Source organism: Apteryx mantelli, chromosome 1 (assembly GCF_036417845.1).
Source record: "Apteryx mantelli isolate bAptMan1 chromosome 1, bAptMan1.hap1, whole genome shotgun sequence".
In the NCBI taxonomy this organism is placed as follows: domain Eukaryota; kingdom Metazoa; phylum Chordata; class Aves; order Apterygiformes; family Apterygidae; genus Apteryx; species Apteryx mantelli.
The window spans coordinates 31,676,913-31,821,091 of NC_089978.1; the positions used below are offsets into that span (position 1 = coordinate 31,676,913).

General features: G+C 41.1%; 2 protein-coding genes and 1 long non-coding RNA gene across 4 annotated transcripts; 2 read left to right on the top strand and 1 right to left on the bottom strand.

Annotated features, from left to right (window-relative positions):
- Positions 1-10,012: 10,012 nt before the first annotated feature.
- Positions 10,013-15,058, top strand: C1H13orf42 (chromosome 1 C13orf42 homolog). Its single transcript, XM_067289674.1, has 3 exons — positions 10,013-10,432; positions 13,813-13,960; positions 14,817-15,058. Exons 1-3 carry the CDS (start codon positions 10,013-10,015, stop codon positions 15,056-15,058), a joined length of 810 nt encoding a protein of 269 aa, XP_067145775.1.
- Positions 15,059-64,071: 49,013 nt separating this feature from the next.
- Positions 64,072-111,053, bottom strand: RNASEH2B (ribonuclease H2 subunit B). 2 transcript variants are annotated; one of them, XM_067291746.1, is made up of 11 exons: positions 110,928-111,053; positions 98,195-98,266; positions 95,073-95,180; positions 92,208-92,284; positions 89,483-89,600; positions 82,725-82,789; positions 81,261-81,366; positions 78,135-78,213; positions 77,165-77,207; positions 72,377-72,457; positions 69,457-70,204 (listed from the first exon to the last, which is right to left on the bottom strand). In XM_067291746.1, exons 1-11 carry the CDS (start codon positions 110,989-110,991, stop codon positions 70,097-70,099), a joined length of 921 nt encoding a protein of 306 aa, XP_067147847.1. In that variant the 5' UTR covers positions 110,992-111,053; the 3' UTR covers positions 69,457-70,096. The 2 variants fall into 2 exon arrangements, with proteins under 2 accessions (XP_067147850.1, XP_067147847.1); XM_067291749.1 differs by lacking the exons at positions 69,457-70,204; positions 72,377-72,457 and adding an exon at positions 64,072-66,079.
- On the top strand, positions 86,722-96,745 carry LOC136991298 (uncharacterized). The gene is made up of 3 exons (XR_010883504.1): positions 86,722-87,313; positions 87,740-87,787; positions 96,536-96,745. It is a non-coding gene; the product is annotated as an uncharacterized lncRNA (long non-coding RNA).
- Positions 111,054-144,179: the final 33,126 nt, after the last annotated feature.

A 144,179-nucleotide genomic window follows, 5' to 3' on the forward strand; every position in this document is an offset into this window, starting at 1 on the left:
TCAGAAATGGCCTTCTGAGTTTTTAAGCAAATTTCTATAAACTGTGTTTCCTGTTAGCTTTGTCTGAGTATTGGAATGAATTTGCTATTTGCTAAAACAGTAGAGTTCTCGGGATCTGATTTAGCACTCAGGACAAGGAACATCTATTGATTTCACTGACATTGGCTATATGAGCCAATACGAGTTTTCTTCAAAAGCAAATTTTGTGCTTATAGTCATGAGTATTCAATAGTTCACATCCCATTACTAAAAGCTAGTTACCCAGTCAGAGAATACATCTCATGTCCTAAACATCTCAAATTTTGAACATAAAAACTCACAGTGAGCCACTTGGAAATAAAATAAAAAAGTATTCATTCCTAAGAAGTATTTGGTGAATAATTTCTTATAATAAATAAAAATTGAAAACTCATACTTTGTTAATGTTATGCTTGCAGCTGGAAATCTTTTGGGAAACTCAGAGTATATAGCCACCATTTATATATCAGGGACATCAGTAGTGTGTTGGGGAGCTTAATGCCACTGAAAGGAATAGTCTTCTGCAGTCTTTGCAACCCTAAGTATATATCATTGGTGACCACCCCCTGTGAAGAGGCTGATGGGAAGCACTGATCTTATTCTCTTCCTTCATTTATCCAAGGCCAATCCCAGTCTAGCTCCATATTTTTGGTGAAGGTTTACATAGCCCTCGTAGTCTATACCGTCTTATCTGTGAATGCCTGAGAGGTTCATGCAGTCTTATGCCTTCCATGTAAGAATCAGTAAGCTACAGAAATGCCTGAGTGCAGCTAATTCTTACTTAAATATCTAACTATATATAGGTAAACAACTCTTCAAGAAACTGGGATATACAATTAAATGGTCAGGAAGCTAACAGACTAACTCTGGAGGTCAAGGCTTCCATCTAGTGGTAAAACGTAAAGGTGCAAAAGTAGTTGTTCATGGGAATGAGAAATGTCTGAGGTCCTTCTAAACAGCCACATGAGTGTATAGACAGTGCAGCGTCTTATTAGACCAAGGAACAGACCATTGGAGAAATTGTATCCGCGGGGCTGGGCCCTGAGGACTACTATTACTAGGTCTCCGTTCGGATGTTAGTTATGCATATACTTAAAGTTAACACACAGGCATTAAAAAAAATTTCATGCTTTGTTTCTATTCTGAATAGGAGTGTTCTGTGCCTCTAACTTAGCAGGGAAGCTTTAGGAGAAACAGTGGCAAGTTTCTGTTGTGAGTGGAGCTAATGGCTGAGGTACTGAGTTTGTCTATATATCACTACATCACAGAGGAGACACTTGCTGACAAGTGTTGCTGACTAGGGTGCTAGTGTTACAGATTTATTAGGATTGAGATTGCTGTTCCAAATTATAACTGATTGAGGAGAACAGCAAGAAAATAAACACTGGAAAAAACTATAAAAAGTAGACGGGCAATTCACAATATCGCTGAGGTTCAGGAGGAGTAGTGTAGTTCAAGGAGAAAGGGATTACAATTCACTGTAGTGAGTGTTGTCTTTTATTTAAAAACGAGCATGACATTTTAAAGAGGTCCTGGCAGTCAGGTGTACTGAACGAGTTATAAACATGACCCACGGCCTAAGGCATCTGGCATAAAGCAAAACTGATCTCTGCATGTTAATCTGTATTTTCAAATTCCCCTTTTGGAAAAATGGCACTGTCATGGAGGGTGAGGAATGTGATATTTTCCAAGTTGAGATCATCCTGTCAAGAGCCCTTGATAATCTTTTCTCTCTCACATGGTTTAGAACTGTAATTGGGCCTGTAATCTCTTCTGCAAGGATATGCCAAAGAGATGGAACAAATAGAGCCTTTCTTGGAAACTGTGATGTCATTATAGGCTCTGGGACAGGCAGTAGATAAATGAAGAGGTTTGCAACCTTGTAGAGATTGCTTTTGCAGTATTAGCCAACCTTTTCCACTCCCCCTCCCCAAAATGAAACACCACAGGACAATTCTTGATATCCACAGACACAAATCTAGACACAGTGTGCAGGAATCTAAGTGCATGTTAGATATGCATATCAATAGCCGTAACCATATTCATATTCAAAGAATGAAGAACAGTGACAGTTGAATGGTAAAATATAGTGTTCTGCATACTATTGAAGTCAGTAAGGGGAGCTGAAGTGAATTAAATTGAAGTATCAAATTAGTCAGTTCCTGCTGCCTCTTGTTTTCAAGCAATTGGATTTCTCTGTATGCAGGAAGAATTATGAATGATAGGCTACAGTTCATTTCCACTGCAGCAACTTCTTGTGGATGTTTCTGTTGTATCCACTTAGCTCCAGTGGATAAGTAAAGGATCCTCAATGAAGTCCTTGCTTACTGTGTTTTGAATCAGAAATGCAGTGACCTTTGCTTGCTGCCAGCTCTGACCATGATTTCATATATTGTTTTGGCCTGTGCACTTCCATAACTACCTCAATTTCCTGGAGATGTGTTTTATTAATAATAGCTGTAGAAGAATTCTCAAGAGGAATGCTGGTTACCTGTCTTTTCTTTCCATCGTGATGGTCTCTTTCAGTTTGTGATAATGTCCAGTGTACAGGCCTGTAAGTCTCAGCTGTTTCAGTTTACCAGCATTCACATAAATATTTCCTTCAGTTTCAGTTAACCTAGTTTCACATTCCCTTGTGCCTGACCTAGAGGTCTCAAAGAAAAATATATTTAGAACCTCCATATTTTGATCACTTTGGGGTCAAAGGCTCATGTTCTACCTGATTTTAGAGTGAAGGTGTAAATCACCATGTTTTTTTGAGTACAGCCCAAGTTTACTTGAAAGATTTATAAATTTAACAAGATTATAGCTCAGTCTGGAAAGTGCCATTTGGCTTTGCAGATTACTGTAACCATCTTGCTAAGCTGCAACCCCAGCCCAGCATGCACACCCACCAACACTTACATGTCTTCTGGAATCTTATCCATGCGCCTTTCCTGAGACTTTTCAGGTTGCTTGAAGAACATGATTAGATAAAGATTTGGTTATTTTTGTATTACTTCCTCTGTTACAATTATTAAGCCATTTTAGAGTTTCTTAACTCTGAGTTTCTTAAAATTCCTGAACCCACTGCAAGCAGTGTTTCCTCCAGTGACACCTTGTGTGTCCGCTTTTGCATGTTGTTGAAAGGGCCTTGTGCAGCCCTTCTTAATCCAAATATTCCAGCAGCACTACACTGTGTCTCTCAAGCTTAGGCTTGAAAGTGGTAGCTGAGCCTGGATAGCCACTTCTTCCTCTTCTTCCCACACCTTTTAAGTGTATCCCATTGGATATAGACTGACAGGGCTGGTTTACAATGGTAGCTGAAGGGTAGGTGAGAAGTGGACAGAGACAAAAAATCAAACTAGTTAAGGTGAAACAATTTGTGTTTATCAGCAACAATATTTCCTGTTAAAACTGACAAATCAGCAAGAGCAATATGGGATCTTAATTCTCTTGTTCTTTTACTGAGCGCTCAGTTAACATGGAGAGGCAACAAAAACTGCTCCTGCCAATCCTGAGAAATAATGTCTTGTATATTTTGGTAGCTCTCCTTCAAAGAGCTACTTGCTGTTTACTTACATAAAACCCTTTCCATTCCAGAGATGCATGGATTGATAACAGCAGTAGCTGGAGCAGGCACATGCTGGTGTGCACTCCAATGATGATGGTAATGTAGGACTCATTCCCTGTAAGGTGTCAGTGCAGGTTTAGCTTACATTTCATATGAAAGTGTTCTGGTAGGCTTCTTATACCCCTCAGTATGAGCAGTGTTGCTCCAACTGGAAATCGCTTCTGCAGATGCTGAATAGGCCATACTAGGAGATATGCTCAAGCAATGTATAGGAAGGAGAATCATTCCTTTTATTAGTTATGGCAGCCATCAATCAGGGCAGGACCACTGTGTTTTAGGCCTTATGCAGATGTATTTTTCCCAGGGACATTGTGGTCAAAGCAGAAAAATGCATAAGTTAATATGCTCAAAAGCACTATTAGTAAAGTGCTCAAGATATATTTCTTCTTTCTTTCCTTCCATCCTGCCTAGTATTCATATAATATCTCCCTTGTACTCAATGCCCCTTTCTCAGACATCTCAGCCAGGCTACTCCTCCTTTGCTGTTCCAGCTTAGCTAGTCTTTGCCTTGTTTCATTGGGTCAGCAGGGTAGGGAGGAGATACAAATAGGAGATAGGCATCCAAGGGCACCTATGAAAATGTCTCTAGGTGTCCTAAGTGGGCCTTGCCTGGAGATGACTGATATGGTCTGGCCACTCTGTGACTTACCAAAGGGCTAGGAATCCAGGCTCTCCCCTCTCATAAATCCTCCTAGGGACTTCCGTTGTTGGAAGGATGAATAGTGTATTAGAATTTAATTGGAGTGAGAAACAGATGATCCAGTTAAAGATCAAGACAGACAGGTCATTGAAAAGTTTGTCTTCTATAAACTAATTTGAAAAAATGCTGCTTACAATATCCATTCTTCATTGAGCTATCATGCAAGAATCTTAACTATTTATCACCTTCTCTTGGCAAAGACTTTATCAATGGATGATGGATGTGACAGGCAACAAGCTAGACATCACAATAATTCTTCAGCCATCCTTGGAACAAAAGACTCAAGAGGCGAGAGAATAACTAATTCTACAAAGACTAACAAAGCTTAGAAAGGTTCTAAAAATGTTTATACTAAAAGAACATGAATTCTTCCAGTGAAGCAAGCGAGGCCAATTGGTTGTCCCCTGACCCTGTGTGACAGAAGACAAGACAAAGTTCCCTTGTCAGACTTGCCACAGAGATGGAGCTTTTAATGACATCAGGGTTATTCTAGGAAACAAGGGAAAGAGAAGCCTAGATACTGCAGTGGATAAGTGTGGTAACCTTTCACCTTCTGAAAATGCTGCCAGGCAACAGCTATAGAGATAGCACTAAAGCAGCAGTGTTTCACTAGAGTGGATTTCATTGCTTTGTGATATAATGAACACAAAACATCGCCAAACAGAGATGTCAGGGTAACATAAATTTAAAAAAAACGTTGACTGATATCTCATTTGTATAATAATTTCCTAAGCATTTCTCATACATAAATGGCATTTCCATACATAAATGTCATTTCTTAATCTTCTCATGCTTGCTGGAAATGCAGTCACTCCTTTGGTTGGTTGAAGTCAGTGCTAATGGTGCAACAAAAACTATTCAATGAATGCAAGTGTTGCTTGCAGTGAAAATTCATGGAGAACATGCAGGGTCTAAGTAAAATGGAAATACTTAGATTCAAATGTAGGCTAGATGGAAAGATGATGCTGCAGCCTAACAAAATTCTGTTCATCCTCTGACAGACAGAAACCCTCATTTTATGACTCAGATGGTTTTGCAGGTCAGTGTTGCCATGGTGACTCAAGTGTGTACCCTTAAAAAAAAAAAAAAAGACCACCGTTAAATCTGACATGGGCAACACACCTAGATTTTACTGGGTTTACATCTAAATCAGCTCAAATGAAAATCTCATATTGTAACATCTCCATTCTTAGGAAACTTATTTCTCCAGTTTCATAACTTAGAGAAGCAATAATAACTATTTCAGTTGCATGGTACTGGAATTGCTGTCTCTTCCCAAACTTTGGGAACTTCCAGAAAGATGAAGAACTTTGTTCACATAAGGTGATCTATTCAGTCCTCTAGGATATATCAGTGACTTCCAAAGAATGTAAAAAAGTTCCTGATAGCAATTCTGAAGAGGTGGAACTCCTTCAGGCTGTTGTTTTTACAGACTGACAGAAGAAGAAACAAATATTTCTGAGGATGCTTTTTTGCTTGATAACAAGGTCCATTCTTCTTCTGTCTTCCCTTTTAGTCAATGGAAGGCAGGAATCCTGCAGTATTGCACCTCAAATATGTGTTGTTTCTCACCACTTGCCAAAAGCAATGACATTCAATACCTGATCTATGATTTGGGAATGTCCTTCTAAAGTTAGTCCTTTCAAGTATGTATGGATTTTGAAACAGTAAAAGTCATGTTAGCCACTATATACCTGTATCAGACTTTGTTTTAGTATTAGGTTGTGGCCTTAGCATGCCTGTGTTTTTTGATTTTTTCATGTATCTCCAGGAGACTGTGTATTTGTGTGTGTGCGTTTTTGCAGAATTTAAAGGAAATGTATGAAGCAGTAAATAGTAAAGAACCAGGGAGCAAACTGAAGCAGTAGATACCTATTGTGCATAGTGATTAATTGTTCGCTGATGCTTTGGGTCTGTTTTGGACAGCTTCAGCTAGCTCTCTCTTAGACAATCTGCTCTTTATTTAGCTATATAGATATAGCCAGAGTTTAACAGAGATTGACAACTGCACTTTAGTTTCTGAATCATCTAAAATAGCACGAGGTTCAATAACTGACATTCTTTTGTATCAGTCATTTGGGTGAAATGTAACTATCAAGAAGAATTTGTATGCATGATATCATGTTATTCTGGAAATAAGTCTAAGATCAGACAAATAAATTATTCAAAAAAATTGTAAAGAAGTGTGATTTTATGATTTAAGTCACCTGACAATCAGGAAAATTTGCTGTCAACATATTTTATTTTAATTGTATCTGTTTATATATTGGATTTTATGGGTTTATTTCAACTGAGGGCTCAGGAAGTGCAATTTTGTGAGCTATTGGTAGGTGATCTACTTAGTTCTACTTAGTCTACTTGGTTACATAGACCACTCCATTAGCTGCAAAGCATAACAGAAACATTGAAAACAATAGTAGAAGAAAAGTCACTTTAAAAATAAAAAAACTTCAGTAAGTTAAGTCAAAATCAAGTAGCCAAATGAACAAATAAGATATGAGTGTTGCCTTGTCAAAGTTAGTAATCTTAGATGCCATTAAATATTTAGTGTGGTCCATTTGATCTGCTTCTCACAAGCTCCTTCTATGGGAGATCTTTATTTATGATTTAAAAGCTGTCTGTAAATTTGGTACTTTGAATTATCAGACTAAATATTCTTCTTCAACAATATTTGCTGCTTGATCAGTGTCTTTGTGCAGAAAGAAATCATTCTGGAATAAGAGCTTGTTTTTTAATTACCAGCAGGCTTAGATGCAGTAGTATATTCAGTCCCTGGCAGTAAGACTAGGGAAGAGAACAGTGATATCTGCTGGCTGAATTACAGATACAAGGGGACTAGAGTTTGACTTTAAATAAGTCCAGTGCTATTTAAGAAATACGTTTGAATGCAAATACCTTATAAGAAAATATCTTGAAAAGACATAAAGCATTCCTTTTCTCACAAAACACACAAGAGACAATTGTGACCTTTAAAGATATCCATAGTTTTGCCATTTAACTTCCTAAATCCATGGAGTTATTTAAATTACCTTAGAGACTGAAGAATACAAATTGATATTCATTTTTACAATAGAAGAAGATCCTGTATTCCCACTGCCTATAATCAGTGTACAGAATAAAATATTAATGTCTGAAATAATTGTAAATGACCCTTTATTTACTTCAAGGGAAATTCTAGTATATAATGCAGCTACTGTATTGACTCATGGATTTATTAAGCCCTCCTTATTTTAAAACCAGAGTGAACAACAGGAACAACACACATGTTGGCACAGAATGAATCTGGCCCAGCAAGCTTTTCTAAAAATTGGGAATGAGCTTACTTGAAATTGAGAACCCTCTTAAGAGCCTGAAAGCTTTTGAAATCAGTGAGATGTCAGCGTATGTTGTAAATATTTTGTTGAAGCAGGATAGGAAAATTTATGGCTCATATTAAATGTTTTTCAAATCATAGTGTTTAACATCAGATTTACTCTTCACAGTACATGATGCATCTTTTTCGTTTCATGAACAGGGGCTTGGATTTTTTTGCTATTCCCTGTAGCTCTTTGTAAATCCAGATGAGCTTAGAAATCAATCTACTATAGAAAGGCAGTGTCTGTCCTATAAGCAGTTGCTCTGTGGAGTTTCCATTGCCGTTACTAATTCCAGTCTTTGTCAATAATTCCTTGAGCTCCCATTGATTATCTTGAATCACAGGTTTTGTGGGTTAAGTGACTACAAGGTCAGTTAGAGAGTACCTCTCTTGGGCTCACTGGTACTGGATCATGTCTATAACCAAAACCAGTAGCTGGTATAGCAAATCTAAGTCTTTTTTAATAGGGATGTTCTGGAACAATCTCGTTTTTGTAACTGCCAGCATATGCAGGGTCTATATGTACCTCACACTTTCAGGACAATGAGTTACAAGCCCTTTGTAGCCTTTTGCTCCGAAAAGGAAATCAATCCCTAGATGAAAAAAGTTTTTACTCTGTGTTATTATTGATGACTGGAAACATTCTCCATCTTAGACTTGCAATTTTGGAGTCAGGTCTAGTCTCTTTGCATAGTTCTAATGGGCTACAGGAGCACAAAGTCACCTTGATCTATGACCTAGCTGGGGACCTGAGTGAGACTTTGGGAGAAAGTCAATAATAGAATACCTCTGTGAAGGTTCTAGATCTCAAGGAGCTGAATGTATTTTAGAGCAATCTCTAGGCTGCTCTAAACTGCAGTGGGAGACATTTGTATGCTACTAATAGAGAGCTGCAAAAGTGGAAAGAGGCAAATTTCTCCCTTTTTTTAGTTTTGTGTTAAGCACATTTCAGCTTTAATTAAAAGTCAAGGACAAAGTGCACATTTTAATAAGATGATAGTATGTTTTTAGTGGTTGTTGGATCAGAGTTCCTGAGAGAATGCATGCAGATTTATATTAAAGGCTCTCTCTCCTGCTGAGATCCCACAGCTCTTAGGCTGCTTAAGCTTTCGGTCAACACTTCCAGTGGCATTAGTGGGAATTTGCCTGAGTGGAGTCTGCAGGGTCATATCCATGGGCTTTCAAAATAAAGACATTTTTCTCAAGCTCCCAAAGCTTGAGCAAGATGAATGATCAAAACTCTTTTGAACATGTTAAGCCTGGACATTCTTGCTTAGTTTAAAAAAGTTCTTGACTGTCTTAGCAGTGAAAGTTGACCAAATTCACTATCTACTTCTGCCTGAAGCATTCATCATGGTGTTATACTATCAAACGTATTAGCAGTGCTTGAATATGCCAATAATAGTTAATGTTCTCTATAGTTTTCAGCCAAAAACCAATCATCAAAAACCCTGTATTAAAATGCTCATGCATTAATCCACAAAAAGAACTAATGTGGAAAGATACAAATGCATTGGTTTCTTTTGCGTTATTTTGACAGCTGAGTATTTTGGAACAGTGTTTTATTTTACAGCATCTCTTACACAGTGAAGCTTTGTATTGAGTGTAATAGATCCTGACATCTGAATCCACGTTGTTCCTAGCAATGCTGTGGTATCGAGTAGCTGTAACCATCTCCTGGTTACCGTAGGGCGAAACCCACAACGACTTCTCTCAGCAGCTGAATTCCACCCGATAGAAACGATTCCCTCCTAGTCAGTCGCTTGTCGCTGTTGATCGAGGCTGATCTCAACAAGCTCTTCCGAAAAATACCCTGTAGACGCCTGTCCCGGGGCTTGCGCAGGCGGGTGGACGCTCCTGGGACGGCGGAGGCGTTTCAGCACCGTGGCCAGCGCCAGGAGGCCTCCCATCTGCGGCGCCGCACCGTGAAGTAAACCGCGGTGTGACGCTGAGGCGGGCAAAGAAAAGTGAAGGAAACGCTAAAGAGGAAAGTTCCGTCAGGTGCTGATGTTTTGTTTGGGCAGCAATCAAAGAAAAGGACAAAGAATGACATTTGAACTCCTGTACTGTATTTTAATCCGAGAAAAGGGCAAAGCTATTTAACTGACACAAAAGGAATGGAAAACTTGCTTCTGAGTTACCATCATGCTCTTCACAATGTATTAGATTGAAAGCAATTAAACAGTATTAGATTTTTTTATCCTCATTTAGTAAGTGGCAAAACTGTCTGTCAGCTGGCAAGAGTTGCAGCTACTGGATACCAGATCTTTGGTTAAAATTAAGAAGCTCAAAGAGAAGAGGTACAAAGGGGAGGAAGTGACACACTATGTTCAAAAAGATCCATTCTATATTTCACCCCAACGCCCACCGAAGAAATGTGACAGACAACATCCCTTACTGTGATGGCACAGGTTCTGCAGTGAGACTGATCCGCAGCACTTCTATGTATGTTCTTGGTGGTGAGCAGGAGAAGGTTAGTGAACCACTGAAAAAATGCAAAAGTACAACCAGCATCGACTCCTGTGCCTACTTCCAGCCAAAAGAGGAAGACAGGGCCTGGATGTACTCCAAGACTCAGGACTGCTTGAGGTACCTACAGGATCTGTTAGCCTTGAGGAAAAAATATCTTGACAGTATCAATAACTTAAAATCCATGCATGTGGCTGCGGATTCCCCAGTGTCCACAAAATCATCTCAAACTGGAAAAAAGTCATTACCTCCTCTTCCTTCCAAAGAGTCTTCTAAGGTAATTCCTAAGAACTTTGCCATGTGATTAATCTTAAGCCATGAAGCAATTAGTTGTATGACCTATGATTTTCTGCCTTATTGGTGTCCTACTGATTGTCTTCTTACTGTTACATCATCTGAAATGCTACTAAATACCTTAAAGATTCTTTTAGCATAGTGTGAGGTCTGATATGAATGATTGATCATGGAAAGAAATATGCCTGTGTGTGTGTGAGAGAGAGAGAAAAAGAGGAGAAGAAAATAGGTATGGGAGTATGGGAAGTATGTGAAAACACATTCTGAAAGATAGCTGTTTTCTCAGTACTCTGACGGGCTACAGAGTTCTCTGTTATGGTTATTTATAGCTGTTACTGACTGGCAAGCACAGTAATCCCTGGGTTTACGGGCAGCCCTTTTATTGGCTTTAAAATTACTTACACAAAGTAATTTTAAATACATTGAAACAAGTAGGATTTCCTATGACTCATCAGATATAGCTTGTCAATGCTACTTTTATCATGAGTGCAAGCTTAACTGATAGGTGGTAGGACATGAGGCATTCTTAGGGCTCCCTTCTCTCTTTGTTAAGAAACTGGCAGGAAGTTATGAGACAGACAGTGTAATTCCTCACCCTTTACTGTAACGACACCACAAAATAACCTTGAAATATTGTCTTTGATATCTCCATATATGCTAGGGAGGAAATGATTGCAAAGCTTCCTCCTAGCTGCATTTTATGAAGTGCCTGTGGCTAGAAAGTTCAGTGGCTGATCTGACTCTACTTGATTCGGTGGGGACAAAGGAAAGAATTCCAGCAGGAGAGGTGATCTGTTCAGGTTACATGATCACAAACATGTCTTTGACAGCAGACTCACAGCTTGCCCGGTGCAGCCCTTAAACTGGATACCAACAGGGATGATAGGAAGAAGGGACATATGGCTGATTTACTGAATAGCCCAGGTAGACATTACCAGAAAGGTATTGCCGCACTTATATGTTCTGCCACTGCAGAATCTCAAAATAGCTGAAACAGAGTTCTGTTACAGACATTGCTTAACCAAAGCACAAGCCTCACATTTTTAGGACTAAATATCACATTTTTTATTTTAAATTTTGATCTAATACACATTTAGTCAGTGGGAATCTTCCTTTTCTTTTTATCGGGCTTCATGTCATCTTTATAATGCTTTGAACAGTGACTCTCAGAATCTAGGAATAATAGTAGGAAACAATGTTCAGCTCCCTGGACTGGAGGAGATAGTTTTTATAAAGATATTTTATAAAAAGTTTTAAAAGTTTTATAAAGAAAGTTTTTATAATTTATAAAATTATTTAGGGCTAGGGAAACATCCAAAGGAATGACTGAGACATAGGAGAGTGGCTTGCACGGTGGTGCCAGGAGATGATTCTCACACTATTGGTACACAGTTTGTGAACTGACATTGTGTCCTGTTATGCAAAGATAGGCTTGATGAAGAGGAGATTTACAGCATGCCAGTTCCCCTGGTGAGCTCAGTGGTGATATAGCAGAGCAGTATATGACTAATCATCAGGCCAGGTGGGGAAAAAAGAGCGGAAAAGGATACTCAAACTATGGGCCAAGAGCCTGTGAAATAGACTGTGCACATCTAGGCTTCATGAAGGGTTGTGACTTCCTGAGGTTTGCCACAGAAAATTCCACTTAAAAATTGCCAAAAGCTTCAGTTTAGCAAACAAATGAATCTCCCAGGGGCTGAGGCTGTCATCTGACTGTGGCTGACTAGCTCTTATGTATGAACAGCCCTTATACAGGCTGGAACTGTAACTCCACCATCCTCCCCCTTAGGAACAGAGAGGAACGTGAGCAAGATATGCCATACAGTGAGTCATTCTTGCCAACGCACACAGCAGGTCCACAGCAGCACAGCACTAGCTTTGCAAAAATTAGGGAGAGATCAAGAAGACTTCCAGAATATCCAGATGACTCACCTGCTTCCTAACTGCAAGTTTTATATTCACAGATTGCAAGGTTCATTTTATCAACAGACTTGAATGGTTTTGTACCTAACTACCTGTTCGTGTAAATTACCTGTCAGTGGAAATTCACTTCTTTCCCCTATCTGTTGCATGATTAATGGGAATGTACTTTGTCCAGACATCCCTGTCCTCAGGTCCCCAAGATTTTACTGAATAAAAAATGGGCTGAACTAACCCCTGGGTTCTGAATGGGGCCTGGACTTCAAGGCTGATTGTAGCTTCAAAATTTGCTACTTGGGTCTAGTGAGAGAGAGAAATAGAGAGTTGTATCAGATACTTTAAAATAAGCGTTTCTTTAAAATGTCTTTTAATAATTAGTCATAATAGCAGTCGCTATTCTCAGTGTGGTAACAGTTACCTTTTAGCACTTCTGAGGATGTCAATCAAGCCATAATGGTTGGAGGGGAATAAGCTAGTTCATCTCTCTGCCCCCATCATCTCACAGAATGGGGAGCAAGCTGATCCTTCTGAGATGTGATACAGCATGTACCTTTTCCTTGTAGGTTTGAAACCCAAGGTAGTAATTTTCTGACTTCATATTTCTGTCTGGCAATATGCCTGGCTTGGACTCTCAGAGAAAATATACAGCACTTTATTAGGTAGGACCCCTGTGAATGGCAGAAAGAGTTCATCCTACGTGGACCTACAGAATTGCTAACCAAAACTTTATGACTGTTTCAGAGTTTATAGACAGGCATTTGCTTTTTTATCAAGACAGGCTCCTAATTTTAAACCCTGTGGCTCTCCTGTGGAAATTATCATCACAGAGTTGAATGACTCATATTTTAATGCACACAGTCCTTTTCCATTTCAAAAAGATTCCAGCAATTTAAATCTGGATTCATTTCACCTAACCTAGGCATTTTAATGAGATGCTTAAATTAGTAACCAAGTTACCCTACGATTCCTCTGCAGTTAACAGAAAGAGCTGCCTGCAGAGGGGAATTCAGCCTACTAAGGCCTGACTCATCTGCTGAGGGTACTGGAGCCTTGCATTAATTATAGAGGAAACCCTGCGTGACTACAGTTCTAATGTGTGTGCCTCATTAGGTGCCGACTGCTAGGTAGAATAAATTTGGCCACAAAGCTCAGCTGTCACTTAGGCACCCAATTAAATGGCCTGGTGCTGGGTTTCTGAAGGATTTTAGAAAACCTGGCCAGCAATGTCCAAGTGGAAAATGTTTGGTGTCGAGCATGTGACAAGATGGACATTTGTTAGACTGCTGTCCTGCTTTCTTTGACGGCTACAAACTGGAGTAGTCTGGACCTGTATCCTTTTCTGCCAGCTTGAAATATGGAATTAGATACAATTTTTGCAACTTCTTTATACAGTTCACTCACTTTGCCCAACTGTCAGCTAACTCTTACCTATCTGTTCAACAGACACCTATGGAAAGAAAAGTCCCACAGTCCAGTTCAGATGTAAGAGAAGCAATAGCTTTCTTCGACTCGGTTATTGCAGACCTGGATTCAGAGAGATGGCGGAGAGTTCCTGACATGGATCTGCCAAATGTGGATGTTGATTTTGATGGTGCAGTATAAAACAGCCAAAATATGATTACTCTTGCTGGGCAGAGAGTAGAGGGAGGAGTGGCAATGTGAGACCATATTTGTTTATTTAATAGACACACTTTCCATCCTAATTTTGCTTCACAAATCTAGGATCACTATGTGCATCTATGTGAAACTACAGTAATACACTGCTTGTTCCCCACTGAAAGGGTGCACTATTTTATGTGTGGCCATTACATGAGGAAATATAGCATGTGGAGTGCTGGAATCATGCTTGCCTTCTGCCCAGGGCTGAATTCCACTCTTGCATCTCTTCCCTCAGCCATCTTTGGAGAAGAGCTATAAAAAATGTAAAGATAATTCTTTCTACATATGGTTTTCATTTTTCTCATTGAGAAATGGCTGGATATTTTCTTTCCAACCAGCAAAACAGAAGTCATTTAGAGATTAGGGTAAATAATGGTACATTTCCATTAGAAAGGATGGAATATGCCTGACTAAATGAAGATGTGCCCATCTGAACTCTTCATCCATCCTGTATAATCAGTGGAGAGAAACAGGCATTTGTAAGTGTTTGTATTAGGCTAAAGTAGATATATGAAACAGGTCAGATTAACTGTGCCCTAAAAGTGCCTATAAACAGACTAGTTCTGATAAACAGATTTATACTTCAAGCATCAAAATATTAGATAAGGTAAATCCCCTCCCAAGGGGCATCCTGAAGTGAAAACAGGTTGAAAGCCATTAATAAGTGTTTGCTTGGTTACTCAGTGTTACCTCCAGGAAGCTCATAGCAGGCACCCTGTCCTTTTGTGGTGCATGTAAAAATATCACTCTTGAACTCTGCTAACTCCGGATTATCTTCTGTCTTTCAGTTGCTACCAGCACAAGTGAACACAGTTTACATTCAAACTGGATCCTTCGTGCTCCCCGGAGATACTCACAAGATACTGCCCAAACAGCAAAGGCTGCAAACCAATCTCAAGGAAACTGCCAGCGGAGAACCACTGGCTCTAGAAAGAGATTGGAAAGACATCCCATGTACTTGCCCAAAGCTGTGGAAGGGGCATATAACACTTTAAAATTTAAGCCCAAAACACATAAAAAAGAATTTTGAAAGAATATTCCATCTTCAGCTGAAGATATATACGAGACTGTGCATGTAAGATTTGCTTCTTTTTTTTACCACTGGCCCGTATCTTACCCTGTAGAAGTGATATGTACAGTCATTGAAGGTTCTTTGTGTGGGATATATTCTAAGCCATGGCTGTTCCAGTGTTGGACTCATATGAGTGTTTAACTCATCGAGTTCATTGTGCCTAACAATATTGCTTTATCACTGAGCTTGGGGGTAACTCCAGCTTGACAAGCCTTTTTCTAGTGCTGTTACTGAAAGCAATGATTCAAAGATTGCTTGGTGCAGTAATTTTTATTCTGATTCCAGCAGTGCAAAGCAATTCAGCTAATACTTTGTGAGCTTTTGCACTAATGTCTCCAACTTCAGGGCAGCGAAGCAGTTTTCTCTTTTTTTTGCATGTGAAAATTAGAACGTGCCATCATTGGCTCTGTGATCTGAGAGTATCCAGTGGCACTGACTGTGGTACAAGCAGAAAGAGCTGCAGTGAAGGAACCAGCACTGAGGAATGTTTTTGAGGAATTTCTCCAGTGTGTTTTGAAAAAACAAGGTATCTTGTACTCTGCTTGCTAACAGGAAAGGTTCTGTTCTTGGATAGAACATCAAGTGAATGCAACATGGCATTCATTGCATGCAAAATACAGCATTTTTTAATATGGTTACACCCCCTCTTAGTTTTCATCTATTTCAACACCCAAATGCGGAATTAACCTTATTTAAATGCTAGGAATCTAAAACATCCCAGTGTACACTAGAAAAGCTTATTAATGCCTTGGAGCAGAACAGTTTGAGCAAATTGGAGCATAGGTTGTTCTCAAGGGCAGGAGGCAATTCGCAGACAAATCCCATTACATCAGCATTAGATTATACCCAGTAGTGGATTTCTGCACAGTTCATCATTAAAGACTAAACATTAGGAAGAACACAGTCAAGAGGTGTTCCTCTTCAGGCTCTTTCATCTTAGAGGTGAGATGTCTTCCATGTGATACTTGGAATTGTTATGTCCCATTCTCTGCCTATTTCACTGATGTACAGCAATTTAAAAATGCATGGACTGTGACAAGGACCTAGCATCCTGTGGAAGTACTAGCTTGCTTCCCTTCAGATAGGGCAATACCGTTTGTAAATCACTGACATCAGTCTAAGCCAAATCCCCCAGCTCATGCTTTGTCTTAAGAATTTGCTAAGATGTTTGGGAGCCAGCCTTTGTTTACTCAGATATAATTTTTTTCAATTGGTGTTCAGTCAGTGTTGCTCTGTGACAGAAGGATCATGGCAACACTGATATAACCAGCTAATGATTCACTGGGGATTTCCTGTTTCTATGTTCTATGTTTTTGTGTCCAAATGCTTGGATAAATTTCCTAAGGCACTAACCATTAATGTAACCCATCTGATATATCATAATCTTCATAAACCTTGTGCCCACTACACAGAACATTTGGCAGATGGCAATTTTTGCTGATCTGTGTTCTTAGTCTTTGGGACTGAGTTATTCAACCAGCATTTCTGCCATTAGGTGGAAGTACCTCTCTCAAATCTTGCTGATCTAGGACACTTTCTGTCATGAGATAGGAAAGTGCCAAGATAATATGTGTTCATCTATTTAGAACTGGCATCTCCTGACTGAATAAAACTTTTTATTCTTTTTCTAGTGGTGTTCATGAAGGAGAGGGGGAAAATTGTTTCAGTTCTAGAAGTACTCATGCTACTCTCAGTCTAGCCTATATCCTCCTCAAAATGACCAGTTTAACTAACATCATTGATACATCACAGTGAAAAGTTTAAATGAAGGTCTAGGTTTTGCTTTTGCTTCCCCACCATTGGTGCTTCTCACAGTTAATCAGTATTCTCTATGCAGATGGTGCTGCTGACTTTGTACCTCCCCAGTTCTGTCCTTACTGCCCTGAACTGAACATCATAACTGTCCTTAAAGCTGTTCCAGCTTTGACGTGTCTGTTCAAGACCACTCAGCTACGTGGGATAGGCAGAGCACAACATGCTCTGAAAACCCTTGTCTTCTCTGGGGTACCTCAAGGCCACAGCTCTGTGTGTGTGAAAAGGGGGAGGGTGCTTAAAACTACATTATTTTGGAAACTCTGTCACCCTGAAATCCCTCTCAGAATCTCATGCTGAAGTTTTTGAGAAACATTTTTAATGAGCCTCTGGTCACCTTTACTGCTACTAGAACCTGCAACAGGGATCCTGACAGAAAACCTCACTATCTTTTTGAAGAACTATGGCAGAATTAGACATGTATGTCATTAAAATACTGATGAAAGAAGAAGAAGAGGTTTCCAGTGGTGTTCCGCCCTGGGCTGTGCTTCTTATTCATAGTGCCAAGGTTTTATGCACTGGAGTGGCCAATCTTTTTGCTGTTGTTTTAAGGATGCACCATGATGTGCAAAAACAGACCACTCCAGCACTTGTATCTGCCCTGCAACCTCTTGTCTGTCCTTGTAAGCTGAGGTATCTCTGGTCACTCTTGCTGTGGCAGAGAGTAAGAGTCCCCCTGCTGTACAGCACACAAACTCCAGTGTGAAATATGTGTTTGCTTTTATGAATAAGAGACAGAGAAAAAAAAAAGATTTGTCATTTTATTTTGATTTCTGTGTTTTCTTGATTTTGGTCTTTTCTTAAAGCTCACTTCAAACCTATTATTGTCTTAGGAAATTTAAATTAAGCAAGGAAAACAAAGATGTCTCTGAGGACATCTTCTGCATCCTAGCCCACAAACTCAGGCCTCTTTGTTTTCTCTCTGGCTTCTGAACCTCTGTTGTGCTCCCACATGGACATGGCCCAGCTCCAACAGAGCTATGGAGAGTGGCCATAGCCTGTTAGTTAGGGCAGTTTCTGGGGAGTGGGAACTGAAGGTTCAAACTAGCCAAGAAGAGCCCAGGAGGCAGGCCTTCTGCTGCCCATGCTGGAATGGGGCTGCTGTGCAGAAGGAGATTGGGGGAGAGGAAAAGGGGACATTTCTTCTTTCATCTCCCAGGCAATGTTAGCTGCCTCCTCAGAGAAGGGTTTGTTGTGGATGTAAACACCTTCTGCCTTGGTCTGAGACAGAAACATGCCTCTGCCTATTGTGCTCTAGGCAGCTTCCAACTAGTTTCCAGGAGCAGTCAATTGTCCTACATAGGTGCCTCACTCAGTACTCTGAATTGTTTCCACATGGCCTTTGGAGACTGAGGAGTCTCTCTGCCTTCTAAATCATCTTGTGGCAACATGCAGCTGTTTTCAGGCATTGCAGTGTTGAAATTAAGTACCTACTGTAGGTGCTCCAACTATGCAAATCATACAGCAGAATTATTCATGACCAGCAGAGCTCTGTATGACCTGGTCCCTTGCAGAGATTATTGGTGAGCTTTTTCAGACATATCCCCAGGCTCTGATAATGAAGTGCATAAACTAGGAGCTCTATTGATCAAGGCTGCTGTGTGTGAGCATTCCTTGCAGCACTAATTTCCAAAAGCTGTTTCCCATAATGCATTGGAGTAATAGGCAAAATCTTTAGGAGATCATCTCTTATTTTGTTGTTTCAAAGTCCAGCTCAGCTGAAGTACTGGGGTATTTCAAGTTCCTCTAGCTAGAGCACTAGCACCGGAGGGACACTGAGTATGAATTTCTCTCATGCCACCTCTACAACCGTCTGTGAGAAACTAAAGACACTGTACACAAGAATCCAGTAATTTAAAGAGAGATGAAGTCTGTTGAAGAAATTATGTCCTGGGGAATTCTAAATCATTTTATTTATAATGTCCTTTCGTGTCCAGCAACTTGCTGTAACCATGATGGTGTAAGCACATAAGTGAGCTGAAATCATGAGTGTCTTTGACAGAAACAGAAGAAATGCAGGCAGCTAATGGAAATTTGGCAACTGGACAAGATGTGCGCTCTGGTTTGAATCTTCCAGTGCCGTAAAGTTATAATGAAGGCAGAAGGTGTCAGCACTGCATTAAGTAATTCAGGAAGTCCTCCAAGGTAATGCATAACAAAGATATATGGTTATCTGCTGCTTGGGAGTGAGTGGGATGTGTGAAAAATATTAGATTAGCGCCTAACAGCTGTCTTCAAAATTCTCTCAACTGTGGGGCCCTTTCCTAGTTCTTCTTGTGCAAATTCAGGAGTGCGCCAGTTCTGTTTCCATGGTAGAGCAAGTCCACAGAGAGATGTAGGCAACCAAAGCTGGACAGCCACAGTAGCCTATGTTTAAGGGCCTTTGCCACCTTTTGGGCCTCTAGCTCTGAGTTATGCCCATGGTAAAGTGGAACCAAGTTGCATCAAATCAGTGGAATTACTCTTGACTTATTTTGAAATAGAACAGCATTTTGTTCTGAAAAATTTTGAGGGCAAATCAGAGGATATGAGCCCAGATGCTTCAGACTGGGCTGAGAAGCAGAGGGCAGAGTCTGTTACTTGATTAGGGGTTATTTAGTGCATGGTGGTAAGTTTTCTACTAACAGGAATGTCAGATTAAAAATTCGTCAGTCTTTCCTAAGCAAGACTAGGCATCATCACTTAAATGGCTCAGTGGTTATGATACCCTGAAACCTGACAAGAGATGAGAGGACCAATTAGAGAAAATATAAAATGAATTTATGGAATAAAAAGGTATACATTCCACTTCTTAAAGTGAGAATAAGAAGGGAGCAAGACCCCACAAAGAAGGCTGTGGCCACTGCTAGTGAGCCACCACACAGCAAGTACCACTTAAGTGAAGTGTATGAATGAGCAGAAATCTTTCACTAGTAAGTGCTGTGGACTCTCTCTGATCTTAGAGCAACAGCTCTTGCAGATTTCTAGAAAATAGCTAGAGCTGTCACTTGGCCACATGGTGGCACTTCATTCCTAGCTATTCTGTAGCCCTCCTATTTCTATGATCAGCAAGAGAACTGAGAATGATAGGGAAATGGAAGTGTTTTGTCCTGCTTCATCAACAGAAGGTCAGTGTGTGTATCTATTATTCACTTCTTCATAAGTGTTTATTTGGCAGTTTCCAGTTTACATTAGTTCTTTAAATGAGTTTATTCTTTCAGGGAGATGATTTCCATAGGAAATAAATAACCATGACATCATAGGAGACACTGAGACCTCAGTAAATCATCTCTGAGATGCTGACCACTTGCCTCTGACTGTGTCTGGAAGCAAATGGACAAAGTATTGTCACTGCCAAAACCAGTACACTTTTAGGCCCAGAAAATATGGAGATAGATTAAAAATAATGAGCAGATGATTTGAATATTCAAAAGTTCAGTCTTGAAAAAGGCCTGAGCTAAGAGTTTCTGACCTGATTCTGAAGTTCCTTCCCAAAGCCTGTGAGAATCAATATCTGAGGTTTCCAGCTTCTTAGAGCCTGCAATGCCATTATTCCAGAATTTGCTAATCCAAGCAGCTCAGTTAGTCAAAAGCTAACCTGCTCCTGTGTCAGCTGCTGCTGTGGCTTCCAGGAGAATGTTTATATTTAGTGCACACCCTCTAAACTTCTTGAGTTTTTTTGCTGTGTTTTATGCCGGAATACTCATTTGCAGAAAAAAAGGAATATGTCCTTGCGCTAGTTATGACTACACAGCGGCAACAGGAACTTTCATTAATTCAGATGGTTCTGTGGTCCCAAAGTGTTCAGATTAATGAGGTTCTCTGCATTAATAAGGCCCAGGTATGACCTCAGCACTAGGACTGCTCACACGCAGGCTCTCAGCCTGGGCTTGCTTCTGGTTTGATGTATGACACTGTGTCCTTGTTAACTAACAAACACAGTACCGTTGTCTACAGGTATTTGCTTGGGGAACAGCAAAGGGAGAAGGGGATTGATAAACAATAAAATACTTTGTGCTCTTCATAAGTTAGAGCTAGCTTTAGTATCACTTCACTGTACAGAACTGATTCATCACATTCTTACCCTTCAATAGCTTCACTTTTCAGTTTCCAATATGCAGAATTAATTTTTGCCCCCTCACCACAATGATAAAAATCTTTGCTGTGCCAGGAAAGTGAACAGTTCAATGGAAGGACTCCAGTATGAGCAGAGCTGACCCATAATTACAGCTGAGTAAACTGAAGTGAGTATACTCAGGGCCAGATTTTCAGTGGTCCTTAGTGGGATTTTTCAAAAGGCATGTAACTAGCATCAGTGGGAATTAGGTGACTCTGACAATTGCAGTGGTGCCTGATTTCTTTTGGAAAAGATGATCTGCAACCAAGTTTCAAATGACACAGCTCCACTTCCAGCAATGAGATTGGACTCACAAGAAGTCCAGAATTAGCCCATTCTGACTGTTTCTAAGACTGCTAATGTAAACTCTGGAGCGATGTAATTCTGAAAGAAAGGATTATCCCACAGCTTTGTTAGATTTCCACAGCCTTTACCACTTTCTTCCTGCAGCATTGTTTGTTGCTGATGCTCCCATGCAACTTAGGCCCTACAGGATTTGCTGATAATGTTCCTAGAAGTGCTATCACTCTCAAAAGTAAAACTTCTATAAATGCCATGTGAATATGAGAACTGCTGCTGCTCTTATATTTGCCTGAGTATGTCCAGGTGCACTTGCAAAAATACCTCTCTGCCAGGGGATACTTGCATGTGGCAGCATGGCATTTTCCACAGACCTGCTGTTCCATTAGGGCAACACCTCACCACACATCCCTTTCCTCAGGGGAAGATTTCAGACTTGCTATTCTACAGCGAAGTCAGATATTAAGGACCAGATTCTGATCACTGTTACTATGGTAGAACTGAATCTCTTCTGTTGCTTTCAGGAGGTTAAAATGAAATGGAGATCAGGAAGGAATAAATTCACCTAGGGAAAGATCCAAGGATGAAGAGATTCAGTGCAAATATTGCGTTTTTAAGCACAGTGTTTGGTCTTTCTACTTCTCATATGGTATGAGGCCTTATGGAGGCAAGTAGCAGCAGAACTTACCAGATGCATTTGGCATGCACCTGTGTGGCTTCTGGAGCGTATCTGGTCAGCTGAGAGGCTGGGCAGGCAATGGCCTGCACCTACCTGGACAGACATACCCTGAGACAGGCACAAATGGACAACATTTGATCCAGCTTAACAGCAGCACTTAAAATGGTGAGCAGCATACTCCCAGAATCCATGGATTTCAAAACTGAGGCTGTTCTGTTGGAAATAGACACTGAATCTTTCAGTCCTGCGTACTGTGGTCTCTAGACATTCAAAATTGATATATTTAAATGAAGAATGAAGAAGAAAAAAAACTCACAGTTGGTGTGGCAGAACAGCAACAAGCAAGAGCAACTCAGTTGCTGCAAAGAGCCAAGATCACCTGCCTTGCAGAAGCTGAGAGCAAATAGCCAAACCATGGTAAGCTTCTTTCAGCATCACTGCTTAAGATGAAAATATGCAGTGAGAGAACACTTAAAAAAATTCAATAGCAAGCTTTGTAAGTCAGATTTAAATGTCAATTGCAGTATGGTTTTCCCAAACAAAACAGTTGCCTTTCACTCAAGTCTGATATGAGATCCATTAATTTCTCCTTTTTATTCTGTCAAAAGTTTAGCCATATTGGTTCTAAAAGGATTCAAATTGCCCAGAGATGATTTTCTTGTAACTATCTTTAATTACACTCTGGCTTCAAAATTGAATATCTTTCCTCTACGGAAACTGTAATTAATGATGTGAAGAATTTAGGACTGGGGTCAAAATGAGCAGAGCTATTAAAAAAACCAAATGCATACAAAATGAGGACATTGTTATTTCCTTTAAAGGGTTGCCTTACATTTTTTTTAACTAGCACTTCAAGAGCTCTGTTTTTTTCCCTTCTATTCCATGAGGGTAGTATCTTGTTTTTCCTCCTTTTAGTGTGGATTTATCAGTTCCTGTCTGAAATCTGCTGTTATAGAGAGATTTGGTAAAGAGACCTGGGGAAAAACTTAAGGAAGTATTTTATCCCTCGGAGGAGAAGTACTGGTTCTGGATGAAGACTTTTGTAATGGGACCAAATGGGGTTAAAATCTGATTATGGTGTGAAAAGGTTTATCAATAGAACTGGGGCCCCCACAGCTCTGCACTTCACAATTGTAATTAATTATGAGTGCCAAAATTCAGTGCTGAGTCAATCCCCACAGAAGCTGAGCATAAATCAGGGAAGAACCAGAAGAAGCAAAGACATCCCACATCAGTGGTGACAGATGCATTTTTCCATGAGATTAATAATGCCTTCACCTTTTGCCACGTTTGCTTTCCCCCTCTGGGATTAGATTTGTAGCATATCATAAAACAGACTTGCTTCTTCAGACCTGCTCCTTTACAACCTGTGCTGGAAAGCCGCAAACAGCTGACAGAGACCCCCTTAGCTCGGAAGTGACCTTCCACCCCTGTCTTGGGTGGGGGAAAGCGGTAAGCCAAGGCCACACTAAATGCAGAACTTCTTTTGGTATTATGTGGCCATTGATGAGACGGATTTCCTGAACCAACGAAGGGGCAGGGGCCTCTGTGCAAATAACCTTGCACTGTGCCTCTGGCAGATCTCCTATGGCCTATGCAGCTGCTGGCAGAACAGAGAGCCTGTGTGTGTGTATATGTGTGTGTGTATAAAGTGAGGAGGATGGATCTGGAACCCTCTATTCCCCCTGGTGGAATGGACTAGGAAAATTTCCATAAGGGAAATCTCATGCAGTTTGCCTCCCCACAGCCCTAGTTCATTGACAGGAAGAATGATTTTGTTAACAAACCGTAGAAAGTACATTTACAGTCCCCCCCAAAAATCACAAGGTTCACAGCATATTATTAAGAGGGCCTGTTACTTTTTGGACATGCTCTTGTTCAGCAGAAATGCTAAATAACAGGCGCATGGCAATGGGCATCCTAGAAGAGCAGAAACATGGAAAAATGAGCAGTGAGCTTTATCACTAATAATTTTTGAAACAACAGTTTCAGTGGCTCCTAGGTGATTTGCATGACACACAGCTCTGTTCCCCAGGAAAGAATTTCCATCCCAATCTGCATTGCTTGCCTTAATTATTAATATGAAGACTAAACACAGACAGATGGCAAAATAAACTCTGTTAGGTTGGTGTGAATTTGGAGTTCCTTCCACCAACATAACTGGGAGCAGATATTGAGCCAAGACATATAGAGAGCTCTTGATGTGAGTTTGAGTTGTCACAGTTTGCACAAAAAGATGTGAGAGTGAAGTTCTTGGCCTCTGGGGCCTGTATATCGAAATGGAGTGGATGGTGACATTTGTAGAGATTTCCTGGCTCCCTTCAGCATGCACACACATGCTTAGGTTGGGCCTCGCACTCATTTTTGTCTGAATCTGGCAACTCTCTTTCTGTGCTGAGCCGATAGTAGTTTTGTCTCTCAGATATTTACTGGTGTTGTGCCTGCAAGCATGCCAGAAACACGCAGACTGTTCTGCCTGTACTCTGATTTTCTGCTCTCAACTTCTGAAATGGGTTTGCACACTGATATTTGTATATGATTGTGTTTTATTCTTCCTCCCTCTACCAGTACGACTGTATTTCTCTGGTTGTGTTACTTCACTGAGGTCAGCAGAGTGGGAGGAGAATTGTAATGATAGATGTAGCCAAAATAAAAGAGCATGGAGAGAAAAAGGACTGACTGGTATAAGCATTCTCTGTTAAATACAAGAAAATGCCTATGCCTGAACTCTTCTGAACAGGGTATGTGGGCCTTCCTCAGATTCAGAGCTATATGGAATTCAGCCTGTGTAGCTCTGGCTGGGATGACTCTTACCATCTAACATTTTATGCATTTGGTCTAAGCTGTGCTTAGGCTCCCTGCGTAGTCGCTGGAGGCTGACAGCCATTCTCACAGGCTATTCATCTTGCCTCTCTGAGGCACCTGTCTTAGGGGAGGATGAATCACCTTCTGAAAATACCTCTCTCTCATAGCCTGTGAAAGGACCTGGCCAAATAGCTCGGACTACGTGTATAAGCTTTAGCTAGCTACAGTTAGGTGAAATTAATTACAAATTTGTCTTTGCAACATCTAGAGCAATGCAGCATTCAGCCTGCCTGCTGCCCAGAGCTGCTCAAATCCAATCCTCTTGATCATTAGTAGAAAGGAGTGATATGCTTAAATTAGAAGTCTGCTGTGGGTGGTCTGAGTATACCTGTGTCCCTTCCTCCATAGTTTTCATACTGTTTTGATGATGTTTACAGCGCCAGCAGGACTGAAATTTAGATCAACCTCAGTAGCTTCCTTGGGAAGAAACTTGAATTTACTGCTGGCTGCTTTATGCCATTATTTGCTCAGATCTGGAGAGTAATCATGAAGCTCCATCAGGAGCTTCACTAGGAAGATATGAGTAACAGTTAGTGTAGGGTAGGACAGATGAGCATTTGATCCTGTGTAGAGGGAATATTAATGTTTGACTTTTGCTGATCATAATACAGTGGTATAGGTCAAGGTTTTTCAAAACTTCTAGTGATTTTGGGTGTTCAACTTGAGATACTTGGTGATCAGGGCCTTTGAAATATTTCAAACTGGGAGTCAGAAACCTAGTTTTGAAACCTTGGTGGTAATTGCTCCTCTATACTCATGTATATCTGTCTTCTCTTCTCAGCCTTTGCCTGACCCCACTGGGCCAGACGCTCTCTCTTATGCATGTGCTGTAACATCTGACACACCAGTGTCAGTGTCTTGTTCGAGCCCTCTAAATGTTACTCAAGTGCAGGAGATGCAGAGGAATGCAGGCTACCCAGATGCTCTGAGCAATTATTGTTTGTGGCTTTCTGCCTAGTTTTCTTAACTAGAGCATCTAGGGACCTTCTTATTAACAGGAAAGGAGTAGAGAGCTCTGTACACAGATGAGAATGCCTAGGATGAACAGACATAAAATCTGTTCTCTAAAGAGATAAGGCTAAAGAACCATGCTTTCCTTTCAGCAGGCACACATGACCTTTGTTCTACCTGCATTTCTGTTTTAGGAGCCATACCTCCTGGACAAAGCACAGAGCAACTCTTTCACCTTCCTGGAGTTCCCTTTAGCCACCACTCCAGAAACTTCTTGACAGGGATTGTTTCATTTTCTTTATTGCTCCTTGGGATTTGCTTTTATAAAATCAAGAAGTTTGGAGTATGCTGGGCCCTGCTTTCTGGTTCTTCTCTGTTCAGTCCTGTCGATGGCTGGATCATTTTCAGGAAGAAACTAGGCTGGATGATTTTTCCTCTATGTTACCTGAAGGCGCCACCTTCTGTATTTTTCAGAACCCAGGCAGGAATCAAAGACAGCTTCATGACTTGTAATGTGTATGATGATGCTATGTGACATTCTGCTTGATTCAAGAAGCCTGTGAGTTGCTAAGTAAAGACTGTTCGCTGCTTCTCTATGGCTTAAAGAACACTGACACCCAGCTCAGGGCCTCTTGGTGAACCTTGCTGTCATGCCAAGACTGTGGCAGGTCTGCCATAGCCTCTCTCTGAGGGCAAGAGGAATCATTTCCCATTCCAGGGCAAGCCCTGTGAGGATTTGTACTCCAGAAAGACAGGGTCTTTCACTACAGTGCAGTGAAAGGATATGCAAAGGCCGTGGACTGTATACTCTCCTTTTGCTCCTTTGCAAAGGAGCCTTTGCATTAGACTATGTCTAATGTCCCAGGCCTTTCTCTCTGTTGCCAAAGTGATACAACTAGATGGCTAGCAGCTGAGTAGTTAGTCCTCTTACAGAAAAGCTTCACAGGGCCTCATCACTACTGTGCAAAACTAAGCAGTGAAATATAGCCCCCGTTCTTAAGATCTTTCCTGTCTGTTGGCCAGACACCCTTGGAATCTCATCCTAAAAAATGGTATTCTCCAGAACTCTGTCCTGGTTGTTCAGTGTTCCCAAGTCCAAAAGTGTTCACAGATTCTTTATTCCTGTCATGCTTTATCATTTCAGTTCTATGTCTAAGGCCTGTATCGTCTCTGCTTACCCCATCAGTTGCTTTTCCTGCTTCAACAGTAACATTCCCTTCTTTATCTTTCCAAAGACACCTCTGTCAGCTTTCCTTACCTCATTGCCTTCTACTTAGAGAGTCATACAATGGCAGCTATTCTTCTTATTACTTGGGGGGAGATTTATGGATAACAAATTAGGGATAATAAATTATAATAATTATGGATTATTATGCTAACTGTTGCTCATACCAGCTGCAGATTACTTGGCCTACACCTGCTTCCTTTGAAGCCTCTTCTATGGAACTCATTTCAAACAATCCTTATGCTTTGTTTCTAGAACTTACACAGAGCTGCTTTACCAGGTTCTAAACAAGGGCATAATGATCAGTAAGGACCCAAAGAGCTCTTTTCATTTGTCCACATCAAGGTGTCTGCTTTCATTTCAAGTGCCCTGGGGTGTACTGCCTAGCCTCCAACTGCTATTCTAAAAGGTCAACTCCCAGAGACCCACAGGTCTCCCACAGCCCGTGTCATACATGCCCACAATACGTGGATGTTTCAGATACTCTACAGCACCTAAAATGGCATGAGATACCAATGAGTTGGTAACTGAACTGAGCCCAAAGTGTGGGATTCAGCTCCAGATTGTATGCACTTAAGTTTAGGTGTCTGTATGGGGGTGTCCACGCATAAGTTAGATGCCAAAGCTCCCATGAAAGACTGTGGAGATGTAGTCAATTGAGCCAATGGAGTCTGCAGTTATTCAGCTGACTGGATGTACATGTCTGCCTCCAGGTTAACTGAATAGCTCTCCAGACTGCTACTATTAAACTCTTCTGTTTACTCATTGACTAGGAGCTCAGTTCAGTTAGGCACCTTCTTCCATTTGAGATGTCCTTGGTATCCAAGGCATCCACACACACTGGTGACTATGGCACACAACCTCTGCAGACTCACACTCTGGAGCAGCAGTGGCAGGCCAGGTGGGATCCTAGGATATCTTAAATAGCACTAGATACCTATGCTCAGGCAATGAAAAAGAGCCTGAACTCTCTGTTGACTCTCATGGGAGTTTAGTTTAGACATCTAGGTCACAAGCAGAAACCTACATGTGAACAACTGAATGTAGGTATCTCCAAGCTGGAGTTAATCCTACCCATAGATTTGTTTGGCCGGGGGAGAAGAGGCATAAACTAAAGAAAATTGCTTCGCGGGTCTAATTCTGATCTCATTTACACAGATGTAAACAAGGTTTAACTTCACCAAACTCAGTGGAATTCCTGCAGGTAAAAATAGATCTCAGTATTTTCCATCGTGACCACTTTCAGGAAAGCCAGCTACATTAATAACATTTGAGAAAGCTGTTCCTGGAAAGATTGCAGATCACATTTGGCACATAACCTGTTTGTCCATATTTCATTCAGCCCCCAAAAGCACTTCAATGAAACAGTATTTGGCTAGCTGAGTCAGAGCTGTCATTCTGAGCATCTGCTTTACACAGGTGTATCTAAAGAAGAAATTCTGACACTTTTTTGAGAATATTTCTTCACTTCTGTAAGACCTCAGGATATGACTGAATGCTGCAGACACTGGGAGAGAACCTGGAAGAATTCACTGAGAAACTAGATGCCCTTCATAGCTCCCTCGCTAAAGGATGGGCAGTGAGTCCCTCTTGGAGCCCATTCTAGAGACCACCCCTGCAGCATGATGGAGAAATGGACAACATGACCCAGTCAGGCTAATGGCCAGAGCAGCACCTCTGCCTGAAGAGGCAGTGCCTTATTCTCTGGATTCACACTTTCACTAGTTCAACGGCCATCTCTGTGTCTCCCTGGCAACAATCGAAGCTCATGACAGATAGGCAGCAGTTCTGTGTGTTCTGCCCCAAATTAACCTTAAATTTCATTAGTAATATCTCAAAATACAGATAAAGTCCATGAAGTAAACAAAAGAGGATGCCTTATTCCACTAAATTAGGTTATTTTCCTAACCCTTGGTCAAGGCAACATGTCTTTGTAGGTCAAACAGGCGCTATGCTAATTTCACCATCAGATGATGTGCCCAAGATATTTTTAGTGTTTGTAGTCCTTTGGAAAGGTTATGAGGTTTTGCTGTGAGAAAATATGGGTCTTCTTACCTTTTTGCACTAGGAAATGAATGCACCATCATTTCATGTGGAAAAGAGCACAGACAGAGCAATGCTTTGCTACTATTCTGACAGAGGAGGCCTTTGTCTTATCATGCCAGGTAGGACAGACAGAAGTGCTATCTGCACCTGGCCAGGCATGCCCTTGCTTCAAGGAAACCTGTGAATAAAGGACACTTTCGGAGGGGATGCAGTTACATGCAGAGGTCCATAATGCTAAAATACTTAGTTCTTTCACCACTCAGACCCGTACTACTCTTCCATCTTTCTTTCCTCTGAATTGGCAAGCTGTTTCTACATGCCTGGCTTTGGATGAAATAGAGAGCAATCACATAAGCAGCACAGCCAGCAGATCTGACCAGCAGGTGGGATAGTGACACACTCTTTGGGCAGGCTGGGGATGCTAGTGCCTTTGCGAGCACAATTGCAACTGGAAGAGACTATATGAACCAACCCTAATCTGCTTTGTGTCTAGAAATGCTCTGTATTGGATTCAACACATGCTTTTGCATTATCTTTCTTCAGAATGTGCCTGAGATCCTAGCTCTTTGTTGGTGTTTAAGACCTGCAAGGAGATAGCACTGTCACGCAATATGGTTGTTCATCTGAAGGTCAGGATTTAGTTTCTGTACATATGTATGTGTTACTGTGAGCATCACATTGTTGTGGGCAGTGGGAATTGTAACAGAAACTAATGACTGCTACTCTTAGTGCTATGGCTTTAACTTGATCATGTCCAAAGTGCTGTGGTTATGCAGCTGGTGCCTGTATACAGTGACAGATATTCAATAAATACCATAGTCAGATAGAAGGTAATTGAAATAGCATTTAAAAGGACAGAAGAGCATTGTGTTTGGGGTTTATAATTTTATTTTGGGTGTGGGAGACACAACTTGCTTTCCCAGCTTTTAATAACATAATTATAAATTTGCCTGGTGATTCCATTTCAAAAAGACACCTGTTTTCTTACTCTTTCCACCTCCCACCAACACATGCACACAGAAGCTTCACAGTTTGAACCATTCTTACTCTGAATGAAATTCTGAGCCAGGTGTTGACCTCGGTTCTTCTGGTGTAAATCTGGAATCGTTCTGTCTTGGCTAAAATTTTTTGAGATTTACAAAGTTGCAGGAATGTAAATCATTATTGAATCTGGTTATAATTCTCCTTTATATGGCATATTTTATACCAAATAGTGTTGTTGCTGAGCTAGATAACAGCAGAGATTACTGAGAAATGCAGGTTAAGCCAGAGAGAGAAGAGAAAAGATGTTTCATAAATAAATATAAAAAATGGAAGGGTCTGATGTAGAATAATGTTGCTTAAATTATTAGGCCACAATACAAAGCTGTGATTCCTTTTAAATCAGGTATCCTAGTCAGTTGCCAGAGAGTTCTTCAACAGTGAAGTGACAATGCTAATTCTTAATCAAGGAGAAGAAAAGGAGCATACAGGGAAAAAAGAGCATGTGATATTCCTTGTGCTGCAGAAGTTTAACAGTCCAGAGAGGAAAACAAGAATGGATACAAATTTAGAAAATGGAGCCTTTCATAAAGATAATGAGGTGCATTCAATGATTTACAGAAATGAGGAAAATTACTTACTATTTTCTGTGCCAGTTTGGCTTTCTTTTCATCTACCAGAAATATTTTAGAGATAACACACATGTTACAGACTTGAAGTTTAAAGAGGGGTGGAGGTGGACAATGTGGATTGTCCTTTATCTTGCTATTCACACAGGGCAATTGCCTATGAGCTAAATGAGGCCAAATGGCAATATTTTATGCAGGTGTAAATGACTGAAGGGTACTTCTCAAGTGTGATTCAGCTGTCATATTTTAGATGTCTGTTTTCAGATAAGATGAATTGCATTGTAAAAATGCCTGTTTCTTCTTATTGACTGTTAAGTGACCAGCTCAGATAATAGGAAAGCATAACAAAAAATGTGAGAGAATATTTGAGAAAGAGCGTATGAGCATGTAATGAAAGAATGCATCATCACTCTTTCACAGACTGAAGCAAAATGAATATTGCATGCACTGCTGCCATTTCATGCTTAGTAAGTGCTTATCTTTCAGCCTTCATGTTATCTTAGTGTATCAGGTTAAAAAGGTCTACCAAGATGATTCGTGTCATACACATGAACATGAGCACACTCACGTATGTTCTTCTCTGTGCTAGTCCTTAAACAACACAAGATGAAGCTTCTCAGCAGACAAAGAACTGTTCAACAATGTAATGAAATTGAGAGAAGAAATCCTGTTGGGATAATTGTGCAAAGTGTTGTGAAATTAAGACAAGGTGAGAGCATGTCCTCTTTACCTCTTCTACAGGGATCAGAATGAGATATGGGTCTCAGCTGTACAGACACTTCCCCATGAAGGAGACAGCCTGCTGAATATAAATATTGTAGGCAGTGAGTCACCAAAGATGATGTCATTGATTTATGCAGGGACTGCAGTTTGGATTTGGTGGGAGAGGTTTTCTTGTCTAAATACAGCCAAACCATGATATGCAGTGAGTTTATTTTCTTCTGTTTGTAGCAGATCTTTTGCTTCATTTTCATTTGTATAGTTGGATGCATTGAGTTAGTCACTGAGAAAAAATATATATTCTAGATCTCCTTTTGTTTCTTTCAATTATTTTATGTACATTTTGTCCTGAAAGGGGGTTGTTTTTTCAGCAGTTACATAATAGCTGCGGTTGCTTATACAACCAGGGGACTCAAGAACTGTTTTCATTTAGCTTTCCAGAGAAGTGTCTGAAGTGAAAAAAAATGGAACACAGTCAGCATCTTTTGATAGTGGTCTCAGATGAGATACTGATGTTTGGAAAAACGATGAAGAGGAACAACCAGTTCTTTCTTTATCAGAATGATAACCCCTCAGATACCGGTTTTGAACTATTGATGCATTGTCTACTACCACCACCATTGTATATAAATATGTGTGTGCTGGCAAAAGATGAGATCTCAGTTTTGAGGAACGTGGATCTAGAGCATGGCTGAATTCATATACAATAAAAACAAAGTGTACAAATGTAGTTTTTAACACTGATGCTGTAGTAACATAAATGCATGGTACAGTTGGAACAGTGTTCATGTCCACTTTTTATAGGCATCTCCCTATTCACCTCTTAAATTGGAATAAATCTGAGTCAAAGGACTCTCGTAACACAAGGCAGACAGCTGTTCTGCAGGTACCGTGAGCCATAACTAGGGTGAAACAATCACTTCGTTCTCCTTAGTAGTGGAAGACAGGATGCCAGGAATTGAAAAGCTAATGGACTAATTCACTCCCCGAACACTTCATCCCAGATGTGCTGCAGTTCCGTGTTTATTTGGGACTGTCTTTGGCTTCTCTTTGAACTCCTCCACTGGCAATTAGAAGATAACTCCAGTCTTGGTCAACCACAGGATTTTAATAGGAGCCAAAGACTTCAACAGGGTGCCAAGTTACTGCCATTCCTACCAAGCCACATGAACTGCTACTAATGCTTTTCTGTGTTGTCCAGAACATTTGTAATGACAAAAGCATCATCTCAGAAGTCACTGAGGTAGCCTCCAGTGTTACACAAAGCAGTTCTGTCTAGCAATAATAACCTTGTTTGTATTATTATGGGCAGGATCTTTTTCTGACAGCATTTTCACAAAACTTATGTTCTGAACTTAGTATATCTTCCATAAAACCATGCTGTCAGCAGAAATTTGGCATCAGAGAAGCAGTTTCAACATGATAACTTAGGCTTTCTGGTGTTTTGTTTTTATATTTACTTTGAGAAATTAAAATTAATTTGATCATTGCTAATTTGCATGTGACTGTGCCTGGGTTCAGGCAGACACAGACTTCATCTTCTCTGTGATGCTTTTATGGCTCTTCCTTGGAACACCAGTATGAACCTGACACTTTAAAGTCTGCATTCATCAAAAATAAGACAATGTACCTGCACCTTGTCACAAGATTGAAAAAAAATCACATTCAGCCTCCTAAATGTAAATATTTCAAACTACTGCATTAGCTTGTATTTCTCTCCTTATCAGAATAAATTAGCTAGCCACATTTTCAATTCATTCCTTTGATGAAAGGTGTAACAAAAATATTTCTGCAGGCACAGTAAAATGAAGGTATACTGAAATCTGAAATATCTGAATATCTGAAAACAAAAATATTTTCTATTGTCCCATAAAAATCACCCATGGAAAATTTTGAAGTCTCTACTTGTTAAGACTTTTTGGTTTTTGGAAAATAAAATTACTTTTTGATTAATCGTCTGATTCTCTGCGACTAGTTTATTATAGATAAGGTTTCTGAAGGCATAAGAGCAGAAAGGCATCCAATATCTATTCAAATTCAGCAAGATTTTTTTTGCCTCAGTGCCATTTATGCCATTTAAAATCCTCTCCTTGTCCACACAGTGTCTATTTTATCTTGTTTTGTTCTTTAACAGAGAACTTGTTACTTATTCTTGATCCTGTTTATCCAAAGAGGCTTTGGGTTGAAGAAAGAACATTCTGCTGTGCTTTTCCTTTCCTTCTTGTGTTTGATGAAGCAGTAAAGCAGCTTTCTTGGTCTGAACATAGTGCTAAAACTTTATTGCAGAGAAATGAATCTATGGGCTGACTCCTTTCCCAGCATAAATTGCCCCAGGCTGCCCTGAAAATAATGCAGATAGATAGACTGAATTTTTGCAGACTTTCTCACCTTATGCTGGAAATCAAGTAGTGTCACACTGTTGACTTGATGCTTGCATTTGTATAATAAAACTGGGAAATGAAAACCAGCTGAGGTGGTGTTCCCAGATTGTGATCTGCTTCAGGACTGGGAGGCTGGGACTTTGTGATCTTCACCATTAAATGGTACAATCGTGACTCCCAAACAAAGGGGCTGAGGTCAAAGCAGGGCTATGGCATCTGTGAAATCACAAATCTGTCAAAAGTTGAAGGACAAGTTAATAGTTTTGTCAGCTGAGGGCTGCGCTATAGTTAGAGGAGTGAGAGATCTCCAGAATACCCTATTCAGAGATTCAGAGAACAGATCAGTCGAGGCACCCTCTTAAGGTTCCTGTCTTTATCCCTTGACTGCAGAGGGAACTTAGAGCGACCATATCCCTACATTAAGTGCCTTAGTTTGGTGTGAGCAGTCCTGATATAAATATCTGACCCCTGAGATCTTCCTCGAGGCAATAATAGCAGCAGACCCTTCTCCCAAAGTGGGGATGAGAAACAGAGTTGCACGCCATCCAGAGTGTCTTTCTTCTTTCCCTCTCTCACCACGATCTTACTCTTTCCTTTTCTCTCCTTTCTACACACATCTGCAGACACACATTGTGGTATTATCTTATGATTCTTTTGAAAGAGGGCTTTTTTTATCTCTATTCTTAATTTTCCTTCTTTCTCTTAGCTGTAGACCAAACAAGCATGTGTGAATACTCAGAAGTTCATATCAGGAATATGGAATGCAGCGATCTGTTTAGATAAATATTTTGCCATCATCCATCCACAATATACCTTCACCATTTTCAGCATAAGGATCAATAAGCATCAAGAGTCAGTTTGTTCTCAAAACAAAAGGAGAAAAATTCATCTAAACAGTGGAGAAACCAGTCTATGCTAAAGCTCAGAGATATCTTTCTACTGCTCTCTTTGTGGACTGAAAGTAGGGAGAAGAGAGGAAAAAAATGGAGCAAGTTGAGCTTTTGTGAATATATGTCTTATGGAAAAAAGAAGCCTGACACAGCATATCAAGTCTTCTGGAGATTTTGTTCTTGTTAGCCTCCTCCATTTCCAAGCACCCAAGATCCCAAATATCATTTTCTGGTATGTTCAGATTCTCTTTGCTTTGCCATAGCTCTCCCAGTGAGCATTTTAGTGCTGACTTCAGTGGGAACAAAGGTAGCTCACCCATGAGCACACTGGAAAAGCTTTTCATTAATGCATTGTTACAGCGGTGTTAGCTCTCATCTTGTTCCTGATAGTTTCTTTCAAATGACACCTTGTCCTTCTTTCCATGAAGATAATAGATGTTTGTTAAAATGTCTGGAAAGCCTTCCAAGTGTCTTTTCTCTCTACTCCATGAGACAGGTCCTGCATTAGTTAGGTGATAGGGCAGGGACTGAAATGATAGGTTGCACCAAGGGAAGATAGGTTTCCAAGGAAGGCTCTTTTGTGTACAGAGCTCGTCCTAGATGGCTGGTCATGGTCTTCTCCTATTCCATGGCCAGATGCAGCAGCCAAATGTACAGGGGAGCTTACCAACTGCATCTATGGCATGGAAACTGGGAGAGATCATTGTGTTGCCAGTGGATGAGGTATAGCTCTGTCTGTGGGGTAGTGTGATGACAGGAAGCCAAGGCTGTGCCTCAGGCTGTGCAGGAGGCTTGACTAAGTTATTTATACTAGCCTGTTACTGCAGCTTTTCTTTCTGAGTGTCTCAGTATGTTGTGAGAAGCAATACAAGATGTGTCTGAAAAATATTAAACTTTGCTAGATTGTGTGTGTTGTTTCTATCACAGACTAATCCACAGGTTGGGAAGGTGTAAAGGAGAAAATGTATGTGTTGGTAATGTCATTGTCCCATGCATGATTTACTTGTGCTCCCCCAAGCTCCACAGCTTGGAGGAACTGGAGGAACTGAAGACGCACCTCCCTGACATTGCCCCTCATGACATGATGAGGGTCCTTATCCTGCTGAACCACCAGCACCTGGCAGAGACAGAGATGTATAACCAGCTGGAGAGAAGAAGGAAGAGCTCAGGATATTTTCCAAGAATTTGGAAGCAGAAAAGAAGACAACAGAGAATCTGCTGTATGCCATACTGCCAAAGCACATTGCCAGTCAGTGTAAGAAAGGGAAAAGGGTGGATGTCAGTACTGGAGTTTACTTTCTGTTCCTCTCTTATGGTTATTCTAGTGTGTCTGGTCTGAAACTCTGCAGCTTCCTTTATAACAAAGTAGTACCAGAGCAGTCCCTTTTCCTAAGTGACGTATTTCATGCAGAGAGAATATAAGCATCATTAGGGACGCTTACAGCTATGATGATGGAGCACAGATGGCTGCACATGAAGAGTGTGTCTTGTCTGGGAACTCCAGCTATGGGGAAGGGCCCTTCATAAATTCGTGCCTGAGTACCACTGATACAAAGCTTTAAACAGAGAACGCTGTCGTGGAGAAGTAGAGGCATAGTTTGCAAGAGGAAAAGAGGGCATTTGTAGAGTATGTGTTGCTTTGTTTTCAATCTGGAATCCTCTAGCTCAGCAAAGTTCTAGCCAACACTTGCTAAGCAAATGCTTTTCTAGCCATTCCAGAGATGTCTGCTCCTTAGGACATGTGTTTTGCTGCCCAATTTGCATGGGTTTATTTGCCTTGGAACTCTGAGTTTCAAAGCTTGACTGCATGAAATGGTGACCATGAATTTGGAGTTACTTCTGCAAATTTGCTCCTTTAACTCTTCACTGAAAATAGGGGTTCAAAGAGATTCTCTGATTAGGGGTAAACTGGGAGGCGCAAGAGTGCTTGTAATTTCTGGGTCCGGCTCTGTGTCCTGGTTCTTCCCAACTCCACAATGGGCACAAACCTTCCTTATCCCCCTGCCACCCCTACCCCAACTCACTGGTTTCCACAGAGAGGAAAAATCAGACTGAGGAAAGAACTGAGATATCCTGCTAGCTGGTCCCTAGCTCCTTAATCCATGATTCCACAGCACACCTCCACAGCAAAACTTAGAAGCTTCCTTTGGTCCCACCCTGCTGTTTAACATGAGGTCTGATCTGTGGCTCTGTCCACTAGCACTTCTTAAAAAGAATCCTATCATCTGAAGAGATAACTTTGTAAGCAGATGCAAAATAGAAATGACTCAAATTCTGTTCAATATATCTCAGTATATTAGAATAGTAAGGCTAGGATGTCAAAAGAAACTTGAGAAGTGAGGTGTCCACACCCCAAATCAGTGTAATCCAGGTGCCAACACAAGCAAGGGAAGATGGGAGACTTTCCTATGGCCATAGAGAGCACATAAAATATAAGAAAGTAAAAATTTGTCACTGGGGAATCTTTGAAACAATAAGAAAAAGTCCTTGTATCTCCAAGATACAGGTCACTCTTCCTCCTGTCAATGGGTGAACACCCATGCCATCAAAGCAAGATGGAGGCACTTGGCTCATACCTAAATCCTTCTTACATCTGTAGGAGCTTTTTCATTGACTTCAGTGAGTTGCAGGTATTGGGCATTTTATGACTGTAGAATTTCTTGCTGTCTGTCAGTTTGAAACAATAGCAGTTGCATATATGGTGATCAGAGAAGTCCCAGTCCCCATAGCTAGTTGTGCAGCAAGAGTAGCCCATCTTGTGCTTGGTATGGAAGTTGCCTCTCAAGAGGTGATGAACCCCATCACTGAGGAGCCCATTAGGTAGGGATTGCTGAATTATTGCCTTGAAATAGATGCTATATGTCAGCAGATCCTTTAAGGAAGACCTCAAGTTCCACTGAAAGTCAATGGAATTGCACTTCAAGTTAATATTCACAAAATGCTTTGCTGGATTCAAACTGTGGTGCTTTAATTTTGCAGCAAGCAGAACTTTGCAGTCCAGAATCCAGTAATACACAGAAGTACGCATTTAACAGTAGCCAAGTAGTCAGTGCATTGACAACTAAGAGAAGTGAGTACTCAAAAATAGACTCTATCTTTATTGGAATTTATGTTCAGAGATAATTAGAAAGTCACTTAGTAACTCCTATATGGACACAAAAATAATTGACTTGACAATTTATCTTGAACTTCTCTCTTGTAAGAGCTGCTTGAACAAGGGCAGGCAGTGTTTGTTGATAATATACATTTTTGCAACACTTTATTGGCCACCTATAAAAGCATAACATTAACTGTATATTACACAGAGCACAGACTTTGGGGCGCTAGATAATGGGGAGAAAGGGACAGTCCAGTGGAAAGGTATCCAAAGTGGTGTTTACCATGGATACAATGGGGCTGTAATCTCTTTTTTTTCTCTGCCAATTACCACCACCAGTGTGACAGTCACAATACATGGAGGTTACAAGATCGGGAAGCAGCTAAACTGCTACACCTCCTCATCCTTTTCTACTCCTTACAAACAACACACTCCCTACCACCAGCCCAAGGCTATATTCTTGTTTCTGTGACCAAGTACATGGGTTCATGTGGATGAGTGAGCTGTTGTTTAGTCCCCAGAATGGGAGGTGGGGATGAGTCTGCTCAAGGCTGTGCACGGCATGGTGGTTCAAGAAGGACTGCTAAAGTATTCTAGGTAGTGACAATGAGAAGCCAGTTTCATCGACGAGGTTTCCTGTTTGATTCGTAATGACCTGGAGAAAGTTGAGCTGCAGAAGATCTAGAGAGTCCTTGAATGACGTGGTCTTGTCCTCTCTAGGGCAGTGCAGAAGGAGATTGGTTGCATTACAGCAGTGCTGAGTGTGGGGCAGATAAGCTGGAACCAGGCTTTCTGTGTACACGCAGTAAACTGAGAGCACAGAATAGAGGGAAGAAGAATGCAAAATATATAAAGGATGCAGGGAAGTTGCTTGGGCACATAAGCTTGCAGTTTTTGCAAGCATCTTCTGTGAAATAATCAAGGTGGCCCCTTTGAAAACTTACCCTCAGGATTTACACTTACCTGTACCTGCAGAAGAAAAAGGAACCCCTTCCTCTCCACTTATTTCCTAATAAGTGATTTTGGTTTCCTATTTTATACTCAGGTTTTCCAATAAGGACATATTGGCTCTGATTTATGGTTCGCACATTTTTATTGGTCATGGTCTTTCAGAATAATTCACAGCTAAAGCAATTTTTTAGGCATCCAAAACAGCAATGCTTAAAAATAAAATTTCCATGACCTACAGTGATTTAGTACCTGGCACCAGTCCTAACCAACCCCAAACTCAGCAATAAATAACTTACAAGAACAGTTTTCTTCCCGTGGCATTATTTCCTCCCCTAGTGAACAAATAGAGAGTCCTACTCTGCATTCCATACTCAAGCAAAATTTCTGTTGGAGTTAATGGGACTTTTGCCTAATTAGACTAACATGTGCTCAACAGTTCTCATAGTTGTGATATTGCTGATTGAAGCTAGTCTGCCCCGCTCCCTTCTCAACTGGCTATCTTACACTGTAGTCACTTCAGGCATCACTTCACATTGTACAACCCAGAATGATTGTCGTTGGCTTTAAAACAATGCAGGAAAAACAATGCACAGATTGTCAGGTCAAAGCATTTACATGTTGTTATATAAAACAGGAAAAATGCTATTGCAATGCAATTTGAGAGTTCAGCACCATAGAGACTCTTTGACTTGCATTGTGCTTTACAAACACAGGCTCCCATGAAAACATAGAAATACTCATTAAATGTAGAACCAAGAAACTCTGCATGCTAAGTGCTATACATATAGCAAATTCACATATTTCACACCAGCAGCAACTTCTGTAAAGTGCAATGTCAAAGAGCAAAAGAAGTGTGCAAATGAAGTCTTAAATGCTCAGACCAGATCTGTCTCTGAGAAGTCTTGCAAAGCTCTTCTCTGCTCAAAAAATTTGCTATCAAGAAATAATTTCTATTAGCACTGCAGAGCTAATGGAGCTCTAGGAGAGAACTCTGGATTCCTTTCTGATTCATGCCTCGCAGTGGAATTGTTAAGTTCCAGTTACAACATTTTTTATTACTGGTGATGATGCATGAGCCAGAAAAGAGCAGAGGCTGAATGGTTGCAGAGCTGGCATTCCTGAAAAAGATTTCTTGGTAAAAAAATGGGCAAATCCCATCAGAAGCCACCAAAGTGGACTCTCACACTCTTTTCTTACAGGCTTATTCTTTTTTTTTCTTTTTTTTGTTTTGCTTTATGTGTGGATTTTGGATTCTTAAATCAAATATGCCATTGCGGAAGGATTCACTGAACCCCTTTCCTGCAACGTCACGCTTGGGCAGAGTATTACCCCATGTACAGGGAGGGAAGCAGGAGGCTCTGTGTGGTTTAGCTGTCTACCCATGTGCTGTACATGATGAACTAGGCTTTGGGGCTTTCTGCTTGGATCATGGCTTGAATTCATTTGCACAGCTATTTAATATCAAGAGAAACCACCCTCCCTCCAGCGTTTCAAAAATTGTCTTTTTCTCAAAGTAAACAAACTTATGACATCTCTTCCATTCCAGCTGGACCCTTATTGAAAGTAGGAATCTGTGTTACATTGAGGGCTTGGAGGAGTGGGGTGTTAGGTGCTTTTATATAATGCTATGAAAAAGAATATAGTACAGAGGGAGCTATTTACATCCAGAACCAGTTACAGCACGGGCAACCAACTTAGAACAATAAGGTATTTCTTTGGGTACCATTGTTCTGGCTATCAAAAACTATCCAGTACTAATGATGCTGCACTGTCATTTTGTTTTTTAATCCCCTTTTGATAATTCTCAGTCCCAGAGTCACTGCAGGCCTCCTTGTCCTAACCACCGTATTTTTTATTGCACAGATCTGTGCAAAACCAAGGCTCCAAAATAGATGCAAGAGGAGAAACTGAAGTGAAAGGGAAAAAGAAAATGACCACATACTTTCTGAGGAAGAATCTGCATGCAAGCAGAAATCATGGGGAGAAAGAAAGAGCCTCACCACAGACAGGCTGACCAGAATGGGACGCGGAGGGAGCCTGCTGGCCCAGTATGCCACAGATGAAACAATATTGCTCTGAATTCCAGGAAATGGTAGCAAACTCATTTTATTTTAAAGTCTCAGGTAACTCAGCCATTCTTCATTTAAAGCCCAAAGAAAATCCTTCAAGAAATTCAATTTATATCATAGTGGCCAGATAGACCTTTTTTTTCCCTTCCCCTTTGGCTGTCAGTGAGCACTTCGGATGGAGGTAGCAGGATATGTTTTGAAAGTAGATGGAGAGGAAAATGTAAGCAGTAGACAAGGAATTAGATCTATACCTCCCCATGTTTGGAAAACCATTCACATAAAACAAGGAAATGCTGTCCTGGCCCAAAGCAGATAGGGCCAAACAGAGGACTTGGAACTGGAGGACACAGCACAAAATCAACCTGTGTGTTTGCCCAGAAAGGCGCGTCTCCCCAGGTTGCACATTGTTCACACCCTGTACACCACCACTCTGCCTTCTGCCAGTGGGAGCTGGCAAAATCCGTGACTAACACCTCTGCCACAGAGAGGAGGAGATTTCACTTCAAAATGGGCTTAGCTGCTTGTCTTTGAAATGCATATCAACGGGGTGTTTGTTCCTACCCTGCGGTAAACAAAGAGAAAACAAAATGTCAGCAACATGCCATGAAGTGGCCCATGAACCTTAGTCCAGATGCAAACGCTTTGCCTATTCACTGGCTCATATATCACTCCATGCAGAGATGGGACTTTGCCACACTGAAGGAATGAAATACTGACAGAGCAGGAACATCCATGGCAGAAAGCGAGTCAGTGAGATCCCACTTCCCATCTAGCGAGACGAAAAGACTATTGTTTCTGGCAAAGACTACATTTTGAACCTCAGGAGTGTGAAAACAGTAACAGATTTATGAATTCCTTCTCAATGCATGTAGCCGTTAACCTTTAGCCAGCACATGCTAAGCCTGTGGCGGCTGGGCACGCTGGCAATAGTTCTGGGATCGATGCTCAGAAAACAGAGGACAGCTAAGCTCTTTTCCCGCTTGTGTGCCCAAGTTACATAAGAAAATAACAACATGAAGAAAGAGGAACATGGTCAGATCAAAGGTCCGTCTAACTGAGTATCTTAATAGGGGCCAGCAGAAAATCCTTAGGGAAGATCCTTAAGAATGGGAAATGCAGAGATTGAGGCTCCACTTGGCATACTCTCCTGGCTTTCAGCAACCAGCAACTTAAAGACTCTCTAGGCCTGAGGCTGTGTCCAGACCACCAAGTTTAACAGCCACCATGGACTTACCCTCTCTGAATTTGTCTAATCCCTTTTTGGACCCATTACTTCATAACTCTGTGATAGCTGCACACACAAATGCAACTTGGCAACTACACACACACGCCCTTGTGTATATGTGAGAATCCAAGCAAGCCTGTGCTTGTTAAAATAAAATAAAAATGGAAAAAGGTCTGGCCCTTAAGAGCCTTCCTTCCCTCTCACTCCTCTTTTCAGGTCTTGGTTTCTAAGGTCCTCAGCCTACTATGGAGTGTGCTTGTTGTCACCTCTGCTTTCTTCCTCCTCTCGCTCCTAGAGGCAGATGCTGTGGGAAGCCGCAGCAGCAAGATGGTCACTGTTATGAAGCGCACTGATGATGACCAGCTGCTCACCACAAGCGGCACTGCCAGCAGTCAATACATCAAAGGCTCATTTTAAAATGGTCCTGACACTTTATTTCACACAAGGGGAGGTGGGCTGAAGATGATCCAGATGAGCCTAGTAAAAGCCAGGTCATACCTCATCTGGTTACCATGGCAAATAGCACCCCAAGGGCCAGATTTTTTCCAGAGCATTTATGTGCTCCACTCTGCCTGATTGCCCTGGGATCCAGGCAGCTAAGTCCCTTTAAAAATCCGGCCCATAGGCTTTGCTACTGAAGTACCCACATCCCAGCCGATTTACCTCTGCGTGTTGCTGGCGGAAGCTGTGGCTTTGTTTGCTGACTTGAGTTTTCACCTGGTCCCTGGCTGTTCCCAGGGCAAATACTTATGACTGTGATGTCAGTAAAAAGTGGTGCTTCAGCCTGATGGGCCCGCACAGCAGCAACAGGGTTTGACAGCAGGGTTTTTTGTCAAACCCAGCTGTAGCTGGTATCACTACTAGGTTCCCACCGTAGCAAACTGTGCTAAAAGCCAGATTTCAAACCTTGCCCTGGGTGGGACCCTCTAACACACATTAAAGCAGTTTTATAAGTTGATTTGGTCTTATTCACTCTGAACGCTGCTATCATCAAATACAGCAGTAATCTGGTCTGGTTGCAGCAGAGCTCAGACTTTTACAGGTTGATGATGAGTTACTATGAGGGTCATTTACTTTTGTGTAGAACAAGCCATCACCATCCAGGCTGCAGCAGCAGCAGCAGCCAGTCATGCTCATGTCAAATCACCTGCCTCCCAAACAGTCATTTGAGCTACAGTATCCCCACTTCAAAATCACGAGTCACCTTCATCACTGACTTTTAAAGAGTTGTTTTGTTTGTTCCACATGTCTCTTCCTGACTTTGGAATCTGCTAGGAACATCACACAATCACTGTTGGCTTCATGGGGAAATGGAGACAGATGAGTCAGTACAAATTCAAAAAAGAGAAAGGGATATAAGAATGCAGATGTCGTATGTTTTTGTAATGTTACTCCTCAGCCTATCATCCTCACCTCTGGTCTGCTGGGCGACCATTGCTAAGCAGGAGGGGAATTATTCTCAGGACTTTGCCCTTGGCTTTTTTATTCCGGTGCCTTTCTTCAGTTCCCCTCACACTCACTCTCTGTCCCTGGTTATGTTCCAGCCTTCTTGTCTTCTTCCTTGTCCCATAAACAAGTTTCTAGCACACTTTTGCTCTGAGGCTTTTGGTTTTGTCATTGCTTTTCTTGCTACACGGTCTGCAGAACTTGCAATGTGGTAGATGATAATAGAAATCAGAAGCAAAGTAACAGCTCTGTCAGATAAAGCTGTACTCAAAGCACCAGCCGTGACCAGGATAATAAACAATTCTCACAGGACAGCACAGGCATCTAAGAAAGGGGATTGTCAACTTTGCTAGAGTTTTCTCCTGGGATGACTAACAAGCTAGGTCTGTTCATACTGAGAACTGCTTGGAGATTTTCCTGGCTCTTTTTTTTACACCTCTTTTTGTTCTCACTTGTTATCTGTCAGAAGCTGAAGCCAGTTGGCTTAGTGGAGAATGTACAAAAGGGAACAATGAAGAGTGGCTTTCCAATCAGACAAGAACACAGCATTTTCGCGATGGCAACAGATATCCTAGGCTTTCTGTTTTGTTGTAATACATGGCAAATAAGGAACAATAAAATGCAGAAAGCCTGATATTGAGAACTTTAATGAAAAAAGATAATGAGTTTTCAGTCCAGGCTTTAAGAATGCCGGTACTATGTTCAGTGCTTTTGCTATAGAGTTCCAGAAAGAATGAAAAAAGATGACGTTTTTATTACTTGTTTTAAAAAAATCAAATACAGTCTAGAGCCTTTCTCTTTGGCTGTTAATATAAAGATGATGAGATATAATGTTATGACACAGCAATTGCCCTTCAAATGAGGAAAGAGCCCCCAAACCTTGGTTTGCCAATATGACATTCACTGAGAGACTATTTTAATAAAAAACATACAGAATGAGGGCAGGTATCTATAAACTGGATCTGGATCCATAATTCAAGTCCTCTGCATTACACAGAAGATTCAGAGGTAACATTGACCAAGGACTTTGGCGCCTTATGCTTGATTTCATTCACAAGTGAAGCACAGCGTGAAGTTAAGCATGGGGAGCCAGAGATCCGGTAGTAGATGGCCCATGTAATACTTTGGCTAAGAATCCATGATTGTGTCGTCCTCTGAGGTCTGGAACAGCGAGTACCCAAGACTTATTACTTACAGTTATAGCAGATATTTTTAACCTGGGTTCTCTGTGACCTATGGAGACAAGGAATACCTTTTGTCAGTGGACTTAAATTCACTAAAGAGCAATATGTCCTTCCTTTAGAAAAACTTTTAGGGTTCTGCAAACAGGGAAGAAAAAGGTTGGAAACCACAAATTTACAGAATTGAGTAAGGCTGTGATTTCCGGCCCTGACACTTTCTTGACTTCCATGATCACAGGGTCTGTCCCCACTTTATGTCTGGACAACCTATCTGAGTATTTTGCCTGTGATTTCTTTTTTTTCTGCTGCACATGTTCCTAAGGTCAGTCCTCATAAACAGCTCTCAGTAGCTTGGTTACTCCTTGACACAGTTTAGCCCCTTTCATTGTAAGAGCACCAGATGCCTCACCATGCTGCATAAGCACTGTTTGATTTAGTGCAAGAGGAAGCAGACAAAGAAAGAGAATATGACTTGGCAAAGGTCAGGATCTGAACAAGGGAAAGAGCTGGGGCTCTCAACATCCACAACCCCTTCCGTTTTGTACGGTAATCTGGAGAAAAGGTCCCATAAACACACCCAGGTCTGGCCCTGGGAGATATTAGAAGACAAAAGTGTTCATTGCTCCTCTGGAGCAGGCAAACATTAACTCACTCCGTCCTATCTCCATGTGGCTATGAGTTCATTCCACCCTCACTGGGTGGAAACCATGTGAATTTAGCACCGAGCTGGGATTATTATTATGGGCTGTTTTAGCTCACTTTGTTAACAACATTCACACAACTTCCAGCCAGTTTGGAGCCTGGCAGAACCACGTGCCCCAGACCACAACAGATCATGTAGACATACCCTCACTGGTATCACTGCATGCACTAGGTTGGGGATTTACCAGCAGAGTATTTAGCTGGCCCAGGTAAAGGGCACAGGGAACAGGGGAGAGAGGGAAGGTTGTCATTGCACCTCATCCCTTTGTACTTCTGGGAGATGAAGGTATGAGCTGAGAGGTGAATGGGGCCTTGCCTTGGGAGGGTTTATGGGCCCTGATGGGGCTAGAGAAACACAAGACCTATCAGTAGCATTAGGGTGGATTATAGAAATTCCCATGCTAGAGACCAGCTCAATCAGATAGGGGAGGCAGGAGGAAGGAGTTTGGAAGGAGGGTCCCTTTTGAGGGCACATCTGGCCCAAGACTGCCAGTTTGCTAGTTTGTTTGGATTCTTTGTGGCTACTCAGTGTTATCACAAGTCACAGGCTAACTGTGGAGAGTCACAGCAAGTAGAACCAAGTGTGTCTGGATGGCCATTGCACTATGGTGAATAAGCAGCCAGCAACAGGAAGCAAGCAATGGACCCTGAACTTTAAGTAGGAGATTGAGACATTCACTTCTAGCAGCCCAGAATTTCTAGCTCTTCATTATGCTTTAGGCCTGCTTGAGTCATTTTACATATGTGTTAAATGAAGCTGAAGCATCTGTATCTTCTGCCACCCAGCACAAAGACCACAATGCCTTTGAAAGATATTCCAAGGAAGTTCCTCAAGATGTTTCACAATCTATGTGAAGACAGTCTGTCCTCCCATCCTTGGAGGAGTGTTATCTACATCCAAACAACACAAGGAAAGAAGATGAGGATTTCATGGTCACTAAAGCAAACACTTCTTCCTAAAGGAGAGCCCATCTCCACCTCAGTGTTGAAGAGGGATATTAGCTGTGAACCTTAATGGTGTTTTACCTTCTAGGATACCCCATTTCTATTTTCTCCTCAATGTCCTACCAGGCGCCAATATGAACAGAGAATTAATGATTAAATGCTTGGATTATTTCTGCTATTTATAACAGAGCTGATAGTTAAGCTGCACTTCCTTGCAATATTAAATCACTTGTTACCATGAGCATGAAACCTCTCTCACTGGACATAAAAGTACCTTCTTTAGTGACAAAAGATGGCACATTGACTAGTCAGGTGATAGAGCAAAGGCTGCAGCCATAGCTTGCAGGAGGACTCCTTTGGGAACCAGGAGCCCACTAACAGGATAACGCTCAGCTGTTTTGTGGCCTCAGGATGAAGATAAGCTGCTCACAGCTTGTCCTTGGAAAGGGAGATCAGAGAGTGGGAAAGCACCACAGAGCAGCACTGCAAATGTATGACTTATGGCTGAGGCTGCAAAATGACTAGACCCTGAAGGGGAAGCTGGCTGTTGGATTTTCCTACTTGGAAAATGAAATACAGTATGTTTTCACCCACAATATGTACTCAGAACCCTTTTGTGATAGCCTCAATGAGCTTGGGCCCTTGGAGTCCCCTTGGAGCCAAGGGACTACATACCTTCTAACTAGAAAGGAACCGCTTGAGTGCCATGGGATGTTGTCTCCTCAGGAGAGCAGAAAGACCTTCCCACCCATCTACTCCTCCATCTCGTGGACCATGTCAGACCTTACAAAGCCTGGTGATGACCGTGCTTTGATGAAGACTACTGAGAATAACTGATTTTCCACTTGGAGGGGGAGAATGTGGATGGAACCGAAACAGAAAGAAAAATTTCCCAAATATTTATTTAGCAAATTGAACAATTAATTCTGACTGACTAAGCTTTTCAAGTGACCCCAAACAAATGTTTCTCTTCTATTGTTTGGGGCTTTAAAATGAGACAAAAAAGACAGTCACATGGGATGGTTTGGTGTCCTAAGCAAAGCCATTGAAAGAAATGTTGCCTTTCTCCCCGCTTTGTGGCTAAAGGTCTTAAACAATAGTGACTGGGGCTCTTGCCTGGGATGTGGATGAACAGACTTCAAACCTTTGGTCTGCTCTGTTCAAACTGAAGGACTTGCATTGGTATCTTATGAGAGGGTGATAGGGTGGACACATACTCTGGGTGTTGATGTTTTTCCAGTTTCTAAAAATAGTTACTTGCAGCGCAGGAGGAAGCAAGTGTGTCAGGATAATTTGAGGCTGGAGTTGAAGGAAGTGAGCTCCAGCAGTGGGAAGTGAAGCCACGTTCTTGCACCTGCCTCTGAGAATGACTGAAAACCAGAAATGAATCCCAGTGGCTTCAACCAGCACACTGGGAAGAATACACTGATGTTGAGAGGATTCAGCTGGGGGGGCCTCTGTTCAGAGCCCTAGTTTGAATCAGGCAGCAGAGGTATTTTAACTCAGGTCAAAAGCATTTGGACCTATTGCCTGCACACCGAGTAGCTGTGGGGAACGCCAACAACAACCCCTCCAATGCAGAGGGGATCCAAGTCCCCCTGAGAAAGCTGCCTCTTCAGATGGAAATGGGTCATAGTGGAAATGTCAGCACTGAGCATAAATAATGCTGGTGGCCACCCACTGCAGGCTTTTGGCAAATTAAAGGTGTGTCCAACTCCTTACACATTCTTTTTACTAGCATTGTCTCAGGTATAAAATAAAGGACAAGCATAACATGGGAAGTGACAGAGTCTTTAAATGCACAGTATGATGGCATGTTCATTTATTACCTAGACTCACTGGATGCTGTCTGTGTCATTTACTTTGGTTGCTTGTTCTGCCAAGTTCACATAAGTCATCAGGAGAAATACAAACACATTTCCAATTTTTTATGTGAGGCAGAGTCACGGCATAGGCTCTCTTACATTTTGCTTCTATGGCAAATACTTATTTTTTATTTTGTACCCGGCAGTTTTCCTCCTACACATCGTGCAGACAAATAAACAGCCACACAATCTAGCCAGGGAGGTTAGCAGGCTTGATACTGTGCTGTGTCTAACTGAGGCAGTCTTTTACATATGTTATATATTCACCTTTTCTCTGGCATCTGCATTGCACTTGGGAAAACACTCGCACGCAAAGGGATGGGCTCTGGGGAATGGAGAAACATTATCTAGCACGGGAATACTCAATTAATTTTCAGCAAGCAGCTTTTATAATACATAACATACACTTAACATAATACACTTTGGTCTTGCGCCAGAGATTCTAAATGATTAGGCTGTATCAATTTACTCTTGAAACACTGATTAAAATCTCAAAACTTTCATAGCAAATGATGCATGAACCAGAATCTGAAATGTGATGATTGAAATATTGCAATGTCACAGATTCATCGCACAGCCTTTCCAAATCTACTCTCTGTTTCAGCTGGCCTCTTAAATGTTCTACTCACACGTCCTAATGATCAGCTCTTTCTCTCCCACTCTGTCTCCCCCTCCCCAACCCTCTGCCTCTTGGAAAGATAATAGCCAGGCCTTAATTGAAGCAAACAGGTCATTAAAATAGTAATATTGTAGACATTTGCAATGACAGACATTCAGTCACTGCCAAAGACAAGCAAAGAATCAAGGACTGGATATTCCATGCACATTAATTCTACCATAGACCCAGCTGAAGTTAAACATCCTCCCTTCTTACAGTGAGAAGTTTCCATTGGGCACAGAATTTAAAAAAAGAAAAAAAAAGAAACTATTCAGCTCTTGCTCTGTGAATCATGCCCTAGCCTTGATGCAGGTTTTGACAAATGATGTTACACTTTCTCCCATGAGAAGGAGGACTCAACTCCTGTTTCTTGGTGCATTCTCATATCTCGTCCTTTGCTGCAGATAAGACAGGTCAAATCACCCTGATTACTTTTACAACCTCTCTGTAGAACGGTGCTCATCACACTGTCACTAAAATGCATTTAGTTCTCACTGGACTCCAGAAACTCCAAGCCAAATTGCCTGCTCTGCAAAGCTCATTGTCCAAAGAAAATGCTTGACCCAGAAACTACTGTATCAGAGTTTTCTTGAAATGATAGTTTAGCAGCAAGCCATTGCCGTAAATCTAGTATTGAGTCTCAAAAACCTGTAAAGATAAGAACAGTTGGCTTTCTTCAGACTGCCAATTACAGGTCCCTCACTTAGCTGTCAAACCTGTGGTGTCTTCAGTGAGAAGTGATGCGCGATTCAGATAGCCTGCTTGTGAGGGTGTCCTGACCTGCAAAGGGGAGACATCACCGCCCTGAAGGTAGACATCTGAGCCCGGATTCATCCTGTTTAACTTCAGACCAAACTGAGAGTGTTATTACACTGGGATTTTTTTCCCCACAGTCAATAGATAGATGTACTACCAAAGCCTCCATCAGCACTCAACTGAAGACATGTTTCTGTCTCCAGTGACTCTAAGAGGGAGCTGAGTTCCTGACATAAGCATTCCAGTTAAATGCCTAAAAGGAGGTGGGATAACCCTGGACCAGACAATAGCCTGGTGTGACTGCCTCCACATGAACTGCCCTCACGCTCCATTGCCATTGGCAAGTACCTTGGCAAATTAGGACCAACTTTATAAACATGCCTAGGTGCCTCTGCCATCACATTAGCATCTAGGGAGTGCAACTAGGGCCTGGGAAGGTGGCCTCACCTCTGAATGGTTTAGGGCTACACAAATCTGAGAGAAATAGGAGGAAAAGCACATCATCATTTCAAGGTGTAGCATAGACAGGAGTCATGGTATCCACACCCGATGGCTGTGCCAAGGCCTCAGACTTACCTCAGGTTGCCCAAGGCTCAGGTCTGTGCTTCAACAAGGCTTCTCCTCCAACTATGAGCATGGACATCCAGCCAGTGCACTGTCACTGCTGCATCTCCTGAGCTTGTCTCCAGATGGTACGGCTTCCCCAAGGCGCCACATGTCCCATTACGTCTTGGGTGAACCACTCCTCAGAGGGGTCCCCGGGAGTGCTAAAGACACAGCAGAAGTAACATGAGGGCTCCCCTCCTCCAAGCACACTCAGCTCGCCCCTTGTAATCTCAGTGCTTTTACACTATGCTTTCTCCATGTTTGAACCCTTTTCTGCAGGCTCTCCTGGTCCATCTCATCTCTCACACTACTGTTAAGGGACAACTTCTGTGTTCTTTTCAGACCTTTTTCTCTGCTCCAGCTCAAGCTGTATGTATGCAACAGGAAAAAAAAAAAAGCTGAATGAGATCATTTTTCTCTTCTCATCTCAGACATTCAGCCTGCTAGCCAGGGTTACTGGAATAAAGCAGGGAAGCTCTTTTTCCATAGCAAGCCATCTGGTTGACATAGACTCACACTGATGCTAATCTGTTGGTTTCTTTCTCTTTATTATTTTTTTTCCTGAGGAACACTTCATCTGCAGCTGTAAATTCAGACCTGCTCCCTCTGTGTGCAGAGCATTCATTTTGCACACATATTTATTACCGCATTATGCCCCATTGTAGGTGTCAGAAATCATTGTTATCCTTGGTGTGTCTACGTTGTTCTAATGTCAGGGATGTACTTTCAAATGGAAATTAAGCAATTATGTTTCACATGGGGAAACCTGACAGACGCATAGATTTTTACACCACTGGCAATGTCGCTGTCACAAAAGCAGACATTGTTCTCAGCGGACTGTCAAAGAAATATAATGTATTTCAAGAGTGGAGTGGGAGGGGGAGGGGAGTGAGGAGGGGGAAAGCAGGGGTAATTAACTGTGTGATTCGAGTTCAGAGATCACATAACTGTTTAAATTCAAAATGCAATAATGACATGACAATGAGACTACTTAACTCATCCTTGAAAAGGCGGTTTCGAGTAGCCTTTTAAAATACAAATAAAAGCTTTCAACCCTATCTTCACCTCCACTCTGGGTTAAATCAGGATGCTACAGTATGTTTACTGTTTGCACCGTTTTGTTAGGAATTTGTTTAAGTAGCCACTGGTGCAAGTGCTGTAAGAGCTAGGAGCCATGCTGCATCCCAGTTTATCGAAGATCAGCTCTCCAGCTCTGCTAGCTGTGTAGCTTCTTTGGGGCAGGGAACTCAGGATCATTTGTCTGGCAAGAACCGTGTGCTGCAGTTCCAGTGCCCTCCATGAAATAGTGGTGGGTGCTTTCTGCTTACCCCTTTGGCTTGCATCATTGTAATGCAGCACGCAACGTCGGTCCAGAACCTCGTGCTGCACAGCCTGCCCGCCCTCCTCCTCCTCCTCTCCTTCCCCTAGTCATTTTTGTTTTTTTACAGGCTTTATTCAGCAGTCTTTTGTGTAACTCTCCTCTGCCCTTGGTCATTAGCTTCATACTACTCCCCAGGGTGTAATAGACCAACAGCAGTAGGAAGCTGGCAGCCAGTGAATGCAGACAAAGGGCTGTACTCATGCCCAGTTGAAATCAACAGGAATCTGGGGCCCAGGGAATAGAGTATGTTGAAAAATAAAGTCTTTTTTTAATGTTTCAATCAAATATTCACCTGTAAACACACATGTTATACAGCAAGGGCAGTAAAGCTGTATAGTGGTGTAAATAGAAAACTAAGCATCCAATTAAATGGATTTCTAAACTACATCAAAAAGCGCTTAGCAGTGTTCAGGGAGAATTTATTTGTTTAATGGATATTTTAGATGGGCAAATCCTGAAGTCTTCACTAAGGCAAAATTCTTATGATTGAGATTATGGAGGACCACCTGGAGATCAGGGCTCCTGTAAGCCAAGAGCTGCAAAAACATGGCTGAAGAAATGGGCCGTGCCTCAAGGAGTTCACATTAAAAATACAAGGGATCACAAAACTGCAGGCAGGGCCGAAAGCAGAGATTTCCATCCTCCCAAGCCTTATGAAGCAAAAAAAGGTACGTTCCTCATCCCAGGTCACAAAGGAAATTTGGAGCAAGCCAAGAACAGAACCCACCTCGTATGTCAGTCAAGTGTTTTAATCACCTCCTTTGGTCAGGTAAGTTCAGGCTTACCTGTGTGAGATGAGAATAAAACCCACAGCCATTGGTTCAGGTCCAGTTGGGTGCAGGTGCCCAGGGCCTACTGTTCCAGATATACAGAACAGAAGTATTTGTTAATACCCAGACATGTGCTGAACTAGAGATTATCCTACAGTACCCCCTCAGTGCAATGAGCCTCATCATTAGTAAACTGTATGAACAGCCATCCATAACCCTATGGCAGGTAACCAGCACCCATGTCACTGGATGTAAGATATTAACACTTCTGACCTTGTCTTCTCCACCTCCCAACTCCATTTTCCTACCTACCCAGCTACCTTGGCCTCAGACTTTGTTTTTTCTTCTTTTTCCAGTCCCCCACAGAAGGTGTCTCCTTCTTCTAGGCCAGCACACCCCTGTTCGTTAAGATGCCCTTCTCCTGATCCTTAATTCCCTCTAATTTATTTCATTCTCAGCCCCTTGACAGAAGATAAACCCCATTAAATCTGAAAGCGCTCCTTGAAGAGATTACAAGATTGCCAGAGGAAGAGAACAGCACCGCTGTAACGCCACTGGGATTAACACCACATGGCTCCTTCAAAAAGAAAAGAAAATCAACGCCCCACAGATTAGGTGGATAAAATAACAAACAAATCCAAATGGCAGAGCTCTCTGAAAATGCAGAAGGGCCATCAGCATCAGCTGGGCTTCTTTCCAGTGAGGTAGGAGGGAGGCAAAAGGACTTTTTTGGCCCTCTGCAAATACATATTTTACCAACAACTTGGCAAAATGAACAAAGTCCTTCCTAGGAATATTTGCAGCTGATACAATGCCTCATAGAGTGCTAAAAAGGAAAAACAAGTTAGTGACACTGACTGGCAGGAGAATGGGCCACAAACAATCAATATGTACGGCAGTGCTGTCACTGCAAGTGCTTATGTTTAGGGATAAAGAGCATATGCCATCCTGGGAAGCAGTGAATCTGAGAAAAATGCATGGTGTGGGTCCAAGTGGACTGTTGATATACCATCCATACCATATGCAACATTGTGGTCAGAAGGGAGAGTAGGATCCTGGATACAGAACTGGAGATTCCCAAGTAGGATCTGAAAAAATATAGGGAGTGTTCAGACCTGAACCAAGAGAACAAGAAAATAGGTTTTAATGATGAAAGTCTGCAATCTATCAGCTTCCCTGAAGGAAGCTGAAGGATGACAACACAGGGAACGGAAGAGCAGTAATATGTTTTCCACAAAGGAAGATGAAATCCAGTGACTGGAAGGTAAAGTCCAACATATTTAGGATAAGAATAAAGTACACACTTTTAACTGGGAGGGTCTTTAAGCACAAGAACACCTTGCCAAGTACTGTATGAGCAAATCAAGGTTGGATGCTTCTTGTTCTCCTAATAATGGTAATTTAATTTATATAGAAGTTCATCCAGGTCCTGTATTATCATAGGACCACAGGAGAATTCAGGTTGGGAGGGACCTCAGGAGGTTTCTAGTTCAATCTCCTGTTTAAAGCAGGGCCAACTATGAGATCAGATCAGGTTGCTCAGGGTTTTATTCAGTCAGGTCTTGAAACCTTCAAGGGTGGAGATTGCACAACCTCTTTCCTGTTCCAGTGCAGGACTGTCCTCATGGGGAAAAATTTTTTCCTTACATGCAGTGAGAACCTCTCTTGTTTCCACTGACTTTTGTTTTCTCTTGTTGTTTACCATGGTGAAGAGTCTGGCTCCATCCTCTCAGTCAGCTCCCTGTAGGTATGAGGCTGCTGCTGGGTCCCACTGAAGCTGTCTCTTCTCCAGGCTGAACAAGTCCAGCTCTCTTGTTCTTTCCTCAGAAGGCAAGTACTCCAGCCCCCAAACAGCTTGGCGGCCTCTGCTGGACTCGCTCCTGTTTGTTGATGTCTTTCTTGTCCTGAGGGACCCATACTGGATGCAGTGTCCAGATGTGATCTAATGACTGCTGATTAGAGGGGGATAATTCCCCTTGCTCTACCTGCTCTGCTCCTGTTGATGCAGCCCATGATGCTGTTGCCCTTCTGTGGTGCCAGGACACGCTGCTGGCTCCTGTGCAGCTCGCTGTTCCCTGGCCCCCAGGTCCTTTCCACAAAGCTGATCCCCAGCCAGGCCAGCCTCCCCTGTGTCACTGCAGGAGACTTCCTTCCAGGGTGCAGGACTTTGCATTTGTCCTTGTTGAATTTCAAAAGGTTTCTGTCAGCCCATTCCTCCAGGATGTCTCGGTCCCTCTGAATGGCAGCCCCCCTCAATTGTATTGACTCATCCTTCCAGTTTGGTGTCATCTGCAAACTTCATGAGAACATACTCCTTCACCTCCTCCAGGTCACTGACAAAACTGTTAAACAGGACATGTCCTAGGATAGACCCCCCCCAGCGGTACCCCACTTGTCACAAGCATCCAGGTAGGATACAACCCATTAACCACAACCCTCTGAGCCAGGCCATCCAACCAGGTTTTTAATTAGCTGGTTGCCCACCCATCCAGACCATAATGTCCCAACTGGATACAATAATACTATAGAAGACTGTGTCAACAGCCTTGCTAAAGTCAAGGTAAATGGCATCTACTGCTCTCCCCTCAACCACAAATCCGATCACTTTATCACAGAAAGCAATCAGGTGGGTCAGGCGAGATTTACCATTGGTAAATTCATGCTGATTGTTCCCCATCATCTTCTTCTCCTTTATGTGCCCAAAAATGTGCTCCAGAAGGACTTGCTCCATAATTTTTCCTGGGACTGCAGTGAGGCCAGCTGGCCTGTTGTTCCCTGGATTGCTGTTTTGGCTATTTTTGAAGATCAGTGTGACATGTGCCTTTTTCCAGGAGACCTCCTTCAGTCCTCACTGCCTTTCAAAATTGATAAAGACAGGCCTTGCAAGGACAATCTCTCAGCATCCTTGGATGCAACCTGTTGGTCCCATGGACTTGTAGAGGTTGTTTCACTCAAGTAATCCCTGGTTCAGTCCTGCACTGGAGGTTATTTTTGTCCTCCTTGAGCCCTTTCACTAAGTGCAGAGGTCTGGGAGACCTTTTTCTGGTGAAGACTGAAGCGAAGAGGCCATGGAGCACCCCAGCCTTGTTGGTGTCTGCTGTCACTAAATCATCTGCCCCATTCAGCAATGGGCCAACATTTTCTTTGTTCAGCCTTTTACTACTAATGTCATGATAGAAGCTCTTGTTGCCCTTCATGTCTCTTGCAAGTGTCAATTCCAGCTGTGCTTTGGCTTTTCTGACACCATCCCTGCATGCCTGGGCAATGTTTCTGATTTCCTCCTTGGTAGTCTGGCCCTGCTTCCACTTCCCGTATGCAGTCTTTTTGCATTGAAGCCCTGACAGGTCTACCTGTTTTCAAGAATTTTGGGATGATCTGTTCCTGTGCTTGGAGGATGCTGTCCTTAAAGACCTGCCAGCTTTCCTGAGTTCCATTGCCCTTCAGAGCAGCTCCCATAGAATCTCACCTACCAGTTGACTGAATAAGCCAAATTCTGTTCGCCTGAAGTCCAGGGTCTGTACTCTGCTACTCTCTTTCCTCATTTTCAAAAGGATCTTGAACTCCAGTGTTTCACAGTCACTACACTCAAGGCTGCCATTGATTAGCACATCTACAGCCAGGTCTTCTTTGTTAGAATCACAGAATGGTTGAGGTTGGAAGGGACCTCTGGAGATCATCTAGTCCAACCCACCTGCTCAAGCAGGGTCACCTAGAGCACGTTGCACAGGATTGCGTCCAGGTGGCTTTTGAATATCTCCAGAGAAGGAGACTCCACAACCTCTCTGGGCAACCTCTCCCAGTGCTCTGTCACCCTCACAGTGAAGAATTTTTTCCTCATGTTCAGATGGAACTGTCTGTGTTTCAGTTTGTGCCCGTTGCCTCACGTCCTGTTGCTGGGCACCACTGAAAAGAGCCTGGCTCCATCCTCTTGACACTCTTCCTTCAGATATTTGTATACACTGATAAGATCTCCTCTCAGCCTTCTCTTCTCCAGGCTAAACAGGCCCAGCTCTCTCAGCCTTTCCTCATAAGAGAGATGCTCCAGTCCCCTAATCATCTTTGTGGCCCTTCGCTGCACTTGCTCCAGTAGTGCCACATCCCTCTTGTACTGGGGAGCCCAGAACTGGATGCAGTACTCCAGATGTGGCCTCACCAGGGCTGAGGAGAGGGGGAGGATCACCTCCCTTGACCTGCTGGCAACACTCTTCCTGATGCACCCCAGGATCCCATTGGCCTTCTTGGCCACAAGGGCACATTGCTGCCTCATACTTAACTTGGTGTCCACCAGCACTCCCAGGTCCTTCTCAGCAGAGCTGCTTTCCAGCAGGTCAACCCCCAACCTGTACTGCTGCATGGGGTTATTCCTCCCCAGGTGCAGGACCCTGCACTTCCCTTTGTTGAATTTCATGAGGTTCCTCTCCGCCCACCTCTCCAGCCTGTCCAGGTCTCTCTGAATGGCAGCACAGCCCTCTGGCGTATCAGCCACTCCTCCCAGTTTTGTATCGTCAGCAAATTTGCTGAGGGTGCACTCTGTCCCTTCATCCAGGTCATTGATGAAGAAGCTGAACAGGGCTGGACCCAGGACTGACCCCTGGGGGACACCGCTAGCTACAGGCCTCCAACTAGACTCTGTGCCACTGATCACAACCCTCTGAGCTCTGCCATTCAGCCAGTTCTCAATCCACCTCACTGTCCACTCATCTAGCCCACACTTCCTGAGCTTGTCTATGAGGATGTTATGGGAGACAGTGTCAAAAGCCTTGCTGAAGTCAAGGTAGGCACCATCCACTGCTCTCCCCTCATCTACCCAGCCAGTCATTCCATCACAGAAGGCTATCAGATTGATTAAGCATGATTTCCCCTTGGTGAAGCCATGCTGACTACTCCTGATCACCTTCTTGTCCTCCACATGCTTGGAGATGGCCTCCAGGATGAGCTGCTCCATCACCTTTCCAGGGATGCAGGTGAGGCTGACTGGCCTGTAGTTCCCTGGCTCCTCCTTCTTGCCCTTTTTGAAGATTGGGGTGACGCTGGCTTTCTTCCAGTCTTCAGGCACCTCTCCTGTCCTCCATGACCTTTCAAAGATGATGGAGAGTGGCTTAGCAATAATGTCCGCCAGCTCCCTCAGCACTCGTGGGTGCATCCCATCAGGGCCCATGGATTTGTGGGTGTCAAGTTTGCTTAAATGATCTCTAACCTGATCCTCCTCGACCAAGGGAAAGCCTTCCTTTCTCCAGACTTTCTCTCTTGCCTCCAGGGTCTGGGGTTCCTGAGGGCTGGCCTGAGCAGTAAAGACTGAAGCAAAGGCAGCATTCAGTAACTCTGCCTTCTCTGCATCCTTCGTCACCAGGGCACCCCCCCCCCCATTCAGCAATGGGCCCACATTTTCCCTAGTCTTCCTTTTGCTACTGATGCATTTGAAGAAGCCCTTCTTGTTGTCCTTGACATCTCTTGCCAGATTTAATTCCAAATGGGCCTTAGCCTTCCTTGTCACATCCCTGCATACTCTGACAACGTTCCTATATTCCTCCCAAGTGGCCTGTCCCCCTTTCCACTTTCTGTATACTTCCTTCTTCTGGCTGAGTTTTGCCAGGAGCTCCTTGCTCATCCATGCAGGTCTCCTGCCTCCTTTGCTTGACTTCCTACTCATAGGGATGCTCCGCTCTTGAGCCTGGAGGAAGTGATGTTTGAACATTAACCAGCTCTCTTGAACACCCCTTCCTTCTAGGGCCCAAACCCATGGGATTCCTCCAAGTAGGTCCCTGAAGAGGCCAAAGTTTGCTCTCCTGAAGTCCAGGGTTGCGATCCTACTTAGTGCCCTGCCTCCTCCTCGCAGGATCCTGAACTCCACCATCTCATGGTCACTGCAGCCAAGGCTGCCCCCGACCTTCACGTCTTCAACCAGTCCTTCTTTGTTTGTTAGTACGAGGTCCGGCAGAACACCTCTCCTTGTTGACTTCTCCACCACCTGTGTCAAGAAGTTGCCACCAATGCTCTGCAGGAACCTCCGGGACTGTTTGAGCCTAGCTGTGTTGTCTTTCCAGCAGATATCAGGGCGGTTGAAGTCCTCCATGAGAACCAGGGCCTGGGATCATGAGGCTACTTCCAGCTGTCTGTAGAAGGCCTCATCGACTTCCTCTTCCTGATCAGGTGGCCTGTAGTAAACACCCACAACAGTGTCACCCATGCTAGCCTGCCCTTTAATCCTTACCCATAACCTCTTGACTCGCTCTCCATCCACCCCTAGGCACAGCTCGATACATTCCAGTTGCTCTCACATAAAGAGCAACTCCATCACCTCGCTTTCCTGGCCTGTCTTTCCTAAAAGGCACGTAGCCATCCATGACAGCACTCCAGTCATGCGAGCTCTCCCACCATGTCTCTGTAATGGCAATGAGATCATGGCCCTGCGACCGCACACACATCTCTAGTTCTTCCTGTTTGTTCCCCATGCTGCGTGCATTGGTGTACAGGCATTTCAGAGAGGTGATCGAGCATGCAGGTTTCCCAGGAGGGATACAAGAGGATCCTCCATAGCCACATCCCATTCGCACTTCCCTGGCTGCATTCACCTGCTGGAGGCGTCCTGACTTGAGCTGTCTTTTGCCAACTACCCTGGCACTATAACTCTCCCCTTCCCCCATCCTTCCTAGTTTGAAGCCCTCCTTACCAGGTTGGCCAACCTGTTGGCAAAGACACACGTGCCCCACCTCGTGAGGTGGATCCCATCCCTCCCCATCAGTTGTCGATCTTCAAACAGGGTCCCATGGTCGTAGAAACCAAAACCCTGTTGCCAACATCAGCAGCGCAGCCAGTCGTTAACCTGGAAAGTCCGTCTCCTCCTCCTCTCATCCATCCCCCTCACTGGCAGGATTGAGGAGAAGATGACCTGGGCTCCCAGATCCTTGACCACCATCCCCAGAGCTCTGAAATCCTGCTTGATGGTCTCCAGTTTGCCCTTGGTGTCATTGGCGCCCACATGGAAGAGCAGCAGTGGGTAATAGTCTGAAGCGTGGACAAGCCTTGGCAGTCTTTGCATGACATCTCTCACACGAGCCCCTGGCAGGCCACAAACCTCTCTAGACATGAGGTCAGGTCGGCAGATAGGTGCCTCCGTCCCCTGCAGCAGGGAGTCCCCCACAACAATCACCCGCCGCTTTTTCCGGGCGTTCCGGCAAGGCACAGGGTCTGTTGTCCCAGGTACTTCCCTTGCAGCCATGCCCATCTCCTCCTCATCCTGGAGGGCACTAAACCTGTTCTTCAAATGCAAGTCTTCAGGAGGAGTAGGAGCCTTTCTCCTCCTACAAGTAGTGACCAGCTTCCAGCCACCTTCCACAGTTATGATGTACCATTTCACACGGCACAGAGCCCTCCGGCAACTCCACTGCTGTGGGGGGGTTGGGACTCCCGAAGCTGCACAGTCTCTGAGAATACCCTGTCTAGCTCTTGCTCAGCTTCTCAGATGCTGCGCAGCCTACTGACCTCCTCCTGTAACTCCCTTACCTGGCGACACAGCTCGTCAACAGCAGCACACCTCCTGCAGGAGAGCTGACTGCCAGCCCAGGCCTCCCAGAGAGGCCCCAAGCACTCCCTGCAGCCTGAGACCTGCAAGAGATTAGCAGATCCAGCTGTGATCACCCCTAGCTGGCCCATCCAATACCTGTATCAAAGAGTTATCCCTGACACCATCCAGAAATCTTCTTGACTGCTTGCATCAAGCTGAGCTGCTCTCCCAGCAGATGTCAGGGAGGTTAAAGTCCCCCATGAGAACTAGGGTCTGTGATTCAGGGGTTTCCTCAAACTGCTTAAACACTTCATGGGTTGGTTCGCTCAAGTAAACCCTGGCTCAGTCCTGCACTGGAGGTTGTTTTTCTCCTCCTTTCACTAAGTGCAGAGGTCTGGGAGACCTTTTTCTGTTGAAGACTGAAGCAAAGAGGCCATAGAGCACCCCAGCCTTGTTGGTGTCTGCTGTCACTAAATCATCTGCCCCATTCAGCAATGGGCCAACATCATCAGGTGGTCTGTACACATTCCCACCACAATGTCACACTTACTGATCTCTCCTCTGGTCTGGATCCACAAGCTCTCCACTGGCCTGTCATCTGTCCCATAGAGGAGCTCCATACATCTGAGCTGCTCCCTCACATAGAGAGGACAGTCCCACTCCTCATCTTCCCTGCCTGTCTTTCCTGAAAAGTTTTTATCAGTCCATCACATGACTCCAGAGCTTGTTCCTCCTGCTTGTACATACCCTTGAGGTGGGTGTCTCTTTGCCCTGCTTTATCATTCCTGAGGTCTTTCTTGTACCCAAGACCCTTGGCACGGGTAGAGAACAGTTACTGCACAACTCCTACACAAAATCAGAGGATGGAAAGGTGCTAAACCAAGTTCCTCTTCTCTCCCCTGTGCTGTCCAAGCTCTCTCTCTCCCATCTGCCCTTCCTGCCTCTGCTCCTTCATTTTGCATCTTGAGTGTTCTTTCTCCCTTAATGTCCTACAAAGAATACTCTGATCCCTGTAGGAGAGTATTTGTCCCATGCTGCTGGCCACTAAGCAGTAGCCCTTGAAAGGGAAATTTCAGTCTCTTCAACCTACCCATAAGCACACAGGGACAACTTAGTTTGGAAATAAAAACTCAACAGACAACCCTCCTTGAGGGCATTTCTCTGCCAAAGCTGCACTTTCCAACCAAATTGTTGGAGAAAAAGGGCAGCACACAGCACACTGCTGTTGCAATACATTCAGTACGGATTTCCCCACCATATTCAACTCCTACTTCTCCATTTTAATTTAACTCCAATTCTCTATATGATGGCTCTTAGAGCTGGAGCAGAACACATGCATATGCCTGTGCTGGGTGTGGATCGATTGCAAAGGTTAAAATCCTGTCCTGCCCGGGAGGAGTTCCATAGGAAATCTTTCCCTGTCTTCAGAGATCTTGCAAGTTGCCCAATTAACATGTCAGTCAATATGATATCTTGGGAACAACCACTCTGCTACAGCCCCATGAACATGTTCTTTGCTGGGTTTGTGGCATAATCAGGCTCACAACCACCACTGTGTGCTTTGGAGGAGGAACATCCTTTGAGAAGGTAGGCAGAAAGTTACAATTTGTGCTTACTAAAGCCAAAACCATACCAAAGCAGCACAAGAACTATAGGAGCTTTTGTCTGAGGGAGCAAATTGCAGCATTAAATCCTCCTCTGCAAATCTTATATTCTATGGAGTCCAGCCTAAACCACTAACTCAGAACCTGGATCTAGAAAAAAGCTTCCCTCCATCAAGACTTGGGAGCCTGGGTCAGGACCCAATTACTCTGCAACAGGTCATCTCCCTCGCACAGTGTTATGAACAAAGAGGTAATCTTACATTGCCTTGCCCAAAACTAAAGCAAATCAATGTCTCTGTGCAGCTCTGCTCTCTAAAGAGGTATTCTTCCTTTTGGTAGGCATATGGGAATTCAAATAAGTTCAGGCTGAGTTCACTGGATTCAGTTTTAAATGTATTTTCATTTAAGCTGTAATCCTGTGAGCTAGTAACTGTCACAACTTACTGTGATGAGGCAGGGAGACATAATTCACAGTTTATAGATGGAAGGCAGAGGGACAGAGAGTTTAAGGGTACACTTGGATATATTCTTTCAGTTGAGCCTTAACAGCTTAAACAGTTACAATCCTTTGGCTGTTGGTTGCTATTTCAATTCACACTGAAAGGCTGACTGTACCTCACACAGTAAGTCACAGCATCACAGCAAAAGGGGTGGGGGGCAGTTAACAGCTGAGAAACAATAACTGGAAATTAAGGAGCTAAAGCTCCTTAAAATCAGTCACAGGAGTACACCTGGAAAGGGGGGTCCAGATAACCACTTGTAAATTAAGCAGATAGTTTAGTTCGGTTTCTCAGTCCTTGTGGGTGGATGGGAGCATTTTAGGCATTTGAAAGTGGACTGCAAAATTATTACAAACAAATTTTTTCTCTTCTTTTTTCTTTTTAGCATTTGTCTTTCTGTTCCTAAGTCATGGAAATGTGTGTGTGCTGTATATGTTCTGTCTGTCAACACCAAAACCTCCCAAGGATGAAACTTCAATTCTCATTAGCTATCAATCTCTGTAAACATTCTGCTCAGCTTCTCAGACATAGGACTACAAGATCAGAAAGTACATCAACTATTTTGTGCTGGTTCAACTGCTACTAAATCAAGCTTGAACAGCTTGTGAAGAACTGATTGCAAATAGGGACTTCCAAGAGTGAGGCTAAATGAAGTGGCTGGTGGTTCCATTCACAGCCAGCACCAGTTCCATTCATTTGCAGGCTTGATGCAAGCTTTGATTTTGGTTATTTTGATAAATGTGGGTGCCTTTTTTAAGTAAGTCTGCTCGGCTCGCCTGAAGTCAAGGGGAGGTGGGGCTGCACCAAGTTAGCATCTTTTGAGAAAGACCTTTTCACCCATGGAGTGAAAAGACAAAGCATGAACACAAAAACACTCCCAAATTAGAAGCCAGACTTGAAAGCACAGCTTTTCACTTTTCTATTAGCTTCCCTTTTTGAAACTGCTGAGCCTCACTAGGGCATTGCTTTAGCTGGGATAACACTGCTTGCTTTGCTTTGCAACCATCAAGGTACCAACCATTTGGTACCTTTGCTCGGGGTACCAAATGCATTTTAAAAGGGAGCTTTTGGAAAAATTAAGGCAATTTGCAATGTAACCGACCCCAGGAGACTTAACTGTTGTGCACAAAGAGGATACTGGAGAGCTAAGCTTAGACACTCGAGCTGTGGCAGTTCTTTAAAGATGTAAAAGCAATATGCCATTTTCTTTAGTCTTTGCATTACTTTGAGAATTGACTTTATTGAGCTAAGCAGTGTAAATGCTATTTCATGTTAAAATAGAAGCTGCCTTAGTGCTTTGTCCTTAGCACTGGTAATTCTGTTTCTACAGATAAGTGCAGGTGAGTGATGGGTTTATGAAAAGGTACAAATCTTACTGCCTTTCCTGCTTGGTTCTCATTAATACCAATAAACACACTTGACCACCAAACAAAAAACACCATTACCTTTGCTTTGCCCCTTGTCCTCTGGATTCTGCAAATAGGATGGCAATAAATTAAGTCTCCTAAGAGTTTTGATACCTCATGTCAGCACTTCACACAGCATCATGTAGACACCAAAGTGTTTTGGCAAAAGAACAGCTTGTCCCCTGTGTCTGATTAACTGTCTGTCACAAAAAACAAGGGAGAGAACTGGCTATCAGTTCTGCATAGTCCTGTGGCTAAACACCCATGTACTATGTATGTGATGGTGAAGAATGTGAAATATGTAAAAAATGGCCCGAATACCATGTCATTCTCCCCATGTCCACTCTTCTCATCCTCTCATCCCTGAGATTTACTGCCATGTTCATAAAAAACAAAATGGCCAAAGTACGCAGGCCAACAACTATATTATATGCATATACAAACAAATTTTCACTAGAACACCTGTACAGTAAGGTCTTCAAGGATCAGCCTAATTGCTTCACTGAATCTGCCTTAATGAACTTTAAGATTTATATCTATTTATCTCAGGATTCATTTTTTCCCTCAACTCACACTAAGAATTATTAACCCATTAACTTATGGAGGCTAGCAGTATTAGTAGTTTGATTGCACTGTATTTCTCTGTGAAATTAATGAAGTAATAATCAATAAAATTATTCCAAAGGTATTTATTTCTTTGTTTCACATGAATTAAAAAGAAAGTCTGAAATAAAAATTGAACCACACTCTTTATTGAAATATATCATCTTATTTAGATTTCAAATATTTTTTGAATATAGGCTAGAAAAACAGAAATTTCAGCTTGGACCCATTTAATATTCCTGTAGTAGTGCCTAGAAACCTACATTAAAATAAATATTTTTTTCCTTGAAAAGGGATAGTGCACATTGCTTAACTAGACAAGTGTAAAGGTAACAGAGAAAATTCAGTGCAGATTTTTAAAGTAAGCATTCATATTACACTTATTTTCATACATGATTTCTACATGGACCATAGCTCCGTTCTTTCATATTCCAAACTGGAGTTGACTGGAAACTGAAAAGAAAGCTGAATAAGCTATTGCCTCTTCCTCTTGGAATTTAGTTTTCAGAAATATCCTAATAAATTCTACTCTGAACTCTCATGTGACTTGAATGAAGTTATGCAGGATTTGCCAAAGCGGAAGCAAAATATATTTTTACTTATTATCTGGAATGCTTCAAATATAGTTAAGTTTTACATTAACATTTTGGCCATTTGCTGTAGGTGTCTGTGAATTCTGTGAATGTAGGGTCATAGTTAAAGTTTACAGAAATACATACTCATTATGTTCAAAATCCTACCAATTATTACTTTAAAATAAAGTCCTTTAACAAAGATTTAGATATTAATGGTAGTTTGATAACCAGGTATTTAAGTTAAAGATATCAAGACCATGCATCTGACACAGAGCAGTTAAGCATCTCATAAACATCTATTTCCTGCCTGTTTTATGTAGTTTCAGGTTGATGTTTTGGTTGAAGTACACTCCATTGAAAGTGTCTCTTAAATGAGAAAAAAAAAATAGTAAAATTAAGTCTCTTTTTTTACTTGCAGGATTACATAGGACAACAAGAACCCAAAGAAACACACCAGTGTCCTCAAAAAGAAAAATGAAGCCTTCTGGTTCTCAACACAAAATGTAGAAGTATTCTATGCATGTTTAGATACCAATTTCTTAAAAAAATAAAGTAAAATAAAAACACAACTTCTCCATCTTTTCTGCTATTTTTATACAGTTTCCTTTCTCAACACATATCCTAGTTCAAGCCTTAGCACTTCAAGAATCAGACTGCTCACAGAGTCAGAGCTAGGTGACATTTTCTGGATAGCAGGTCAAGGTTGGCCAAAACTATTCAGATAAAACTCAGTGAAATAGCGGTCAGAAAAATTGAAATATTATAAAAAATAAAATTTTTTTTGATTATTCTAAGACTGAACATTTGGACTTTTTAGTCCAAAAGGGTATTTTGCTGAATTTGGCTAGATTTTGAAAAAAAAAAAAAGGAAAATTGCATAAAATGCATTTTATTATGTAGCTTCCAAAATCTGAAATTATGGCCACTAAAATCATATGCCCTTCTAAAATACAACAAAGAAAATTCATACAAAATCAAATAATTATTTAAGACTTGAGGGTGCTGTTAGTCTGACCTTGCAAAATACTTAGGCAGGTGCTTAATTTTAAGCATGTGAGTCATTGTGCCAAGAGAGGTTTTATGGAGAACACTAATGCACAAATATTAGTTAGACCGGCTCTTCCACTTCAAGATAAGCATGGATGTAAGTGCTTTGCTGGATATAGATCAGGATGCTCAGCACCTAACAGGACTTTAGGCACTGATCCAGCAAAGCACTTACCCACATGAACAACACTACTGACTTTAAGATCACTGCTCATGTGCTTAACATTAGGCATGCTCGTAAGTGCTTTCCTGGAAGGGCCCGATAGACCAATAGTGTATGAGCTATAAAATTTGAAGCAGTGTATGTTTAACACAGTGCATATTTAACAATGTTAATCTGCTGAGATTTGCTTTTTCTTGGAACATGGCATGTCTAACTTCAAGCATTTATTTTCAGAAAGTGTGTAAAAAAAGCCTTTAAAAGCTGCTTTGAGATTATGGTGAGTTAAAATAATATTAGCAAGTCTCCTTATGTTCCTTTCACTTCTTCTTTGAATGTCTTTGCACAGGCATCTAAAAAGAGAAGAAAAAAACCCTAGGCATAAACATCAATCTATTCAAATAAGCATCCATGCATTTAGTTTCCCTCTAAAAAGCTTAAAGACAGATACAATTGAACACCTGAAAACAAGAATCACTGAACCCTCCTAATTTTCAGATCTGAATCCAAATTTTGCCAATCGTGCCACCTTTTCCACTGAAAATATTCAAATCACCAATTGTCACTTCTACAAATAGAACTAAGTTTATTACTTAAGACTGAAAATGATGCGCAAGTGCAACCCTGAAATATCCCCAAGTCAGTATTGGTATTTCTATATGAAGTTTTCCATACCCAGTGATGTCAATTCTTTTGCAATGAGAAGTCTAAAAAAGTGCAAATATAAGAGCTGCTTAATCCCCAGACAACAACTATAAAAGCAACACAACTCATCAGATATTTACATGAACATGCAGAGATGACATGTTAATCCTGGAAAAGAAATAAAATAAGACCACATGTCTACAATGGTGCTGGCATGTTGTTTCATACGAAGCTAACCAAGCAAGAAATAGCAAAGCAGCACTTCATAGTGACCTACTGCTACTGCTGGCCAGTCATAGTAACTATATTTAAATCCTCATTGTGGTAGGAAATATTGTTTTATGTACTTGGCACCACATGCTCTTCATAACTTCTTACAGTTACATGTTAAGGAAGTTTCAAAGTAACTAAATGTATTTCATTCTTTCCTAAAGGGAAAAGAGTTTTTGTTTTCATGTGAAAGCTCTAATGGCTCTTGGAAACGGCTTGTGTTTTTTTGTCATTCACAAATTTCTGCTCAAACAGAGACACAGTCACTAATAAAATTACTATTGTTGTAAGTTACGGCATAGCTGACAGCTGGAAGTTGAGATGCGACACGCTAAAGTACAATGCATCTATGCATGGAGGAAGAACTCTAGACTAGTCCTCATGTGCAGAGATGTATGTGAAAATCACATAAAGGAAAAAAAAACAAACAAAAAACAGTATCGTAGATCAGAAGTCAAAATAAAGACCTTCCATCTGTATCAGAATTGTCCTCCTTCTGTCCTAACTTTTCACCAGAGAAACTGGGCCTTTCTTATTAGAAGAAATGTTCTCAAACTGTTCAGTCAATGACAAGACATGTTTCTAAAATTTATTTCACAAAATATTTGAACTGTTAAAACCAGAAGGCCTAAAATTAGCAGATTTAAATATCCATAGTAAAAGCTTCCACCATGCATCTGTCTCGTCTCACAGTTTGTTTCTAGTGCAACTATCTCCCATTCTTGGTTTTCCATTCAAGTGTCATCCCATGCTTGCTTGCTTTCTCATCATCTTCCAGTGCTTGAAATTGCTTTTTCATTAACAAATACACAATTCCTTTCCTCTCATTTACCAAAAAGCTCCCTAAGACGCTGTTTACTGCACAACACTTCTCTATTAACATGACAGTATGTACCTAGTTTGTTTTTTTTTCATAATATTATCTTGCACTTCTAGTGGCAGTTTTCAAAAGTTGTCACCCTTGGTGTATCTCTTCTCCTACTGATATGAATTGGGGTAGGGGGAAGAGATGACTTCCAAGGGAACTGCTGGATTAGGCTGAATGCTTTTCAAAATCTCACCGTTCTGGCTTATGACCACACTTGCTCATTCTGGGCTCACCAAATGCTAGCTCTTTCCAAATCATATCACGGACCCATTTGTTAATGCAATACATACTGCCACAGAGCTGACCTTCACTTACAGCCTAGACAGGTAAAGCAGAAAAAAAGCAAGATGGCAATTCTTAAGGCAGTGCACATAGAAAAATGTTGCATGCAATGACACCTACCATTAATTTTTAAACTTGTCTGATAGCTAATGTCAGAATAGGAAACCCTACTGACAGAGCTGCTGAAATTCCGGTTAAAATAGCTGAAGACCAAGGCAGCATGGTATAATAAGAATTTCCCTGTGTCTCTACATAGCATTTCCCACATTCTTCTGTCCCCTTTTGCTCCCACCTCTTATATTGTTTTAAAAAGTTATCATGAATGAGTAGAATTTTATTAAAGCACCAAATGATTTGGGAGAATGATTTTAATTGAAGTATCAATAAAACCTCTGCATCTAAATCACAGACTTTCCGATCTACATTTAAACACTTTCATACTGTGGGCTGATTTTCAGAGATAAGGAAGACTTATAGTAATGATTCCTCAGAATGACTGAAAAGCATTTTATTAAGGAACTTCATTTTGGATCCAGATAATCCACTTCAGACAAACATTTTTAAACTAGGAGCATTAATTATACACTTGTTCTCATGGGAATACATGACTCAATACCTTTAAGAGGGCATCCGCAATTGTGAAATAAATCTTCCTGTAATCAGAGATAATGATTTCATAGCAGATTTCCAAATATTTTCCTCTGTCTGAAATTCCACCCATACTGACTTCCCCATTTACAAACTACATACAAAACTTTGAAAAAACACTAGTTTGGAAGGCATACAAACCCCAACAAACTGCAACTGCAAAAGTGTACAATACTCAGCAAGGGTTTTCATTCATTTGCAGTTGGAATAAAATGCCACAGAGCTCTTTAACCTAGCAGACAAACACTGTAATGCAATGGTTGTACACTGCAGACAAATAAGTTTGAAGTGGAAAAATGGTATAATTATTAAGAACGAAGAAACTCTTAGTTTCTCTGAAACCCCCATTGTCAAGGGATACAAGTAGACGCTCTACTGAGTTGAAGTAGCAAATAATGAACTATTTAAAGATTGGCTGTCCTTCTAAAACACACATTGTAGCTCATCCACAGTTATGGCTCAATGGAAGAATTACTGGATGAAACTAAGAGCCAGTATTGTGCAGGACTGGGTAGATCTATACAAATTATCCCAGTGACTCCATTTCTTTTCATTTCTGTGAATCGGGGAAGTTACAACATAGCAGATAACTATCCTCTTGCCTATATAGGAATACTCTATAATGTGGGAAGAACACACCCAAGAGTGAGTAGTGCTTTTTAAATAATGATCCTACCTTGTGCATTTTTTTCTAAAGCTAAGCCTTATCTAAGACATCCATGCTTAAGCTTTTGAACTATGCATCCAGCTCCAAATAGACTTCTTCAAAACTCTCAGCTTCGTCTTTAAATAAATCTTCTTCTAATTATTTTTGTAAGGACCTACGGACCTTGGAACTAAACATAAAAATACCTCTAGATTGCTATGTGTTAAGAGATTTATCATGCAAGACCACAGTGATATTGTAAGTCTTTAAGGATTAAAGATTTATGCACAGGGAAATACCAAAAGCCCATAACTAATGTCCTGAAGCCTAACTGAACTCTCAAAACATACAGCAAGCACAACACGCACAAATTTGTTACATAAAGCAGTTTATTGTATTACATTCACACTGACATTTATTGCAATTTGTTTCTGGCAAAATCAAAATCAAACCTCAATATAGGCTCTCTTTGCCTTGATAAATTGCCACCGATGGCAATGCTTACATCAGCATTTAGATTTGGGTCAACATAGAAATCTGAAGATGCCATCCCACTCTGGTGTTACACTTGGCATAACAGTCTCAAAACATAATGCTCCTAATGAATCAAAAACCTCTCCTCTAAAATACATCGCAGTGAAGGGCATGTCTCCTGCACAGAATGGAGTGCAATGGAGAAAACTCTGTGGTGGCCTTGACTGAGCTTGCTCTGGGATAAGAAGCAGTACAGCCACAGTGTATGGTGCCGTGCTAAGCCCTGCTTCTCAGCACACAGGACCACTCTAATGCAGCTATGCTCTCTTCCAGACCCAGGCTGGATCTCTGCATGGCACTGCCTTGCACCAGTGAGACATAACAGCTCTGCCTGCACTAGCTCACAGATCTCTTCATCGCACTCCACTGTATATGCAGACACACCCTAAATATACTAACAACAAAAAGCCCCAAGGGACGTCTTTAGCTTAATGTAAAAAAAAAACCACTGTATAAAACTGTTTCAGGAACAAGCCTTTATTTTGATGCCTTAGGTTTGGAGCTAAAGAAAGCAGAAATGGACTTCATTCCACTCTTATCAACTTTGGCTAGAGCCTTCTGAGCTGCAGACATCTTGCTGTTTGCCTGTTAGTGAAATGAAAAACAAAAAGTTAAGCAGCATCTCTGTAGGAGGGGAGTGTAAGCTATAAACTCTTAGGTATGGAAGTCAAGCAAGAAGTTGAAGTTTTAGTATGCAGCAGTAAAGGTAACGTTATGCAGGATACAAATTGCAAGGGAAAAACCTTACAAAACAAAACTGAGATTATTCAAACAGAAAAATACTTGTCATGAATTACTTAACCTCAGACAAAGACAGGAATCAATTACAAGGACAAGGAGGTGAAAGATCTTTCCCTTCTGCAGAATGAGGTATCCCGACTCAAACATTTACTTTGGAATAATCCCTGAGTGTACATTAAAAGGAATAATGCATGCAATATAACAGATGCATACTGTACCCTCCGACTCAATCTCATGATTATGTTGTCAGCAGGTTGAATTAGGGCCTTGCATTAGAGATGATGAATAATTCACACTGAATTATTATGAAAGTCTCCCAGTAGAGTGAAATAAAGGGAAAAGGGACGGAAGAACTAAGATTGAAGAAGGTAACCAACCCTTGCAAAACACTTTGAGGCCACTGGGATAACTTCCCAGATTTTTACACCTAACACATTTTATGAGCCACATTTTATAGAGCTGACCTCTTTTCTTTCTTACATTTTGAAATGTTACGTTTTAAATCTCTAGCTGCTTTCCCTATTAAGAAATCTTTGCCTTGACCTTTTCCTATGATACATCTCAGACTGTAGGACTTCATAATTCCACTACTTCAGATCAGCTAGAAGGTTCTGGGTAGGATGGAGATATGCAACTACAGTATAATTGTCTGTGTTACTTACTGTACAAACAAAAACACTGCCAAAGTGTTTAAAAAAGAGTGGTACACTGTACAGAATCCAAGAGCTATCTTTTCTTTCCCAGATTCTCTCATCAATGTGCTTCATTATTTTAGAAGTTAAATCATATTTAATGTTAAAGTGAATTATCTCTCATCAGTCTTTTTCTATCTTTATGCTCAGTTCAAAAGCTATAGTACATTAGGGGGAGAAGGGGGAAAAAACATGTATATTTTAAACTATTTATCACCTTTACTTAGGGGCAATCCTTTTCTCACTTCAAAACTAGTGTGTCCCAAATACAAAAAAGTTTGGGGGCGGAAGAGTGGGGGAGGAAGGGGAGGAATGCATCTGTCACCAGCTGCTGCTCTTTGTAAAGGAATAAAGAGTAGTCAGCATTTCGTCTGAAGGTCACAAGAACAGCACAGAGGGCCTTTTTGGTCCCCAGTGGACTGGAAAAGCATTACTTTTCCTTCGGTGTTCAGAGGAACAACCCAGTGCAAGCCTCACAAGCTTGGCACACACAGACGGAATCTATTTCTTTTCACATCTCTGTTGCTCCCCTAGGAATGATACAGTGGCAGACACTACTGGACTCAGATCTGTATTGGCCTCAAAATTTGTGTGGAAGTTGGCAATCAGCAAGCTTAGTGTTGATTTAACTTCATTAAATTGACATAAATAAGTGCACAAGCAACATTTCTGGTAAAAATAAGGCCTGTCTTAAAATCCCTGTGAATTTAAGTGAATGCTGCCATATTTGTTTCTTTTTCAAATAACTGAAATTTAACAGTTGATAACACTAAGCCATAAGATTTCTCACCTAAAGAACTCGGAAAGTTTTGCAAACATTAACTGAGCACCTTAACACATTTGTTGAAGTCTGTGAGGTTCACTAGAAGTTTCATGGATAAAATATAGCCAAAGAGTGACAGTACAGAGGAGTTCAGAGTGGGACATTAAGAGTATCAAGGTCAAACTAAAACTGAAAGAAAAGTTCAAGGAGATTATATTGCCAGTTCTGTGTTTCTCCCAGCACTCTGAAACCAGTATCACTAACCATAGCTTGAAAAGAGGTAGGAAAATGTTACCATTTTCAGATATCTCCTACTTAAATTGGCCACCACCAAACATTTCAAACACTGGTTCAGAAGAGTTTGACTTTGCTGAGGTGAAGCCATGTAAAAAGTGAAGTGCATTGTCCTGAGTCAGAGCCAAGTAGAGTACAGCGGCAGACATCTGTCATTTTGTATTTGTTTTTCTGATGTGTTTGGAGGAGAAAAGAAGGGACCGTGTGCAGTTGTTGGGTACTAATCTACACTTTAGCAGAACATGCATAAGTGCAAGGCTTGCTTACCTTTTTATTTTTCAGACTGCTGCTGTTAAACTTAGTATAATCTTCCTCTGCTTCCACAGGGACATCTGATAATTTCCTTTTCTGAAATGTTAAAGAGTGATGAAGTTGCTCTGTCAACCACTGTTATGATGCACACACATGGAAGTTTAAAGCTTTGGTTTTATAACATAACCATAGCACTGAAACAGGGCTTGGAACCATCTGAGGAATATGCAGTAACAGTGGTAGATCTCTTCTCATCATTGTCTTCTTTAGGCATGAACATATAGCATCTCTGCAGTATTTAGAAGAGATTATTTAATGTCATGGGACGCATTTTCTTCTTTTTAGCCTTCTGTGGAATGACTTACAGAAATCAATTCAATACGGTTTTCAGCTTCCATGGTTTTGACTCTGGTTTCAAAGTCTATGTAGAGAGCTTTTGTGGAGCCGTTGTTGGAAGTTACTGTCTAACAGCCAGGGAAGCTACAGCCAGGTGCCCATGGTCTCATGGAACCATGAAGAACCAGCAACTGCAGTGTTATTGCTATCTGCCAACACCAATGGATCATCATCTAGTCTCTATCTGTTTGTGCACAACCTCTCAGAGTAATTAGTTTCTACAGTTCAGCAACAGTGAAACACTCGCAGAGATCTACTGACTGCTTTATCACTTGAATTCAACAGTATATTAAGAAGCTTGACTCTGCGTGTATTGGGTGTATTGTAATGGAAGTTAAGGGTTCTCCACACTCCACATGATCAGGCCATAAGAATGAATATTTCTTTCCATAAACTGTGAGCATGTGTTTAGTTTAAAGGTGAAAAATTTCTGGTATGTTTCCAAAACGGAAAAAAAAAGTACATAGTATTTTACAACGCTGTATTATTATTATAGAACTGATATTACTACCCTGTCCTTAATATCCTGTGAAATCCAAGCTGTGGTCTTCCTAGTTTTTGTGCCAAAGAGAGTGATTTTGCAAGCAACTTGGATGGTACCATACCATTTTAAGCTCCTGTTATATTCATTTTGTTTATGGCACTTCTGACCTCTTGTTCTCCCTCCCTCCCTCCCTCCCTCTATTCCTCTCTCTCTCTTTGGCACAGAAGCCAAGTCTGCAGCTTAGATTTCTCAGCCCTTAGAACCAGATCCAGCAGCAGCCTTTTCTTTTGATTTCAATGGGATCTGGATCAGCCTCTTTGGGAGGCTGTTTACTGCACTGTGATTACATTTTCAAATGACAACCTAAAGAATAATGACTACTCTCCTCTTTTTGGAATCTGATAAACAAGTTTTTAAATCTTACAATAAAACATTTGCATTTCAGCAGAGTGTTTGGTTGTAGCAGATCCTACATATTCTGTTATGATCTGCCAATGGCCAGACTCCCTACGCTGAAAGGCTGGACAGTACGATGATTACAACACAAGATCAATGGCTTACAATTAATACAAAGATTAACTATACTATGTAATTTTGATTTAATCATTAAATCACAAAGTCCAGACTGTACCCAGTTTACCCTTGTAGTATATAAGAGAGAATCTGTCATAGCTTTTCTGTCGAGCATTAAAGTTTCTAAATCTCTCCTCTCTTCAAAATTTATTTTAACATTATTTGTGAACATGCAGTTTCTTTCCTATAATAAGAAATACATGTTGGATTCTTCCTTATTTGTAATAATCATATACTGTGTCTGTGAATACACCTTGCCTTCATTAAGAGAAATTTAAATGCAAGTGAATAAAAAAGGGTCTAAAGGAGACTACAGATTTCAGAGTACAAGCCTGCCTTCCTCCTGTGAGGTTGTGAAATAAAGGACTGTTTTAAGCTCTGGAGCTGCAAAGACTTAAACAGAAATGCATCGTGCACACCCTGGTCAGTCCTCTGGAAATTAATGGGATCCTCAGAAAGATTTCACTGCCCAACAACTGAACACAGTTCTAAGCCTCATTTCCTCTGTAACCAAACTGCTGAAATAAAACTATTTTTAAAAATAGATTCTCAGAACTATCCCAATGGTATAAAAGCTATTCGTACATAATACGTAATGCACATCACATGTAGTTTAATATAGTTGTTGTAACATGCTTATATGGCTAATGAATATCAGTTGGCTCCTGATGTGTGTTTAATATTTCTTACAATACATAAAGATAATTCTTAGCAGAATCAAAGGGCCAAGTAACTGTGAAGCCAGAACAACTGTCCAACCACATGGAAATAACTTATATCCATGGATATACATTGGAGAACAAATGCTATTAATAACAGTAGGGCCCAATTATTCCTGCATGTGCTAGCTGACATGCTGCTTAACAAAACAGTCACTGAAACAGCCAGAAATGATGTTATTTTAAACTTGGTTTTGGTAAGTAGCAGGGACATTGCAGAAAAGGTCATTGCAGTAAGTAACCTAGTTTCAGCAGAAATAGGGTCCCTCAGTTTAAATTAAATGAAAAGGATAATCAGAGGTAGGGCTCCTGATTCCAGAGGGTCAGACTTTGCAAACCATTCTCCTTATTTTTCAAAGCCACAGCAAAGGACTTCATGTGTCAAGAGGACACTTGGAATGCAAAAGAAAAAGACAGAAAAAGTGTTTTTGGATCTTTTACTTCAAACAAGGTTAAAAGTCCTGTAGGAAAGGGTGTCTCAGGCGAAACCGGATGAATCCTCCCCCTATACGCACTCACACAGATACAAACACATGCCCCCCAAGAAAAAAGAAAAAAAGATACTAGAAGTAAGCAGAAAGCCTACAAAGAATGGAAAAAAAAGTTTGATAAAAAAAGAAATTTGTTTCAGGGGTCAGGTAATATAGGGATAAAGTGAAAGTTGCCAAAAAGCCAAGCTGAGTTAGACCTTGGAAAGGAAATTAAAACAAATAGTAAAAGGTTGTTTAGCCATAGAAGCAAAAAGGGAATCAAAAAAGGCAAAGCAAGGCTGCTGTGCAGTAAAGGATTGGTCAGATATTAAACCTAATCTAGGTAGAGCTGCAAAATGAAGTAAATCCTTTAGCTCAGTAAAATGTTTTCAATAAAGATGAAGAGGTTAAACATAGGGGCAGAAAAGAGAATGGAAATCACTCTATTCAAGATAGAAGTAAAACTCAATATGCTAAAGGTGGTGGGAGACTGCCTTAGAAATTGTAAGTCCAGGAGCAAGGCCTGGCAAATGTAGGGACCGTATTGTTGCAGAATAGCAAAACACTCATCTACATATAAGGAGGAGGAAAAAGCGATTCAGTCAATAATAGGCCCTTTAACTGGACCTCAGCAGAACAGAAGGGGAAAAAAGCTGAAAGGAGTAGGAGTAATTAAAGATGTGGAGTAAATGAAAAACTAAATGTAGGTAATGCCATATCTTTTTTCTCAAAGATAACATATTTTGTGAATCTGTAAAGGATTACCAGAGGACTTGACACGGTGCCACCTAAGAAACTGAAATTAGAGAAAATGAAGATTGCATAAAAATTTGAAGGCAGGTAAGAAACTGGGTGAAGGGGAAACAAAAGCAGGTAATGCAGGAAGGGAAGACATTAGGCTGGGTGGAGATTACTATCGGAGTTCCCTGAATAATATTTATTCAAAATGTTAATTAATTGTTAATTAAAGATAGCAGAATGCTAACCTTTGCTGAGTATACATCACTGAGAAGCATTAAGAATACCTAAAGAGCTTGTAACACTGCAAAGGAAAAGCCAGAGAACCTTGAAGACTGGGCATATTACAAACAGATGAAATGTACAGAGGTATACGGTCATATACATAATAACTAACTGCATAAATTTCTGGTATAACCTGAATGCTAATCAACTAGAAATTGCAGTGGAGTAAAAAGACCTCTGTGTCTTAACTGTTTACAGCACGACTATGAGCTATCTGCTACATCCCACAACAAGAGAGGCAACCGGGATTCTAAGATGTAGTGAGATAAAATCCTTCCAGTTAAGACAAGAAGACAGACAAGAAGGGATGAATGCTATCATATTGCACTGGTAAAGATTTTATCCTGAATAATTATACATAATTATGGTCACCTGTGTTCAAGGAATTGAATCATGTTGGAAGAGGTGCAGAGAAATGTTCCTACGATGTCGAGGGAACGGAGAACCCATCCTACATAACCAAGTTTGGCCTCACAAAATGAAAACGGGGACAATATATGTTTTCCCATTACACACTGAGAGAACTAGTGTTAGGGAGGGAAAAGAGCCATTTCAATTAAAAAAAACATGAGAAAGTTAGCACAAAAATGCAGGGGAATAGATTGGCCATGAATAAATTCAAGGTGGAATTTACAGGAAGGTTTCTGAGCATCAGAGGAATGAGGTTATAGAACAGCCTTCCAAGAGAAGTAATGGAAATAAAAATTCTAATGAGACTTACAGTGGAGAATGGTCAGTGTATGAGAGATTATCCACCATGGTTGGTGGACCCTTCCAGGGTCCTCATAAATTATGTATGAAAGAAAACCTATGAGGTCATATTGTCCCATCAACCTCAATAAAACTAAATGAGCAAACCATGTAAGAAAAGACTGCTAACCAAAAACATAAAGTATGTCTCTTTCTTCCTCTCCCCTTTTTTTTAAATAGGAAAACCAACCAAAATATTGCTTAATAAGAAATATAAAAGTACCTGTTAACCTTCTTGTGTTATTTCAGACTGGCTTTTTACAAGGCCAATTTATTTTACTCATTGTATCGCACCCAGTGCTTGGCCTAGTCTAGTTTTAATAACAACACAGAGAAATTAGCCTATAACATAATATATGCGTCAATATCTTTCTTCTTAATATCCTACCTTCAGCTGTGGCTCTGGTGCTGGGCTTGTGAGTTCTGGAAGCCTGTAGAACAGAAGATTGCAGTGTAACTGAAGACAACTGAATAAAACTTCTGAATGACACAACCTGAAGCTTAATTCCTTCCCCATAAAAGATGCTTTGTATATCAGCTGCTCGCACATGGCATTTGTTTGCTAAAAAGTGGCTCATGGACATTGTATGCCTGACTTAGATACCTAAAACAGAGCCAGGCACCAAAAAAACCCATGGGCTTTTTTAAAAGTTAAGTCTGGCAGCCAAAACAGGAAAACCCCACATTACTTCTGATAACCTTGACTATTATTAGTAAGGTGATATTATATGGCAACTCTGTTATGCTATGAGACTTCTGAGGTGCAAATTGCACATTTTTCCCCTAGGCCACAATAATACAACTGAACTGAGGGGCAGACACAGGGTCCCAGTGATGCTTCAAGCAAAGTCTGCTGGCAGAGAACAAACACCAGGACAAGGATCCTGGCTCACCTTCCAGATTTAAGTATGAACTAACACAGGTAAGATACGTGAACGCAAACACCAGCAGCACTGACTGAGAATGCAAGGGAACAGGGGATGGGGATTCTATTGCTGGCTCTGTTTCTCGTGCTTGACAATTCTGGACAATCCACTTTAACTCTTTGGATTTCCATTTCCTCTCCTTTAAAAGGGGATAAATTGCTTGGGATTTTATGATGAAACTGTGGATAACAGACATAACAGACTCAGCTATTATTACCTCTCTCCTCCAGCCCATGCTTTTTAGCATCACAGAAACGATATAGAAATAATACATCCACAACTCACATCCGAAAATACCACTTTTAAAGTGTGGCAAATATAATCTCACTGCATTCACTGCAACCTTGATGACTAAATTTCAGTATTCAATAGAAATGACCAGAAGATCATTAATGTATACCACATAAAACTAGAAGCTGGAGCAATACTTACTCTAAGTATTTTGATAACTCCTTACTCAGATCTTCAGGAATATATTCTGATATTAACCCATGGGCATACTGTACATAGTCTTCGAGAACAGGGCAGGGAATGGAAAGGAGGAGAAAAAGAACATTCACATTATACAGTCATGCTGTCTTAGCCATGCTGTGTGTGCTATCATAAATCATAAGACTGAGCTAACAGTAAGAGACTTCTAAAGGATACACTGTGATGCTTCTCTGTGTTGAGTAGTTTATGTTATATGACACTTGTAGGTTTATTTAAAAAGTAAAGACTTACTACACTCACTTTGTCAGCACATGTTATTAATCTCTGCTGTATGTACTTTACAAAAGCTGTTCACTTTCTGAGAATACTAGATATCAAGTATTTTTCTGAAGAAATTAAATTTTAAAAACCTGCAAAAGTAAAAAGCTGACTCAACAGAACACGCAGTCATTAATTTTAAAGCATCTGGATCTTACAATTATTTGGCAAGGGCTTTAGTACTAAAGTACATTTTCTGGCTTCAACTGAAAACAATTAGATGAGACAATGAGTCTATTTCAAAGTCTTGTACTTCATTTCAGTACTTTACGGAAAATGCCAAGGCCTATCTAAACATCACTGGCAAGACAGGGTAATTATCTGTGGAAATATGAACTACTAGAAGCTGTTTTCAGTACGGGGCACTCCTGCTATAAATGTTTTTCTGAAAGAGGGGAAGAAAAAGTGGCCTTTTAATAACATGAAGTCCTAAAACACATTTTCTGGTCCTATTCTACACAAGCACTTACTGATCATGGGCTGGATTTTTTAAAGTTGCTGTTTTGGGGGCTGCTTGCGAGTAACTTTACCCATGTACAAGAATTATTTGCCAGATAGACACTGAGCTAAAATCTCACCTCTGAATTCCATCTAAAACAGCCCAGCTCTAGCTGTTCATACTCCTACATGCTCAGAGAGTTCAGAAGCGCATGATAAACCAGCCTCAGAGTAGTAAAGAACTATTTCTTCTATGTCAGAGATAGTTTCTTCTATTTTTATCTAAGAAGCCCAATGTAAATTGGCATTGAAGCAGAAAGCATTGATAAACTGAAACCAGCACATGCATCCCAGCTAGACTGGCATCAAATTCAGTATCTCCTGCACTTCTTCTCCCTCCATTGCTGACATTCATCAAGTATCTGTCACTCCCCAAGTCCACTTTAGGGGCAGGAGAGAACAAGAAATGATTCCAAACCAAGACAAATTCACCTCACCACTTACTGTGTCCAATCTATCTCTTAAGAAAAATATTCTCATCATCACATTCTTTGCTTTATGATACTGAACAGTAAGGCCAAGCCAACTACTCTTATAATTCAAACACAAAATCCTTTTTCTTTGCTTTTTTGCCGTGATGCAATCTTCATTGACTTTCTTTACCCATTTTAAAATACCATTGTTTGCCTTCCAGGGACTTTGCACTCTCACCCCAGCCTTGCTTCATTATTAGCCTCCTGTCAAACATCAGGAATATTTGCACATATCCCTTCTTTGTCTTCCTAACAAAATACTCAGGTCCCAAATATCAAACCTTCCATCCTTCCTCCTTGGCACTCATTATATCCCCCCAAGTTTTTGTCCTACCACATCTGTAGATACTAACTACAAATACCCATACATTTATAGGGTATTGAAATTTCATAATACCCCTCTGCAAGCAGTTCTGAACAGAAACAAATTGCACTGTCATGGTAGTGAAAGGACCAGACAAGAAAATTAGGCTTATTAAAAATAAGTGTTGGGTAAGGTCCATTTGACTTCTTGTCATTCACCTTACTACATACAGTGGGACTGCCTCCAAAACTTAGCTATTTTTAACCCCCAATATTCCCCAAGCCAGTGCTGCTCTTTCAATTCTAAAACATTTTAAGAAGACAAGTATATACATGCTAGTATAAGCAAGGAGGAAGGCAGAAAAAAACACTGTAATTTAGCTATTTAATTACAAATTTCAGAGATAAAATATTTAAGTACAGTCAAGATTGTCACTGTCAAGACAGGTCATTTTTCCCCTCCTTTAAAAAGAGGGGGTCGGGAAAAGGATAAAAAGCTACTGTAAAGATAAAGACACTTATAAGTTTTGCAGCTTTTTCTCTTTTCAAAAACCATATATTATAATCTCTGCTCTATAAAACTGTCTAGCTGCCTCTTAAATCTCATTTATGTTGTTTCCTTTGATATCATTACTGGGTAACTCATTTTCCACTTCGTCAGCAAGTTGCTTTGTTTCTCCTTATTTTTCAATTGCAGGCAGACTTCTGAATGTCTTAGTAATCAGAAATAATTTGCTTTTGCTCATCTTGTTCTAAACTCTCTTAATTTTCATTAACATGTCACAGTATTTTCTTAGTAGAGTCCATTTTCAGGTAGATTCCTCTAGACAGCTTCATAACCCAGAGACATTCAGGATGTTGCCCTCCCCAGGAAAAAGGTGACCAGAAGCAAACAGGATTACTTTAGACTTTTTAGTACCAGCACTATGGTACTGGTACTACACTGTACTACAACACTCACTTTCAGGGAGATTTAATATACACATTATTAAAGTTTTTACCCTTAATAAGCACACACTTGCGTAATTCTAAAAATTTGTCATATAAAATATTCATATTTGGGCCAGAAGCATGCAGCCTATAACTTCCTAAGATCTCTTCTTTTTGGAGAATTCTACGAAGCACATTTGCATGCTAATAATACTAAAAAATGTCTGTTCCAATACAGTCACACTTATTGTGTGAATATTCATATGTGTTATATGCATGTGCCATATTGTCCAAAACGGTCTCAGTTCAGCAAAGCACTTCCACATATATGTCACTGATAACACATGTCCCTTCCCTGAACTAAGGAGAAGCTAAAAGAACCCCAGCAAAGATCTAGTGTTAATTACAACTTTGCCTGATGAAGATATCAAAGAACTCAGAACAGTCAAGACACACAGTCACAACATGTATGGATTTTTCTGTGTAAGGAATATGCTTATGGCAAAGGCCATTTTCAGTAAGTTTTAGATTCTAACCATGTGTTTTATCTTGAGGTATGCTATTGCACAAAAATACAATTCATTACAATGCTTAGTTTTCTTACCTTCTTCAGCATCTGTGATTTGTTTACCGCTGATAAATGTAGCTGACTGTACCCTTTCACCTACAGTTACATTGCTGCTTTTAAGTGCTTTCACTGTTTGATTGACCTGTAGGAAACCACAGAATGAAATGTCTGTATCAGTGTTGTTATGCACATGTTAATGCAGTGACAAAGCTCTTGTAATTTTGTTTCAAGCACATAAAACACTCAAGTTATGGACTGTGGTGAAATTTAATATACATTTGTAATGACTAGCATATGAGCTCAAAAACCCCAAAGAAACTAGCATGTCTTTGAACATGTTGCCTTGGCAACACAGTACCAGTTTTGCAGCACCCTAAGATGAGCTGAGCAATTCAGATGCAACAGCCATGATTATACAGGTGAGAGATACACCTGTTAGGAGAACAGAGAATGCTTGTGCTCAGCTGGATTGCAAAGGCAGTCCTGATGGCAACCTAAGTTTCGGGACACTAAACGGCACTGTTATACTGGATCTGACCCAGAAATCATTGGCAGAACAAGGAATTTTCAACAACACAAACAGGTACCCGTTCAAACATAAATATGAAAGCATTCATTGCAAAAGAAGATATTTCAATGCCTCAACTTGACTCTCTGCTGTATTTGTCCCTTACCACAGCCATGCAGTATTCCTGCCAGCCCATAAAAGGCAATTTCTTTTAACAGGAAAGAAAAGTAACGTTTTTCCACAGCCCCATCATTATGGCAGAAAGCAGAATAGATTTTGTGCTTGGGCTGACTAATTTAAATGACAAGGCTTCCTTGTATCATGTGATGCATACAGTCTTTTCCTATGTAGGCCCATTGTAGTAGGGACGCACGTGTGTGTGTAAAATGAGATTCATCTTTATGTCAAAGCATAGACTACACCAACCTTAGCTATAGTATGAATTTCTTTTCAGCATACTGTACTAGCTTCTCTAACAGTGTGATGGGATCAGGATAGCAGCAACCATACCAGCACCAATCTGGGAGATACCACCAAGACTTCATGAGGGAACACATTTATAGCACAAAACCAAGGTATACCTATGCAGCTTTACTGCATGGTAGGATTTAAAAGTTGTGAGGGGGAACAGTCGAAGCCTCCCTCTAGCCCATCTATGAAGTGGATGAAGCCCCTCACCTTGCGCAAAGTGTACAGAATACAGTTATAGTTCACTTCAGCTCACTTCAGCTCCTTCCTCTGCCCCCACCTCTCCTCCATGATTCCCTTACATGCCATTGCCACCAAAAAGAGAACTGTAACAAACTTGGCATTTCCATAATACTTCCTCACATTCCCAAGTTCAACAGCTTTAAGGCAGTGTCTGTCCTTGGATGGGACATGGACCTTGAACTGAGGCATGCTACATGACTCAAATACAGATATGGACAAGCTAATAAGCATTTTCATTTTGAACAAATAGCAAATTTTAAAGCAAAAGAAAATCATAATACCTTTTTCTTTAACCATTTCAATGTCTTCTCTTGACTGTATTTGTGAAATTTCTGACTGCCAATCTCTGAGATAAACCAAATAAGGGGAAGAAAAGTTATGAGTGGTTTAGATTGCATTTTCAATACATTTAAAACCTTGTAAGATGCAAATATAGTATGGAAGTTAATTTGTGGCTTGCACTTGTTTGATATCAGGGTAGTAAGTTTCAAAAATATTGAAAACATGGAAAAATAAACAGACTAAGCTGATATTCACAAGTTTGAACAACTTGACAATTCTCTAATTAGGCTCTAATCCACCAAAGCATATATTTTATTTATATATGTGTAATCCTAGGCTCCATAGATTACGACTCTTCTCAAGCTTTTGTAGTTTGTCAAGCCTTTACTGCCCTGTATCACCAGACTGGTCATTTTAACTATCCAGTTTGTAACATAAAATGCTGGGTCCATGACTGCCGAAAAGAAAAGAAAAGAAAAGAAAAGAAAAGAAAAGAAAAGAAAAGAAAAGAAAAGAAAAGAAAAGCCTTAGATCTTTACTTTATGAATTCCAGCACTTAGTAATGGGGCCAAGAGAGAGATGGTTAGTGAAGATAAACCACCTGTCCTTTCAGTAATCCCTTTTCCTATCAACTCCCCCCTCTCACTTCACAGGGTGACTACAGCAAAGCATTTACTTCCATCCCCCTTTTACATAGTTTAATATGTCAAAAGAAAACCCAGAATTCAAAATAGTGAAACACACTCCTTGTGGGAGGAAGTATATGATTCATTTATGATTTATTGAGCAACGTAAATTAACTTGATGATGTAAGAATTTCAGAAAGTGTTTCCCCTGTGATAACTAGGGTACCACAAACATTCACTATTCACATGTGATCAGTTATCTGGAGGTATGTGAGCTCAGGATGATGAGGCAAAAGGAAAAAAAAAAACAAACTACAAAGGCTCATAGAAATTTCATGATAAAAATTACTGAGTATTAATTCACAGACTGTTACGTTTTGGAGATGGAGTGAAATGCCTAATAAGATTACATAGGAGATTTTAGAGCCGCCTGTGTTTCAATCTTATTCTTCAACAGGTATTTCAATAAGTTTTAATCTCCTGTATACCATTCCCATAAATACCTACATCTGTTTCATGTCATTTACTGATCCAATTTCATATTCCAAAGCTGGGTTCATGGAGTTTCTTTCTTCCCCTTTGCAAACAATCAACAACACATTATTTATGATTCCTTCAGCATTTCCTTCTTTGGGGTTTATTTTGGCTCTTTCAAATTGCATACAAACATCTAACTATTATGTGTTCTTTTTGTATGCATGGCAGGGGATATGAAAAGGTTGGGGAAAGCTGCATACTAGATAGATTTAAACTTTATCTCAGTGGTTGTAGAAGAGTAAAAAGCAAAAATTCTTTAGCACAAAAAAGGAAAAAGCACTAGTAAACTTTGCTTCATGAAGCTGATGAGTTTCAGGTAAAGTAGTTAGCTGTGACATAGCTGGCTGCAGCCTTTAGGACTTAAATGTTTCTAAATGGTTCTGAAAGAAAAGAAGCAGAGAAAATGGGGGAGAGACTCCGGATACACAAACCTGCTTCTCGAAGAGCTAACATGGTTTAAGTCCAAGTACAGTGAGTACGATTCATGGATTCCTCTCTTATCTGAGAAAGTTCGAGGAAGGGACATCCTCCTGCCACCATCCCCCAACCCGTGCTGAAAAGTAATTCTAGTCCAGATTCTCAGGCAGACTCCCCCACAACAGCATGATTCAGAGTGACTCAGTTAGGAAAGGAAATGCAGAACTGTGAAGCCATTTTCATTAAAATATGTGAAAAATAATTACACCAAACCCTTCAGAGATCACTTTGTTTGAAAATATTTTGTGTGCTTGACAGTTTTGACTATTAAACTCTAGAAACTGACAATATTTGAGACCTCTGAAGAATTAAAACAAGTTATGAAAGTCATAAACTGCTGACAAAAGGATTCAATATTGGAATGTGGATTTAACATGTGATGCACATTTGATATTGGTGAGAGTTAGCGACTATGTTTGATAATATGAGTATGTATTGGAAAGCCTTTTGTTCCCTAATGTGTCTGGTGCCTATAAAACTGGTCTGAGACATCTGGAAAGACTGGGTTTGAGAAATACAGATGGAATATAAGTGGTTCTACAATTAAATAATATGTTCAGCGATCGGGTAATCGCTATGTAGACTTGGAAGTTTCCCTGATGTATTGTTGAGCAAACTGCCTAAAGCACATTTTAACATCCATTTTCTCAGTGTTTTCCATAACTCAGAAACTCATATGGCCCCCTTTTTTCCTACCTTCTGGGAATACAAGCTTGGCAATATTACTTAGTTATTCTAATCAGGTAAGTTTTCTTGGCTCTTCATGTTAATCACATCAGACAAGATCATAGTGCAGTTTTTGCCTTGCAAAATGAAACAGAGTAACACTCTGGAACTGGAGTTCATAACACTTTTCTTAAACCTTCTCTGTTCTACTCGCTACTCTGTATTTGAATTTATTAGCAAACAACCTGCCTCACCCAGATTTAGCCAGCTGGAACACACCCTTTCCCCAACTACTAAAGCAGGTAAATGGGAATTTTATCCAGCAAAATGAATTTTCATTGTTCTTCACCATGGAGGCCAGAGAAGGCAGACTTTCTGCTAATCCAGTAAGTGCAAACTTTGAGTGCTCTAGGGTAAGAATTTGTTACACAGATGTTAAATGCCTTGAGATTAAATTAAGAGTTAGATAATTATGTTGTTAGGTTCTGCCAAACAGATCAGAGCTGCAGAAGACTCAACACAACAGATACTTCTTGCCCTAGGACTGTACGCCCTAAACAAGAGAGGCTACAAAGCAGACAACAGGTCATACAGCTAGAAAAGTACAAGTATTCTTAAAAAGAGTACATTAGTCATAATATTGATATTTTTTACAGGTAATAACAGACATGAGAATATCAAAGAGAGAGAAACAGATTGAACAGAAGGGTGATTTATGCACCATAGGCAAGCTCCAATGAGGTTGTCGCATAACAGTATTTTGGTGTTATATGAATACAAAAAAATTTCTAAAGAACAAGCCACATTGCTGGTACTTTCAACCCAAACCAAACCAAACCAAAGACAAGAAGCAGCAGGTACATGTTCGGGGCATCCAAGAACATCATGTACAGCCAGTGTGTATATGTGTGTACAGTATTAATGTCAACAGCAATTTTTACATTACATTTCAAAACAAAGAACAGGAAGTGAAAATAATTTACTGAATGGTTAATATCAGTTGTTGAAAAGGCAACCCAAGCTTGTAGGCATATACAATATGTTATTAAAAACAACAAAGCAAAAATCAAAACCAAGAGGTAAGGCATTTTCAATTGTCTAATGGAGTGCGCTTTCAGAGGATGCTCTGGTGGATAACAACTGCAAATCTGATTTCCAGAATGGAAACAGAGGTTAGAACAGGAGGTAAGACCTTTTCTATGGCAAAGACTGATATTTTTAAAAATTTTCCTTTGCTGTTAAGAGGAAAACATAAATATTGCCCAAAGATAGCACAGTTGTTCATTGGAAGTGCCCTTCCAAAAAAAAAATTCCTGTCCTTGCCCTATATTCCTATTTGAGCTTCTCAACTCAACAGCAAGATTTTTGACCTTCTCGGATTGGTGAGTGGAACACTAGTACCCCCACTCTTAGCGCCTTAGGTAGTATCAGACAAATTGTAGGGGACAGCAATTGCCTACAACTTTACTATTAGTTTTTATTGGAAGCATTTAGCACTTCATGGGAAGGCAAAAGCAGAAAGTAACTGCAACTGAGATGCATCTGTCTCAGACGAGCCTTCTCAAAAGTCATAACTCACCCTAAGAAAAGGGCTGCTTGTTCCCAGTGATACTGAATATAACTTAATGCTTTCTGAAGGTTCTTTGGAAATCCAGGAGTATCACAGCAGCACACAATTCCAACTATCTCAGTCCCAGCAAAATGTAACAATTGTTTTGCTGCACAAATTTTCTACTCCCCTTTTAAGATAATGTGGGAACAAGAGAGAATTCAGGGAGAAAGATAAGGGGGCACACGGGAAAAACAGTACATGGCAGCCAAAGTACATCACCCTTTTGCAACATGAGTAACGAACTAGCTGGTGAAGGCCAGACAGTTTGTTCCAGCTGCACGGCGGAGGAGGGAGCGATATGGAGGTATCACAGTCCTCCCCTGACCACAAAGGGTTGCATCCCAAAAAAATAATTGCTGCTCACAGATTAACTGTTGACCTATAGTACCCCCAGCCTCATTATCCCTGCTTACCATATTAAAAATCACGCCCTTTGCTGCATAATGATATGTAAATAAGGGGGACATACCCCCAACAACCGCGCAAATGGCAATCTGGCCAATGAAGTATGTCTGCCGCGCTTCCACATCCCACCTTCAGCAACTATAAAACAGAGGATAGCTCACTAAAGTTTTTGGAAGGGAAGAAAACTGAACCGCCGACCTGTTCACTGGAGATTGCTGACGAGCGAGCCTCCTTCTCCCCTCCCCCAAACAGGGACGCCTCTTTGGTAAGACTTGCGCCTCCGACAAACGTTGGACGTTACCCGGGAAAATATATTATTATTGAAAGCGCTTAATTGTTAGTTTGAGCTCATAGAAAGAAAATTTGTAGCAGCAAGTGCATTTATCAACGGCAATTCCGAACCTGTTGTATCTGTCGCTTTAATAAAACCTTATTCTTTTTTTTCTTTGCGAAACTGTCTCAGGGAAAGTCCTCAAAGAGGGGGGGCTCTGGCAGGCAAACGTAAATTATAAAGATAAGGAAGGGCCTTCCGTCCCTCCCTTTCACGCAACAGATAAGATGATTACTTTCAATGGGAACATGTTCTATTCTAAGTTCAAATTGATTTTTGGGGGAAGCAATTGCTTCACATTACTACATATGCACCATTTCATACAGGAAAAATTTAAATTCATGCATCTAAATCTTTCAGGGAAAACTTACACCTCTCCACGTTGATGTTCTATGCAGCAATAAAGAGGTATGGTGTTTTATTTCTTATTAGGGTGTTTATTCCTCCAACATCCTGTCTCAGCCACTTTCCAGCTACCTGTAGAACACCTAAGCATTTCTTCTCGTAGGTACCAGTGACAAGGGCTGAGCACTTTGTGAAAGCAAATTCCTAACATCTCTGGCTTCTAATCTGTATACCTCAACCCCTTAGAGCAGCTCTACACACATAGGGGTCAGAGAGTTCTGTTGTTTTTCACTTGGTGGTAGAGAAGAAAAGGGAAACCCAACAGAGAATCCATGTTCTCAGACTCCTGTACCCTTTCCTGTACAGTTAGACTTCCATTCACTATCAGGAAGTCAGCACAACAGAAAGACAATGCTCTCTGAAGGACCAAATATAAAAACTGAAGTCTTCCATCTTCTGCAGGTCTGCAAAGCTGTGAAAATTATGTAATGTTCCTTTCTCTTCACTAAAGATCACACATTGTCCTCAAATAAAATGAAAGTCCTCTATAGCAAAGGGAATTCTGGACAAAGGTTGAGGGCAAAATACATAGAATTGATACTTAACTACTTTTTTCCATTTAGGTTTTCTCTCATACACACTTATATATCCCAAGCAAAGTTCTTATTTAAAAAAACTGTAAGTCTTTGAACACACACCAAATTACACAAAGTCCACAACACCAAATTATGCCAAGCTAGAAAACCGCTTGCCTTTCTCAGCAGCATATTCACCCTTCTCCAGCTTTTGCCTATTTATTGTTTGAATGCTCTGCTACAGAGGGAGAAAAAGGGCCATGTGGACAGCGGTTCGCTTCTTCCACACTAGACTAGTTGTGCAACTTTCAGTCAAAGGCAAAGAAAGTTCACAGCATATACAATAAGGCCTAAGAAGCCAGCTCTGACCAGTTTATCCTTTTTATACCACCAAGCAACAAGCCTGCAGAACTACTTTAGAGCTACAGCAGATAATCCGAGATCCACATATTACCATTTACAATACTGCAATGAAGACTTTTAAACATAAGCTTCTGCTTTTACAGTACTGCCCCATCCTGAAAAATGGCACTGTGCAAATGACAACAGTGGCAGGATTCACCCCACCTAACCATAGGAGTCTAGGTTCCATCTGTAGTCATCTGAGGGAAAGATACCCTTCAAATGGTGATTCTTCCCAGCCTGAGAAAGCCAAATAAGATAGATGAATGAACCATTTTTCAGAAGTACTTCTTCTCTACCATTAAATATATAGAAAATGTCTAGATGGCTAACACAGACTTAGAAGGTCAAGTGAGATGAGAGAAAGTATGCACAGTATTTTTCGTCACCCCAAACGTATCCATTTTAATGAACAAAAAAAAGGTTCTTCTAAAGGCCAGCTCAACAAGCTTGACTTGGCATCTAAAACACAAGCATACAAAGAACAAAATTGAGCTCACCCTTCATTCTGCAAATATAGCCCAACCAAAATGAAAGGAGACAACACAAATTTATTTTAGTACTAACAACACAACTGTATAGCACACAGCAGTATAACTTTAAAGACACACGGAACCAGTCTTAAATCTATCTGGCAAAGAAGTGGCTTCTCCTCTCCTAGCAGAGTGGTCATTCAGAAGAACTTCACCTTGCACAGTCTAAACTATTGCTTATATTTGAGTTCACTAGCGGAACTAATAAACCCAGCTTTTTTTTTTTTTTTTTTTTTTTTTTTTTTTACCTTTTTCTTCTGTTACATGATGTATGGACTGTTTAACATCTGTACACTTCAACAACAATGAGCAGCAAGGAAACTCAGAATCTAGCACAACTTGATCCAGTGGCTGGAACTTTCCTTTCTGAAAAAACATCAAAAGGATTCTAAAAACATTATCATAAATAACAACAGACTAAGAGTAAGCCGTTCTTAAGCCATATATAAAAAAAATATATGTGTGTGTGTGCATATATATGCATGCAGTAGTCATGGCTTTAAAATAAAGTATTTACAGAAGGTCATATTTCAAATGGTACCACATGTTACATTCAGAAACTGATTACAAAGCAACTATAAATATTTATTTCAAACCAGTAAATATCAGCAAAATGCTTAACTCCTCAATTAATGCACTTAAAAGCCCATATTTAAAACAACATGGGGAGAAACTAATGTGAAGTACAGGGGGATTTTTTGGAAGATGAGAGAAGACACAGTAGTTAGTGTGTGCCAATAGTGTTTAGACCAAAACCTGTTGGATTAAACCCAGTGTCATAACTTCCATTCAAATTTTGCTTTTCCTTCCATAAAGATAAATCTCAAAGGAGCAGGGCAGCTTCTGGCACACGGTATTAACCTTTCACCTCTGCAAAGTCAATTCCAGTTTGGCCAGAGTATGTATATAAAGCAATTTTGGCACAACTTAAATAGCCCCACACATGACAGAACCATCAAACAAACCCTGCTGTTGCCAAATAATGCATAATCATTCAGCACAGTTTGGCACAACTGGCAGCCTTCCCCTTGGAGAGATCCTTTAGCGCATCAGTACAAAGACTCAGTGAGCTCTCCATTCTGAGAGAGTGCATGGTTTCAGGGAGCCAAAGGTGAAATCATTACACTGGTCAGCATGAAAAAACACCTGGGTAAACTGCTTTCATTATTAATCAATCCTCCTACTAGACAGTCAGAGGCCTAATAAAAATAACCATCCACAGTTAAATCAGGTAAAAAAACAAAACAAAACAGATTTTAATTTTTTCCTATGGAAAAGACAAAATTACAATGGCAAAAGGAAGATTGTAAGAGGCAGCAATAAAGCTGCAATCAACTCTTTTATTACCCGTAGAAAACTTACCTGCGCAAGCCGGCTTGTGCCTAGAAGGAATATAGCCAACATTCACGTTGTGCAGTGGCACAGAGCCTAAGCTAAGAAGGTCTGCTGGACAGAAGCTGGCTGTGCCCAGGGACGCTTAGACAACCCTGCGTTACACTATCAGAACCAAAGAATGGTGCAAAGGATGATTCAAAACTACCCAGTGGGAACCTTAACGTCCCCGTTAGTTCAAGCCAGAAACAACGGTGCTGCATTCAAGCTAGTTTCACATGAGGTATCTGGACCACAGTCCTCAAGACTTCCTTTTACTGGAGAATACGCTAATTTGCACGTGGCACTGCAGGAATGCATTTGTCCTGATCTGGTACCCAGACCAGCTCCGTGCACTGATCTGGCACCATGTCTGGCCTAGAAAACCCTCCCAGAACCAGGTATTTTGGAAGTAAAGGGCAATACAGGACTCTTTCCATGCACAGAAAGAGCAGCAATGTTCTTCCTTTATTCAGGCTGCCTCAGCACTCTATCACATAGACAGAGGAGATTTACTATTTCCATAATTTAAGTTTGGTATAAAGCTTTCAAAGGGATGCTAAATGCAAGTACATAGTATGCAGAGAAACAACTAAACTACTGCTGTGAACTGACTTCTCATGGGCCACCCTGAGGCAGGAATAAACCACAGAAATACAGAACACATTTTCACACACTATAGCATAAAAAATTTAAAAATAATTATAGAGCAACAGACCACTATTAAAAATCTCTAACAGGACTTTATTTCTTCAGCATATAAAAATTGTTTTCCTGCATTCTCTACTTGCAACCTAAAGCAGAAAATAGCAAGCAACCTTATAAGAAATGCTCTTAGAAGAAAAGCTCTTAGGATGCATAAAGTGAAATTACTGTCTCCATCAAATAAGAAACAAGGATAGACATTTATATTTTCTTTTATGCCCTTTTGTTCACAGGCAGAAGATTATAACCAATAAATCAAAAGCATTGCCTATGCCTATTGAGATACTTCTTAAATTTACATGAGGTTTTGCAACATTTGTGATGAACCAACTTATTAATTATCTATCTTTTGGATACTTGATCATCGCTTTGCCATTCTATGATAACCATCTCTGCAAATACTGTTTCTAAAAAGGCAGCTTTTACTTCTAAAATCAATCTGCCACAGAAATGTTTCTTCTTCCTCCCCCATAGCATCCAAATCATCTTTCTTTCTTCCTCTCTTCCCCAAAATGACTCATCTACTGATGCAGCAGAATGGGGACTAGTTTTTTTTTTTTTATTCTGATGACATCGGATCACTTTAAATTCAATAGCTCAGGGATAGGCTCTCACAAAAGGACAAAAGAGATTCTCTGCTTCTCTTACAAACAGAGAGGATTAGTATTTGTTCGGATTGCAAGGTGACTCCTTGAACATACTTTACTGATCAAGAAAAGTTGATGAAAACAAAAATACTTCTGTGGTGGACATCTCTGCTCTAAACACAAATTAAATTTCCCATAACATGGAAGTCCCTGTTTCCTCTTTATAAAATTAAAATACCTTCTGCAGAAAATGAAGTCAGCAATAACATTTTCACCTAAGAATTCCAGTGAAAAAATAAAGTGGGCTTACCTCTTTGTCTGCCTTTATAAGGTAATAAAGTATCAGAAATAAGGGATCCATCGGTGTCACAAACAGTAGACGCCCATCTAAGTGACAGACATGTAAAAGAAAGCTTAGCACCAAGAAGCACAAGTATGTTGCTTAACCTTTTTTTTTTTTTTTTGTAAGGATGTTTTTCAGGGGGGTGGGTGGGAGGAAGGTTTTTTTTTTTTTTACATAAAATATTTCAATATTTCAATAAAACAGGAAGGAAAATAGTTATTGTGACTTTATATTAAAAATGCAGAGAGAGCTCAATTGTCAGCTGTGCCAAACCAAAGCACAAGCTCTGCTGCAGGTTTGCTGGCTTCAAACACTCTTACTCAGTTTTGTTGTTTTCTGGACTATATTAAAAACAGCAAAATTAAAGTTGCCCTCTATTGGCAGAATTGGGCATAACAGACCCTTGTTTTGGTACATCAGTTCTGCCTGGTATACTCCACCCCAAATACTGGGCAAGTGATGCTGTGCTGGCAGAAGACATAATAGAAAAAATAATTTCAAGAGCTTGATCAGTTAGGGCTGCCTCTGCCTGCTTTACAAAGGCAAGAGATATCATTTGCAAGGGGAGAATGTCCATGCAGTTTCTTAATAGAACAAAACAAACTTAAATAGATCAGAAAATACAGCTCAGTGTGTTCAAAATTGCAGATAAGGGAAGGCCTTGGTCTCCCATTAAAACAGACACCTCTGCCCATACAGGTGCTGCTCATTGCAGGACAGTGGCTTAGTCAGGCCTTTCATATAAATGCAGATAACTGCAAACAATGCAATATGAAGGAAATGCACGAGTGAGATCCAATAACTGATGACAATTTGACATCAATTAGCAAACCAAAAGCAAATAGAAATGGAGTAATTTTAGTACACATGATTAAGATAATTAAAGAAAATGAATCCTACTGTGATGGCTCTGAAACTGACAAATATGTGGTGGGAAGAAGGTGGTTTGGGCAAAGCGGATACCCCAGTCTAACATTTGTGTTACTAACATGATGCATTCCATGAGGTTTCTGCATAAATCCATATAGTCAGATTAGCTTGGAGATCCAGTCCACATTTATCCCAAAGTTAATTTCATTTATTCTCTCCAGAGAGAACATCAAGGAGTCCTTCTATGACAGGCTAATCCTCAAGGATCCTAAATGACTCCTGGGAAACAAGGAGTGGACTCTTAACACTGCCCTCTGCCAACCCCCTTTTGCAATTCTGTAGTCAAAACTTAAGCCTAAAGGTGATGGTCTCCAAAAGTGGGTCTAGTGCTCAGTGTGAGCTGGATGAAACAGAAAAACATAAGGCACTGTGCATTTATGACAAACCGATACAGATCAGCACATTCAAGCAAAACCAAGATGAATTTTAGGCATTCAGGGGCTGGAATTTTTCTCCAGCTAAGTGAGTTTGTGAACTAGTACTACCACGTGTGAAGTCCCTGGCCACAAGAAGATATATTCCCTGGACAAGGATCAGGCAAAGAGTGTTCTCAATCTCAACTACACAGCCATTAGCAAAGAAAGCACCTGGACTTCTTACTCGCAAACCTGAAAGTTTTGATAACGAAACTGGAAGAAAAAAACACCAGTCATTTTCCCAAAGCTCCTATGTAAATGCTTTCCACTGCACCTCCAGCACACAGACACACTGTAGGTTTATAAAGCCCTCTGCCCTTCCTTGCAGGTAACTACATAATTTGCTTTAACTGCAAACACACAGCTTTTGTGTTTTGTTCTTCCCCTGAGCATTTCAGAAATGCAGCAGCCCTAACATTCAGGGACAATTTTTCCCCTGTATCTCTTAAAGAAAACTTAGGTGATGACTCCTTAAGGCAACTATTTCCCAAGGCCAAAATAGAGGTTAGAAAGGGAGGGGGAGAATACAATGTGGACATAATTGGGAGCAGGGAGCAGACGCAGTCTCTTGGCTCACCCCCAGATGGAGCAAGGCAAAGCTCACAGACATACCACTTGCATTGCTATATGCACCTGCAAAGGACGTTTAAAAGTTAACGCATGCTTTGGGATATTACCATTAAAGGAGGCATATCTCTGGTGGGGTTGCTTTTATTTATTTATTATTATAAATGATCTTTTTCTAGTTAAAGAAAGGACAAAACAAGTATAGCTTTATCTCCTGAATTAATACCTATTGCTTGATCTATGGACAGCCTCAGGGAGAAACAATACTCCAGTAACATCCTTTGATAAAGGATTGCTACAGTTGTTACGAGCAGTTACATAAGTCCCTTGCCTCATACTCAGAAAGTCAAGCTAGGATCAGGAAATAGCTGGGACTCTATAGATGAGCTCACTTCAGGTCACAAAACTCTGAAATGGCACCTTCAGACAGCAGCCCCATCTTAAGATCCCAGCACTCACACAAGAGACTAGAGTAATAAGTAAAAGCAATAACATACATCGCAATGCTTGGAGCTCTAACACACTGCTCTGCTTAGGTAGCTCAGGCCATCCAGCCCCTTTTCTTTCCCCTAGAATAAAATATATTTTACTTACATGGAGGATTTGCTTGTTTGATTGACAAGGCAAGCTAAGTACTTTATGGCATTTCAGTTTAAATGCAATTGAATGACTCCCCCTGCCAAAGACAAATGAACATCTGTCTAATTGAGGCTGCCAAAGGCAGCCTTTTAAAAGGAGACCACAAAGCCCCCAGCCCTGGTTAAGTCCAGACGGTAAACGAGTGTGTCAGAAGGTGGGGATGTGATGCAGCATGCCTCAACAACTAGGAGAAACACCTGTAAATTTATTATAAGAGAGAGAGAAGGTCTGAATATCAACATTAGTTACAGTTGGGGAAAGGATACGTTATATTACTCACCTTGTTGAACAGTCTGACCTATAAACCAGGAATGATATTCCTCCTGAAAAGATTTTACTTCAAACAACTGCTGTGCACCGCTATTGAATAAGCAAAGGGTTGCTTCCCCTGTTGAAAAAAAAATCTGGTTTGTGTTTGTAAGCTTTCACAAAAATCAAAAGAATACCCAATACGTCAGAAGAATGTGCCTTATACACACACACACACACACACACAATCATACACGCATTCTACATAAACTCACTACAAAGAAAGCTCAGACAAAGACAACTATTATATACAGATGTTCGTTTACCAGCTCTATAAACCAAACTGAATTTAAATCAATAAATAAGATGTGTGAATAGTTCATCTTACAACACAAAGCCTTTGATCCAAACCCAAATCAAAATCACACAGGAAATTAGGTTTTGTCTGTACTGAAGGGGGAAGGTGGATAACCAGAAAACTTCTTCTCCCTTCCTCATGTCAGTCTCCGAGATATCAGACTCAAGAGTAGGGGAACAAAATTCTCAAACCTTCAAGTGATAATTTGAAATAATTTTTGTATATTCATTGAAATGGACTGCAGATGACTCAGTCTGGGGAGACAAATAAGGTGAAGAAGGAAGCTGAAGGAAGTTGCTTCAAAGTGTCCATCTGTATCTGTACTTTGGAAAGAAAAGAAAAGCTTTGCTTTAGGCCACCAGATAGCACAGCTCTGCCATTTCTTATTAGTTCTGGGGATGATGGGGACGTTGCAAACAGGATTGGCATTTTCCACATCTAAAATAGGAAGTCACCAAAACTACAGAAGGCACCACTATAATTTGGTGTGCTGAGTCTGTTGGCGTGGCTCATCCTCTCTGGGCTATCAATCCATCTTTGAGAAAAATGAAGAAGATGGGGTAAGACAAGAGCAACTGCAACATGGCAGTCCTGCTTGTAAAACATAAAATGCAAAGCTGCACTGACTTGCAGATCATGGGCTGGCTCAAAAAAGTCTTGGGGCAGGCCCCTGCAAGCTGATGTCAGCACTGCTGTTCTCTGTCTCTAGAGACCCCCAGATGCAGAGGAAGGCCAGCTAAAATAGGCAGACACATCTCTTCACAGAAATGACTGCTGATGCTTTTTTTTCTCCTTTATCCAAAAGGGGAAATACAGATGCTTAACCTCACCTAAGGATACAGTTTAAATTCTCTGATCATCATTTTTCTTTTGGGAAGGGGAGGAGAGGAGTGAAGAGTAGATGGAAGGAGGAGCAGAGGTTCCAATAATTACCACGTGCTTCTCAATGAAGGGTCTACACCATAGTCTGATCAGCACCAGACTTCAAGCTATTCACAGAAGTGCTCATCGAACAATTTAAGACTCCCACCAGTGAGCGCACTAGCCAAATGCGGTGGAGAGCTGGGGAATGTGGGGAAAGGGAGCATTCCTACTGCCTAACTTCAGCTCCTTAATTTATTTTCTTATCTTAAAAGGTCAGTACAAGTTCCCAACAGTGTCACTAGACAGAAACTCTGGGAGTTGGAGAGAGAACCTAGAGAAGCTTTGCTCCCAACTTCACGACTTCAATCAGCTGTTTAAATCAAGGAGTATGGGTATTCCTCTTCTTTTAGTTCAGCACTTTGACAAATGTTTCTTGTGTTACTTCTGAACTGCAGGCTGAAACCCTAGTTTACAGTCTTTGTAAGGGATAGAGACTTTGTCCTTTTTACCTGTCTATAAAAAGGACCATGAGTACTTTTATTTAATAAAGTGGTTAGCATGAATTCTATAGCGTGCTGAGTCCTTCGATGGATATTTATACAATATCTGGCATCAACAACTCATCTATTAAACCCAAATGTAAGGAAAAGACATTAACAGGGTGTTCTCAGTCCTTCCATTTTCAAACCCTATACTTCTAATAGGCTACATAACTGAAGGTTTATGCAGGTCTATAAATAAGCTTCTGTAAATTCTAAAGGAACACACCCAGTCTTTCGGTCAAATCACTGTACTTTAGGTTTTTCCCAGAAACCTTTCCCAAGATCTCTGATTCTATAAGCTAAATAGATCTCTTCTTTCACAGCAAAACGCAAATTAATATCTATGCTTTTTCAAACATAATAAATTACAAAACCAGTATAATACAGCAGGTGGAAAATATCTGCGGTTATATATTTTTCCTGTAAATTCTGAACAATCAAAAAAACAGATACCAAGATGCGAATAAATGATTTCACATTCTGCATCTATTGTTTTAAATTATGTTCCTCTTTCACGAACAAGTAGCAATTACTATACTGTGATATTAAAATGTACCTGAAGACTTCTGTTACTAACATAAATGAATATGAACAGTGAATTTCAAAACAAAAACATACAGCTTAATTCCGTACAAAACAAATGAGCTTATGAAAAGAGATAATAACAGCACGAACCAAGCTTTTCAAACAAAATATGTTAACCTTAACCTAGCTTTATTGCAAGTTTCTGTTGCTGTATTTCATACTGCAATTATTACATTGCTCATCTAATAGTAACAAATCCTTAAAAGGAAAGGGTAATCTGACTAAAGAAAGTGACTGTTTGTGGGATGGAGGGAGAGTCATTAAACTGCCAGCATTAGTTGGTCTTTCCAATGTGTTTTTAATTCAAAGTGCCTCATCATCTATTAGCAAGAAAAGAGATATCACCATTTGGACCAAGGAAAGAAGAAAATTAGATTTAAAAATAAAAAAGGCTCAGAAAGCTTGGTAAGTATAATTGAATCACTTCTTCTAACTCTGATTATTTAATTTATAGCATAAATTGAATAGCTATGAAGCCTAAATTTGGATTAAAAAAAAAAAAGCCAGGCTCAACTCCTTATACTGAAAGTTTCCCAAAACTAATGCACTTAAAAACAGAACTTAAATTACACCTCTTTTCTCTGCTGCCAATAGTCCTGATGAATAAACAGTTCAACCAATTAAAATTATAAAAGAAATCCTAAATGTTTGCATAGCATTAACTATCTGGCATCACCAGCAATATCTTTGGCATATAGGACTTACACTATCATCATTATTTCAGCTTGCAAAATATGAGTATTTTGGTGATGGAGAGAATCAGCCAAAACATTAATAGGCTCATGTCACAATTCCAAAACTTGCCTGTGCTTGGATTGCGTAGTCTTGTAAACAAAGGTTCACTGTCAGGTGTCTTAGGGAAGTCAGTAGCAGCCTCTATTGGGAGAAGGAAAAAGTTATGAACTTGTAAATTGAGAAATATTTCATGTTCTACTATGCTTCTCCAAGACACTAAGAATTAGCTGTATTGACACTTTTTGGAAGCATATGTATTTTCTGCTAAAAGCTATATGTAAGAGCCCAAATTCATCCAACCTGACCAAAGCACCTAAATTATGATTCCAGACATCCTGGCACTCTCTGTTTGCCACAAGAAAGAGACATGCACCTGGGGATGATTTAGATTTTGAAAACCACTCCCCCAGAAAGAGCCTCAGGTGACAGAGCTCATAAATTGGACATCTCAGTTAAGTGAGATGAACTGACGCATTGCCCTGATTAGTCTGAAAGACAATGAAAACGCTCTGGTAAATTAGACTAAGCATAGCGTGTGGCATTAAAAAGTTAAAGTGCAGAAGGCAGAATATTTGTAGGAAGAAACAGTGGTCCTTTAAAGCCTGACTTTCAGGACTCAGCCTATGCAGCAATATATGAGTCAGGAATTAGCTAAGTGGCTGTTATTTTTGTGAAAAATATGCACATTTGTTTATCTGTTATGTATAATCCTGAAAAATAGAGAGTGCATCTAATTCTCTCCGCAGGAAAAAGAAGCTGAGAGAGTACAACACCTCTGGCTTAGGCCCCTGACAGTTCTCTTTTCTGTGTCTTAAAGCAAAAAAGTCAAACAAAAAGCAGAGCCAGAGAAGTACTACTTCTCTGTGAAATTAGAAAAAAAAAAAATTAAGGAAACAGCTCCCATAAGAATGCTGTTTCAAGTCCGAAAAAAGATTCTATAAGGGTCCCCAGTTAATTATATTCTATCCAAGTTTTCTTTGTAGGGAAAGTCTAACTTATATTTATGAAAACAACTTCTCATATCCGAGTGAAGAGCAACATGACAGCATCATCTTTCGTAGCCTGCAGACTGCCAGTTCTGTCCCAGTTCCTCTCACAAAGGCATTCATCAGAGCAAGGAAAATTACTAAAGCATTTCACATATATAACCAGCATCCAAATCCCCAGAGAGAGGACTGACAGGGACCAGGTTGACATCTAGGTTATGATGCTGCTGAGGAAAGCAGAAGAGAAGCAGAAGAGGTGGGCTGTACAGCTATTCACAAGGGGGGCTTTTGGAAGGAATACAAGTGCCACATCTTCCTTTACCTTCCAGTGTCATCTAGGAGATTTGGTAAGATGGTGGGAACAACACAGTCCTTTTCTATGGGCAACAGGGAAGCAGGAACCTCAAATACAACCAAGAATAGTTGTCCACTCTGGCTGAAAGCCCATTCCCAACACAGAAGAAAAAGAAAAGTGGACTTCTCTCAGTCTGTTCACTGTTACCTCAGTAGCAAAAAAGACCCAAATAACCCTCATCTTTCACATCCACTCCTGGCTATTCAGTTGTGCCACAAATAGAGATTGCCTGGATAAAGACATCAGCAGGTCTTAAAAAGCAAGTGTGCTTTGTGGTAATGTATCAGAGGATAACAGTTCTCAAAGGTGGACAATTTACAGTCATTTTCCTTCCTTGAATTTTTAGTCAAGTCTACAGGTGGCTTGAAAAAGTGCTTGAAAATGTTTCAATGCAAGTTGGTTTTTAAATGGAAAAAATGTCCACATTTTCTAACCAGACTTGTTTCATATGCTGATATATAAACAAACACAGAGTTGTCAAGCTACATTTGTCCTGGCAAATGAGAACTTCAAATTTCTAAAGCTGTGTATATTTCGATTCTTGACCACAGTTTAACATCAGTGTATTTTTTGTTACTTTTTAAATCACTGCAGTGATTAATGTCAGTGAAAGTAACATACTGAATGTGTTTACTTTGATGTGTTTCACGTGAACATGTTAAAATATACATACTAAATGTGAGATTTAAAATTTAAAACAAAAAGCAAAACAAAAGAAAACCCCAAAGGAACTTTTAGCGCTCACTTGCTCTGCTTTCTTCAAGCATAGATTTATGAATACTGGGAAGGAGTCCAGCTGAGCCCTAAGTTGCATCTTGTATAATGTGAACAATTAAGTAGACAGCCCTTCCTAATGTAGCTGTTTTTAATGAAGTTCACATCTTCATTTAGTTGATCTGTCCTTTTCCTAATCTTCTATTAACACGCTGAATGTAACCATCCCAACTCAAATTGGACGATACCTCCATGTAAGGAGCACTTGATGTAACAAAGCCAAGGGCTACAGTGCCCCCCCACTGCCTTGCCGATTCTCTGCCTTCCCAAAGCAGGTAACACCCCCCTGCTCCGCCCCGTGCTACCCCACATGCAGCACCCCCCAGCCTGATAGAGATTCCCCCACTGTATACGCAGCCTGGCCCGGCAGCTACCGTGGCTCAGCCAGGGGCCCTGGGTCTCCACATGAAAAAAAGCACAGCTCTGCTCAGTTAGTTCTCCCCTCCTTCTCCCAGCTCAGCGTGGTTCATTATCGCACAGAGAAAAGCAGCTCCTACCAGTTAGCCCCTAACAAAGAGTCCAAGTTGCAGTCATCAGCCCCAACATCTCTTGCCCATGGGATCAACATAAACGTCACACAGAATGGGCACACACACCCATGTGCACACACACATACGAAGAAGGGAAGGGGTGGGCAAACACAAATGGTGTTACTCCAAGTTTCCTGTAATCTCGGTTTTCCCACTCCATTTCCAGGGGCAGCTGAAGTATATTTTCATTAGAGATTGGCTCTTCTAAAAATCAAGTTGGCAGATAAAAAGAGACAACTAGGAGAATGCCTGCTTGGAAAACTGGATGCAATGCCAGCTTGGCCTCATGGGTGATGAAGACCCTATATATCTGAATTTAAATACTTCATGATTAGGAAAATGCTGAGCAAAAGATTTTTGGAGTTAGGTGCCCAAACCCTTTCCTGTGTGTATTCTGGCCTTCAGCCAGGAAAGGTAAGTGGATTTCTTTAATGTCATTACACTTATCAACCCTTGTATTCAGGCAAGGATATCTTATAGCTAAATAAACAAAGACTTCTTAAAAAGCAGTACTGTAGCAATTTTCCAGCAAAACTAAGAGTTAAACTAGGTCTTTTTTTCTTTTTTTTTGAGTTTTAAGATTCACAACCAGATAAGAAACAACCCTACAGAAAATAAGCATACCAAAGGGATATTACAGGAAGAGCTCTTTTGTTAAATCCTAAAGGAAAACATCAGATGATTGCCATTATACCCACTACAACAGTTACCATAGCTCAGCCCTGGGAAACTTGCTTCATCCAAAGGAATAATATATGAATGTGTATAAGATCTTTCTTACTAAATGTTATACCCTCTACCAACTGTCCTGCAGCTGTAAACTGCAGGTAACACACAGCCAGCACAGGTTAGCATACTAACAGATTGGCCAGTACAGCATGCTTTTGTCCTAGGACAATATTCACTACAAGGATACAAAAACTGATTTGAAGGTACAGAGAGGCCCAATTAATCCTGTCCCAAGGAGGCACCTCAGTTAGTAGGCCACTCTTTTAATTGCCAAGGAAAACAGAAAATTCCAGGAGGCAGCTGAACTCACCTAAAGCCTGAATCATCCCCTGCAAGTATATGCCTCCCTCTTACAGACACCTTCAGCAAGGCAGAATGAATCTGGGCCACAGTACTGCCATAGCTATACCTGAAGAGCAAGTTCTGACGTAAACACAATGCAGGACAATTAAAACAAGTACCAGCATTGGGCTGACATGTATGTATACTTTGCTTAAGTTATAGTCTACTATTTATTCTTTATTAATCAAATTACATTAAGGCCATTTAAAAATGTGGGTGATAGATCCATCAGCTGTAATAGAGTCTACAAAGGGAACCTCAGAATCCTGAAGCTGAGTTAGAGAGACTATAAAAGTTTAAAAGAAGCTTTTCACTACAAAAAAGGAGGAAAGCTTATCATATTTCATGGAGGTCAAACATACAACCAGGCAAATTCCATAAAATATATAAACAGAACAAAGTGAAAATGAACCAGCTGTCAAAGGAATTCTGGCAATAACTTCTTCCACAATGGATAGATATAAGGCGTTAACGAATCTGGCTATTGAAAAAAAAAGTGTTAGCTGGTATTGCTACATAAATAAACAGGAAAAGAACATAAAACTCCCACTAAGATCTATGAAACTGTTATGGATGATGCAAAGTCTATTCACCCCCTTTTTTTTTTTTTAACTGCTTACAGAATACTATATATAACAGACTAATATCATGTTATATGGAATTCCCATGCAAAAAGATGCCAGACATGCAAGCAAAAAGGCTGTAAATAACTGTCAATTGCGTAAAAGGAAAAAACCCTTTTAGAGTACAAATTTCTCCACCACCATCACTCTGGAAAAAAACAGAATCATTTAACAGTCTGGAAATATAAAGTTAAGATTTCATTTAAAAACAGATATTAAACCACACGTCACCTACACAAGTCTTTTCCATTCCCTCCTGAACTTCTAGCTGTGCACAGAAGGTGTGTCAGATGGAGACATTATGATAGAGTTCATTTAATGGACATTTTACGGAAGATTTTAAACTACAGAGAAAAAAAAAGCTGCAGATATGTTAGATCTAATAATTTCACTTTATTTATGTTCTTTGCAGATTCAGTGAACTCTTAAGTAAATGGTTTTAATTCTGTGCCTGTGCTAATGGTATATGAGCAAAGTGTCCTCTATCCTGCACCATGTCCTGTAAAAAGCCCAATGAAAATTAATTAATAAATCATGACTTTTTATCATCCAAACTTCTGACAAATTTTACAAGTTACAAGGTAATTGTGTGTTAGCATAATGAATAAATTCAGATATGCATAGATTTAGGATGCAGTTTCACAACCGACTTCAACTGACCTAAGACCACACACCATTAAAAAGGATAGTCCTGAGGTCCCCACCTCTTCTCCCTCCCCATTGCACATCTCTGCTGCTTTCTTTCAATCAAAGCTAGCTATCTTATGGACACATGGTGAGCTGGATCAGTTCACTGATCCAGCTAAGAAGTAAACAGCCACGAAAAAGTATTAATTTTCAGCCAGATCAGTAAGCTATTCTGACTCACCATATGGTTACATGATCACCAGAACAACAGGAAATAACCCATGCAAGGGGCAGATGACATGGAAAATAACTTACTCTTCATGTGACAATGGTATCTTTCAGCTTAAGCCTGTTAGACAGCTAGATCTCACCTGACTTTACAGAGGTGGGAAAGCAAGTCAGCACACAAGACTATCAAGACTATACTGCTGCTTCCTTGGCTCACAACGCTTCCAGAATATAAACAGCACAGAGCCTGATTACCTCTGCAAATTGGGGGGGGGGGGGGGAGAGGGGGGGGTATTCAGGTGCTTACATATAAATGCACTTGCACCCCCTTGATTTTTGGAAATGCTGTCTTCTCAGTCGTTACTCAATTATGATCCTTTGCCTTATGCTTTCCTTGACCTTACATAGTACTAACTTCAGTGAAAGGGGACTTCTACAATGCCTGTTGTCAAAGCTAGAATGGTTGTCAGTTTAGTAATCACAGATTTATTATTTGATGCCCTAAAACAAATAATGTTTAATGTGGTGTAATTTACACTCCTTAAATTTTCAGTGCCTCCCACTTCACCTAGAAATCCTAACATACAACACATTGCCATCTAAAAATGGCACTAAGATCTCTACCTTGAGCAAAATTTCACACAGAAATGCTACCAGACGGTTTGAGTAGTCTTTTGCCCCTGTACACAGCTAAGCAATAGGGCTATTAAGACTAACTGTCTGAGAGCATCCTTTGGCTTCACCTTATGCTGGCACAGTTCACATAGGCCAAAAAATATGCTCATGGACTCACTGGTAGCAATGGACAGTATTAATTCAGCAATTATTGAAATCAAGACGCTAGGCAGGTCATGCAGGGGTTTGTACTGACTAAAGGAGAGGTCAGTCTTGAGAAGTTCAAGAACAAGTTATCACTTGAAGGATAAATACTTCAGACTTCCCTTCTCAGGGATTTATGGGGTCAAAACTGGTGCAGCTGTATTACTGGCTGAATCAGCCCTATTCCCATGTGCAGAGAGGCCTAAGTTGGCATAACTTGGTCTCTTCCAAGCCAGATGGCAGAAAGCAGACGTAGGAGATGGTGTTACGCATTAAAACATCTCTTTTCAGTTATTTTATTTGCTATGCTTCCTTCTGGCTCCGTAGCTTGCCAGTTATATCTGCTTTATATGCAGCTGAGCTCAGCATGCCCTTTTAAGAGATGACATATAAGAAATAGTGCAAACTACCTGCAGGCAAAAGGCTTTGTTCAGGGATACAAATGCCAGTTTAAGGAAAGGTTAAGTAAAATATACTAACAGAGTGCTAACTTCTAAAATAAGTGTATTCACAGTCACTTTATTAAGAAGGTGTATAAATATGTGTACATGTATTCATACAATCTTTGTAATGTTTTAAGTCAGCTGTTAAGTATATATTTCTTTGTTGTAAACATTATTTTGAAGATCTTTACCTAATTTATTCTGGAAATATTAAGGTTCAAGTGCCCAGCTAAATTTTGACGTTCATTAAAATTTCTGAATCAAACTTCCTAACAGCCCAGCAGTGTGGTATATTTTGTAGCAGGTAAATTGAACTAATTTTTTTAATGTTAAATAAAAGCATGTATCAAAATATTTTTAAGTGCAAAGTGCAAGAATGGAAAAGAATAAAAATAAAAACTGCCGACCCAAGATTTTAAAGAAAACTACATTTTATGCAATATGTATTCTAGAGCTTCTTTTAATATGACATCTTCTCTCAATATGACCCAAAATTCTTAAGTCAAATGGTTCCTCTGTTGTTTCATGGAGACAAAAGTTCCTTAGTCTCATTTAAAAGCACTAAGGATTAATTTAATGCATGCTGATGCCCTATGGTTTGGCAACACAGTCCATTTATTCCTGCCTCCATCTGACTTTTGGCATATATGAGATTTGCCCAGAAAACTTGCCAAGTTTCATGTGAAACTGCTCTTTTTATTTTTAAATAAGTAATTCCTAAAAATAATAGGATTGTTAAATTTCCCTCCCCCCTTGCTATCCTTCCAGTGCTATTCATATGGCAGTTACCATAAAACAATAAAAAAGCTAATCCATTTACTGTTTAAAAAAATAGCAGGCTGAAAAATCTACATTTGTCTAGTTTAGGAAACTAAAGGTTGAAATTAATTTTTAGCTTGCAGCTAACCCCTACTTCTTTTACTAATACAGATAAACATGGAACAAATTAAGTACAACAGTCTTAACCTTAGGTGTAGAATGGAACAGACTTAGAAAACTGTCTTCAATCCCTGACCTCTTTGCTAAAACTTGCAAAGGATATAAACAGTTCCAGTTCTGACACAACACCTCTCCCTGAAAACCTTTATTGCAAAGAGACTGTGCTTCACACACATCCTGTTAAGCAGCCAGTGTGTGACTTTAGTTGCTATTGGTAAGACTAGTTTGAAGACACTACATAAGGCGGCACATTTGTTATACAGAACACAGACCAGATCTATGTCACACACTGATTTCATCACAGTATTTGAGGGTTTTCTTAGAGCCACTACTCTTAGAACCCAACAGCTAGGTGGGATCTGAATAGTATTTCTTTTTCTGAGGAAAAATTTCTAGTCCTTATGGTTTCAGAAAAAAAGCTTGCAAATGGTAGTTTCATGGGCCCAACTCCACAAAACAAGTAGAAATATCCATATGCACACTAAAAAAAGTCATTGATCTAGGTAGTGTGATTTAAAAAAAAAACAACATGAATACTAAGTAAACATAGACAGAATGTCTTCTATTAAAGCATGGCATTAGCACTTGTCTAGCTATGAGATGGCCAGGTTCTAATCCTCAAGAGTTATTTTTTCCCCTTGTATCTATTCAGTAGCTAGATCAATACAACAGGAAGCTTCACCTTATCCAGGGTAAAGGGGTCTCGAATCCACGGATAATTTAACAACCCTGGTTATCTAACTACTACAAGAAATGCAGAAGAGCACAATCTGGAAACTTAAGACACCCACTAGTGAAGTCCATGTGGGTTCTTCAGGACATATTAGCACTTTGATGTCTCTGTACCATGATTCCCCCAGAGCTCCAGATTCAGGAGGTCTTCTTAGGTGTTGACGCCAACTAGCCTGGACAAAGCAAGTTCAGATCCATTTTTCCAGCCAAGCTAATAAAATCCCCTGGAACATGGAGCACAGTGCAGAAACACCAAAGTGGGTCTGTACAGAGCCAGCTTGAGTCCATCAGGACTTATTAGCTCAGACACTGTCTGAAAGCAGCTGCACTGCAGAGCTGGTCCTGGAAACAGCAGAGATGTGTTAACATGGCACAGTACTTGAACTAATAAACCTTGTTAGTGCTGAGCTGAGTCTGCTCTAGGCCAAATCTGGTGCCTGTATATCCACAGCATAGTCAATCTGCAACTGCAGAAACTGCTGAAAGAGTTGACTCTAATTCTGGCCCAGCATGCACAGCTCTAATCCTACCCTTATGCCCAAGTTTTCTGTTCTCATCACCTCACTCCATCTACCACACACCACTCTCTCCCTGATTGTTCATCCTTATATCTCTTGACTGTGGGCCTCCATTTCTCAACCTTCTTCTAAATGTCCATGATAAGGCTGCACAATGTACACTGGTGGCTCCCAGTCTTTCAGGTGTGATTATCACAACTACCACCTTCTCCTTGTCCCATCCTCTCCATCAGACTGATGCTTTCTAACTCCTCTGTTCCTGACTCTCAAGCCAAGGCTTCCACCTTTGTCCTGCCCTTGGCCTTTCAATCCCTAGCATGGGCATAATTACACTTATAAAAACAAAATAAAAAGATGCTTGTATTGGTATAGCAAATCATCCTGCCTTCATGAAAAAACCCAGCATCAGCAGCAGTATCAGTAGAAACACCACCACTAGATCTTTCACCAGAGGAAGCTACCAGTTCTAAGAGTAAATCTGCTACTTCACTTTAAAGTTGCTTACCTGCCAGCCCACATATGAGTGTCCAAGGCTCTTCTTCCTTCCCCCTTCCTATTTGCACTTGCCTTGTGTGACTGCCCCAAGCCATGCAGGCCTGAGGGTCTTGGCACAACAGAGGGCTGGTGAGAAGAAACACTGTCCTCAGGCTGCTACTGATAAGAACAGTAAAGGAGGTTCTTTCATTGCCATAGGAAGGAATTAAGGTAGGCAAAGGCAGACTGAGATGAAGCACAGGGCAACTGGCCTGCTGACTGGACATCAGCTCTGTGTCTCAGCTCAGGCACTTTTGCTCTTCCATCCAATCATCACTCACCTCTATAATCCACACAAAATAACTCCCTGAGCTGTGTGTTTTGCAGCTCTGTCCTATGTGTGGCATGAGCCGGACATCAGTGATCAAAGTTTTACAGTACTGGAAATATAAAGATACAGTTAATCATTTGTAACACAAAATGATTGAGTCTGACCTTCTAGAATTGTTCAGGAAGGTTGGAATTGCATACATTGAACAACCACTCCAACTGCATTACTCCTTTAGCTACAATCAAGACTGACAAAGACCATGGGCAATTCTATATGGCACAGGAGATCCTTGTTTCTGAGTTGATTCTAGAACACTGAAATCCATATAAAAATAAAAAAATCAGAACTAAAATTGAAATTTACCTTCTCAATCATCAATCATGCTCCAACCAGTACACCAACAATTTATTGTCTGCACAGTATGATGTATTGTATATATGTGTAGTAAAACAAGGAAATAAATAACCACTTTATAGACCTCAATCCTAAAGCACATAAATACACTTTGCTTACTTTCTAGGGAAGAATAGAAAATGAAATCTGCCTGGTTTTGAGCTGCTGTGTTGCAAATATCAATCCAATGTTGCCAGCTGTGGAAGTCTAAAGGAAAAAAGGACCTCACCTTCCTCTTACATATGCTTTTTACATCTAGTTAGGTATTTCTATATGCCACATTAGCAGCAAAACCCGGGTCAGAAACTTCCATAAAATCAAGAGATTAATTTTCAGTCCAGTGGCATAACTATGGGACCAGAATGACAAGAGTCATTGTTCAAAACTCCAGCCATATCCTTGCCTTGTTCTAGGAAGCCGTTGTTGTGCCTCTGAAGGTTTAGGGGACTGAGAAATACAGATATTTAGGGAAGCAAGTTTCAGTTCTCATTGCTTTGATTTTATACTGACAGACCTCATGCTCTTCTAGACTAAGATTTCTAGTCTCTTTGCAGAACTAGTCATTATTTCCAGCCATACAGGCACTTTTAAGATGGCATAATCAGAGCAAGGTGAATGACACATATCTAAGTGGAGATGCCATTAGGTTGTGTAGGACGGTATACAACATTATTGACCTCATAAGCTGTTCTGGGAGGCAGACTACCCAGGGGAGTAGTTACAAGCTAACTTAAGGACTTGAAACTGGGGCCTTAGAAAACTCTTTTCTTACAAGAAAACTATCAATTAGGTCTCTGAAGCTTCTCATATAGCATTAAAACATATCTTTCCTCTCCTTCCCATTATGCTCAGGATAATGGCCACAGATACAAGATTATAAACATGCTATTTACATCTACAAAGGTGTTGGTAGACTTACGAACACAAGGTACTAAATTTGCACCCAGAATCAGATCTCAGAAGCAATTATTTACATAAGTCATTCTTATGCATGTGTGTAGCATAATACCATGCAGATTTTATGATTAATATGGATTGCTGTATGAATAAAAATTAACATCAAACAAAAAAGGCATTTTGCAAAGATGTAAAGATACAAAAAAGCAACTTTGCCCATCTTATTTTCTAAAAGCAATCAGGTCTTCCTGTTACAAATTCTGCTAAACAACAGAGAACTTCTGAGATCCATCAGAAAATTCAGTTCAGAAATGCAAAACTTTGAAAAGTGATACATATAACTTTAAAAATCTCCTTTCTGAAAAAAATCATTAAAAACATTTAATCTATTTCAGTTCAGCAGTCCTATTCATTTGATAGGCAATTTTCATCAGCAGTGGAGCTATGAAGTTACTGTCTGCAGATTTTTTTTTAATCACTATGTACTTTGAGGTTCTACTAAAGCTTAATAAATTTTCTTACAGGTCTGGAGTACTATATAAATTTTTCAGAGCTGTGCTGGCATAATTGGTAATACAAACTGTCTGGCTTTAAGAAAGTTACAAGCTTTGGCTCCAATCCTGCAAACACTTACTTAAGAATTTAACTTACTGCACAGAACTGACTACTTATGCATAAGTTAAGCATATTTGCAAATATTTGCACAGTATGGACATCTGTTCGCATAGCCAGTCATCTGATAGAAGATTTAGCTTTAAATCCTAGAGCAGAGAACCAATATTAAAATAATGAATTCCTCACTTATAAATACCTTTCTTTGGCATCAAGCATGTCAGATGCCAAAAGGGTGGAATAGAAAAGTTAAAACCAGAGAAAGAGAGGAAACAGCAAATCATAACAATTGGTTCTGCTGCTCATGTAACTAAAGAAGTCTGGTTTCTGAAGGATGCATGTCTCAAGACTGAGCTCCTGCCTCATTTTAAACCCTTGCTGAACTAAGCTCATACTATACTATAAATGGCCCATTTTCACAGCTGCCATTTTGACAAAGCTCTAAAATATCCCTAATAGCACCTTCTCTTTATCAAATTTGGTTTAAATTAACAAAGAGGCTCAAAAGTTTTCAGTGGGATAAGAAAAGGGCACTCTACAAAGCTGACCCATCAATAAAACGACTGGGTAAGTCTCATTTCCTTAGGAAACCAGGCCAAACCCCTCCCACCTTTGACATGCCTCTCTCTTATTGTCTTGGAGTTTGAACATGTCCTGTTCCACTCATACTCTTTAACACAAAAACCTTTTGTGATCAGTGAATTTAGAATTTTAAAACCTGACACCAGGCAGAAATAAACATAAAGGAGGAAAGGCAACTTCACATTTATTCAACACTAAGCAAGAGAAATGCAGCCTACGTAGTGCTTAAGGCCTTGTGTCCATCACATCCGCAGAGCTGCTATGTGGAGCTCTGCTTGTTTAGCTTCTAAAGAGCTGAGCAGATCTTACTCGGGATTAGGATTTATGGTTCCCAAGGAGTTTATTTTAAAGCTGATGCTTAGGGCACTAAACCATTTCCTCCGGAAAACACAGGAATGGACAAAGAGGGTGGAGGTGAGGTGGTCGGCAGCAAGGAGACAGCGCAGGGCTCCACCAGGGCCCTGGGTGACAAGACTGCTCTGCTATAGCTCGTTTCTCCAGGGTTCCCAATGCCTTTTGCAAACCAAGGGACAGCTGACCTTTGCAAAGCCCCGGTACCACAGAAAAATAAAACGCCCAGATGCTGTGAGAGAAACGGGGTCGGCAGAGGGGGTGCTCTGCCGGGGCTTGTGTGGAAGCTGTGTCACAAAACGTCCGTGTCACACCAGGACCGGGGCTGGCTGCGCACAGCAGCCTGGAGACCGGCCCCAGCCCTGGGAGAAGGGCACCCGCCTCCTGCCCGAGCGGCGGCCCCGGCTCCGCCGCGAGGAGCGCGAGCACCGCCGGGGCCAGGCAGCGGGGCGCGGAGGCGAGCCAGAGAAGCAGCGCTGCGGCAGAGCCTGTCCCGCCGCCGAGCCCCGCGGGTTACCTGGTGCAATGAGCACCCACTGGCCGGGGTGCGCGTCCGTGGGACGCTGCTCCGCGCCGTGCATGCTCCGTGCCCCCCGGCCGCCGCCCGCGCTCCCGCCGCTCCCGCCGCCGCCGCCGCCGCCGCCGCAACATGGCGGCCGGGGCGGGGCCGCGCAGCGGGAGGAGAGGCGGGAAGAAGTGCCGCGTGTCCCGGCGGCCGCGCGCCGCGGAGCCCGCCGCGCGGCAGCAGGGCACCTCTACGCCGCGGGCGGAGGAGGGGGCAGCGGAGCGCTTAGAGCGCTGCGGCTGCGCTGTCGCTTCCCCACCCCCCCTCCCGCTCCGGGGAATGGTACGAGCCACTGTGGGCGGGACCGAGGGCGCCAAAGCTCCTCCCTTCGCCCCGCCCGCAGTCGGCTGGCCGTTGGGCGTATGCGGAGGGGGGAAGGGCGGGCGGGGAGGAGCCTTCCTCTCCCGTCTGCGCGCAGGGGCGGGCCGGCGCTACGCGCGCAGCCTCGGCCCCCTCGCACCGGCAGGGCTGACCGGCAGCGCCTGCCTTTTAACCCCGTCTGCTTCCCAGCCGGAAGGTGCCCGTTTCTCAGGTGGCTGTGGCAGACTTCAGTGCGGGCGCACCTGAGGGGGGCGCCTGCCCCATGGGCAGGGAGGACCCCTATCTCTGCCGTATGCTTTGTCTTAAGGAGCCGCAGCTTCGGTTAGAAGAGGTGAATTTGGAGCTAATGGCACAAATTCAGGGCTTCGAAGATGATTAAGGGATGGGAGCACGTATGGGGAGAGGCTGAGAGAGCTGGGACAGTTTAGCCTGGAAAGAGAAGGCTCAAGGGGGAATCTTGTCAATGTGTATAAATACCTGAAGGGAGGGGATAAAGAAGGAGCCAGACTCTTCCCAGTAGTGCCCAGTAACAGGACAAGAGGAAATGAACACAAATTGAAATACAGGGAATTCAGTTTAAACATATGAAAAAACCCTTTTACTGTGAGGGTGGTCAAGCACTGGAAGAGATTGCCCAGAGAGGCTGTGGAGCATCTGTCCCTGGAAATGTTCAAAACCCAGCTGCACACAGTCCTGAGCAACCTGCTTTAGCTGGCCTTGCTTTGAGCAGGGGAGTTGGACTAGGTGATCTTCAAAGATCCCTTCTGACTTCAGTGACCCTGTGAAACGATTCTGCGAAATTCCAGTCCTCCAAAGCTGGGCATGGGGAGATCCAGAGCTTCCTCGTAACTGTCATTCTCCATGGTGTATAATACGACCCTGTTAAATATGTCCTATACCTATGGATAGCACCAAGGAGCCCCAGTCACCAAATAAGATCTGCACATATGTATATCTTCATATGCCTATATATATACGTAAGTAGACATGCACAGCTTCACCAACACAAGACTGGGTTGATGGCCAATGTCCCAGGAATTTAAGAGACAGATATTACATGATATCAAAAGTATTAAAGTATACATATCAATTGCAAATCTCAGAGATATGAAACAAATATTAAAAACATACTAACATTTATGCCCCAAAACAGAACAGAACTAACCAAGGCCAACATATGCAAAACAGCTGAGTTGATGTAAGGCTGAAAAAAATAATTTCCTGAAGTTTGAGCATATACATTCATAACTCTGAGATTACATTAATCTAAATTTGTTTTAATTTTCCCATTTTTTTTCTGCCTGAAGTGGGACAGGATATAAGTGCCAAAGACCACACCACACCATGTGTTTTGAAGGAGAAGTCCCCCCTGAAATCACAGGGAAGTTCTGCTTTCAAAATGATTGCAAGTTGCCATAGCATATGCCTGGATTGCAACATTCACTGATGGATCTTGTAAAATCCTCTTCAATACTTCCATTAGCAAAGAGAAAAAGAGACTCCCAACTGTTCTACTGTAATCTGTACAAGAGCAGCAGGAGAGAATGCAGCCAGGAAAGTGTGCATGGGATGTGGCTATGGAGGATCCTCTTGTATCCCTCCTGGGAAACCTGCATGCTCGATCACCTCCCTGAAATGCCTGTACACCAATGCACGCAGCATGGGGAACAAACAGGAAGAACTAGAGATGTGTGTGCGGTCGCAGGGCCATGATCTCATTGCCATTACAGAGACATGGTGGGATAGCTCACATGACTGGAGTGCTGTCATGGATGGCTACGTGCCTTTTAGGAAAGACAGGCCGGGAAAGCGAGGTGGTGGAGTTGCTCTTTATGTGAGAGAGCAACTGGAATGTATCGAGCTGTGCCTAGGGGTGGATGGAGAGCGAGTCAAGAGGTTATGGGTAAGGATTAAAGGGCAGGCTAGCATGGGTGACACTGTGGTGGGTGTTTACTACAGGCCACCTGATCAGGAAGAGGAAGTCGATGAGGCCTTCTACAGACAGCTGGAAGTAGCCTCATGATCCCAGGCCCTGGTTCTCATGGGGGACTTCAACCACCCTGATATCTGCTGGAAAGACAACACAGCTAGGCTCAAACAGTCCCGGAGGTTCCTGCAGAGCATTGGTGGCAACTTCTTGACACAGGTGGTGGAAAAGTCAACAAGGAGAGGTGTTCTGCCGGACCTCGTACTAACAAACAAAGAAGGACTGGTTGAAGACGTGAAGGTCGGGGGCAGCCTTGGCTGCAGTGACCATGAGATGGTGGAGTTCAGGATCCTGCGAGGAGGAGGCAGGGCACTAAGTAGGATCGCAACCCTGGACTTCAGGAGAGCAAACTTTGGCCTCTTCAGGGACCTACTTGGAGGAATCCCATGGGTTTGGGCCCTAGAAGGAAGGGGTGTTCAAGAGAGCTGGTTAATGTTCAAACATCACTTCCTCCAGGCTCAAGAGCGGAGCATCCCTATGAGTAGGAAGTCAAGCAAAGGAGGCAGGAGACCTGCATGGATGAGCAAGGAGCTCCTGGCAAAACTCAGCCAGAAGAAGGAAGTATACAGAAAGTGGAAAGGGGGACAGGCCACTTGGGAGGAATATAGGAACGTTGTCAGAGTATGCAGGGATGTGACAAGGAAGGCTAAGGCCCATTTGGAATTAAATCTGGCAAGAGATGTCAAGGACAACAAGAAGGGCTTCTTCAAATGCATCAGTAGCAAAAGGAAGACTAGGGAAAATGTGGGCCCATTGCTGAATGGGGGGGGGGATGCCCTGGTGACGAAGGATGCAGAGAAGGCAGAGTTACTGAATGCTGCCTTTGCTTCAGTCTTTACTGCTCAGGCCAGCCCTCAGGAACCCCAGACCCTGGAGGCAAGAGAGAAAGTCTGGAGAAAGGAAGGCTTTCCCTTGGTCGAGGAGGATGGGGTTAGAGATCATTTAAGCAAACTTGACACCCACAAATCCATGGGCCCTGATGGGATGCACCCACGAGTGCTGAGGGAGCTGGCGGACATTATTGCTAAGCCACTCTCCATCATCTTTGAAAGGTCATGGAGAACAGGAGAGGTGCCTGAAGACTGGAAGAAAGCCAGCGTCACCCCGGTCTTCAAAAAGGGCAAGAAGGAGGAGCCAGGGAACTACAGGCCAGTCAGCCTCACCTGTATCCCTGGAAAGGTGATGGAGCAGCTCATCCTGGAGGCCATCTCCAAGCATGTGGAGGACAAGAAGGTGATCAGGAGTAGTCAGCATGGCTTCACCAAGGGGAAATCATGCTTAATCAATCTGATAGCCTTCTATGATGGAATGACTGGCTGGGTAGATGAGGGGAGAGCAGTGGATGGTGCCTACCTTGACTTCAGCAAGGCTTTCAACACCGTCTCCCATAACATCCTCATAGGGAAGCTCAGGAAGTGTGGGCTAGATGAGTGGACAGTGAGGTGGATTGAGAACTGGCTGAATGGCAGAGCTCAGAGAGTTGTGATCAGCGGCGCAGAGTCTAGTTGGAGGCCTGTAGCTAGCGGTGTCCCCCAGGGGTCAGTCCTGGGTCCAGCCCTGTTCAGCTTCTTCATCAATGACCTGGACGAAGGGACAGAGTGCACCCTCAGCAAGTTTGCTGACGATACAAAACTGGGAGGAATAGCTGATACCCCAGAGGGCTGTGCTGTCATTCAGAGAGACCTGGACAGGCTGGAGAGGTGGGCGGAGAGGAACCTCATGAAGTTCAACAAGGGCAAGTGCAGGGTCCTGCACCTGGGGAGGAATAACCCCATGCAGCAGTACAGGTTGGGGGTTGACCTGCTGGAAAGCAGCTCTGCCGAGAAGGACCTGGGAGTGCTGGTGGACACCAAGTTAAGCATGAGGCAGCAATGTGCCCTTGTGGCCAAGAAGGCCAATGGTATCCTGGGGTGCATCAGGAAGAGTGTTGCCAGCAGGTCGAGGGAGGTGATCCTCCCCCTCTCCTCAGCCCTGGTGAGGCCACATCTGGAGTACTGCGTCCAGTTCTGGGCTCCCCAGTACAAGAGGGATGTGGCACTACTGGAACAAGTCCAGTGAAGGGCCACAAAGATGATTAGGGGACTGGAGCATCTCTCTTATGAGGAAAGGCTGAGAGAGCTGGGCCTGTTTAGCCTGGAGAAGAGAAGGCTGAGAGGGGATCTTATTAACATGTACAAGTATCTGAAGGGAGGGTGTCGAGAGGATGGGGCCAGACTCTTTTCAGTGGTGCCCAGCGACAGGACGCAAGGCAACAGGCACAAACTGAAACAGACAGTTCCATCTGAACATGAGGAAAAACTTCTCCACTGTGGGGGTGACAGAGCACTGGAACAGGTTGCCCCGAGAGGTTGTGGAGTCTCCTTTTCTGGAGATATTCAAAAGCCACCTGGACGCGATCCTGTGCAAGGTGCTCTAGGTGACCCTGCTTGAGCAGGGGGTTTGGACTAGATGATCTCCAGAGGTCCCTTCCAACCTCAACCATTCTGTGATTCTGTGAAGAATAGAACTGGTTGCTGTGTTTGAAATCTTCTGCAAGGAACATTTTCCATATGGATAAAAAGGTTTTAGTAAATAACAACATCAATTTGGCTCCCAGTCATGCAAATTACAGTTTATAATTAGCTGTTGTACACTACTGAGTTTAATAAAGCTCCAAAAGAAGCCAGGAATCCAACACTACAAACCTCCAGATATACTGTATGTGGCAGGGTCAGGTTCGCAGGTGTAACCCTACAGTCGTTGCATGCACAGAGATCCTATTTCCTTTGTGACTTCAGTGTGTGCGAGACCATGTGTGATGGAAATGTTACAGCAAACATTGCTGCACATTTGCAAAACTGAGTTATTAATCCCATGCTTTTCAAAGCACCAGTCCATCCTTATTTAGGCACCTCATAAGCAAACTCATTTGCAGAAGCACCAAGTGCTCCTAACATCAACTGAAATGAATGGATGTTCCAGTTGTTCATTTCTTTTGATTCACAAACATCTCTCACAATTTCTAGATGTATATTGGCCCTGAGACCTACAGTGTACTTTTTCAAGAACTTCCAGTTAGAACTGTTTTTCTCAGATACTCCAAAATGCCCTAAACTGCAATTCTCAAATGAGCTTGAATAAAATTTTAAAATGAAATCAGCTGTGGAACAAAAATAATGCAGTGATTTATACATGTGAAATATTTAAAACTTTCTGTTGTTAATCATGGAAGTTTGAGATATATTATCTGCTTTTATAAACAAATATTAAAACAGTAATTAAGGATTTTTCTCAGGAGCTGATGATACAAAAATCTTATTTGCATAAGAACTAAATATTTTCTCTCCAAGCTCACCAACATTTCTAACCTAGTGATATCTACTGTAAAGAAAATGCTGAAGTTTAAAACCTTAGACTGATTTGAACTGCTGTGGTGATATCATTGTAAATACTCAAATCTTAATTTTACACACATGGGTATTCTCATTTGGGTCAGTATGACTCATCACATACAGAAAGCTAAATGCGTGCAATATGGGACTGCATCCTATCTGAGGACAATCATTTTACACATTTCAGAACCATTTGATATGCATTCATACATCACCTGCACTCTGTCCCTTCCCTCATTTTTGCTAGGGCTGCTTCTAATAATCCAAATGTCTGTGCAAATGCAAGCATCCCTTTTTGCCAAACCAAAATTACTTACTTTCTGCTGCCAAAGAAATGCTACTTTTGCCCACCTTCAGCTGTGGAATTTATCCCTTCCTCTGCAGCTACACAACTAACTTTTAAATAATGCTTGGAGCGAGAGTTGAAACATTGTTTAGAAAGAAGTGCGAGTCTTTTTTAAGCCAAGGTTGTCACTTAAAAGGCAAAAATGTTTCCACTTATGATTATGTTTCACTTTACAATGTTTCAACAAGCAAATTAAAATTATGAGCCAAGTTTAGCTATTTTATGCTTTGGTGCTTCAAACATCTGTATACATGACTTTAAATCTATTGACGTGCATGTTTAAGGGTCAGCTGTATGCATGCAACAGCATTACATTTCATCCCAGTAGGATGCCTATTGCTACATGTAACTTTAGCTGATGTACCAGAATATAAAAGTAATTATGATTCATCTAAAATTGTCTAGTTTGAAATACTGCTCTCCGTTCATTACAAGTCAAATTATTGTTTTGTTTGGCTTTACTGAAAGCAAAATAAGTGTGGTGTTGAAACTATTTGAAAATATTTTATTCAATCTTTATTTTCATTATTTTCTTTGTATTAGACAAGAATTACGCCCCTTCACCCTCATGACTAATGATGGATACATGCAAAAAAGAAAACATTAGATATATATAAAAACTGAAAAGCCTAATAAAACTGTATCAAGAAACATGAATCATGCTTCATTATACATTAAAATAAGCTCATTTAAATGACAAATGGTATATTCTTAGAAAGCATACTTTAGCAGCACATAAAACATTGATGATGTATCTGCGTTCTGACCCACCAAAATAAATCATAGTTCCTCCTCATCATGTGACCAAAAGTACTTTCTGATGTGACCAAAATGCAACATCCATCTCCCTGAGTTCAAGTAACAGGATCATCTCTTCTCATGTGCCTTGGCAGAGTCTCATCCTTTAGCAGGAAGAAATGCCATTTTGGTCACATGAAACACATCTGGCACCTAAGAGGGAAGAGATCAAACTGTGTGGTGCTCCTGTCCTCCAGGATAGGTTTGCTTGACTCAGATAACAGTTTTCCAGTCTCAGGTTTATAACTTCAGAAATACTTAAGAGATGTTAATCCCTCCATTTAAATCCTGCTGACCTTAGATTGTTCAGCTGCAACTCAGAAGAACATACATAGGCTGAAAATAGAGATGCCATGTCCAAAAAGAACATACACATTAATATAAACATTAAGAATTTACAAAATAACTCTCAAAACTCTGTTTTAATTTCTAACTGAAATTCTAAATCAGTTTTTCAAGCTGAAAAGTAATCATTTAAAATAGTTCTTCATGACAGTATTAATCTAAACAAGTACTTTTCTTGTTGAAGTTATTCCATTTTGAATAAAATAGCAGTATTCATATAGAAGCATTTAAATAACAGCAAAGAAAAAAATTATAATGATCTCTGAGCTGGAATTGCCTTGTTCTTTGCACTAATCATGGTTGTGTCACATCTATAGGTGATTATCATCAATTTTTGCCTTAATGGAAATAACCCACTGCATTCCAAATTTTGTCTATATGTCAGGTTTAATAGGGATAAGAGATGGAAAAAGAAGGAAATCAAAATTAGAAGGGGAAAAGATGGGCACACCCATAGAAACTATGGGGTTCATATTGCCTAATTTCAGGCATCTACACTGTAAATACCTACCTTCAAGCTGGTTGGTTAATGTCTCTTTGTGGAATGGAAAGAAACCAAGTGGCTATTCATTGGACCTACTTTATAAGTTTATCTCAGAGATAGCCAACTAGCTAGAGGTATATTTCCAAACTGTAGATGTCTCAGATTAGCAGATATGAACCCCTCCCCTCTTACTTTTTTTCTTTACTGGGCTCCATTTTATACACAGTTGTTATCATTATCTCTTTTAAATCTTTGTACATCCCTCACACTGTAAGGATGGAGAGGACTTTACTGTGGTGTTAGCAGAAATAGGCAGCTGTTGACCCAAGAATGCTGCAATTTTACAATTTTGTTTCAGAGCACTGGAGAATCTTTTTTTCCTCTATTTAAACAACCAGAAAATTCACTTGTTGGGGGTGTGTTGCTATAGCAAGTAGAACTTGGTCTGTTTATAGAAACTGCTTAGTGTGATGTATACTGTTTGGAGAAAAAAGTTGAATGAGCATACAGATTGTGAGCTGGCTTGAAGTGAACGGTAGCAACATTTGTTTAATGTGCATGATACATTCATCCATAGCAGTAAGTTACTGCAAAATATCCTCTAGATTATGAGTCAGATACTGACAAAAAAAAAAAAAATACCACTAACACATACTTGGAAAAACATACGGAGAATTTTTCTGAACATTTTCAGATTAAAAGATGTTACCTCAAAAGTCTTACTGTGGTCATATTAACCCTGCCTACCCATACTGTGGATTTCAAGGGATCTCTCAGCACCATCAGGAGAGTCTCAGAAAACAAGTGCTCACTTGGTAAGCGGAGTATGAAAAGAAATTTTGCCCAATAGAACAGATCAGAAAACAAAAGACATCCAGGTTGGTAACAAATAAGACAGTTCTTGAATTTGAATGTTATATAGTTAGCCTCACAAGTGTGCTGCAATGGTATTATAACTATAAGCCAACAGTACTTGGGCAGTCTTGACTCTGCATCTTTCTTCCATAATATCAACAATTAGAAATGTAGCAACCTTAAAGTAAAAAACTGGAAACAATACTCTGCTATCACAGTTCACCTACACATGCACATATGCATATATATCTATAGACACAGACACAAATACATTTAATAACTATATAATTTATATACAAAAATGTGTGCTATAGATCTGCATATATAAATATAGTGTGTGTGTGTGTGTGTATGTTTCATAAGTCTATATGCCAGTCTGTTGGACCTGAGGTTTCATCTCTTTGATGTAGAGAAAGAGAAGGCTAGATTTCTCAGACAAATCAGTGCTATTTATCCTAGAATGCTATCTATCTAGTCCAGAAAATGCCTCCTCTCCTTTGCTTCATCCATCTTTAAACAGCTCTAATTCCCTTTGATCTTCTGTGCTCCCACTTTTCCCGTTTGAGGAATTCTCCCTGAACAATCACTGTGTGTTTAATGGCTTAATTTCTGCCATTTTTTTCCCCTCTGCTTTTTCTTGACAGCAATCCTGTTATTAAACCAACATATTCATAATTTTAATATCCACCAATAGTCAAGACAGTATTCTATATTCAGAAATCATTACAGTTTCATCATGGTTAACTACAAAACTTAAATAGCCAAATTCTGCTTTCAGCAAATATAAACCAACAGAGTTATCCTCTTACAGGAAACCCTCCAGGTGGGATCTCCAAGGACAGCACTATTTATAATGCTTTCTTTAGAGGCATCTTTCCATACAGGCTCAATCTCTCTTCTAGCAAATATGATGTGCCAGTCTGCTAATGCCAAAGATGGTCATTCATGTGTTTCAAAAAGCAGACTTGGCCCTCAGCTGATTCACTGAATTTCTGTCACTAGAAATGGCATACTAATCCTTATTTAGGTTGGGTAGAGGGTCTCTGCCTTCTACCCAGGACAGAAAGAGATTGGGAACTAATCACAACAGAAAAATAATTATAGAAGCTCTGAGTGGTGTTTATAGCCCAATCTCCTAAGGAAGCAAGGCTTGTGGGAACTTATGCTCTGTAACTATGCACGTCTGAGAGTCCTCCCTCAGTAAATGGTGGCTGACTGCAATCACCTTTGACACAAGTTCCTACATATTTTATGAAAACAAGCAGCTAAGTAGAGGAGGGAAACGCTCTTCAGGTGACATTCAGCTCCTCCTAAAACAGATGCCTACCTCTTGGCAACCCAACAGCTCTCTAGAATCCGTGGCATTTATTGACTGCAGGCTTGATCTGGTTGCTGAAGTGTAATGCCTGGCCACCCACTTCTGGTCCAGCAGGGCTTCGGTCTCCCATAGATCTTTTGTCATATCTTCTAGCTCCATATGGGTGTCTCAGAAACCCTAAGGTAATTTAGATGACATTATTGTCTCTTCTGGGGGAGGAGAGGATTATGAGATGGAGAAATAAAGATTATAATTGCCCTAATTATGAGTATTTTGACATTTAGGCCCTAAAAGGCAGTGGAATATCAACATCATAGCCAAGATTTCACTCTTGTAAGAATTATTTCATTTCAAACTAGGCCTGAATATTACTGAAACCTTTCCAGCTATGAATGACAATGTTCATGAACTGGCTATCCTCTGTGTGGATTATCTACATCTAATAAGAGGTTGAGCTCATGTTGCAATTCAAAAGAAAGTCCAATCAGTTGTGGGACACAAATTGTCTACAAATCAGGCTTTGCTGGTTCTGGTGAATTTGGAACTTTGGGTTATTTTCTTATTTTTATGTCCTAAAAGCCCAAAAGACTGTGAGGGGTGATCTGCCTGTGAGGGGTGATGGCATCCCATCTGTGGACTCACTTATGCACAAAAATACCTCCACAAGGCCAAAAATGGGTTGTGTAGTGATTATGGGATGGCTAAACATGGCTTACGGGTGGAAGTAGGGTGATCCATAAGCTGAAGGTGGCTAGTATGAGTGTAGTTAGAAAGAACAACCAGGCCTAGAGCAGATCAAGGCATCTGGTTGTTGAACCCTAAGAGCCTAATCTAAAGCAGAACACAAATGCTGCCTTCATAGGCATGGAAATATATTTAATACAAATATATTTAATACAAGTTATTTGCTCCTTGTTTGCCTCCATGCAGTTCTGAGACTAGGATTCAGCATTTCCACTGTGAAAGTAGACTGTTGTGCACAGTCTCCTAAAACACAGAGAGACTGCTTCACTTCCCTGTTCTGCAATTCCTGGTTGTGGCTGTTTTACTGTAACCATGGGTGACATCAGGAGAGGTAAAATAAACAGGGTGAGAACATGGCCTCAAACACTATCGTGAGACTGTCTGTATTGTCTAATTGTCAGCAGCTCCTGGCAAAGCTTTGCCCAGTGTATGTTCCCAGACTACTGCCCTGGCACAATTTAAGGGACAACATGCCTCTTCCCAGTGGGCTGCCTGAACAGGGCCACTCTGTTTTGGGGAGAAAGAAAGTACAGCATCATGGACCCATGGAAGTGGCCTGGGCCTGTTTGATTTACTAGTATAGACACAGCCTAGCTTCAGTATATATGTCACAATGTGCCCAGTGAGAATTTTTGCCAAATAGGTCTACTGCAAGCAAGAACAAGAGGTCAATAGTCAAATAAACTTTATAAGGCTCTTCTATTCATAGGAGCTGTGGATGAATAGTGTGTGGAGGTGGCCAGCTCATGCATAGTAAGTCTGACATTTCTGGAGATCTGGGCTTATTGCACCTGCAGAAAGCACACTGTACATCTGCATTGGTAATGTGTGCAAATAGACTGTATAACAACTGCACAGGAGTGTGGGTACTGGTGCATGCACAGTGGCTGTTTGCCCAGAACTGACAACCTGGCCAGAGCTCCAAATGAACTGACAGACATGCAGAAATCCTTGATAAATGACCATATTTTTCTTTTTCTGATGATGCTACAAAATTTCTAGGTGGAAAAAGAAACTTGTTTGTGGAAATATGCAGGTATACCTAACTTACATATTTAAGATTTTTAATTGAATTGATTCTGAGTTAATGGCTCTCATATTATATAAAGCTTTTCACTTCACAACAGTTTCTCATTTATCTTTTAAAAGTATTCTGAATTCATGTGCAAAATAAATCTTACTGCTAATTAGGTATTTGGTGATTTCTTAGCTTGCTGCATGTGTTAATCATACTGAAACTAGCTCTATTCTAAGGTTACTGCTAAATTTGACTGAAAATCAGAAAGCTCAGTTGAATTATACGTTGGCTTATGAAGTGTTGTGTCTTCACTAATGCAAGTAAGTCTATTATTTTGTGAGCACTGCAAAGAGATTATATTGTTAATATGCATAAAAATAGATTTCAGCCAAGTATGTACTCAAGGGGAATTCTAGAAGGCAAAGGGTCCTTGTTATTTGAAACATCATTAACAGTATTTTGTGACCTCCGAAGCAGATCATCAGAAAAATGACTTGTTAAAGTATATGCACTATCTATAGCTTTATTTAAACAAAGGGCCTGTGTGAGATGCTGTATCAAAAGTTCTGTACAAATCAAGAAGTGCTGTCTTTGACATAACCCTTATCAAGAGCATCATACCAGAAATGAAAAACTGGCAATAAATCATACCTCATACTGGTTTTGGGAAGGAACCAAACTGATTACAAAGAAAGATTGTAAATTGATTTAAAATGTGAAAGGGTAGTATTAAACTTAAAGACTGCTGTACTTGTTCCATATCTTTAGAAGTGACTGGCTGAAGACTGACTTGCCTATAGTCTGAAACAGACTTTTTATCATCTGTCTGCTGGACAGAACAATACAGGCATGTTTCATTTATTTAGAAAATGGCCAGGGGCCAAAGAAAGATTAAAAATGTAAGCAAGAGTCAGTGCAATGGTTGTTCCTGTAAGAGTTAGGCATTTGGACTGCAATATCAGCAAATCCTCCCACAAAATATATATTCCTACAATACATGGTTTGCATTTGATGTCCTGGAAAAGCAATTGGTAGGATAAGGACAGCCTTACCAGTTACTCCGTCACAGTTGAACTCGGAATGCATTTGGAGCTTAAAAGAGTAAACAAAAGTAATTGACATACTTAAATAAGTTGTTCTGTGAGCAGCAGAACCAATGAATACAATCAAACTCTAATAGGAAAAAATTGTTTCTTATGGATTTCTATCCTTTGTTCTACAACCTCCCCTGCCATAATAACCCCAGATCCCCGGCCCAGTTCCTCATCAGCATTTCAATCTGCCAAGATTCAGTATATCCTGCTGCTAGTCTAGAGCTGTGCATATGCTGGTTGGCCCTCTGGCCACTGCCAAACAGACCATGCAAAAGCTAAATTCAGTGCATCTCCCTCTCAGTGAGGGCAACTCATCTGTGTCTCTTACCTCTGTCCTCCAGATAGATCTTCATTGTTCTGTAGGTACTTAGGATGGGATCAAGCCTACCTAACTTAGGGACCTAACTTGAAATTAAATTCCAGGAAACTAGTGAGCTGGTCTTTTTACAGTGGCTCTGCCCTGACTAGAAGGACAGCAGTGCCTGTCTACCTAAGACTAGACACCTAAACCTGGCAGACAAGGTCTGTCTTTGGAGGCTTCCAAAGATGTTTACCTGTCTCCACTGACTGTAGTGAGAATCCTTGCTCTTAGGAGGGCTTCTTCTCCAGTTGCCTGAAATTTTGGTTCAAGTTAGGAACCTAAGACAATATTCCAGTTGTAGCTGTCTTTGGGCCTTACTCTTCTTTCTAATTTGGTTGAAACTTGTCACTAAGTTCAGAAGAGACTGCCCAATTGCAGGAATTATGGGAAACCAAGCTAAAAATACTAGCAATTAGGAAACATGTGTATTTAATATAGTGATTTATCTGCTTTAAGATCGTTATAGATAATGTAGAAAAAGTGTTGCAAAGAATACAATAAATTCTCATTTAGTACCATTAAAACTTTTTATGAATAGGTGAATACCAGTCCAAAACTTATGTCTACCTGGAACAATTTAATTCAAGAAATATAGAACAGTTCAGTCCAAGATGTCTGTTTGGGTATGGAAACTAATTCTGCAACATACATCATAACTGAACTGAACAGAAGACTAAAACATTTTTTGAACAGAAACTTCTGTAGAAAAGCTATGCATTAACAGTTGAACTCAGACAGTTTATTAATATTCTTAAGTCTTCTGAATCTACCCAGATTGGTGGCTGATGTGATTCCTTAACCTTTCTCAGAAATATGTTTTTAATTTTTGCTTGACACTCAGGTTCAGCAAAGATCCATGGTTTTATGATTTAACTGCACTCAACTGTTTTGGAACATATACAGTTCATTACACAAAGAGAGCAGGAGAACATGAATTAGTTCAAAAGGACATTAACAGAATTTCAAATAGGTCAGTTTGGATAAAATAAGAAACAGCCTGAGCCAGTATCCAAAAATCTGACCAATTTCAAGCTGAAATCTTTTTTTGCATTCAGTTAAACAAAGCCTACATTATAAAATTCTGTTTTGTGCCTTTTTGCTCTGTTGAGGTGAAGCAGGAATGAGGACATACTCTGATAGTATTTCCACTACTATGCTAGCTCTAACTCAAACACAAATGTAAAGTGGATGAAATCTCACAGGAAGTCCATTTCTAGTTCAGCTGTGCAGACAAAAGAAGTGTGGGTGTTTGGGAGTGAACATACATAGTTTTCTTCAGTGAATCTTTGAAGACTTTACTATAAAAACCTGACATTTACAATATGGAGTATTTGTCTGTTTTGCTACCTATTCTTAGCACGCTCACTTTATTTTTTTTTTTCCCCCCAAATTGAGTGCCAGTTTGGCAAGAACATGCATTCAGGAAACATGCTAAGGAATCTCTAATTGCCTGGGCTTGCTTTGTCTTAGAGACAACATCTGCAGCAGTGCTGAATCCCCATCTATTCTCTGTGACATTGGCACAACCAAGAACATTCTCCCTATTAAATGACCAACCTCCCTTCAGAGGGCAAAAAGCCATGTTCATTAGGCTTCTCCCATTCACACACAGTGAGACCTTGGTTCTTTCCTTCTCAGATGTGCAAATACCTTCCGACTCTGTGCTAGTCTGGATATAGACCCATCTGAGGTCACTTTTTGCTTCACAGAGAGAGATGAAATAAAACTTTCAGAGTCAGCTTGCTTTTGTAGCAGAATGCTTGAGGAAAGGTTCTGGACTCTGAGAGAAGGAGATTTGCACTAGACTACTAAAGATACTACAGGTACTAAATCCATTACGTGAATGCTTCTGAAAAAGAAGAAAGCCTAAATTATATAGAAAACATCCATAGTTTTATTTGTCTAATATATAGTTTGTGAATTACATAGAATACATCTAGAACAGTGTCAGCCTTTAGGAGGGAGGTTGGACTAGACGATCTCCAGAGGTCCCTTCCAACCTCAACCCTTCCGTGATTCTGTGATTTCTTAGTTCTGCCCTCAAGATTTCCACATTCAAAGCACTTAAAAGTGGCAAGCAAAAGATAACACCTTTTTTTTATACTAAGGCTTTGCCACTCTACTTCTTCATGCTTGCCACTCCTCAGGAAATCTTGAGGGCCAAAGACCAAAAGAAGGAAAAAAAAAGGGAAATAAAAATACAAGAAAGGAGGCACTTTGGCAAAGGAGGAGAAAAAGGTATGAAAAGAAAAGGCAAAAGAAAAATGAAATATGTCTAGTGTGAGAGAAGGAAAAAAATTACTGCAGGTAACACTAGAAATTTCTTACCCTACAGACCATGTCATTTGCTCAGAAGTAAGCAGCTGTACCCAGCTGAGACCTGGATTTGTCAGAAACATTGGGGTTCTCTTGCCAGAAGTTGGACCTAACTTCCAAAGATCAAGGAAAACAGGGACAAGGATGAAGGGAGCTTTTTACCTTGTTGCTTTGAAAGGATGTGCCATAATAAAAGCTCTCAAAAGGACTCTCCCCCTCTCTCCTCCACTGCATGAAAAATGGCAAACTTTAACAATGCCTGTAGGACTCCCTTGTCAAAGATTTGGTTATAATGCAGCTTGGACAGCCAGGGTGGACGAGGCCAAAGGGTGATATAAATGGAATTGTAAGTTTTGTTGTATTTTGTTTTTTATTTCTTATAGGAAAGCTCTTTAGTTTAGGTCTCCACCTAGGTATTTTTCTTAACCTAGATATAAAACAGTGTGGCTCCATCCAAACTGGCCAGCCAAACTGCATTATAAGGTCAGGCCATAAACAAATTTAGCAACTGTTGTTAATTAAATAGTTATTGTAGTATAGATGGGGTCAAACAAAGGGTATGTGTGGGAGGGAGGGGAAGAGAAGGCCTAAGTGGCAAAAGCCGGGGGGAGTCTTGGCTCCTGATTTAGAAGGAGTGAACAAGCGAGTACTCTCTGGATAAGGCCTCTGGGACAAAACACAATAATACTTAACAGTTCAAAGTTTGGTGCAACTATTAAGCAATTAATAGCAAAGGACAGCCCATGTTCTCTCATTCACACTTTTCCAAGAGCAAACTGTATGCTCTGCCACTGCATCTTGGTCAGTAAGATTTGTCTTTGCTCACGCAGAAATATTGTATCTACCTCTATCAGCGATATCACTTTAACAGCAGTGCTGCATTGACATATTAATGCCTCCCTGTGCCAGGATTTTGTCCAAGTTCCAGCTGGTTAAAAGAGTTGTTATGGAATGGGAATTCCAGCCGGAGATTTATAGAAGAGCAACAGAGGAAAAAAAGAAGACTACATTTAATTTCAATGCTCAGAAATGTGTTCTCCTTGTTATGAAAATGGAACCCTGCCTGCGTGTCTGCAGCCTGCCTTGCATACTGATTTTGTGTGTGCCTAGCTAAAACTGGTGCATGTGATATGATCTGATTCTGACTCCACAGAAGAAGGCAGGAGGAGCAAAATTTACGTTTCAGGTCTGTTAGGCATTTTAAAGTTAATCGGGTCCTTTGGGTCTGATATAATTTGCGTAAGATTGCTGTTGATGATTAGAATAGCTATTTAAGATTTTTGTTAATAGTCTGTTACGTGGACCAAGTGGAAAGATTCCAACAGCAGTCTGCTAGCTTTTCCCTGTCACATTCAGGTTACAGACCCTTCACAGATGTTGTAAATAGACATCAATACTAAAAGGGAATATTACACAAATTAAAATCATAAGTGTGCTCAAACTGCCAACACAGATATTTTGTTAAAAACATCTGTCACATAAAAGCAAACATTTAAGGCCATTATATTTATAACAATTGTTTTCCTTTTTAATATGTACTACATATTTTTCTTTTCTTCTGTTATTATTGACTTGGTTATTTTTTCTTTGACTTTAATACTTATTTTTTCCAACATTACTTATGTCCTTGACTATATAAATAATAATGTGGACTTTTAATGAAAAGAAATAAATCTCAGTTGTTGGAAATCTAATAGGTACTTGTACAATGAATGAATCAACTGAGAATCCAACACCATGTTCTCCAAAAAATATATAGTTATCAGATATTATAAAGAAAAGTATTAAGCTGGATGTCTGTTCAATTACATCCCGTTATTTCATTCTGTTGTGAAACTGATTTCTCAGATGAAAAGGATAAAACGGCATATAAATCCCCTGCTCTGGGCCTTTATCTTGCGTTAGTGCTGATGGGTCTGTTCTAGTCATGCAACCGGTCACAGTGACACCATTTTGGCAGAGCTCCCCGGGCTGGACCTGGCCAGGCTGCCTTGCAGGGCGACACCCGGGGCCCTGTTATTGTCCTTCCCTTCCTTCTCACAGCCAGCCACGCTTTGCTGCTAGCAGAACAAGTGTCTTGGTCTGATTAAAAAACAATACTTACTATTTTTTTTATTATCTGTGTACTGGAAACTGCTTAAATATATGCTCAACTTTAAGTTCACACTTAATTTTTTTCCTTAAGTCTATGTGAGTGTAGTGATTTCTTGATATAAGGCCTCTGTATAATTAGACATAGTTGAAGAACAGTTGCGGTCTCTTGACACAGTTTTTGTTAGGCTCAGAGGGTGTGTTAGACCCTTTACAAATGTAAATAGAGGCACAGCCCATGTCCTGGGAAGCTAATGAACTGACTCAGACTCACATAGAAATGCCCCAAAATAAAAATAAATACTGGTTTCTGGTTCAACTCAAGAACAGAGCAGACCTCATGAAGAGATTAGGAAGACGCTCTGTAGTGTAGGACTGAGCAAGCCAGGCTCACAGAATCAGCGAAATGTGGTTGAAAAAGATCTCTGGAGGTTGTCTAGTCCAACCTCCCTCTCGAAGCAGGACCACCACCAGCACTAGAGCAGCTTTTAGGCTGAAGCAATGTTGAACATTTTTTTTAGCTGGTTGTAAGAAGCTATCCCCACTTACTGCTCTGTGGCATGGAGTATCATGACCCTTTTAAAAACTTGTTTACAGCTTCTCCAGAATTCTCCTATACATCAAGATTAGGCCCAGCTGACTAAATAAAGGCCTCATACACTTTAAGGTGCTATTATTAAAATCAGATTAAAGCCAAAACCAGAAGTCACTGGGCTTCATTCAGTTGCCCAAACACAGTTAAGTGTCAATTTAGATGGTCAAGTGTATTCCTGTAACATCCAGCTGCTGCTGCTGGTTTGGCCTATGTCCTGTGTCATATCTTCCAGGCATCTGTAGAGATGCCTCAGATATTTCCCTGTATAGATGTATCCTTATGGTCCTAGGGAATCTCAGCTGGACACCTATGTTTAGGCAACTCAGCTGGGCTCCAGTGACTGTAACGAACAGATTTTTGTTGACTATGTCAGGAGCTTACACAACATGCTCATCAATAAACACCTGCATATAGGCACCCATAGGAGCCAAATCCTACCTTGAGTGACAAGTCAGGAGGCTTCTGGAAAAAAGGAGTTTTAAACACTGACTTAAAGGAGACTAGGTTCATCACCCACCTTTACTGTAAAGGTATGTATGCCATATCCTTAATGTTTCAGAGGAAAGGATTAGGAGGCCATGCCGCATGAGCCTAGACTCTCGAGTCTGTACCAGCCTTACTCAACCAAAAACATCTGAATTTAAGCTTCTCTCATATATTTTTCAGGGTTTGTGTGCTATCTGACTAACACTTAGCTGTGTACTCTCTGTATTTTTTATTTGGATTTCATAGTATTTGTTAAATTGTCTTCTGTTGATATTTTTCACAATATTTCATCTAACAGAAGATACTTGAGAGAAACAGTTAGAAAAGATAGTGAAAGTACATAAAAGAATGAGAAATTACAATTTTCCCCGCTAAAATGATACGACAAATATTTTAGGTTTTTTTGGTGGGAAAATGGAAATGACAAATAAAATGAGGCTCTTGGAATTACTGCTGTTATGAACTGAAAACCAGAACCACCAGATGTTCAGGCAGTGTGTAGATAAGACCCACCAGCGTCAAGGCACCAAACTGACAGATTCTTGTAAAGCACGAAACCCCTAGGTACATGACCTGTATGGAATCCTGCACTGGAAAATATACAATTCCTGCAATATGTCAGTTGCTCTGTTTTCTGGTCATCTTGATTTTTGTATATGTATCTTACTTCAAGATGCCTTATTTGCTGTACTCTGCGTTAGTCTGAGTAATCATTTCTCAGTCTGCTTGCATGTGCACTTAGTTACTTCATATCCATTATTTTGCTTTGTGAATGTTATTACTGCTGTTCGTGGCGTGAGTGCTGGTAGTATTGTGCATCCCTGTCCTTTATGAGCTAAAAAGTGCATGAATTCAGGCATTCCTGTACCTCTCATTCTATTTTAATTTCAAATTAAGCTATTCCCTGTAATTTACCAGGTACAGCAGTAGAGATCTTCAGAGAACTGTTTTAAGGTTCATGTGCATTCAAAATATTTATTTACAGCTGGGGCAAAGGAGCTTTCCCCTTCTGGGTTAAATGAATTGGAAGATTTGGTAGGAAACATAATGTGAGAATCAAACCTCTATGCTATTTGTTTCAGAAAAAATGAAGCAGTAGACAAAGTTAAGAGGTAGCTGAGGGATAATGCAGTATGTGTAGCAGTTTGGGAGGGATTTTCCTCCCAACGGATTTTATGTTTAATTGCATTGCAGCTTTGCATTGCCACTAGATTCTGCTGAGACAGAGATAAAGTACCACAGGGAAGAGCAGCATGCAAATATTTGCTGCAAATTCACTGACATATTACATCTTGGTAATCCCATGTGCTCTCTTGCCTTGCAGAAAAGCAATCCTTTGAAATCTCTTCCCTCTCAGTGCAAGACGGTTTGACAGGTCAACGATCTCTCAGTACCAGAGGGAGAAGGTTGTGCTGAGCCAGCAGGCTGGCACATCTCATGTGGCAAGACTGTGCAGGACCTGACAGGTCAGGAAAATACAATCTTGGGTCTTTGGGGTTTGTTCTAGGTCCTTCCAAAGCTCAGCGGGAACTTTCATTGCCTTTTCCGAGTGTTAGATGAGACCCTCTATGCACAGATTTTCATAGTACTCAGTTCAGATCCTGTTTCATGCACTGACTGATGGACGTGGTGTTGCAACTGTTTTAGAGTCTGCAACATGCAGCCTTTGTGCTAAACTGTTGTATCTATGCCTGCTCTCTTCCTTCATGTATACAGTGACACAGGAACCTGTATTTATCCTCGTATTCATTGTGCTTTCAACTGTGTTTAGCACTTACAAGTGTATTATATTTAATATTTTTCTGTTGAAGCCTTTGTTCACCTGATTCTTTGATCTCACGTATCCAAATATAAATAGTCTCTCAAATACTGTACTTGGATGGTCAGAGGAAGGAACAGTCTTTGCAAATATACATTGCGTCAGTATCTCAAAAATCAGGGACAGTCACATTTGTAAGGCCAAACTGTATCCTCTGTTTGTAAGACAGCAAGAAGTAGGGAAGCTTCTTATCACTACCCAGAGCGGCTCTACATGGGGGTGAGAGGCACTAGAGAGTGTCAGTCCTGTGCTGATGCTGTGCTGCACTGATACGATGGGAATGAACAGCTACGGGGGAGGACATGAAGGTCATGCAACCCTTTGCAGTTTCAGTCTCCCCTTACTGCAGAAGTGTGAGGTCCCTAATAATCTCCATAATGTGGCCTTGGAGTGAGAGCAGAGGGTGAACTTCCAACTAAGTTTCCACTTAAGACAGACCTTCGTGGTTCCTACATGGGAGGCCATTCAAGCCAACAAGGGCTACGATCTTCTCCATAGGACTGCTCCCATGTGAAGCTGGAAGGTAGAGACGAGGCCAGTGCCAATTACATTTATGGTATAAACTCTCTTGGGTGAGAGTCAGGCTTACAACTCATCTTAAAACGCCTGGATGCTTTGGGAGCTATGTAAATGGTATGGCTGAGCTGTCATTTCATAGGGGAAATTCAGACGATAGGGTATTCAAGCCATATAAATTTTGCTGTTGCACATTTATGCTTTGCATTAGAGTATTTCCTATAAAGATGAGGTGAAAAGGAGTAATGGTCCTTAGTACAAAAAAGAAATATATGAATACAGAAGGTAAGTTTTATTTTTGTTTGTTTAGGATGACCTCCCAGTTTCTTTGGAACAAATAGAACATCAAACATGACAAAAAAGCCACCCCAAAACATGTTATCTGAATACTTCTGATATGATAATAAATTAAATGTTTAACAAAATGAATATTTTAAGTCTCAGATACTGACTTCAGAGTAAACTTGAGAAGGAGAAGAAAATGTCACTTTTTCTATTGTGTTCAGGGAACTGACTGGGAGATTTATCAACACAATAAAGGAACGTGGTTCTTAATGCACAAAAGCATAAGCTTAGATCTGTGTTGCTAAGGACACCTTCAAAACAGCTCAAATTCTAGACCCAGTCCCTTCTCTGGCAGGAATCCCCCTGCATGCTTATGCAAGCATGTCTGCTTCCATAAATTGTTGATCGGGCCCTGAGGTTTTAAAAGATAAATTTTAATTTTGGAGCAACCAGAATATCTATCCTCTCTGGGGAGACCCAAAGTCCCTGGGTTTTAGACATTTTCCACATCCAAAGATTCTTTGTTGCCCATGCCCTGGAAAAAGGGGAGGGGAGGGGGCTTAGCAACTGAGGTCTGAAGGCAGCATTTACAATAAGGAGATTCTAAGTGATTTTATTTTAGTTAAAAAATATACTAAAATATGATGATAATTTGATTGGCAGCAATGACCGTGCCAAGGGGCATGAGAGAAAAAGGACTCCAGTAACCTTCAAGACTTCTAGTTTTGGAGGATATTTACAGACCTCGATGTGTTTGTCCCAGTAGGATGTAGCCTCCACACAGGAGATGTGCCCTCTCACAGTCTCTTCCCCAGACATGACACAACATGCACCACACACTGGGCAGTGCTAATGCACTAGCCATGGAGAAGCCAGCTGTTAAAGAGAAGGCTAACTGTGTTTTGTTTACCAATATTTGAATTTGCAAAATGTGACTGCTGCAGAAATGACTGTAAGCTACTTCAAGAGTTTGTCATGTAAAGTGGGTAAGAAGTTTGATTTTTATTTTGTGTCAGTGTCATGAATGAACTATCATTCTATCATTACATATTGGTTCCATAGGAAATATGTTAAGGATCTGCATTGCCTGCCCACGGTGCCTCTATTCCCCTAGAGAATAATTTAATCTCTGTTCTACCCGTATTCACATGCTGCCATTCAGGCTTTCCCTGAGTACCTCATCAATGGATAGCAAGTGCAGTGGAGGATTTGGTCCTTTCACTTCAATTTCTACGGTTTGTTCTTATATAAACACATTTCAAGGCGTTTTACAAAAGCTGCATAATTTGAGACAGCTTTTGGCATGATGATAAGAACTGAAAAGAAAGCAGAAAAGAACCTTTCATTCCAATTTCAAAATGAAGGAGTAAAAAGTGTCCCAGACATCTGAGATGGGAAGTTCCAGAAAAGACTTCTTAGCAGCCCTCTATCTACACAAACAATGAGACAAATGAGCCAGTATGAAATGCTGTGAAAAGCCATGGTAGTCTCAGCCTGTACTTTTCAGGGTCTTAGAGACCCTGAAAAAAACCTGCTATAGACCTAGAGCTTGTTGGAAGTTTTCTGCTTGGAATGACCTTCCACACATGAAAGGTAGTTTCTGCAAAACCAACACTTTTCCACTGGAAAATGCTGATTTTGTAAAAAATTGAAATTTTCTTTTTGGAAAATTTTAATTAAATATGTCATTTGAGGTTATTTATTTAGCTGTTTTTTTTTTTTTAACTCATCTGGAAATTTCGATCACAAAAAGTTTTAAGAAAATTCTAGGAAATCTATGCCATTGCCTAAATGTAGCCTCACCTGGCTTCCAGCTGCTGTTCCTGTAGGGCACTGCTCTGCCATAGTGCTGTGTTTCATCTGTCAGCCCTATGTGAATGTCTTCAAATACTTCACAGCATGCCATTGTCCTTGGACGTACAGCTGACCCCAGGCCAATTCTTCCCCATCGCTCTTTGAGGCCCCGAGCTGAAACTCATTCATCAACGTACCTTCAGTGGAAGTCAAAGGTGAAGTTGGAGAAACCTGGCATATGTCTGCCTGTTCTGCTACAGCACATGTCTGGTTTCCCATTCCCCTGCTTAGCTAACTGCCTGGTCTGGTTTGGGAGTCCTGTGTAACTAGTTCCAGCTCTGCCATGAGAATGGCCTACAGAATTAGCTTTACATACATTTCACAAGCTCTGGATGGAAAATTAGAAGCAAAAGCAGACAGATATCTGGACAGAGTCCCAGATCTTTGGGAAGGGGAGGGAGGAAGATTTCTGTAAGTTTTTTTCTTCTTGGGAAGAGATAGACTGGGTATTGTATCCAATGCACATGTCTTTTTTACAAATGTTCTTGCATTAAGTATAACCATCCATAATGTTGACTCTAAATAAACCACCACATGGTATGAATCTACAGGTAAGTAAAATTAGAACTGGTTTAATTAAAGTCTGCCAGAACCTAAAATTTCCTTTTACTCCTTTAATGGAAAGTAGAAGATTACACCCTTGGACTTTTCACTTCTTCCAACTAACTTTCAGTTTGACCATGGGGCATCCAGGTGAGTGAAGATACAGAGGATTCATTGTGAAAGGTCTAATAGCCCATTACAACTTCAAACGTGTGTGAATGAAGATCTACAATAGGGAAACTAACCACTTCCTCCAACTATTTAAGAAAATGATAACATCTTGCCTATATGAACAAGACCAAAACATGCATATATGCTTTACAGCCCTGTTACCACATCTAATAGAACCTGATTCTTTTTAGGCATATTGCCTTAATAATAAGACACTGTGTTTTGTCTAAAGGTCTGCGTTAAGGAAGTTGGTGCTCTTTGGTCATGGTCACACAATAACTGTAGCAATTTGGTTGAATTACATTTTTTAAATGCTTACATGGCCAAAATATATTACAGTAAATTAGCAAGCCAGCAAAAAATAAAATTAAATTTGGGCTAATTTTCATACTATAGTAATGGGATGTTAATTTGTAAAGACAATAAAAACCAAATCACCTACAGCAAGCAGCAGGAAGTTGTCAGTAACTGAGGTTTCTTTGTCATTTCAAGGACTATATTGTGAGGTACTTTCAGGGACAGATATTTCCCTGATCTAGGTGGAGGCCAGCAGTGCAGCTACACAGATACTCCCATGGCATGCTGGCACTCTGGCCAGTGCTGATGAGAGCAGGAGAACCACATTATTTTTACCCTTGCTTTTAAACACACGCCTGACTTTTACCCTCAAAGAGTCCAACAGGTTTTTTTGTATTCACACTCTTCAGTCTGTACAAACTGCACGTTGAGTTACACATTTGATTAAAAAGTGTTCTGTGAAAGCAGGTAACACTAGATGTGGGGAAGGGTTTGCATACATTCCTATAGATCTGGGTCCAGTCCTGCAAACTGCAGACTCTCTAAGACTGACTTAAGGCCAAACACCACACTGAAATTAATAGCACGCTACAATGGCGTTTGCAAAATAAGACTGGACCTCACAGGCTCCTATTTCTAGAGAAACTGCCTTTATTTATAAGGTATTTATACCCTTTGCAAAAGAACTGTAGAGTCTTCATTTTGGCCTTTGCAAAAAAACAAAAGCAAAACCTGATCTTCAGTATTTCCTGGAAATCTCTGAGGAATCCCCCATCTAAATTATGCAAACCATCAAGTTTGTGGTTACGGCTGTTAAACTCAGTGGCTGCCTAATTGTGTTCATGCTTCAGCCTGAGTTGTAGGAAAGGGACTGAGCCATGTTATAATTGGATTAAAAATATAGTGTGCCCCATGTAGAGACCCCAGTCCTCTCCCAGGACTAGATGAGAGAGGTTTTTGGACAAAACTGAACAGGCTGTTGTCACTTCTTCCTAAACTGAAAAACTAACTGCAAGAAACAAGACTTTTCTCCCAAGCTGACCTTATTTTTGCTTCACATCCTCATCCTGGATTCTTCCAGCCATTATAAAAGATAAAATCTTTCTTCTTCTGTGATTAGGCAATGGTGAGATGACACAGTTCAAGGACTGTCTCTTCCGGAGTTTCCCGAGTGAAGGTCAGTGGACATACACAGCCCCATATTCTAGTCACCAGCATGCCACAGCTCAGGGTCTGTGATATATTCCCAGCAATGATGCCAACTAAAACCCCAGAAAAACCTGAGATTTGCTTGAAATGCAACCTAGACAAAAAGAAAGACAGCACATGACCTGAAAATTGGAATAGATATTGGGTTTTTTTTCAGCTTCTGCCAATCTGGACCGTAGCACAAGGTCTAACTAGATTAATAGCATCAGTTTAGAAGCAGCTGTCCATGTTGCCTTTCCCTGTGTGTAGTTATCGCTCTCTATCACAAGCTCCTCACTTTCTTCTCTTCAGAGCTCACAACTGCAATGATAAGGGCAGAACAAGGCTGCCATTTCCAGACCACTGGGGCCAGCCTGAACCCATGACTGGTGTTTATCTTCCTGTCCTGGCTTCCTCTTAGAATCTAGCTACAATTCAAGAATGTCAGTTTGGGCATTAAAGTCCTGAAAGGTCTTGAGGAACAATTGTGAAGGGCCAAGAGGCTTCAGGTGGCTTTCATCTACGTTGCATAGGACAAGCCCCCTCTGGAGCAGGCTGCGTCTGCACCATTTTGTACTTGGCTCGGGATATCCTGCAGGCTTCATGTGGTACTCGTTGCCCTCAGATGTCATTATTATTCTTTGTATCCTTTTCAGCTCAAAGTTTCTAAAATAAAGCAAGGACAAAGTTGCAGCCTACCAGAGTCATGTTTTACAGCAAGTGTCCATGTTTCATGCCCTGGTCTGTGATATAAAGGTATATGGGGGTGTCCGGGGATGCAAAGCCTGCTGTAGTAGCATTGGGGGACTCTGTAAGATGAAGAGGAGTACACCTGGCACAGGCTCATCCAAAGCTATACATGGGCACTGTCTTGCAGAGAGCTATTTGGAGAGGTCTAAAATAGATCCAGGGAGAGGGCAAACCAGTAGGCAGTGGGCACAATCGAGGGTCCAGTCCTCAGGCTCACTCCTGGTCCTCTTAGCACCATAGAAATACTCAGGGATGCCATCGCTCAGTTTCTGTCTGCTGCCAGCAATTAAGGTCTGCTGACAAGGAGGGCCTGCCTATAAGGCATGCTGGGGCAAATGTTCCACATCACTGCTAAACTTAAGCTGTGCTGCTTGTACCTTGATACAAAGGGATCTTGCATTGCCTTGATGAGCTGCCCTCCAGCTCAAAGCAACTCTCCAGCAGCAGGGGCAGGGGTAGAAGGGAACACAATGATTTAGCATTTCCCTCCATCTGATTGCAAGTCGGGGCAGTTGTCCATCAGGCTCGCACTGCTCGATGCTCCCCTAAGCCATAATTTAAGGCTCCCTGTGCTCTAATGCTCCCACTTCAGCAGGATGCGCCTGCTGCGAGTTCGGAGCCCCCCTTTCTGGCACAAGGGATCTGCAGCAGGTGTGACACAACCCGCATGTATTTGGCTTGGCACCTGGTTAGCTGTTGGTGGCTTTGATTTTCACCTCTGATGAAGGCAACACTGGAGTCACAGGGATGGGCATGACAGGATTCAGGTGCATAATGTGTATGTATACAGAGCTATAATCCTCCCTGAATGCTTCCCATGACTGTGGGTTCAGGCAGATACACTGTGCACTCACTGCCAACAGCATCATTTTGCTACTCCATTCCATATTTTTTTCACACATGGTTTTCTGAAAAGACTGAATAAAATGAATTAAATTATAGTTTTATTAAATTTATTTTATGTTAGTAAATGCCTCAGGATTGCCTTCCATATGTCCCATTTCTAGGTGTTTTTCAGTTGGAGTGAACTAGGCCCTATGAAATGCACAAGGCAAAGAGCAAAGTTGGCAGAAGAGATGTCCTCCTGTGAAAAATGCTGATGTTGAATGCTATCAAAAGCAGTCTCAAAACTACATTCAATAGGACCAGGATTTCACCTTGACTGCCTAAAGAAGTCTTTCGCATCTAAATGTTCTCTGATTCAGTAAATGAGCAATATTATTCATGTTAGGTCTGTCACATAAAGAAAAAAAATGTATGTATGAGTTTAATCCCTTCGTTGGTTTATAGCCTTAGAACTCAGGCAGGAGAGTCACAAATCCATGTAGACATCCCTGAGTGCTGACTTTTGCATTTGGATTTCTGATTTAGTTGAAAAATATATAAAAAACTTGTGTAGCCAGACAGCTCCCTATTGGCTACACATCTGTATGGGCTCAAGAGCATCGTATATTTTTGCAAAGATCTGGAATAAATTGTGCTCCATGAATTGGCCCCTCATATGCTTGTTTCAAACAGCACACTGATGAATTCATGTATCATGGGAGCCTCAATGGCAAAACAATACTTCTTTGGTCAAATCTAGGGGGAGCTGCCATCATAAATGTAGAAGATGTGCGGATCTAGGAATAAATAATTTGGGGAAGATGGAAATGTACTTACAGATCAATATTAGTGACTGCAAGTTACATTCAGCTTCTCAGACATGAGAGTTTTGCATTTCAAGGACTTCCACAATGACTCTGAAGGGAAAATTAGCTTCTACAGCTGGGATTCACCTACCTGACTTCAACCATGTAGAAAACAGGTTCCTGGTCTAAGCCATTCATTTAGGAACATCATTTAAAGGGAGCTTCATGTCCATTCTGCAATGGAGTGAATTGCCCTCTGAGGTTGCTTCTCGCTCTCCATTGACAGAAGGGAAAATGTAGAGGACTCCCTTTAGATGGGAACAATCTACCACTAAATGTGTACTTAGCAGGCCACTTACCCAACCCACATGCATAAACAGCAAGCCAGGGTACAATACTGACAGAGAGATTCATTAGTGTTAATGTTTATAGGTACCTTCATCCCCATCTTAACCTGAAGGCCTGGCTAAGCATCTTTTGTTAGCAGAACAATATGTCTTATCCATCTGATTCATCTGACTTGACCTTTAACAAGACATTTGTATGCCATTTTTCCTCAATTACGCAAACAGCTCTGTTTTGCAGTCTCTAACTCTTTGACCAACATTCAGTTTCTCATTTGGATGTTCAGCAAATGCTGAGCATTCACCCATATAAACTGCTCACATGCTGCTATGCAGATTGCAAATGTGAAATTTTGATTTTCTTTTGTGGCTGGGATTCTTTAAGAGCAGGTGAAAACTGCACACAGATTTATGAAGCCTGTCGTTCGCTCAGTCTAATTTTTGGCTCTGCCTCAACTTCTTTCTCTTCCTGTTTTCCCAAGAATGTTCACCCTTTGGAAACCAGGTTTATTAACGTAAAGTTCAAAATTATCCAGAGATGCCCTCCCACCTCCCTAGTCAGCTCACATGCTTGCTGGGAGGCTCTCAGGTCTGTCCCTACCAAGACAAGCTTGTTTCCAACCCCCTCTGGTCAGAGGCAGTTCCTCCTCCTGCCACCTGATATCCCATGTGCAGCACAAGCTCAAGTCTCTCAGCTCTTTTAAGTTCGACTTCCTCTCCCTGAACTCCTTGCTGAATTTAGGTGACCCATAATGTTTCCCAGAAGGTCCAATTATGAGTCACTTGCTCTTTACACACGAATCATCCTTCAGCACATCTGCAAAGTGAACTGTAGCTAACACAGGTGAGACTGAGCCTGTAGCAAATCACTTCATGCCAAATAATGTGTATTTAGATTTTTAGAACAACTTAAACCATTCTCTTGTCCCTGCTTTAAACATACAGGATTATATTTATTTGTAGTTTTTATAAATAAATAACAATTCCTGGTTATTCCTGGCTAAAATTAATTTTTTTACTGTTAGATTAGCTGTAGCAGCAGTCTGATGAACATTGCAGATTGGTAAAAGCTAATATTGCTGCTAAGAAAAGTAATCCCCACATTTCCCCAGTTTCCTGCCTCACTTGTTCCTGCCTCACAGCATCCTTCCCTTCAATCAGTACAGCAGTCTTCATATCTGTAAAACGAGATGCTTTGGGGAAGGAATCCATCTGAAGATGGTTTTTTTGTTGGGTAAATTTTAATCCAGAGCAGCTTCTCACTCAAGTTCACTGTACACATACAAGGGAGGAGGCAGTGCAGAAGCGGGAATGAAGGAGGGATGAGGCAAAGGTGGGACTATTTCTCTCAGCACTGATGTCACTTTATATTGACTTGCAGTGTCAATTAAACTGCAGCACCAATCAGTTTACCTGAAGGTTCGGCCTTAAGGAAAAAGCAAGTCCCATCTCTTCCAAAGACCTAGAAAATTAAAAAAAATAATGCCATCCCATGCAGAGTCTGTTCTGAGAATAAAATTTTCACTTCAGATAGTTACGTTTTCTTCAGCTTCTGTCAGATTTTACTCTGATCTTAGTCGTTTCAGAAACAAAAAAAGGCTTTTATGAATTATAAACAGTCAGATGACAGTTTAATAGTTTAAAAAGTATATACAGCATCTGAAAGAGTTAATGCAGAATGATAAAGCTGTACTACACCCGCCTAGGAAAAATACCAGCCCTTTCTTTACTCCAACATCAACATGTTTACCACTGGGTGGAGGGAAGACAACACTGTAGGTATACTCTTAAGAATAAAGTTATTTTGACCTGCAGGAATTTTCATTGCTTTTACTCTCACAAATACAGTACAGATGTGCATATTAGGAGGGAGCATTTGAAAAGCCATAAAACTGCATCTCATTTTATCATCTACTTATAGTCTATATATGATCAGTCTGTCTTTAGCCACAGCAGTACATTAGTCAGCTGTGCTCAGCACCAACACATCACAGATTAACTGGTCCGTGCTGCTCCTGTGGTGCTCTAAAGCTGATAAAACTCTGCAGCTGTTATTTTCACTGGCTTATGCAGCACATGGTGGGTGTTCTGATTGCTTTATAAATATCACCTTTATGCTTCCAAATGCTTATAAGCATATTCATTTCTAACAAAGTATCTCCACTTAGGTGAAACATGTATTTAGTTGCTGTTATATAAAAAGGTCGGTTCTAAGGGCAAAATGTCTCCCTTGAATGTGTACGAGCATGAAAATATTTTTGTGTTCAACTGGGCTGACCTCATGCTTCCGGGACAAGTGATATTCCCATCTGGCCCTCTGTGGGGGCAATAACCTCCAGCAGGAGAATGGGAAGAGGCCAGGAAGGAGCAGTAACACCTCAAGGGCTGTTTCAGCAGTGAATGTGTTTAAATTCAGGGTTCACCCGCTCCTTGAATCCTGCCTGCTCTTCTGGTGTCCTTGTCTCAGAAAGGCAGAGGCTCAAAGAAGAGCAACTGGGATAATCAAAGTTATGAAGTGTCTTCCATGAATGAGTAGGCCACAGTTCTCCAGCCTGGAAAAGAGGTAACTTAAGGGAAATATGATAGAGGTCTGCAAAATTCTGGCTGCCATGGAGAAGGACTGACTACTCACTGTCTCTTCTACAAAAACAACGGGCCATAAGGAAGCTAGACTGAAAACAAATGGAAGGAAGTGTTTCTTCAGGCAACAAGTAGGTATACTTGTGGGTCTTCTTGCCAAAAGACTTTGAGGCTACAACATTTTTATATGGATTTAAAAGGAGAGTGGACAATCACTTGGAAGAGGGATCCAGTACAGGTTACTAAACAAAGAAACCACCACAGGCACAGAAAACCTCCCTAGCTTAAAATGGTCAGAGGCTGTGGAAATACTAGGTAGAAAAATTCTACAGCTTACTTGCCTTTTCTCATTCATCATCAGGCATCCAGTTGTGTTCACTGGTTTCCTTTATTCCAGGAGGGAGTGTGAACGTGCTCCCACACTGCCACAATCTGGACAGACAAATTGCCTGCTTTGGGGGCAGGTGTGGAGGCAGCATACTCGGAGTGAAGGGGATGAGAATCACTCAGGAAAGACCATGGGGGCATCCCCTGCTACTTTTGAAGACAGAATATAGACTAGATGTACACTGATCTAAGCCACTACAGCTGTTCTGAGGTTCACCATCCAGCCACAACAATACACATTAAACAGCAGAATTTACACACCTGCACTTAAAACTGCACTCCTGAAAACATTTGCCTGCTACCGATGAGCATTTTACAGGGGTCTCTGAAAGTTTCTTGAGCATCTGCAATTGCTCAGTGCCTGGCTTATTCCTAAGCTCAATTAATATCCAGTATCCAGGTATTTCCCTGCCTAAATACCCATGAGGCTTGTCCCAGCGGGCAGTGGTGCAGCAGCGAAGCATCCTCCAGCAGGCCTGGCCTCCATGCTGGGACAGCAGTGGCCTCCACACTCCTTTGTATCATGATGGGGAAAAATGGTTGCTATTTGGCTGGTTTCACAGCAAAGCTGCTACTGAGAAGGGACCAAACCAACAGTTCAGCAGTGCAGTGGTGAGGGTTCAAGCTCCTCCTTGGCCCTCTTTTAGTTACAGTGTTGATCCCCAGGGTTCTTCCTCTACCCTGTTGATTATCCTGGTTGTTAATACTCCCATCAGGAAAGAGAGGGACCAGGGTTTCAGTATGTCCTCTGGGTGAAGGGATTTTAATTCCTGCTTCCCACAGTGTGGGAATAAGTGAAATGCTTATTCTTGCTGCCCATCCCTCCATGTTGCAGCAGCTACAGCAGAGCTCAGGCATATTTGCCCCCTCCTGTCTGTGCACCCTGCCCCACCGGAGGGAGGCGCAGCGGGGATGTCCCACTTGCTTCGTCCTTGCGAGGGCTCCTGTGAGTGTGCCCTCTGCACTATGCCACAGTTTTTCTCCCTCCTGTTGACACTGCTGCATTGCTGGAAATACTTTCCCAGTCCAGAAACCAATATGAGTGGGGAGCAAAGTGTTTATGGCAGTAGTCAGCTAGGGCACAGGAAGGGCAGTATATGGGGAGGGTTCAAGTGTCTATTTCTATGATGCTGTCTATATTATATTGAATTTTATGTGAAAAGCCAAAACAGCCCTGGCACATAGACTGGAATCCAGCACCCACTCTTCCCAGAATGGCAAGGCTACATACAATATCTTGTTCCCTTCTGCAGGCTACAAAATCACATTCTCCTCTTTCTCTAGCAAGGCATTGAATCCTTTTCTCACACAGCACAAAGAGAAGAGATAGAACATTTCCCCAAATATCTTCTCAGCTCACAGGGAGGCCACACATGTAAGAGAGGAAGGTTGAAACTCTTCATGCACCAACAGTAGGAGTTGCCCTAAAAACTACTCACTGTAGCAATGAGCTTTATAAACCAAGATCCTTTAGTGAGTCTGGCCCGAGCCACCCTGGATGGGACTATGCCTCTTTCCTTGACCATAATGAGTGCTAGAAAGGAAAAGTGCAAGACATGCTATAAAGAGACACCATGGAATTTTCTTCTCCTCAGAGACAAAGTTCCTCCTAATCCTCATCAGTTCTTGGTTGGATTTTGTGCTGAAGCTAGTGGGTTTATGTCTTTTATGAATGTTTATTCTATCTCTGTAACAGTCTAGAGTTCTCCTTAATAACATTCACATAAAAAAAGAAAGACATGATTAGGACAATTAGACATATATTCCTGGTTGCCACTTAGTGTTTATGTACAGATTACATCAATGCGTTCTGGGAACATACGTAGCACATTTCCTGGACATACACTCTCTTCCAAAACTGTGTGCTCCCTATGACCCTGCTCTCCCAGTGCCATCCCATGAGGACTTTAACATGCAAAAAGCAACAGTAATAACCAGTGGCAATGCCCCAAGCATTCCTGGTGAATCCCACTGTAGCCAGCTGGGGATGAAGGCTTACGGGCTCACTGCCATTCAAGCTTTTTAAAAATTATTATCAGGTTTAGTTAGGTTTTGGAGCTAACTGCTACAAGATCTCAGCCTCCTGGCCCCTCCCTTGCTGGCCAGACACTCAAGAGCAGTGAAACCCTCTTACAACTGCCAGCCACATCCACTACAGTGAGTCCCAAAGCTGCACAACCAAATGCTCTAGTGCTGTGTCTGGAAGGCCTCATCGTCCATACACCATCAGCAGATGCCAACTCAAACAAGGGAGAGCAAACAAGGAGCAGATCAGAGAAGTGGGCTTCTCCCTGTGCGCTGAAGGAAAC

Bases quoted from the DNA above. Each gene is read 5' to 3' on its own strand.
- C1H13orf42 (XM_067289674.1), top strand. From the start codon at position 10,013: ATGTTCAAAAAGATCCATTCTATATTTCACCCCAACGCCCACCGAAGA. The intron at 10,433-13,812 runs GTAATTCCTAAG...TCTGTTCAACAG, and splicing joins CTTCCAAAGAGTCTTCTAAG to ACACCTATGGAAAGAAAAGT. The intron at 13,961-14,816 runs GTGCAGTATAAA...TCTGTCTTTCAG, and splicing joins TGTGGATGTTGATTTTGATG to TTGCTACCAGCACAAGTGAA.
- RNASEH2B (XM_067291746.1), bottom strand. From the start codon at position 110,991: ATGCACGGCGCGGAGCAGCGTCCCACGGACGCGCACCCCGGCCAGTGG. The intron at 98,267-110,927 runs GTAACCCGCGGG...TTCTCCCAATAG, and splicing joins GTGGGTGCTCATTGCACCAG to AGGCTGCTACTGACTTCCCT. The intron at 81,367-82,724 runs GTATTATGATTT...GGTTTCCTACAG, and splicing joins TGAAATGGTTAAAGAAAAAG to GTCAATCAAACAGTGAAAGC.